The 114509-nt window shown below is 43.9% G+C and overlaps 2 protein-coding genes across 3 annotated transcripts; one reads left to right on the top strand and one right to left on the bottom strand.

Annotated features, from left to right (window-relative positions):
- Nucleotides 1–16293: 16293 nt before the first annotated feature.
- Nucleotides 16294–35273, top strand: lamtor3 (late endosomal/lysosomal adaptor, MAPK and MTOR activator 3). Of its 2 annotated transcripts, none has more exons than XM_060851384.1 (7): nucleotides 16294–16382; nucleotides 23910–23946; nucleotides 24924–24958; nucleotides 27732–27790; nucleotides 29052–29185; nucleotides 31127–31190; nucleotides 34703–35273. In XM_060851384.1, exons 2-7 carry the CDS (start codon nucleotides 23938–23940, stop codon nucleotides 34774–34776), a joined length of 375 nt encoding a protein of 124 aa, XP_060707367.1. In that variant the 5' UTR covers nucleotides 16294–16382; nucleotides 23910–23937; the 3' UTR covers nucleotides 34777–35273. The 2 variants fall into 2 exon arrangements, with proteins under 2 accessions (XP_060707367.1, XP_060707368.1); XM_060851385.1 differs by lacking the exon at nucleotides 16294–16382 and adding an exon at nucleotides 16389–16474.
- Nucleotides 35270–105238, bottom strand: dapp1 (dual adaptor of phosphotyrosine and 3-phosphoinositides). The gene is made up of 9 exons (XM_060851383.1): nucleotides 105051–105238; nucleotides 50951–51073; nucleotides 45630–45763; nucleotides 42113–42243; nucleotides 41979–42026; nucleotides 39397–39459; nucleotides 38037–38122; nucleotides 37449–37536; nucleotides 35270–37080 (listed from the first exon to the last, which is right to left on the bottom strand). The coding sequence occupies exons 1-9, from the start codon at nucleotides 105122–105124 to the stop codon at nucleotides 37051–37053; spliced, it is 777 nt and encodes a 258-aa protein (XP_060707366.1). The 5' UTR covers nucleotides 105125–105238; the 3' UTR covers nucleotides 35270–37050.
- Nucleotides 105239–114509: the final 9271 nt, after the last annotated feature.

Raw genomic sequence — 114509 nt, 5'->3', positions numbered from 1 at the left:
TAGCATATCTGATACCCAATAAATTGGCATTGACATATAAATTTACACCCTGAAACATTCAGACAATACTACCACAGGTACTTGAATTCAGAAGATAAATTCCACTGAAGGGTGGGGTGGTACAACTTCCTAAAAAAATTGTGAACATCTAAAGTCCTCAGAACCATGCTCTGTGTTTCTTCTCTTGCTGTGCTGAAATCAGTTTGTATTGTAAATTTGGAATGCTGATTGTAATATATATATAAATATATTTAACGTATCCTTCTCTCAACCTACATCAAATAAAAGTTATTTTAAGCGTGGATAATTATGAGCCACACTTTTTCTTTTGTTCCAAGCTTGTGACTAGCAGCTTCTTTGTGTACTGACGTTGATAACATTATATTTTGCCTTCCAACACACTACAAAACAAAGCTGCTTTTCTTTTATCTCCCAGAATCCTCGTCTTAGTTTTCCGTTGTAGGTGAAGGCCATTCAGCCTCTTTGAGCCTGCTATTCCATTTATTAATTTGCATCATGCTTGATGTGTATGTTAACTTTCCCACCTTTCGTTTTGTTCAGTAATCCATCAGAAGAAATATATTCAGGTTGAGTTGACCTTTCACCTTCACCTGAAATTTTCTCTATAGATTCTTCCTGAGCTCCTGAGTGTTGTCATGATCTGCACTAGTTTGCTTTTTTGTGAAAATCTATGAATCCTAGTTGATAAATTCTCAATTGAGCCCCAGTTTCAGCAGCATTGTAGAGGGATAGGAAGGAGAAAGAGAGAGAGAGAGAGATTCCCAGATTCCTCTTCCTGCTTTTTTTGTAAAGAAGTATCTCTTGACATTGCCCCAAAGGATTTAGCTCAAACATTAAGGTTACTTCCCCTTCTTTTGGACTCCTTTCACCATCACCTTCCTCCCACCATCACCCAGCAGACAGGATCGAGATAAAGACACCATTTTGTCAATATTCTCATGTGTTATAAACATCAATGGCAACATGTCTTAGAAAGCTCAGCCACACATTTTAGACAAATCCCAAAGTGATCTCCTGGTTTTTTTCCTGAGTGAGCAGCTGTTGTGAGAATGTAAAGGGTGAAATAGAGGAAACACTGGGATTTCTGCACTGCAGATGAGGCAGTCAGGATAGGGGGTATTATCACTGCAATAGTGAGGCCAAGTCCCCAGGCTCATGTTCTGTGGAAATGGGTTCCAGTCCCATCATCATAAAATGATGAAATCTGAAGTCATTAAAAATTTGGAACCAAAAACAAAAGCTAGCATAAATGTACAAAGTTAAAAATCACACAACACCAGGTTACAGTCCAAAAGGTTTATTTTGAAGCACTAGCTTTCGGAGCGCCACTCCTTCATCAGGTGGTTGTTACCCGGTGAAGGAGCGTCGCTCCGAAAGCTAGAGCTTCAAAATAAACCTGTTGGACTATAACCTGGCGCTGTGTGATTTTTAACTTTTTACACCCCAGTCCAACACCGGCATCTCCAAATCACAGCATAATGTAAACTGTTACCTATTGTAAAAAAGAAATCTGGTTCACTGATGTACATTTTGGAAGGTAAAATGCCATCATCTGACTCCAGACCCACAGCAATGGTGTTGAATCTCAACTGCCTTCAGGGCAAGTAGGGATGGGCAATTAATATCAGTTGAGCTAGGAAGAGTAACGTTTTGTGAACTAATTTTAAAAATACTTGCTGCTATTCAGAGGTCCCAAGGATGAACTCTGTACTCACATTGGGAATAACTTGGAACTCCCTGCCTAAGAGGAAACAGAGATGATCAATGATTTCACAAGAAAATTGGATTGGTGCTTGGAAGAAAATAAACTTACAGAATTATGGGGATGCAGCATGAAAATAGGACTGACCGGATTTCTCCATGGAGACTCAATATGGGCTCAGAAGGAACGGCTGATTCAGAGTTTTAACATTTAGGAGAAAGCTGTAACCATAGGTGGATCTGAACCACACCGGCTGGAACTCTGATTTGAGTCCGCAGAGAATAATTCACAGATGATTGTCGAGGAAAGAGATGTAGATGTGAAAGTGAGTTTTGGTGGATACCCTACCGAAAATGAGAGCAAACACTGAGCATTCACAATGTGAAACGGTAATTATTTTCCGTACTTGCCGCAGTTTTTGATTTTTATTTTGAGGCTTTGTTAATTTTACTTCCCCCTCCTGCTTCCCTACTTACAAAGCTTCTCCTTAAACACATCGACACTTCACCTTACCACTCGCTGTGGAAAGACATTTCTCCTCAATTTCTGATGTAATTAATGCAAGATAGTAATAAATTCATCTTTCTTTTGCACTCCTTTACCCCATATTAGCTGATACATGCACTCTGTTTACAGATATGGCCAGAGATTTTACACTGTGAACATAATTCTGGTAAGCTAGAGGAGATACTTGTTAGGAAGGAAGATGTGTTGGGCATTTTGAAAAACTTGAGCATAGACAAGTCCCCCGGGCCTGACGGGATATATCCTAGGATTATGTGGGAAGCAGGAGAGGAAATTGCAGTACCGTTGGCAATGATCTTTTCGTCTTCACTGTCAACAGAGGTGGTACCAGGGGACTGGAGAGTGGCGAATGTTGTGCCCCTGTTCAAAAAAGGGAATAGGGATAACCCCGGGAATTACAGGCCAGTTAGTCTTACTTCTGTGGTAGGCAAAGTAATGGAAAGGGTACTGAGTGATAGGATTTATGAGTATCTGGAAAGTCACTGCTTGATTAGGGACAGCCAACACGGATTTGTGAGGGGTAGGTCTTGCCTTACGAGTCTTATTGAATTCTTTGAGGAGGTGACCAAGCATGTGGATGAGGGTAGAGCAGTGGATGTAGTGTACATGGATTTTAGTAAGGCATTTGATAAGGTTCCCCATGGTAGGCTTATGCGGAAAGTCAGGAGGCATGGGATAGTGGGAAATTTGGCCAGTTGCATAGAGAACTGGCTAACCGGTCGAAGTCAGAGAGTGGTGGTAGATGGTAAATATTCAGCCTGGAGCCCAGTTACAAGTGGAGTTCTGCAGGGATCAGTTCTGGGTCCTCTGCTGTTTGTAATTTTTATTAATGACTTGGAAGAGGGAGTCAAAGGGTGAGTCAGTAAAGTTGCAGACGATACGAAGATTGGTGGAGTTGTGGATAGTGAGGAGGGCTGTTGTCAGCTGCAAAGGGACTTAGATAAGATGCAGAGCTGGGCTGAGGAGTGGCAGATGGAATTAAACCCTGTCAAGTGTGAGGTTGTCCATTTTGGAAGGACAATTAAGAATGCGGAATACAGGGTTAACGGTAGGGTTCTTAGTAAGGTGGAAGAGCAGAGGGATCTTGGGGTCTATGTTCATAGCACTTTGAAAGTTGCCACTCAGGTGGATAGAGCTTGTAAGAAGGCCTATGGTGTATTAGCATTCATTAGCAGAGGGATTGAATTCAAGAGTCGTGAGGTGATGTTGCAGCTGTACAGGACCTTGGTAAGGCCACATTTGGAGTACTGTGTGCAGTTCTGGTCGCCTCACTTTAGGAAAGATATGGAAGCTTTGAGAGGGTGCAGAAGAGATTTACCAGGATGTTGCCTGGAATGGAGAATAGGTTGTACGAGGATAGATTGAGAGAGTTAGGCCTTTTCTCATTGGAAAGTGAAGGAGGAGGGGTGATTTGATAGAGGTTTATAAGATGATATGGGGAACAGAATGTTACAAGGGGACATAAATTTAAGGTGAAGGGTGGAAAGTATAGGGGGGATGTCAGGAGTAGGTTCTTTACCTAGAGAATGGTGGGGGCATGGAATGCGCTGCCTGTGGGAATGGTAGAGTCAGAATCATTGGTGACCTTTAAGCAGAAATTGGATAGGTACATGGATAGGTGCTTAATCTAGGACAAACGTTCGGCACAACATCGTGGGCCGAAGGGCCTGTTCTGTGCTGTATTGTTCTATAGTATATAATTAGTAATATCAATGGAGAGTCAGCACTGAGTGCAATTCCCATCTTTAATACATTAGTTTTATCTGCAACATACAACAGTGATAAAACTAACAGGCGCTGTCTAAATCTTATTCTGTATTAATGTGTTAAGAGCCACAAAGGGGAGCTCTGCTAATGTCTTGTGGTAATATTCGTGTCCTGAAATAAAAATGAATAAGTTTACTTTTGAACTTGCATATTGTCAAGATTTCTGCATTTTGGTCAAAAATTCAAAATTGGTTGTCTGTCACATCATTGGTTCTGGTTGTTGGTCAGAGAAACAAAAAAAGTTTGGGATTTTGTTCTGCAAAATAAAGTTTCAGAGATTCTCACAGCTCACCTGCCTGGATTGCTGCTGAGACCCAGGGCTTTGACCTGGGAATTTCCTTTGTGATAGTCAGGACTTCACTGAACAACAATGGATGGTTACCATGCAAGGTTACCATCTACATTACAAATGAAACACTTGCATTTATATAGTATTCTTCAAAACTTCAGGGTGGGTCTCTTGCTGTTTGTACTGTACATTAATAATTTTGGAAATAAATTTAGGAGATTTCATCAGCAACCTCACAGCAACACTAAAGATGATGTGGCAAATAGCAAAGCCTTAGATTATGGGATGACATAGGCAGGCTGGCCAGACAGGCAGAACAGTGACAAATAGAATTTAATCCAGAGAAGAGTGATCAGCACTAGTGGAGATCATCGCTGGATTGTGATTGGACGTTGGAGGATGGTTTGGTTGTGCTGACCTGCTCTTGGTGGATCTTCATGCTGGCTTCAGCCTAACACCAGTTCAGGGACCAGCCAACCTCAAGAGCTATGGCCTTAACAGCTGCCTGCAGCCCTGGACAGGGGGTACGAAACACAGTCAGGGTGACTGTGAAGAGGGTCGAGGGTCATACACATCCTGTTTATTAAGAAAACGCTGTGGGTTCACTGCAGCAGATGTGTGCTGCCTGCCATGGGTATTGGGGGAAGTCTTGGGAAGAGTGTATCAGCAAAGTGAGGCAGAAACTGGGCAGATGGAGGCTACGGTCGCTCTCCATCACGGGAAAAAACCTGGTCATCAGGTGTGAGGCACTGTCACCATCTTCCAGTTTATATGGAGTTCAAAGATGGACCGGGTCTGAAGGGACTCGCTATACAAAGACCTGGGCAATGGGGGAAAAAATACACTCAATGCCACCCTCACCCTGATGGCCACCTTTGTGTGTGGCTGCATCAAGCTGTGCATGAATCCCCGGTACGCAAACACCAAGTGTCACTACGTACTGAGGTTCTACCTGTTCCTGGTGTTGTGAAGGATGGGCCTGGCCTCGCTGCCGCGGAACGCTCCGAGTAGTTGGACCGTTCCGTATCACCTGTCCTTCGTGGAGAAATTTTTGAAGAAAAATACCTTTGACCACAAGTCCACCAGGAAGTGGTCAGCATGTAGCATCCTTGAGACCCTTCGGGAAAAGGAGAGGGCGGATCCTGTCGAGTGGTTCCCTGAGCAGACTGTCAAAGCAATTTGGCAGAATGCCTCATCGCCAAAACTTTCCAACAAGCACCAAGACATGGCTTGGCTGGTGGTGAGAAGGGCTCTACCTGCGAGATCATTTATGCACGCCCGGACTCTCAGCCGCACCGCACGCTGCCCTCGAAGCGGCTGCGGGGGGGACAAGACTGTCACACACCTCCTGGAATGTGCCTATGCAGAGGAAGTCTGGAGAGGAATGCAGTGGTATTTGTCGAGGTTCGTCCCGAGCAGCGCTGTGACGCGGGACTCCGTGCTCTACAGCCTGTTCCCTGGGACACACACCGAGACGAACATCAACTGCGCCTGAAGGATCATCAACTCGGTGAAGGACGCTCTCTGGGTGGTCCGAAACCTGTTGATCTTCCAGCTGAAGGAGTTGACCCCGACTGAGTGTTGCAGACTGGCACATTCCAAGGTCCAAGACTACGTGTTGAGGGATGCGCTGAAGCTTGGGGCAGCTGCCGCCAAGGCGCGGTGGGGAAAGACCACCGTTTAACATCTGCCTGTCTAAAGAAGAACAGGGGGCCCACGCAGTCATTTGGGCTCCGCTGACACCTCAGCTAAATATATGGGCATATGATAGAGAAATGCACAGACCTGTATGTAATAATGATAATTCTGAGCTGTGTATGTAAATGTTGACATATGTATGGCATTACCTAATGTACAGTGTATCAAATTATTTTATGAATATTTTACGAATAAAGTATATTTTTGAAATTAAAAAAAATGTGTACTGCCTGCCTATGCAGGTTGGAGAACTGTGAAGCCCCTCTTTGAGTCTCCAGCAGACTGGTGGGAAACAGTAAAAGGGAACATCAAGAGGTTCTTCATCTCAAAGGTGTTCAGGAGGCGAGAGAGAGGCAGGGAAAACTGTCCCAGCTCCAGGAAAGTATGCAGAACCTGCTCCTGCTGCAGACGATGGGGGTCGATGTCACGGAGGACCTCAAGGAGGTGAAGGGCCAGCAAGCCTCGCACTTTTCCTCGGAGGTTTCCAAGATAATCTTCCGGTCCAGGGTCCGCTCGGTGGAGCAGGACGAGACGTGCTCACGTTTCTTCTTCCAGAAGGTGCACAAAGAGAACTCTGTGCTCAGCAGCCTGAATGAAGAAGACGGCTCGATAACGTCATCTCAGTCTGACATCATGAGGATCAGTAAATCCTTCTATGCCAGTCTGTATGACGCGAAGCCGACCGACAGCGCGGCCTCCCAGTCGTTCCTGTCGTCTATCACAGAGGTCTTAGACGACAGAACACGCGAGAGGCTGGACCAGCCGCTATCTCTGGACGAGCTGACCAAGGCTCTCGAGTCCTTCGAAAAGAATAAAACTCCCGGAAGCGACGGCTTACCGGTCGAGCTCTATTCCGCTCTGTGGGACTGGATTGGCCAGGACCTGCTGGAGGTGTATGTCAGTATGCTTCAGGCGGGTACCATGAGCGAATCCGTGAGGAAAGGCATCATCACCCTCATCTACAAGCGGAAGGGGGAGAGGGAGGAACTCAAAAATTGGAGACCGATCACATTGTTGAATGCGGATTACAAAATCCTGTCAAAGGTAATCGCCAACTGGGTCAGGTCTGCTCTGGGGTCGGTGATTCACCCTGACCAAACCTGTGCTGTGCCGGGCAGGAAGATCTCTGAGAGTCTCGCACTCCTCAGGGATACGATCGCCTATGTGCAGGACAGAGAGTTGGACACTTGCCTGATCAGGCTGGACCAGGAGAAAGCCTTTGACAGGATATCACACAGGTATATGAGAGATATTCTCTCCAAAATGGGCTTTGGGGGGGGAATCTGCAATTGGATCAGACTGCTCTACACCAACATCGTCAGTGCAGTCTCAATCAATGGGTGGGAGTCAGATAGCTTCCCAGTCAGATCTGGAGTCAGGCAGGGCTGCCTTCTCTCTCCTGCCTTGTTTGTGTGCTGCATAGAGCTATTTGCCGAGTCCATCAGGAAGGATGCGAGCCTGAGAAGGGTGACTATTCCTGGCAGCGGGGGCCTGCAGGTTAAGGCCTCCCTGTACATGGATGATGTTGCCGTTTTCTGCTCGGATCCGCTGTCCGTGCGCAGACTCATGTGCATATGTGACCAGTTCGAACGGGCCTCGGGGGCCAAGGTAAACCGAGGCAAGAGCGAGGCCATGCTCTTCGGGAACTGGGCCGACCAATCCTCGATCCCCTTCACCGTCAAGACCAACCACCTGAAGGTGCTGGGTATTTGGTTTGGGGGGCTGGGGCGTGCGCCAAGTCTTGGGAGGAGCGTATCAGTAAAGTGAGGCAGAAATTGGGCAGATGGAGGCTAGAAGAATCCACACACTAAATAAACAGTTCTTCCTAGCCATATCAGAAATTAAAGACAGTAAGTACCAAAAACTTTCATGTACTTACCCCCACACTCGTGGTTCCTCAACTGTTCCAGCATCTTCCATCGGCCTCTACAATCTGTCGGACGCCATTACATACGTGGCCGCTACAGCGCCCGCGGCACCAACGGCCGACGACGACCGTGACGTCACGTCCGCCCCCACCGACCTCGCAGCCTCCGCGATCGCCGCCCAAACAACCGCCCCGGCGATCGCCGCACAAACAACCGCTTCCACGATCGCCAGGAAGATCGCCGACGGACTCGCGACCCCTGCGGCTACCAGGAATGACAACGGCTCTTTCGTCGCCACAACCACTTCCGCCCCCACTGACATCACTAACCTGCACGACCACAACGCCTCAGGTGTCTCCGCCCCCCCCACGCCAACTTTCGTCACCACACGTAACCCCGCCCTCACGCCTTTTGTCACCACGCGTAACCCCCCTCACGCTGTCTTCCGTCACCACGCGTGACCCCGCCCCCATGCTTAACCCCGCCCCCACACCGAGCTTCGTCACCACATCTAACTCCACCCCTACGTCGATCTCCGTCCCCGCCCCCGCTCCCAGCTCGTCCCACACCAGGTCCTAGCTCCCAGCCTTGCCGGATCTGCACCATCCCTCCAGACCTCCCCCTCTCTGAGGATGAAAGATCAGTCCTCAGCAGGGGCCTCACCTTCATTTCCCCCACGCCCTCGGATCAATGAGTTCAACACGCGGCGAGATATTGAACAATTCTTCCCCTGCCTTCGCCTCCGTGCCTACTTTCACAACCAAGACTCCCGCCCACCCTCTGACGACCCCTTCTCCCGCCTCCAACACACCCCATCCACCTGGACACCCCGTGCTGGCCTCTTACCCGCCCTCGATCTATTTATAGCCAACTGCCGCCGCGACATTAACCGACTCAACCTGTCCACCCCCTCACCCACTCCAACCTCTCACCCTCAGAACGTGCAGCCCTCCACTCCCTCCGCTCCAACCCCAGCCTCACCATCAAACCGGCAGACAAGGGAGGCGCGGTAGTAGTTTGGTGCACCAACCTTTATACCGCTGAGGCCAAACGCCAGCTCGCGGATGCCGCCTCCTATTGCCCCCTTGACCATGACCCCACCTCCCACCACCAATCCATCATCTCCCAGACCATCCATAACCTCATCACCTCAGGGGATCTCCCATCCACCGCCTCCAACCTCACAGTCCCACAACCCCGCACCGCCCGTTTCTACCTCCTGCCTAAAAATCCACAAACCTGCCTGCTCTGGCCGACCCATTGTCTCAGCCTGCTCCTGCCCCACCAAACTCATCTCCGCGTACCTCGACACGGTCCTGTCCCCTTTAGTCCAAGAACTCCCCACCTACGTTCGGGACACCACCCACGCCCTCCACCTCCTCCATGATTTTCGCTTCCCCGGTCCCCAACGCCTTATCTTCACGATGGACATCCAGTCCCTGTACACCTCCATCCCCCATCACGAAGGACTCAAAGCCCTCCGCTTCTTCCTTTCCCGCCGCACCAACCAGTACCCTTCCACTGACACCCTCCTTCGACTGACTGACTGGTCCTCACCCTGAACAACTTCTCTTTCCAATCCTCCCACTTCCTCCAAACTAAAGGAGTTGCCATTGGCACCTGCATGGGCCCCAGCTATGCCTGTCTCTTCGTAGGATATGTGGAACAGTCCATCTTCCGCAACTACACTGGCACCACCCCCCACCTTTTCCTCCGCTACATCGATGACTGTATCGGCGCTGCCTCGTGCTCCCACGAGGAGGTTGAACAGTTCATCAACTTTACTAACACCTTCCATCCCGACCTCAAATTCACCTGGACTGTCTCAGACTCCTCCCTCCCCTTCCTAGACCTTTCCATTTCTATCTCGGGTGACCGAATCAACACAGACATCTACTATAAACCGACAGACTCCCACAGCTACTTGGACTACACCTCCTCCCACCCTGCCCCCTGTAAAAACGCCATCCCATATTCCCAATTCCTTCGTCTCTGCCGCATCTGCTCCCGGGAGGACCAGTTCCAATACCGTACAGCCCAGATGGCCTCCTTCTTCAAGGACCGCAGATTCCCCCCAGATGTGATCGACGATGCCCTCCACTTCATCTCCTCCACTTCCCGCTCCTCCGCCATTGAGCCCCACCCCTCCAACCGCCACCAAGACAGAACCCCATTGGTTCTCACCTACCACCCCACCAACCTCCGTATAAGCGTATCATCCTCCGTCATTTCCACCACCTCCAAACGGACCCCACCACCAGGGATATATTTCCCTCCCCTCCCCTATCAGCATTCCGCAAGGACCACTCCCTTCGTGACTCCCTTGTCAGGTCCGCACCCCCCACCAACCCAACCTCCACTCCCGGCACCTTCCCCTGCAACCGCAGGAAATGCAAAACTTGCGCCCACACCTCCTCCCTCACTTCCCTCCAAGGCCCCAAGGGATCCTTCCATATCCGCCACAAATTCACCTGCACCTCCACACACATCATCTATTGCATCCGCTGCACCCGATGTGGCCTCCTCTATATTGGGGAGACGGGCCGCCTATTTGCGGAACGCTTCAGGGAACACCTCTGGGACGCCCGGACCAACCAACCCAACCACCCCATGGCTGAACACTAACTCTCCCTCCCATTCCACCAAGGACATGCAGGTCCTTGGACTCCTCCATCGCCAGAACATAACAACACGACGGTTGGAGGAAGAGTGCCTCATCTTCCGCCTGGGAACCCTCTTACCACAAGGGATGAACTCAGATTTCTCCAGTTTCCTCATTTCCCCTCCCCCCACCTTGTCTCAGTCGGTTCCCTCGAACTCAGCACCGCCCTCCTAACCTGCAATCTTCTTCCTGACCTCTCCGCCCCCACCCCACTCCGGCCTATCACCCTCACCTTGACCTCCTTCCACCTATCACATCTCCATCGCCCCTCCCCCAAGTCCCTCCTCCCTACCTTTTATCTTAGCCTGCCTGGCACACTCTCCTCATTCCTGATGAAGGGCTCTGGCCCGAAACGTCGAATTTCCTGTTCCTTGGATGCTGCCTAACCTGCTGTGCTTTAACCAGCAACACATTTTCAGCTCTGATCGCCAGCATCTGCAGACCTCACTTTTTCTACTAGATGGAGGCTACGGTCGCTCTCCATCACGGGAAAAAACCTGGTCATCAGGTGTGAGGCACTGTCATTGCTGTTGTACGTGGCACAGGTCTGGCCTATTCCCAGAACCTGCGCCGCTGCAGTCACCCAGGCCATCTTCCAGTTTATATGGAGGTCAAAGATGGACCGGGTCTGAAGGGACTCGCTGTACAAAGATCTGGGCAATGGGGGAAAAAATACACCCAATGCCACCCTCACCCTGATGGCCACCTTTGTGTGTGGCTGCATCAAGCTGTGCGTGGATCCCCGGTACGCAAACACCAAGTGTCACTACGTACTGAGGTTCTACCTGTCCCCAGTGTTGCGAAGGATGGGCCTGGCCTCGCTGCCGCGGAACGCTCCGAGTAGTTGGACCGTTCCGTATCACCTGTCCTTCGTGGTGAAGTTTATGAAGAAAAACACCTTTGACCACAAGTCCATCAGGAAGTGGTCAGCACGTAATGTCCTCGAGACCCTTCGGGAAAAGGAGAGGGCGGATCCTATCGAGCGGTTCCCTGAGCAGACTGTCAAAGCCATTTGCCAGAATGCCTCATCGCCAGAACTGTCAAACAAGCACCATGGCTTGGCTGGTGGTGAGAAGGGCTCTACCTGTGAGATCGTTTATGCACGCCCGGACTCTCAGTCGCACCGCACGCTGCCCTCGAAGCGGCTGCGGGGGGGACGAGACTGTCACACACCTCCATCTGGAATGTGCCTACGCAGAGGAAGTCTGGAGAGGAATGCAGTGGTGTTTGTCGAGGTTCGTCCCGAGCAGCACCGTGCCACGGGACTCCGTGCTCTATGGCCTGTTCCCCAGGACGCACACTGAGACGAACATCAACTGTGCCTGGAGGATCATCAACTCGGTGAAGGACGCTCTCTGGGTGGTCCGAAACCTGTTGATCTTCCAGCTGAAGGAGTTGACCCCGACTGAGTGTTGCAGACTGGCACATTCCAAGGTCCAGGACTACGTGTTGAGGGACGCGCTGAAGCTTGGGGCAGCTGCCGCCAAGGCGCGGTGGGGAAAGATTACTGTTTAACATCTGCCTGCCTAAAGAAGAACAGGGGGCCCATGCAGGCATTTGGGCTCTGCTGACGCCTCAGCTAAATATATGGGCATATGATAGAGAAATGCACAGACCTGTATATAATAATGATAATTCTGAGCTGTGTACGTAAGTGTTGACATATGGATGGCATTACCTAATGTACAGTCCAGCAAATTATTTTATGATTATTTTATGAATAAAGTATATCTTTGAAATAAAAAAAATGTGTACTGCCTGCAGGATTTCCCTGGGGCAGGCTCTTTGATGTGACCTTCAGAAGTGTGAAGCTGTATGAGCAGCTCCTTAAGGTCTTCAAGGAGAAGGAAGGGGAGCCGCTAATCTCCATCTTGTCGGTGATCCCATTGTGTGTTTCCTGCACAGAGGAGTCGGGTTGTTACAATCCATATGTACAACCCCTATGTACCAGTGGCTGACGTCCTGACCTTCCTGGGAGGGTACGTCCAAGTTGAGGGAGAAGTCACCGATGTGATCGACCCCTTTGGGATCTGGACCAGTAAGCGGCAGGTCAGGGTAACTCTGAGGGTTGATGATAATGGGATCGTTCTCTACCCACCCTCAAACCAGAAGACTGGAGGATAGCGAATGTGGTCCCCTTGTTCAAGAAGGGGAGTAGGGATAGCCCGAGTAACTATAGGCCAGTGAGTCTCACTTCTGTTGTGGGCAAAGTCTTAGAGAGAATTGTAAGGGATAGGATTTATGAACATCTGGATAGGAATAATGTGATCAAGCATAGTCAGCATGGTTTTGTGAAGGGCAGGTTGTGCCTCACAAACCTTATTGAGTTCTTTGAGAAGGTGACCAAGGAAGTGGACGAGGGTAAAGCAGTAGATGTGGTGTATATGGATTTTAGCAAGGCATTCGATAAGGTATCCCATGGTAGGCTAATGCAAAAACTACAGAGGTATGGCATTGAGGGTGCATTAGAGGTTTGGATTAGGAATTGGCTGGCTGGAAGGAGACAGAGGGTAGTAGTTGATGGTATAGGTTCATCTTGGAGTGCAGTTACTAGCGGTGTTCCACAAGGATCTGTTTTGGGACCATTGCTGTTTGTCATTTTTATAAATGACCTAGAGGAGGGGCTTGAAAGCTGGGTGAGCAAGTTTGCGGATGACACGAAAGTCGGTGGAGTTGTGGACAGCGAAGAAGGATGTGGCAGATTACAGCGGGATATAGATAAGTTGCAGAGCTGGGCAGAAAGGTAGCAAATGGAGTTCAATGTAGCTAAGTGTGAAGTCATCCACTTTGGTAGGAGTAACAAGAGGATGGATTACTGGGCTAATGGTAGGCTACTTGGTAGTGTGGATGAGCAGAGGGATCTTGGTGTCCATGTACACAGATCTCTGAAAGTTGCCACCCAGGTAAATAGTGCTGTGAAGAAGGCATATGGCGTACTGGGCTTTATTGGTAGAGGAATTGAGTTCCGGAGTCCTGAGGTCATGTTGCAGTTGTATAAGACTCTGGTGCGGCCTCATCTGGAGTATTGTGTGCAGTTTTGGTCGCCATACTATAGGAAGGACGTGGAGGCATTGGAACGGGTGCAGAGGAGGTTTACCAGGATGTTGCCTGGCATGGTAGGAAGATCGTATGAGGAAAGGCTGAGGCACTTCGGGCTGTTCTCATTGGAGAAAAGAAGGTTTAGGGGAGATTTGATAGAGGTGTACAAAATGATTAGGGGTTTAGATAGAGTTGACAGTGAGAACCTTTTTCCACTAATGGAGTCAGCTGTTACTAGGGGACACAGCTTTAAATTAAGGGGGGGGGTTGGTATAGGACAGATGTTAGGGGTAGATTCTTTACTCAGCGGGTTGAGTGTTCACGGAATGCCCTGCCAGTAGTAGTGGTGGACTCTCCCTCTTTATGGTCATTTAAGCGGGCATTGGATAAGCACATGGAGGTTATTGGGCTAGTGTAGGTTAGGTAGGCTTCGGTCGGCGCAACATCGAGGGCTGAAGGGCCTGTACTGCGCTGTATTTTTCTATGTTCTGTGTTCTATGAGCTTCGCAATTGGAGGGAGCAGAGGCGACCTGACATACGCAGGGCAGCCAAAAGTGTGCCAAACCTACGGGAAGGTGGGACATGTGATGGCAGATTGCAAGGTGACCAGCTGCAGGAATTGCAAACAGGAGGGTCACCTGACTAAGGACTGTCATGAAGCAAAGAGCTGCAACCTGTGTGGAGAGGTGGGCCACATGTATAAGACCTGCCCAAGATGGGGGGGCACCTATGCACAGATGGCTGGAGGTGGCAATATGAGCTGTGGATCCCCAAAGACCAGCAAAGTCCACCCAGACAGCAGGGAAACGGAGTCTGGTGGCACCCAGAGAGAAGAACAGGCTGGAGAGGAGGCAGCAGCCAGCGGAGAGACATAGCAACTGATCCTAGCTCTAGCTGGGCAGACGGAAGCAATGGAGGAGGAGGTTATCGAGAAGGCAGAGGAGTGTATGCCGGTTAAAAACAGGAAGAGAAAATCCTGCCAGGCCCCCAAAGCCTCCCAGCAATGGGGGAAAAGACAACTGCACGAGGGAGAGACGGCCAGCGCTTAGATGGGGAAGACGGGCGCAAAGGTCATCACCACCAGAAGAAGAGACAGAGTGCCGTAGATAAAGAGGAGGGTATTTCCTCCCAACCAGGAAACAACGGACTCCCCGAAGTCCACCCTCCACCCAGTGAGAACCAGGGGGTACCCACTGCCCCACAACTACAGGTAACTGGAAGCTGTGATCCTGTGACAGTCCCATTGTCAGACACAGAACTGGACGGTGCGGACCCTTGCCTTGGCTCAATGACACCAGAGCGGGTAAATGACCCCAGTGAGGAGCTGGATTGCTACCTCAGCCCAGCGAAGGTCCAGCAGTTCGAGCTCACCATGGGATGCAGTCAGCTACCCCAGAGACAGGACAGTCAAATTGACAATGGTAACCCCATAAACTGGGAGTTAAAAAAAGGTTCCTTTGCAATCGCATACAAGGCACCCACTCAGTAGGTGGGTTCCGCTGAAGTCACAGCTAAATAATAAGAGACTGGATGGTTAGTAAAGGGAATTATAAACAGGAAAACTGTAAATTCGATTAATTCAACCTGTTCTTTGTAATGTTAAGACATGCAATGTATATATCTATGAACGACATGACAAATTGTACAGGTACCAAAGATTTATTTCTATGAATAAAGTATGTTTTGAAATTTTAAAAAAATCCTGAGAAGAGTGAGGTGATGTATTTTGGGAGGACTAACATAACTAACACATTGAAGAGGAGGGCCTGATGAACTACAGGGGATGATTGGAACTTGAGTGAGCATGTCCTGAGATCCTTAAAGACAATAGGACAGGTAGAAAGGAACACTGGTGAGAACTGTACTCTTGTGTTCAAAACAGAGAGATGGGATCTTTTAAATCCACCTGAGAGGGAAGACAGATTGCATTTAATTTCTGAGGCAAACAACCCACCTCTATACAGGTGCCCCCCCCTTAGCACTAACTATCACAGCACAGCACTCCCTCAGCGCTGACCCTCCGACAGTGCGGCGCTCCCTCAGCGCTGACCCACCCGACAGTGCGGCGCTCCCTCAGCGCTGACCCACCCGACAGTGCGGCGCTCCCTCAGCGCTGACCCTCCGACAGCGCGGCGCTCCCTCAGCGCTGACCCACCCGACAGCGCGGCGCTCCCTCAGCGCTGACCCTCCGACAGCGCGGCGCTCCCTCAGCGCTGACCCTCCGACAGCGCGGCGCTCCCTCAGCGCTGACCCTCCGACAGCGCGGCGCTCCCTCAGCGCTGACCCTCCGACAGCGCGGCGCTCCCTCAGCGCTGACCCTCCGACAGCGCGGCGCTCCCTCAGCGCTGACCCTCCGACAGCGCGGCGCTCCCTCAGCGCTGACCCTCCGACAGCGCGGCGCTCCCTCAGCCCTGACCCTCCGACAGCGCGGCGCTCCCTCAGCGCTGACCCTCCGACAGCGCGGCGCTCCCTCAGCCCTGACCCTCCGACAGCGCGGCGCTCCCTCAGCCCTGACCCTCCGACAGCGCGGCGCTCCCTCAGCGCTGACCCTCCCTATCGGTTCGGAGAGCCTCTGACCTAGTGACACGCCGCCTGTTTGTTGTGATGAAGTAAGCCCCGCCCACCCCGGGGCACTGAGAATCATAACCCCGCCCACCGACATGACGTCATTTTTACCCTTCCCGGATCCGACCTTCCATCACGTGACGGAGTGATCACATGATGATGGATTCGCCCACCTGATATGTTCCCGGTCACATGACATGTCCGGTGGCCTGCGCGAGCGTTGCTGAGCCCCTGCATCCGCCTGAGGTAACCCCCTGCGGGCGATCGGGTGCTGAGGCCTGACTGTGCCGGGCTTCCGCCGCGGAGGGACACTGCTCGGGATCGAATTAAAGTGCGCGGTATGACCGAGCCCGCCGCGAGCGGCTTCCTGCCCTGCCGCCCAGGGGGTTGGGGGAGGGGATTCCTGCCCTGCCCTGCCCTGCCCTGCCGCCCAGGGGGTTGGGGGAGCGGCTTCCTGCCCTGCCGCCCAGGGGGTTGGGGGAGCGGCTTCCTGCCCTGCCGCCCAGGGGGTTGGGGGAGCGGCTTCCTGCCCTGCCGCCCAGGGGGTTGGGGGAGGGGATTCCTGCCCTGCCGCCCAGGGGGTTGGGGGAGGGGATTCCTGCCCTGCCGCCCAGGGGGTTGGGGGAGGGGATTCCTGCCCTGCCGCCCAGGGGGTTGGGGGAGGGGATTCCTGCCCTGCCGCCCAGGGGGTTGGGGGAGGGGATTCGAGCCCTGCCGCCCAGGGGGTTGGGGGAGGGGATTCGAGCCCTGCCGCCCAGGGGGTTGGGGGAGGGGATTCCTGCCCTGCCGCCCAGGGGGTTGGGGGAGGGGATTCCTGCCCTGCCGCCCAGGGGGTTGGGGGAGGGGATTCCTGCCCTGCCGCCCAGGGGGTTGGGGGAGGGGATTCCTGCCCTGCCGCCCAGGGGGTTGGGGGAGGGGATTCCTGCCCTGCCGCCCAGGGGGTTGGGGGAGGGGATTCCTGCCCTGCCGCCCAGGGGGTTGGGGGAGGGGATTCCTGCCCTGCCGCCCAGGGGGTTGGGGGAGGGGATTCCTGCCCTGCCGCCCAGGGGGTTGGGGGAGGGGATTCCTGCCCTGCCGCCCAGGGGGTTGGGGGAGGGGATTCCTGCCCTGCCGCCCAGGGGGTTGGGGGAGGGGATTCCTGCCCTGCCGCCCAGGGGGTTGGGGGAGGGGATTCCTGCCCTGCCGCCCAGGGGGTTGGGGGAGGGGATTCCTGCCCTGCCGCCCAGGGGGTTGGGGGAGGGGATTCCTGCCCTGCCGCCCAGGGGGTTGGGGGAGGGGATTCCTGCCCTGCCGCCCAGGGGGTTGGGGGAGGGGATTCCTGCCCTGCCGCCCAGGGGTTGGGGGAGGGGATTCCTGCCCTGCCGCTCAGGGGTTGGGGGAGGGGATTCCTGCCCTGCCGCCCAGGGGGTTGGGGGAGGGGATTCCTGCCCAGGGGTTGGGGGAGGGGATTCCTGCCCAGGGGTTGGGGGAGGGGATTCCTGCCCTGCTGCCCAGGGGGTTGGGGGAGGGGATTCCTGCCCAGGGGTTGGGGGAGGGGATTCCTGCCCTGCTGCCCAGGGGCTCGGGGATGGGATTCCTGCCCTGCTTTCACTGTGTTTAGTTAATGGTCTATATTCAGCATCCAATGATTTGATGTTTCTCCTAAGCTTCAGCCACCATCACATTCACCATTCAAATCTCTCCATAGGCTCTAAACCCTACCAGATGTCTATTAAATGTTTAATTGTACCAGCCATCTCCACTACCTCTGGCAGCTTGTTTCATATATACTCCACTCTCTATTAAAAGGTTGCCTCTTGGGTTCTTTTTTAAATCTTCTCCCTTTCACCTTAAACCTAGACCTCTAGTTTTGGACTCCCCTATCCTGGGAAAAATAACTTGGCTTGAAGGGGCTTCTTGCCCTGTTTTCCAGGTGCTGGAGGATAAGCTGATCCTGATCCCATGTAAACTGATCTGGCAGCTGACTGGGTGTCATGGTGGGTGTACAGACTGGAGGCCATTCAATCTGCCCACCCCTGCTGGCTGGTCCTCCTCCCCTTTCACACTGCTATCTGAGACTTCCCCTGTTGTCCTCTGACTCTGAAGCTTTTGGCTTCATTTGTTTCCAATGTCACTGAGGGTGTACTGCCATGATAGAAGTTGTATCTTTTGGATGAGCCATATGACCACACATGCACCCAAAGCCTTCTCAGTGAAAAATATTTGACAGAAGAACAGGAGAGTTTTCACCAGTATCCTCCCTATGTTCATCAAATCAGCATTGCTGTATAAGGACTTACTGTAGTCATTGAATTGCTGTTTGTGGGCTTTACCATCCAAAAGTTATCTGCTGTGTTACAATATCTTTATTACGTAGGAAGCAGTTACGATCTGAACAGGAATGCCCTGTTTGAGGATGATGCGGAGTTGCTGGTGCTGGGCTAGGGTGGACAAAGTTAAAAATCTCACAGCACCAGGTTCAACATGTTTATTTGGAGGTACAGGCACACAATCCTTTATCTGAAACCCTCAGGACCAGCTGGCTTTCAGAATTCAAAATTTTTCCAATTTTGGAATAAGTGACAGTTTAATGGTGATAGTTTTTGAGAAAATTTTAAGAACAGCAGACACCTGTGAGTACTTTGGGCCCTGAGACAGAATTGACGCCTGCCAGTGCTGGGTCACGCCTCCTCGTCGGATTTGAGTGATGTGGGTAAAGTGTATGTGGAGTTTGGTTAATTACAGGCCAAACAACCTTGTTAATGGAAATAAAAGGTTCACGATAAAATCTTCTAATTTCGGGACTTCAGATAAAGGATTGTCTACTTGTCCTAGCTTACACAGCGCTGCTCCTTCAGGTAACTGGAGTAGATCGTAATTCAGAATGTATAGCAGAAGATCAGTGTCATGCATGCAACTGATATGATATATTGAATAAAGTAGATTGCTGTTAAGTCTTTCATCTTTTAGAATGGGTTGCAGGTTTTGGTTCATTAATATGTAAATTCCAGAGCTACTTTCAAATTACATTCTCGAGATAACTTACGCTTTTATTTTTAAAATGTGTCATCTCGGCTCAGTGCATTAAAAGTATGAGGTTAGATTCTGTCTGTATCCCTGATTTGGAGATGCTGGTGTTGGACTGGGGTGTACAGAGTTAAAAATCGCACAACACCAGGTTATAGTCCAACAGGTTTATTTGGAAGTACTAGCTTTCGGAATGCTGCTCCTTCATTGGGTGGTTGAAGAGTACTCCACAACCACCTGATGAAGGAGCAGCGCTCCAAAAGCTAGTGTTCCCAAATAAACCTGTTGGACTATAACCCAGTGTTGTGATTTTTAACTATGTCTGTATCCCAATCTTGAGTCAGACTGGTATTCTCAGGCTTTCAAAAGTGAATTGGATAATTGGTGAATAAACGTCTGCTATTGTGGAGAACGGATAGGGGAATTGAATTAGCCAACTGCTTTTGCATGGATGTGGTCAGCCAAATGGTCTTCTGTGCTTTTTGAATCTGACCCTTTGTGATTCTGTCACATATAACTACATTACAATAGCAAGACTTCAAAAGTACTTTACGGGCTGTAAAACCCTGGGAAACATCCTAAAGTCATTAAAGTGCTATGCAATGAATTCTTTTATTTATCAAATCAACTCTTAGCATCCTTTCAAGTAGCATGTTGCATATTCCAACAAATCTCCAAGTGAAATAAAGTCTCCTTTCCCCCTCACCAATGATATTTAAATGTTGCTGATCCACTCAGCAGAGAAAACAGCCATTCTCTGTTTTTCTCCATCTTTATTGTCACATCACCACACTGATGGAGATTCCTCCAATAAAGGAATTAAAAGCAGCTTTCCTGCCAGTCTCCACAGCTTTAGTTTTGGCTTTTAGGTTTTGTCTATTGTGATAAATATTAGTCTTGGACTTTGGCAATTTCAAAGGATACTAAAGATCTAAAATTTGGAAATCAAAGAAAAACGCAGAAGCAGTAATGGACTGCAGAAAGACTGAGAATAATGAGATGAGTAGACAAGTGACAAATGAAATTTAACAAAGGGGAGGGTTACTTTCCATAGAGCATTGGAGGCTGAGGGGTAACTTCATAAAGCTTTATGAAACATTAGGGGCATGGATAAGATGAGTAACCAAGATCTTTTCCTGGGGATGGGGGGAGTCCAAACCATGACTAATTTAGGATAGCTGGTTGATGTGGACAAGTTGGACCAAAGGATCTGTTTCCATGCTGTACAGCTCTATGACTGTACAGTGGCAATATAAAACTAGTACAGTTTCAGCAGCTGAAGGAACAGTGATGCCTTTAAGGGATATGTACATTGAGGGGGAGAACAAATGCATTCAAAGCACATTTCATGTTTGACCATAACAAGTATAGGCAATTGGTATAACACACTAAACATTCAAAAAATCCCGGTCAGACCCCAGTTGCCGTATTATTGTATGCTAAATATTGTACTTTAGTGAGGGTGCAAAGGTTTTGGAGAGGGGATTTATCTGAATGGAGCTGACGATGTCATAGAGTTGTACAGCACAGAAACAGACACCTTTGGTTCAACTCACCTGTACTGACCAGATATCCAACATTATTCTAGTCCCATTTACCAGCATTTGGCCCATATTCCTTGAAACCCTTCCTATTCATGTACCCATCTGGATGCCTTTTAAGTGTTGTAATTGTTTTTGCCTCCACTACCTCCTTTGGCAATTCATTTCATACATGCACCACCTTCGGTGTGAAAAGTGGCACTTTAGGTCTGTTTTAAATCTTTCCCCCCCCCCTCACTTTAAACCTATGCCCTACTCCCTACCCTGGGAAAAATACCTTGGCTATTTACCCTATCTGTGCCCTTGTGATTTTATAAACTTCTAGAAAATTAACCCTCAACCTCCAACGCTCCATGGAAAATAGCTCCAACCTATTCAGCCTCTCCCTGTATCTGAAACCCTCCAACCCCATCAACATTCTTGTAAATCTTTTGTGAACCCTTCCAAGTTCAACAACATTCTTCCTATAGTAGGCACACCAGAATTGAACACAGTATTCCAAAAGTGTTCTAGCCAGTGTCCTATACAGCTGCAACATAGCATCCCAACTCCTATACTCAATGTACTGACCAATAAAGACAAATGTATCAAAAATTGTTTTCACTACCTGTCTACATTGCTCTGCTTTTGTCAATCTTCTTTGTCACTTCTTTTAAAAAAAACTCAATCAAATTGGTAAGACATGATTGCCCCCACACAAGGACATGTTGACTATCCCTAATCAGTCCTTGCCTTTCCAAATACAACATAGCTATCACTGTCATCAGGTTCACTGATCGATAGTTCACTGATGTTTCCTTAGAGTCTTCCTTAACTAATGACGCCACAATAGCCACCCTTCAGTCTTCCAGCATCTCACCTATCGATGATACAGATATCTCGGCAAGAAGCCCAGCCATCACTTCCCTAGCTTCCCACATTGTCCTGGGATATACCTGATCAGGTTCCAGGGATTTATCCACCTTTATGCATTTTAAGACATCCAGCACCACCATAGCTGCAATGTGGTTCTTGGTGTTAAGCATGACAGACTTTCCAGTGGGGTTTCTTCAAGCAGAAAAGGTTAAAGGTTGATTTGGCAGATATTCAGATTCCACTCAAGTCTTGAGCTTGTGAATCTTGACGGGCTGTCCCATTGCCAGTGCAAAGGGAGTGCTGCACTGTCAGAGGTGCACCCTTTGAATGAGACATAAAGTCAAAGTATTGTCTTTGCTCTCAGGTTGGACTATTCTTGAAGAGTAGGAGAATTTAGAGATAAGGTCTAGAGATTTCTGTTCTGATGGAGAAGGAGAAAGAGATTATTTTGCCAAGTGTGTTTGGAATTTAAGAAATCAGTGGCTTTGTAGCATATATTTGTTAAAATGTATGGATAGATTATAAAAGTAGGGAGGTCAAGTTGGAGCTGTGTAGAACTTTTGTTAGGCTGCAACTATAATGCAGTTCTGGTCACCACGTAGGAAGGATGTGATTATATTGGAGGGGGTGCAAATGAGATTCACCAGGATGTTGCCTGGGATGGAGCATTTCAGCTATGAAAAGAGGCTGGATAAACCTGGGATGTTTTCTTTGGAACAGAGAAAGTTGAGGGGAGAGCATGATAGTGGTGTATAAGATTATAAGGGGCGTAGACAGAGTGGATAGAAAGCAGCTGTTCACATTGATTGAGGGGTCAATAAAAGGGGAGCATAATTTTAAAGTGTAAGGCTGAATGTTCAGAGGAGATTTGAGAAAAAACGTTTTCATCCAGTGCACCTGTCTGGAATGCACTCTGGGAGGACAGTTAAAGTGGGAAGCCTCAATCTTTTTAAAAAAAATACTTGGATTAGGTCTTGAAGCATCAAACATTCAAGGCTATGCAGAGGAGGAGAAAGTGAGAACTGCGGATGCTGGAGAGTCAGTGTCAAAAAGTGTGGTGCTGGAAAAGCACAGCAGGTCAGGCAGCATCCAAAGAGCAGGAGTTAACATTTCAGGAATGTGATGAAGGACTTATGCCCGAAACATCAACTCTCTTGCTCCTTGGGTGCTGCCTGACCTGCTGTGCTTTTCCAGCTCCACATCTTTTTATTCAAGGCTATGGACCTTGTACAGGAGCATGTTGGTAGTAGTATATTCCTAGAAGTACAGATATACTTCTAGGTGGGTTGAATGGTTTCTTCTGTACAGTATGATTGGTATTCTAAAATATCCTGGGTTATTGAATGCTCAGCAAATTCTTTAATGCTCTAGAATGTGATGGAGTTGGTCACTTTCAACTAGTTACTCATTATAGGTATTAGAAAACAATCTGGAGTAAAATTTGGGTCTTTTTCAGAAATAGTAATTTTAAGATTCGAAAAAAATTACGTTATTAATAGATGCCTTATATTTTAAATTTGGACAAATACTTGTGTGCATTTTTTAATGCACAAAATTGCATTATTCCAGAAAATTGCATACTTGAAACTATCAGGCTGTATGTTCTGCCATCCGAATAGCTGGAGAGGTGGAAAGTGAATGGAGTGTAAAATGATGTAGTGAAAGCACCCCCCCCCCCCCCCTCGTTGTATGGGTCCTAAATAAAATGTGTTTAGAAAGCTTCAGCCTAGTTAGCAAGTGTGGTTGCAGAGTCTGATATGATCCCTAATTTAGTATGTTTGCCCAGGTGGCTGATAGGAGAAATAGAAAAATGTCATTGATATAACGAGTTGTATTTATAAAGCATCTTTAAAGTATTTAGATGTTTCAAAATGAGAATTTTTGGCATTGAACTCCTTGAGATATTGATTAAAGCAGCAGATATGAAGGGGAAGAAGAGAAAGGTTTAGGGAGGGAATCCTAATATCTGGGTAACTGAAGATACAGCTTCCAAGTAGGTTTAAAATTGGGGATTGGGACCCCAGTCAAGGGATGTGACGGAGTGTTCCTGTGCTGGAAGACTGACAGAAATGGTTGTTTTTGAGGGGTGAGCCCATGGAGGAATTTGAACTGTGAATGTGATGGTGGCTAAAGTATGTGGGAAATTTAGATGCAGCATCAAGCTATTGGATGCAGAACATATCCAACTCCTCAGAACTGACTTGCTGAACACAGTTAAAGGCCACTGAGTTTAAAAACCTTATGTTCCATCACTCTGTTATAGCTCAATTTAATATGAAGGTTAACTATGCTATCCTTTTGTTTACTTTGGTAAGTATCAAAAGATAAAGTCACACATTTAGCGATGGTGCATTATTGTTTTATCTTTCAGAATTGAGTATTAAACATTTCAAAGGAAGATGGCAGATGTAAGTAATATTTTCTTAATTGGTAAGAAGAAATGTGTAATTTGCTTGGCTGCCTATGTTGTAGCAAGTTTGAAGAGCATGTACAACATGTCTTCTACCATTAACTAAGCTGACTAGTGCAATGCATATGATGCTACAGTAAGTCATGCTGCTATTTTTGTAAATTTCAACAAAACCTCATCTAAAAATGTAACAAACAGCCTCTGTAGATCCCACTAGCAAGACATTCCTTTATTTCCGAATAATTCAAAAATTAAAATACGAGGCAGAATGTTCTTCCATTGGTCTATTTCAGCTTAGTTTGAGGGGAGGTTTCTGCATGTACATGAAACAACCAGCGCCTGATAGCAGTGACACGAGGTTGAAATTTAATTACTGCACATTGAAAGTTCAAAGTGGGTGAGCCCTTCCTCTTATCCCCCTCTCAACTCTGAGCCTTTGAAAGGGGAAGATGGTATATTATACCTATAAAGAATCCTGCTGTGGAATACCTCGCATAAAGGTGAGAGTTAAATAATTGTAACTGGTTGAGACTCTGTTGAATTGTCTACGTGGGTTTCCTCCAGGTGCTCTGGTTTCCTCCCACAGTCCAAAGATGTGCAGGTCAGGTGAATTGGCTACACTAAATTGCCCATAGTGTTCGGTGCTTAGTCAGAGGAAAATAGGACTGGGTGAGTTACTCTTCGGAGGGTCGGTGTGGACTTGTAGTGCTAAAGGGCCTGTTTCCACACTGTAGGGAATCTAATCTAAATTGCCCGTAGTGTTCAGGGATGTGTAGGTTAGGGGTAAATGTAGAGTAATGTGGAATGGGTTTGGGTGAGATACTCTTTGGAGTGTGGGGCTTGTGGGGCTGTTTCCATGTTGTAGGGATTCTATGAAATTCTATGAATTTCAGTTCTGAATTCAAGTTGAAAACGTGCAGTATAATTTACATTTTTACTATGTTCTTCTAAATAGATGTCTTTCTTTTTCTACAGGACTTGAAGAGATACCTTTACAAGCAGTTGCCTAGGTAAAATTGTAAAATAATCCTTCCTTCTGTGTTGTGATTTCTGACTTTTCTTTAGATAAGTTTATACTGACTGGTACCTTCAATACATCTGAAATAAGCTGTAACACCTCTGCTATTGCACTTATATATTTCTTAATTGTTGTATTTTCACTTTTCCCTTTATTTTCTAATCTCATCTTTCCTGCAATTCTGTAATAATGTTTCAGATTGACTAACAAATATCTTTGTGATGTTAGTTGTCTCTAAGCATTTGTCTTTTTAGCAGCATTTGGCAACTTCCTCACCGTCCCCCACTTCAACCTGTAATATGCTAGAAATTATGTTTCATCTGCAAGTGCCAACTGGTTACTAATACTGTTGGAATGCCAGCCTAGACATATCTCTAAACCAAAGATAATGATTAAAGTGTAGTGAATGATATTCAGGACAGTGTGTATATTGTTAAACAAAGGCAATGGGGCATTGTGTGGCAGCTGCTGAGTTTGGTCTCAAACGTAGGCCACAATTAGCTTTGTAGCTCTGTCCTATTTTATATATAATAATCTTGCTTTATAAGCTCAGCTAAAAGACTATTCCACCACTACCTTGGTGACCTTAATTCTTGGTTTTACAGCTAGCGTATATCAATTCAGAATCTTAGAGGGTTGGTCTCATAACAGAAGCAGCACTTAGAAATGCAAGCAAGTGAAGATATAGTTGTGAGATAGCTAGATTTTCCTTTAGATTCGAATTAGCCAAGGTTCTTTTGTGTGGCAACAATCAATGCATTAATGAAGATCTGAGCTGATCAGTTAACATTCTACACCTCTTCTTTGGTTCAATAAATTGTTCAAACTTTCTTTCACTTTTTTTGTTGCGTTCCTAAAGGAAGGATGCCTGGGTGATGTTATCCAAAATGTGGTCACCATAAATGGTGATAAGTGCCTCTATATTGTTAGGTCAGTTTGATGAATAAATAACATTGATTAGAGCATGTGGGGCTGTTTAATTTTGTTGGCATAAACAAATAAACATTTGGAAGATATGAAATCAGAAAGGTATTAAAAGTGACACTGCTTTAGTGCAGACAAACTTTGAACAATGTAATCTCATTTAAATGTGGCAACATTGAATTGCTCTGTAGCTATTGCAGTAGGGAGTGTAAGTATCGTTTCCTTACTCGCTGTACTGTTAGTTTTGATTTAACTTGGGATCTCCTGTTGAATATAGTTTTGAGATGATGGCTGTGAATATTTAAACCATTATAAGAAATGGAAATAGATTGCTTGTAATGACATTGACATGAATACTGTAGTTAATTATGCATAGTTGTTTTAGATATAAAATCGTACTTAGTAGATAGGGTGTCAAAATGTTTTATGCACATGCATTGCATGAAAAAGAAAATATGACGTTTTACAAGGGGTGAGTAGCGAAAACATCTGTGCAGTAATTGTGTTTTTCAGAGTCATAAAGTCTTACAGCACAGAAACTAACCCCTTTGATCCAACTCATCCATACTGATCAAGTTTCCCAAACTAAACTGGTCCCATTTGCCCCATATCCCTCATTTTAGTCCAAGACAGCAGTGGAGTAGGACACTTCAGACGGAGCTCATTCGCTCTATCCGTTTTTTTCTTTTTTCTCTTTTTTTTTGTCTCTGTGTTTTTTCCCCTCACTTCTCCTCCCAGCCCACAGACATGGCATGTTGGCCTCAGCATGGACCTTTAGTCTCGAGGTAATTCCTTGAAGTGCAGTCCAATGTGGCTAAGCATATAAAGGGTGTAATGCTTGGACTTTCAGCTTTGTTTCTTTATTTTTTACATAAAGCTGAGGAGGTCTGTATTGTGTAACTTTTAACCTTATTTTGTATGTTTGACACTATATTATGGTTACTGAAATGTTTAACTTTTAACTTTGTTTCTACCTTCTTATTAAGATTCTGTACCGAGGTACTTGTGCCTCAGGTGGTGACTGTGTGTGGCAACATTATACACTTTTCACTGTCCTCATGTACATCTCCAAATATCTTTTAAATGCTGTAACTGCACCTGTACCTACCACTTCCTCTGGCAATTCGTTCCACATACAAACAACCCTCTGTGTGAAAAGGTTTCCCCTTAGGTCCCTTTTTAACTCTTTCTCCCCTCACCTTAAAACTATGCCCTCTAATTTTGGACTCCCACACGCTACAGAAAAAGATCTTTGCTGTTCACCTTATCTGTGCCCCTTGTGATTTTATACACCTCTATAAAGCCTCCACTCAACCTTCTATGGTCCAGGGAAAAGAATCCAAGCCTATCCAACCACCCCTTATAACTCAAACCTTCCATTCCTGGTAACATCCTGTTAAATCACTTCTGAGCCATCTTTAGTTTAATAATATCCTTCCTATAGTGACCAGAACTGTACAGAGTACTCCTAAAGTGGCCTCACCAAAGTCCTGTACAACTGCAAAATGACATCCCAAATCCTATATTCAGTGGTCTGAACAATGAAAGCAAGCATGCCAAACACCACCTTTACCACCCTGTCTACCTTGACACAACTTTCAAAAAACTGTTGGTTTCCAGGATATTGTGGGTGTTGCTGAATTTTCAAACAGCTTCAGGAGTCCAAGGAAATGATAAAATATATAAAATTATTGTTTGTTAATACTCAACATTGTGAAATTGGATTCTCATTACTATGGGCATTTTTATTACAATTTTTCAACAAATGAAGTTTGTGCAGTTAGAATTCCAATACCAGTATAGAGGTCCAACATGAATAATCTTGCATAATTGTGTTGCAGTGTTGAGGGCCTTCATGCCATTGTGGTATCTGACAGAGATGGAGTGCCTGTGATTAAAGGTAAGTTCTAGCAGCTCAGTTAACCTGCTGTTACGGGCGATTATCAGTACTTGCATTATGCTCCTTACCTTTACACTCCTAATTTGGAATGATTCCTCATTTGGAAGAGCCAATACAATTTCCAAGCAAATTTCATAATCTCATTCCATTCACTTTAAAACACACTAGATTTGGGTTTTAACTTTGACATCAAGGACAAAGCTATTGATATAAATGTATTTATATGGTGTCTCTCATTTCCTCAGTGCTAAATAACTACTTTAGAAGTAGTCATTATATGAGAGGTATGTAAGAGTGCACAGCGACGTAACTTGTATTGTTTGAGAGAGACCTGTTGGACAGGAGGCAGAAGAATCATAGAGTAACCTGCACATCTTTGGAGTATGGGAGGAAATTGGAGCATCCGGAAGAAATTTACTTGGACACAGGGAAAATGTGCAATCTTCACACAGTTGCCTGAGGCTGGAATTGAATCTGGATCCTTCATGCTGAGCCAAGTCAACAAAATAGGTGGTAACTATTCGCTGGCTCACTTCTCTCAGCAATACTCTGACCATTCACTGTTTAAACTGGGTAGTTTAAAATCTAAGCAACGTATGGCAGTTAACTGCTAATCAGTAACTGCTGCATTCTCCTTTGCAGTGTCTTTACCAGAGTCCCCTTGCCAAACAGTCACCATTCTGCTCCTTGTACAGTATGTTCTTAGTTTCTCCTTTATTGGAACTCTTGCAAATTGTCCTGAAGAGTTCAAGGCAAAAAGCTTGATGAAATGTTTCTTTTTCACCAGCACAAGTTTTGTGCCACCAAACAGTTATTGATCCTATTTGCTTTGGCGAGTGAAGAAATTATGACCTGGTAGGAGCTAGAATGTTGATGAACTTCTGAGAATGTATTGGAGACAGATTTAATTGAAGCTTCACAAGAGGACCAAATAATTAGCTGAAGGTAGGTTTTGTAGAGCGAGGGAGATCAGGCAGAGGAATGTGACTCGGTGATTTGAGCACAGACACGACAAACCAAATGACTGCTGCTTATGCTGTTACCAATCTGTGATACAGTGAAGTCCTGTTTTTGAAGCTTAGTAATTTGGGTTTCCCCACACGATCAAAATGTCATTGGTACGTGAATAGCAATGAGATTTCCTCACTTTGATGGAATGATTTGTTGATGTATTTTGTTAATTTGTTTTTCTTCAGTTACTTGCTGAATTTGTCTGTACAGCAAGAAATATTCATTGTTCCTGTGGGTTATCTTCCTTCAGTTGCTAATGATAATGCACCCGAGCATGCACTGAGACCGGGATTCCTCTCCACCTTTGCTCTTGCAACAGATCAAGGAAGCAAGCTGGGACTTTCAAAGAATAAGAGCATTATTTGTTATTACAATACTTACCAGGTGATTTTTCTTTGTCAAATCTTCTGTTAATAAATTGATTACTCAAATAGATGGTATGTGCCCCCTCTCTCACTCTACTGTGTATTTTTCTTTGATTGTAAATTCAGTTGACATTTTTTTAGATAATTCCAAAGTTTTATGAATGAATGTATTAATGCATGTTAAGTTTGGGTGCATTTTAAAAAATATGTATGGTTAGAGTTGTTACTGTTCAGAGAAATTTCAATTTATACAGCAGCTTTATGGATTTCTATATCAAAGTTTCGTACAATGCAAATGGATTATAATATGTTTCCATCTTTCTTGCATCATCAAACAGCCCTCCATTTGATAACCTGTGCATTTAAATATGGTTATATGCTTCCTTGTAGCATCAGGAATATGTATTTCCATTTTAAATTTTCATTTATCAGAATTGTACCAATCTTGTATGTGCAGTCAAATGTGCTAATGGCTGCCATCTAGTGGAACAGCACCTGTACAGTGCAATTTTATACTGTGACTTGTGGTGGGATCCACTCTGATTCTGTCCGCAACTCAAATTAAATTGTCAGGTACTTTACCGACAACTAACAGGGAGGCAAATTGTTAACCAAAAGAGGAAGAAAGGTTTTTCACCATTTTGGTTACTACGCCTTGTTTTAATGAGTTTCATGCTTTGCATTAACATTTAGCCATGTCTCAAAAACTAATGGACTGATTTCAACAAAACCTGTTACACAGGTATGGCCCAAAGAGAACTTTTAAAGCAAAAATGCAAATCCAATTCTTGGAAATATTTGAAAGGGATCTATCCATTAATATTGGAAGATGTGACAAATTGACTTCCTTTTTTAGAATATTGCTGATTGTCTCAACTGCTGTGGTAGCAGTTGTCACAGTTGTTAAAATGTGAAAAGAATATTCAGAGCAGGTTATTGGGCGTGGATTGGCTTGGAGCATAGTCAGTGAAATGAAACCACTTAAAGTAAAAGATGATAGAAGATATTTTAAGATAAGCTAGTTAGGGAAAAACCCTCAAGAGCTATCCAATTATTGTAACATTCAGTTCTGCAGCATGTTGAAGATATACACTGTACTGAATACCTTAGTTATTGATCCTGTATACTAAGCTCCAGCTTTTAATTGCAGAAAAAGTAATCAGAATGATTAATTCCTGTGATCTGTTTCTCTGAGCTAGAATTGGGGCCACAATCGTAACATAAGTGATAGGCAGTTTAACACCAAGATGACACCATAAGAGACAGAAGCAGAAACTAGATCATTCAACCCATTGCGTCTGCTCCACCATTCAATCATGGCTGATAATGTGCTCAACTGCATTTTCCTGCTTTCTCCCTGATCCCCTAGAACCTATCTATCTGTGTCTTAAATATACTCAATGCCCTGGCTTCCACAGCTTTCTGTGGCATTGAATTCCATAGATTCCCATCTCTGGCTGAAGAAGTTTTGCCTTATCTCCATTCTAAAAGGTCTTCCCTTTACTCTAAGGCTGTGCACTCAGGTCCCTAGTCTCTCCTACCAATGGAAACACCTTCCCAACTTCTCGGTGTCCAGGCCATTAAGTATTCTGTATGTTTCAATTAGATCCCCCCTCGTCCTCCTAAACTCCATATACATCTAGAGTCCTCAAATGCTCCTGAGGAAAGCTTACTTCATTTAATTCTGTATTTGGCATTCTGTATGCCAGAGAGCTGTGGAAACTCAATCATTGGCCATGTTTACAACAGAAATCAGTATATTTCTGGGGAATAATACAAGTAATATGCAGGTCGTGCAGGAAAGTGGAATTGAGGTAGTGATCAACCATAATCTAATTGAATGGCTAAACAGGCTCAATGAACTGAATAATCTAATCCTGTTCCTAAACTCTTCATTGTCCTGGCCTAAATTTGTGCTTTTGCTGATTTCTTTTTCTTCTTGTCCTTTTTTGTTTTCCAGGTTGTGCAGTTTAATCGGTTGCCCTTAGTTGTTAGCTTCATAGCCAACAGCAATGCTAACACAGGTACTTCATTTTTGTACATTAACCATGTCAAAATAGATACCACTGTGCTAATGCCAAAGCCAGTTACAAAGTATTTTCATTTAAAATTAAGCCATGTCCAGTACAAGTATTGTTTTAGTCCTCCAGACATGGAATGCTACCCTGCACAAGACAGGTTTGTGATCTCACAGGTTGTTGAATTGAATCCAATAGTGGTTGCTTCGGTTGATAAAAGCAATACTTGCTGTGTACACTTTCCTGGTAAAACAACTATTTTAATGGGACTCAACCCCATGACCTTCCGCCTGTACTATGCTACTAACAACCAAAGCAATTTTTTATTTCCCCCTTATCCTCTCTAAGGAGAAATGATCTTGGGATGGTTTTACTGACATCACTGGTAGAATATCTCATTTGGTTGAAGTGATTGAAATTGTTGGAAGCATTGACACTGTTGTAAAAGGAAGACTATTTTGGGGGAGATTATGTTAGCTTAGTGTATGAATGAAATTGTCATCCTGAAATTCTACGTGTGTAGTCTGTCATCTTGTCAATTTAAAGAATATATGAAATTATGCAAATTATAATTTGAGGAAGACCATAATCTGAAAAGAAAACATTACAATTGGCATTCAAACTGGTTATTTTGGACTTCCTCTTCTGTGGCAAGCTTCACGGAAATGTCGTTCATCGTTACGTTCTGTACTAAGTTTGTTAAATTTAAAGATCTGTAAGAGAATCACTGTAGAAAAGTTGTTCAGTAGTTAAAAAATTCGAGGTTGATGGTATGTATGACAATGGGAGGGTTATGTTGGCAGAATGTTTAGAAAAGGAGAAAAAAATGTTCAGACATTGATAGGTGAATAATGTTATGAATGCCTTTATTGCAGATTATATAAATCATTTAATTATTCAACATGTAGAGTTTTAAATTCAGTATAAGGTGGGGGTTAGAGATTGTTAACTTTTGGTTGAGTTATTATGCGTACATGGACTTACCAAAATGCTTGAAGCTTTCGTCCAGGTGAGGGGCTTCTAGAAGCACGAAGGCCCTACGATTACTATGAATATAACTTGCTTAAAGGTGAAACTTTTCTGGACAGCAGCTTGGCCAATTTACCTAACCTGCACATCTTTGGACTGTGGGAGGAAACCAGAGCACCCGGAGGAAACCCACACAGACTCTGGGAGAATATGCAAACTCCACACCGACAGTTGCCCGAGGTGGGAATTGAACCAGGGTCCCTGGCACTGAGAGGCAGCAGTGCTAACCACTGAGGCATAGTGCTGCACCATACAATGTTGTTTGTTTTTGACCTGCAGTACACTTCTGTTTAATGTCCAGGGTTGACCATTTGATTGAACCTTTTTCAAACTTCCTGCTCTACCATTGGAGCTCCTCTTGTGTGATGTCACTGACCTTTGAACTGGAAAACCCATTTCCTTGTAACTACTTTATCTCATTGCCTTAACTTGACGTTTTCCAAGATTTTTTAACATGGCTTGGATTTTGTGCCATTGAGAGTTAAACTCAGCCTTTCGCCATCATTGCTTTTGAAACTCAGTAACTTTACAAGTCCAAGTGTACTTAGGTGAATGTGAAAATCTAGAAGTTATTGTCAGTAATGACCCACTCTTTCACAGTACAGTTTTGAAATTGTGCAAGATGTAAATCTTTCAAATTACTGAACACAGTCCCATGAGGACCACCTCCTTCGCAGCTATTACTAAAAGGTGTAACTACTAGTAATGGTCTAAAAAATATGTATTTTGGATTAAATATTCCATTATGAGGATTTTAATGTATGATTTCGTTTATAATGTGTATATTCCAATCATTTATTTCACTGTAAAATGTCTAAAACGTGAAGGATTATCAATGCATCGGTTTCTGGATGGCATCCTCTTCAGCGAGTTAGTGTGGACCTAATGGGTCGAATGGCCTGCTTCCACATAGGGATTCCATAATGACTGAATCCCTGTGTATTTTTGCACTGTAAATTTATTAAATTTTGCAAGAAAGAGTTTGAATATATTAAGTGAAGAATGCACAGCTGATGATTTTAAAAAAAGTCATGGGTCAGTTTTTAAAAATTAACATTGTGGTAAATGGGAAGAAAATCTATAACAGAAAGTGAGTATTAATCTTTGTGAAGATCTGTAAGAGAATCACTGTAGAAAGGTTGTTCAGTAGTTAAAATGGAGCAGCAACAAAACTCCTGAGGAACACAAAACACAGGCACAAAAATAGGAATGTGAAAATTGTTAAAATGAAGGAACTTCAGGAAGACATGCAGGTTTGTAGCATAGCTACATAGTCACCAGTGAAATTTAAATCAGATAAATGTGAGAAAATTCATTTTCAGAAGAAAATTAGTGCATAAGATTAAACAAACTTTGGAGGCTTCGGTTCAGAGACTTAATTCTTTAAAAGTGAGGGGAGTGGATATGTTAGCTTTTTAGAAAGTAAAGCAGCATACAGACTCTACTTTTTAAGCTGAGACCCAGAATACATAAAACCAACAAACAATGCTACAGTTAGAATAGTGCCCTTACTTTGGGAATAAGTCAAAGTCCAAGAGGATGTGAAGAGATTTATTATTTGATACCAGAGGTGGGAGCCTCTTTTTTTTTAATGAAAAGGCATTTGGGGAAGCTAGGGCAGTTTGAGACCTGAAAGAAACATTCTAAATTAAGATTTACGAGGATGTTGCCTGGTATGGAAGGTGCTAGCTATGAAGAGAGGTTGAGTAGGCTAGGTTTATTTTCACTAGAAAAAAGGAGATTGAGGGAGGACCTGATTGAGGTTTGTGAAATCATGAAAGGTATAGACACGGTGGATAGAGACAAGCTTTTTCCCAGTGTGAATGATTCAGTAACAAGAGGTAATGTTTTCAAGGTGAGAGATGGAAAGTTTAAGGGGGATACATGCAGCAAGTACTTTACATAGAGGCTGTTGGGCCTCTGGAATGCATTGCCAGCAGAGGTGGTAGAGGCAGGCACGGTAGACTCATTTTAAGACGCGTCTGGACAGATGCATGAGTAGGTGGGGAGCAGAGGGATACAGATGCTTAGGAATTGACCGAGAGGTTTAGTCAGTACATTTGGATCAGCTCAGGCTTGGAGGGCCTATGGGCCTGTTCCTGGGCTGTAAATTTTCTTTCTTCTTTGTTCTTTTAAGATCTATTCAAGTAGTTATCAAAAGACAGCCTCTATTGGTTGGTAGCTAGAGTGCATAAAATTGATTAACGAGTAAACAGGAGGGAAGAATGCAAACATGTATTTATTTGTGGAGTGAGAGCATTAAAATGCCCTGTCTGGAACTGGAGCAGTAGTGGAATCTGTAATAGATTTTAAAAGCAACTGAATGAATATCATCTGAACAAAGGTTGTAGGAAAGGGCAAGGTGGCAATAGATGAGTGTATAGCTCTGAGCCTTTGCATTGGTGAGTATGAAGACCAGTTCCTGATGGTTCTTTTGTAATATTTCTGCATTTTACTGGTTTTCTAACTCCTGTTTTCTGTCCTGAAAGGATTGATTGTCAGTTTGGAGAAAGAGCTTGCACCATTGTTTGAAGAGCTGCGTCAGGCTGTGGAAGTTTCATGAAGAGCCAAAGCCGGCAAATAGAACATCTCAAAGATTGTGAACTTATTGGCACAGCGTGCAGTTTTCAGGATTTCAAGTGATGCTCTTAAAGGCACTTCAAGTTTAAAGCATCCTAAAATGCAAATTGGAACATCGATGACTAAGTTTTGATTGACAGTATTTACTGCATTCAGCTGTTGCTGTCCTTGATACCTTCCTGCCACTAATGATATGTGGTGTTTATGAAAAAAAATAGTATCTGTGGTATCCTGAATTCATGGGCTCTAATTGATTTATTTTCAAGGCGGAGGGAAGAGGAAAATACTATAACTGGCTTTAAATTAATTTCTTTGTCTGGTTTTAATGCCCAAGCTGAGCATCTTGTTACGAAAGTGATGCACAGCTGCAAAACCTGTTGGTGTGTCCATTCACTCTTACTTGTAAATGAAAAACCAAGAAGTGATTATCATTCACTGAGCGCAATATGATTTGGAATAAAACATGAGTATTTAAAGCTGTCAATGTCCAACTTTATTTCTTAATAATTTACCACAAAGTACCATACATTTAAAAAAAAGTGTAATGTGTGTGTAAATATTGAGATTTCAAGATGGGAGTGAAGATGGTAAAAGGATATTTTGGGTTCAGACCTTTTTATTCTTTACACCAGTCTAAGAACAATCTCCTCTGCCTTAGCCAGAATAGTGCTAGCTATTGAAATTGCACCAAGGGCAAGTTAAAAATGCAAATCAAAACTTCTGAATCATAAGCCTTACAGTCCCATTGTTGCCTGCAATATTACTTGACCATAGCTAAACGGACTTTGTGAAGATAGGTCACTGAAATATTTGCAACTTCAGAATTATGAATTTAAAACAAAAACTTTCATGGTGAGTACTCTACATTTTGCAATGTAGTTGTAGGTAGCCCTGATTGCAATTTTGGGCTAAAACGGTCAAAAGTTGTTAAGTCCTCACTTATTCCTGAAAGCTTATACTATGTTTTTGACAGGAGTCAATTTTTCAACTGAAATTGGGAGCAGGGAAGGTCTTCAGTAATTCCAGGCAAGAGATATCCCCAAGAGTACCATACATGTACACTGTGTGCATTCCAAAATTAAGATCAGCTTGAGTCGCAAAAAATGCCTTTTTTGATGGAGGCAAGGAACCCTGGCTCTTCCTTTGGATTTACTGCAGGTCATCTTCAGGATGCTGGCTCTGCGTTTAATAGGTTGAAATTGCCTCAAGTGCATTCTCTCATTGCTCTGGTACAAGATGACATCTGTCCCTGTGCTACTCTCTTCTAAGGACATGGACTGCCATGTGCTTAATGAGGATGGCACTGAAGCACAATGCAGATGACTCAATGTTAAAACTACATTCAAGGAAGCAATGTAAAACGGGGACCTACTAGCTATTATTTTACAAATGACTTTTTAGATGCAGCTGGTATTTTTCCATAGGAATCCCTGTCGGAGAAAACAATGTAAATCAGCAAAAAGTTGGAATGAGAGTAAGTATGGCAAAAGAAAATTACTGTTGACATTTAAATGTTTTTTTAAAAAACACCTAATGTCCTTGCTTAGTACTCAAAAATAATTACACACAGAAATATCTTAAAAGTGATAGCAAATATTGGGAAATAGAAAGTGCTGAGAAGCTTAAATAACATCTGGTAGCCAAAGCATTATTTCTAAATTAAGCTGTTCACTTCTGTTGTAAGCGATGGATCACAGATGAAGTTGAACCAGCCAGGGCAGATGTTCCAGGTAGTATTTAAATATGTTACTTCATCCTTTTCATTTTGACTAATGATAACTGTTTCATCCAATTATAGCAGCATAACATTGGGCAGTTCCTTTACCACGTGTATGCCTTTCCCTTAAACGTATCTCTGCTTTGGCAGCACGTTCCACATTCTCACCGATCACTTGAAAGAAGAAACGTCTTCATTGTTTTAAGTGTTTATAACAAAGTTCTCCTGCAGTCTTCTGTTGGAGAGGAAGTCCCAAACTTTAGTCATTTGATATAGAGGAGTCTCTTTAGAATCATTCTTTATCCAGAGAGTGCAACACTGTATAACTCTGGTCATTGAGTTCCATTCCTGGAGAAATGGTCTTGAGTACTTTGCTTTTATGGCTTTGTTAAACTGGTATCAAATCTGTGTGCTATGCTCTGATTTCAGAGGATTAAAGAAGGGAAGCTATAGTGAAATAAATGAACTTCCAAATCTGTCAGTTTGTAGAGATGGCAATTTTTCATCTAAAGCTGGGTCTCTTATGGTGCAGATGACGAATTATGATTTTGCTGCTTTCTTCAGTTGACTCTGAAATCAAAAGGCGAGGAAAGTTAACTAGAGCTTTATAATATAATAAAACAAAACAAAATACTGCAAATGACTGGTCATTGATCCAAAACATCAACTGCACAGATGCTGCTTGACCAACTGTGTCTGGCACTTCATAGATCAGAGTTGAGACTCATTTGCAGCTGCCTCTTTGTTAGCTTTGAGTAGCCAACTTTGTACCTGTTGATAAGACCAAACTTTTCTCTACAGGACATATCAGTAGATAACCTCTAGATTCAATAATACTTGCAGCAGTAGATGCCTTTTCCATGATTTACCCAAGCTCCAATCAATTCTCAAGAAACTGTCATACTCAAAACTGCTTTTCTTGAAAAGTAGGTACCTACCAATTTCCATCGTATCAATTTGATCCATTCATCAGCTTCAACTCCTGTCTTTGTACACATATAATACGTTCTTTCAGGGAATACCAAACTGCAAAGGAAAAGGTGGTTTAGCAACACACATTTGATAAAACTTAAGCAAAGGATTAATAGTTTGTGTAGTGCATTAGGGTAAAGATACAATATTATTGTTCCAAACGCACAATATTCAAGTCAGCAAAGTAGAAGAAACTGGATAAAAGCAAATTACTGCAGATGCTGGAATCCTAAACCAAAAGAAAATGCTGGAAAATCTTAGCAGGTCTGGCAGCATTTGTAGGGAGAGAAAAGAGCTGATGTTTCTAGTCTAACTGACCCTTTGTCAAAACTACATAATTGTAGGGTGGAAGTAGAAGTAAGTGGTTTGCTTTAAACTGATTTTTGACTGTGATGGGGTTTTGCAAGAGCAGAGGGTGTTGATAAGTCTCATTTCTCATCATCAACAGACTTCCACAATGAGGATCCAGTTGCAATGTGTTTCCTGGCTGTTTATGGCAGAGACTCCACTTCATTTCAGGTCAATAAACAGAAAGAATAATTGACGTTCTTTACCAGAAACAATTGATCCTCTCTTGAGAGTAGTCAAATTGAACTCCAGTACATTCTGTTAGATCCAGAGTCTTAATTGGTTCTGTCGACTGCAGAGTAAATGAAACAAATATATTTTATAAAGCAAAGATTTCATAAATTAGTAGATATTGCATCCCTAATTTCGGTTTTACATATCTGTGGTTTAGAGCATCTCTACCAAATCTGTTCCTTTAGGTTGTAACGTTGCAATGTCTTAGAACAGCAATATTCTAAAGTGAAATACAAGATCATAAAACACTTTCTCATTGAACAATTATGTAACCTAGCCCTGACTACAAAAACAAAAGGTGGATTTAAAAAGGAAAATAATTCAACAATCCACGAGGTCCAGCAAACAGCAATATGATAAATCTTTCACTTGTTATATAATCTGATTCTATTAGTTATGACAGTTAAGGGAAAGTAGTTGACCAAGGCATAAAAGGAATTATACCCTCTGCTCTTCAAAATAGTGTCCTGGGATATTTTACCATTAGTTAAGAGGACACAGTGTCTTGCTTTAACGCAGTCAGAAAGGCAGCACCTCTAACAGTGCGATACTCCCCAAGTACATAACAAACATAGAATTATATAGAGTGCACAACACACAGACAGGTGCATGGCTCAACAATTCCAAATCAATGTTTATGCCTCACTCAAATGTCCTCCGTCATCTAATCTGAAAATGCTAGCTGTTGCTAAATTGGTGTCAGATGGTTCCAGGTTCAAATATCACTCCAGCACTCAAGTAGAAATGTCAACGCCTTCACACTATTTGCAAAACAGAGGGAGCACTGCTGTGTTGGAGATGCTGTCTTCCAGGTGAGACATAAAAACCAAGGGCAGTTTGGGTGGATGCAAAAGACCCCACAGCACCATTTTGAAAAACAGCAGGGGAGTTATCGATCAAAAAAAAACTGATTGTTATTCATGTTGTTGTCAGAGTTAGCTGAGCACAAATTGGGTGCTGTTCCCCACGTTACCTGCCTACACAACACTGCCCACACAAAAAGTACCTCAAAGGACAGCTCTGATGGTTGTCAAAAGCACTATACAAAATGTAATCAGAAGTCACAACAGGTTTATCTAAGCTTTTGGACTGCTGTTTCTTCATCACCTGCGCTCTGAAAGCTTGTGATTTCAAATGAACCTGTTGGACTACAACCTGGTATTGTGTGATTTCTGATTTTGTTCACTCCGGTCCAACACCAGCACCTCCACATTGTATATAAAATGTAAGCTTTTTTTCTCATTAGTTTACTTTTCCTTGGTCACGAGTTTAAACTTAACATTTTTTATCTTAAAAAAAGTTAATAAGATGCAATTTCTTTCAATACTTAACCATTTTATCTTTGAAATATTTCAATTCATTTCTATGTAGAATAAACCACCTTGTTTTCCAGCTCTGGAGGAAAAGCAGAAAGGAGGAAAATTAAAGCATTCAAGGTATAACATTGTTCAACCGTCTAGCTCGTAAATTCAGTCTCAGAAAACTTGAGCAGACCTGCTGTTTGGAGAACTTCAGTCAGTCTCTGAGGGGTCGGGTCACACCCGTAAAAACTATTACTTTCTTCTGCCTTATTAGCACTCCACACACAATGTGAGCACAGCCAGGCAAGGTCAGTGTCATAGTGGATATGAAACATTCACTCTGGGTATCCCTCTGCAGATGCTGCCCTGACCTGCTGAGTTTCTATAGCACTTTGTTTTGATGCTGGTCTTTATTGCTTCCCTGTAATCGCCCTTGAGAAGCTGGAGGAGGACTGCCTTCTTAAAGCAGTGCAGTCCATGTATTGACAGTTGCTTAATAGGCATTTTAGAGGGCAGTTAAGAGTCAGTCACATTGATGACAATATTGTAGGTTAGGGGACACATATAGACAAGATCAAGTAAAGATAACAAGTTTCCTTTCCCAAAGGATATCAACGAACCAGTTACATTTTACATGAAGGGCTTTTGCCTGAATCGTCGATTTTCCTGCTCCTCGGTTGCTGCCTGACCTGCTGTGCTTTTCCGGTACCACTCTATACTTTTGCCCACATTTTACAATAACCCACCAGTTTCATTAGTCACTTTTACTGATACCAGCTCCTTATTCCATTATTTTCCATTAATTGAATCCAATTCACTAAATCTTATGGTGGGATTTTAATTCACACCTTCATAATATTAGTATTAATCCTTTGGATTTCTACTCCAGTGTGAGCAGGTTGGATGGGGCTAAATCGTCAATTTCTGTTCTTAAGCTTTGACTAGAAGCTTAACATAACAATTGCCCTGTGTTGTATTTGCACTGACATTTGGCTGGGATTGGAGGGTAAAGAGTCTCTAGCCCTCAATTTAAATAAATAGCAAGACCATATGGATAAGGACTGGGCACTCTATCACACAGTCCTTTAGAACACGCTGCTGGCTCTATGGTTGTGACAGAGGAATCCAGAGAATCCCTCCACTGCTGAAACAGGTCGTTTGGCCCAGTAACCAACTCTCCGAAGAGCATCACACCCAGAAGCTGACTTGAAAAAACGTAATTATTTTTGCATTATTAAACCAGGCTTCTGGTTTGCAATATTTGGCACAATCAACCTGCCTCATTCACCTGTCCTGCTTTCTTCAGCCTTCCCACATTATTTCTAACATAAGGTCTCCAGCCGAAGCTCTGACCAATGGGATTGTAGAATGGTGCAGCCCCACCTATGGCCATTCAGCCCGTCAACTCTCTGCTAACTCATTCAAAGACTGATCCAGTTTCATCCCAATCCTCCACTTGATCCTGCAGTCCCTGTACTCAATGTTCCCTCTAAGCTGTGTGATTGCTGTAAGGCTCTGCACACACCAACTGGCATGCTGCCACCACACTCGGTATTGGAATCACTCTCAGAAGTCACTACCATGCATGGACCTTGGTGGTCTGTGTAGGAAAAGTAAAAAAAAAGGGATTGTCGTCCACATTCCTTTTTCCTTGAGATAGTTAACTAGTTCCCTATTGAAATCACCTATTGAGGCTACATTGATCACTGAGGACAATCCAAAAATCCAGGCATGGGGGAATAAGAGTTCAAATCCCAGAATGGCAGCTGGTGGAACTTACATTCAATTTATCCCATCTGGTATTGAAAACTAGACTCAGTAATAGTGATCATGAAACTATCATCAATTGTTGTAAAAATCCATCTGGTTCATTTAATGCCCTTTAGGGCAGGAAATCAGTATTGCTTACCTGGTCTGGCCTACATGTGACTCCAGACCCCAAGCAACATGGTTAACTCTGAAGTTGCAAAGCCAACCCACTTAGTTCAAGAGCTACAAAATCCCATCTGCATCCCATCACAAAAATGTGAACTAATTCTGTCAGGAAATGTTTCCAATTCCTGAGCAGTCATTGTACAAATTTGGGGCCCTTGTGGTTATCTCTGTCTTCTCAGTATAGATAATTGTCCGCCTCCCCTTGATCATCACCCTTCCCAAGTATGGAATACTACCATTGACTCGTTCTACCACAGTCTTGCTGGCACTCTCAAAGTTCAATTACTTAACCTTTTAAGAATGTGGGAACAATTAACTCCAGTGGAATGAGTAAACTCTGTCAGAATGCTGTCTTTGATCAAAAGGTCTGTGTTCATTGTCAATGCCACTGCTAAATGACACAGCAATGACTCACGCATACCAATGTGATGCAGCTGAATGGAACAGCTGCTGCCTGGCACAAAGATGGCACTGCCCCTATAATCACACCATAGGGCAGAGTCAAACTCCTGAGCATCTAATATCTCCACATCCCCAGCCTCATTCCCTGTATTTTCTTGGTACATGCCCCCAGCCCCCCTCTCCAAAGCCTACAATTGTCTTGAGAATGTGCAGGTACGCATAAAGTTACATCATCCTGGACTGTACTTTTAGAATGTGCAGAATGCAGAATGTTACCTTTACTCTGCCTCCTTGCTTTATAAGGTACCCTTCCTTGGTGCCCAGCTGAAAGACAAAGAGAATTGTTTATTGGGGAGTCCAGTTAGTGTTTCTAAGCCAAATACTGGAGAGAGGCTGAAATAGCAACTTACTGAAGGTGCCTCTGAAACGAGATCACTTTCTGTCCGGCCGGTCTGCATGGCTGTGTGGACCCGCACAGACTCGTATATGGAAGGCTCTTCTACCTTTCGAGGATATGGTTTCTTAAGTATAAGAAGGGTCCCTTTGTTGAACATGGAAAAAGAAAGTTCAACAGTAAGTGAAAGCTACATTCAAACTGCAAATGCTTCTCGGTACCTCTCTATAAGCTGACTCTTTCTAAAGAAAGAAAGCCTTGTATTTACACAACTTTATTCACGGATTAGCTTAGATTTCAAAGCACTTTACAGCCAGCTAAGTATTTTTGATGTGTAATGATAGTTTTACTGCAGGAAATGCAGTGGCCAATTTTGCACAAAGCAAGATCCCACATTCAGCAACAATGACCACACAATCTGTCTTAGTGATGTTCAATGGCGGATAAACTGAGATTGTTCCACAGGGTCTTCAACATGTACCCAATGCAGTTAGCTGTGACCTGAGTTTACGATCATTGAGGTAGGTTAGCTCAGTTGGCTGGATGGCTGGTTTGTGAAGGAAAGGGACACCAACAGTGTGTGTTCAATTCCTACATCAGTTGAGGTTACTGCAAAGGACTCTCCATGTCACCCTCTCCTTTTGCCAGGGTCCTTTTGTGATCCTTTCTTTTATAAGAGAGAGCAGCCCTATGGGCAAGTATGTCACCTTGGAGACTTCACTTTTCCATCCAGATGATGAAGACAGTGCAGCACATCCTCAGTACTGCACTGCAGTGTAAGCCTTGAATTGCTTTTGTGCTTAGGTTTGTGTGTGTGGGATTTGAACCCAGAAACTTGAATAAACATGAGTGCTCCCTTCTGAGTCACAGGCAACACAGACTCTGAAGACTTTGCCTAATTAACTTGGGAGAATTTACTTAATTAATAGAATTATAGGGCATGGAAATAGACCCTTCACTCCAACCCGTCCATGCCTACCAGATATACTAAATTAATCTAGTCCCATTTGCCAGCACTTGGCCCATATCCTTTCTATTCATATACACAACCAGATGCCTTTTAAATATTATAATTGTACCAGCCTCCACCACTTCCTCTGGCAGCTCATTCCACACACACACCACCCTCTGCTGACCCCTTAGGTCCTTTTTAAATCTTTCTCCTCTCATCTTAAACCTATGCCCTCTAGTTCTGGACTCCCCCACCACAGGAAAAAGACTTTGTCTATTCACCCTATCCATGCACCTCTTGATTTTATAAACCTCTACAAGGTCACCCCTCAGCCTCTGAAGCTCCAGGGAAAACTGCCCAGCTTGTTCAACCTCTCCCTGTAGTTCAAACCTTCCAACTCTGGTAAACATCCTTGTAAATCTTTTCTGAACCCTTTCAAGTTTCACAACATCCTTCCTATAGCAGGGAGACCAGAATTGCACACAATATTCCAAAAGCAGCCCAACAAATGTCCTGTACAGTTGCAACATGACCTCCCAACTCCTGTACTCAATACATTGACCAATAAAGGCAAACATACCAAATGCCTTCTTCACTATCCTATCTACCTGCAACTCCACTTTCAGGAATCTACGCAAATCATCAGGAATCTCTCAATCAACAGAAAATTACAACAGGAACACTTATTGGGTTAAGTTTGAGTAAGATTTTCAGCTATTGTTAAAATGATGCTGTGAACTATATTAAAATATAATGGGTTTAAAAGCAGTCACTGAATTTGCATTGAACCATTGCTGTGGTAATGCTATAAAATGTCTCAGGTTTAACTGAATGGGATACAATTGATAGCATAAAATGCAAATTAGAAATAGCATTGATGAGTTGAAAGCCTTTATTGAATTACTTTTCATTCTTCAGTTTACTACAGAGGGGAGTGAAGTTGCAAATGCTTCACTTGAATTTGATGAGCTCTGTGCAGGGGATAAGTGTTCCTGTAAACTGACTCTTTCTTTAGATTTGATTTTAATTGCTCCACCATTAGGTAACAGCTATTCGAAAGGCTGGAATGGAAGGAGTGCTGGGACCTTGGGAGTCACCGGTCATTTCTTTTTTGGAACTCACACACACACACACACACACACTGGGAGTTTAATGTTCACAGCTCATGTGGGGACTTTGAGGCTGTAGAGTTTTATTAAAATTCATTCATGGGATGTGGGGCTGGGCCAGCATTTATTATCTATCCCTAACCACCCTGGAGATCTGGAGGAGATTGCAGAGCGAAAAGCTTGGTGTGGCGGGGGTAGGGGGGGCAATGTTATAATGTCACTGGCATGAAAAAATAAATCTCTTCCCCCTGAATTAAATGAAGGCCCACAAAACATAACTGAAACATTGACAAAAACTGTGAAACTACAACATACATAACAGCAATGAATAAAAGTTAAGTCACATTACAGCAGCGTAGAGATTTTTGAACCAACAAGTTATGCCACATGGCTGAGGTAAGTTAGACCTAAACCCAGGCTTCCTGGTTCAGCGGTAGGGACACTACCACTGTGGCACAAGGCACCTGAATTATTAGTGTACAGTAGATAGTTTGTAGGCAAAAGTGAGGACTGCAGATGCTGGAGATCAGAGTCTAGATTAGAGTGCTGCTGGAAAACCACAGCACGTCAGGCAGCATCCAAGGAGCAGGAAAATCGACAATTTGGTCAAAAGCCCTTCATCAGGAATGATGATCTCCTGTAGATAGTTTGGAGCCAAACGGTTCAGGGATCTTATGAAATTCCTCTGAGGCAGGTGGGGAATGAACCAGCGGAGACAGTGAGGACTACAGATGCTGGAGATCAGAGTTGAGAGTGTGGTGTTGGAAAAACACAGCAGGTCAGGCAGCATCCGAGGAGCAGGAAAACCTTTACCTACTGGCTCTGAGGTAAAGACATTAGCATCGTAACAAAGGAGCTCTAAAAGTACAAAACTAGACATTTTCTAATCTACCTGCTCAGGGATATTGTAATTTATTACATCTGGAGCAGAATCCGTGCCTCCTGATTCAGAGGTATGGACACTGCCACTATGCTACAAAAGCCCTTATTACAACAGTGTAATATAAAAATTTGTTTTTGATTTTTTAACCTATTTTTCTCATGAATCTGTTCAGAGATGTTATTACAAACCTCTAGAGCAGTGGGGACTTAAACCTGGGTCTCTTGGTCTGGGCTAGGGACACTACCACTGTGCCACAAGAACGTTATTACAGCAGTGTGATGTTCCTTGTTCCCCTCCAAGCCACACTTCATCCAGATTTGGGAATATAATCGCTGTTCCTTTAGTGGCACTGATGTCAATCTCCTGGAACTCCCTCCCTGGAGTACATGGACTATAGCAATTCAATGCAGACACTCCGCATTTCTCCCTTTGGATTTAACCTATTTTTCTAATTAACCTGTTCAGAGATGTTATCACACACCTCTGAAACGGGTGGGAACTTGTATCCGGGCCTCTCGGTTCAGAGGTAGGGACATTGCCACTGTGCCCTGTTACATCAGTGTATTGGATTAAATTTCAGTCTGATTACCTGTCTCGCTTCCGATCAGTGGCTGATTAGCAAAATGGTTCACGAAATCCGACAATGAACGAAACTCATTAAACCCGAATTTAATTGAACTTTCGGTCCGTTCAATCTGAAAGTGCTTGACTGAGTCTTTGCCTCTGTAATGGGAAGATTTTCACTGTTAATTATCTTTAATGATTATTACATTGTGATTACTTTATTACATGGTTACCAGCTTTTCAACTTCTCTATGAAACAATCATAGAATCCCTAGAAGGTGGGAGCAGGCCATTCAGCCCATCAAATCCACACTGACCCTCCAAAGAGCATCCCGCTACCCTCTGCTATCCCTGTAACCCTGCATTTCCCATGGCTAACCCACCTAGCCAGCACATCCCTGGAGACTATGGGCAATCCACCTTAACCTGCACATCTTGGATTATGGGAGGAAACTGGAGCATCCGGAGAAAACCCACACAGACACAGGGAGAATGTGCAAACTCCACATAGACAGTCGCCCAAGGCTGGAATTGAACACAAGACCCTAAGCGCTCTGAGACAGCAGTGCTAGATAGGATAGTGAAGAAGGCATTTGGTACACTTTCCTTTATTGGTCAGAGTATTGAGTACAGGAGTTGGGAGGTCATGTTGTGGTTGTACAGGACATTGGTTAGGCCACTGTTAGAATATTGCATGCCATTCTGGTCTCCTTCCTATCGGAAAGATGTTGTGAAACTTGAAAGGGTTCAGAAAAGATTTACAAGGATGTTGCCAGGGTTGGAGGATTTGAGCTACAGGGAAAGGCTGAACAGGCTGAGGCTGTTTTCCCTGGAGTGTCGGAGGCTGAGGGATGACCTTATAGAGGTTTATAAAATCATGAAGGGCATGGATAGGGTAAATAGACAGGGCCTTTTCCCTGGAGTGGGGGAGTCCAGAACTAGAGGACATAGGTTTAGGGTGAGAGGGGAAAAATATAAAAGGAACCTAAGGGGCACCTTTTTCTCACAGATGGTGGTGCGTGTATGGAATGAGCTGCCAGAGGAAGTGGTGGAGGCTGGTACAGTTGGAACATTTTTTTTAGATTAGACTTACAGTGTGGAAACAGGCCCTTCGGCCCAACAAGTCCACACCGACCCGCCGAAGCGCAACCCACCCATACCCCTACATTTACCCCTTACCTAACACTACGGGCAATTTAGCTTGGCCAATTCACCTGACCCGCACATCTTTGGATTGTGGGAGGAAACCGGAGCACCCGGTGGAAACCCACGCAGACACGGGGAGAACGTGCAAACTCCACACAGTCAGTCGCCTGAGTCGGGAAATGAACCCGGGTCTAAAGGCGCTGTGAGGCAGCAGTGCTAACCACTGTGCCACCGTGCCGCCCGAAAAGGCATCTGGATGAGTGTATGAACAGGAAGGGTTTAGAGGGAAATGGGCCAAGTACTGGCAAAGGGACTAGATTAATTTAGGATATCTGGTCGGCATGGACGGATTGGATCGAAGGGTCTGTTTCCGTGCTGTACATCTCTATGTCTCTATGCTAACCACTAATCCACCATGTTGTAGCAATCACTCCTCTGGCCTTAGTCCTCATTAACAGGAGATCTTTCTTGCAGGTTTGTCTGATGGATTTATGACCAGTCTGAATTTGAAGTGAAATTGTGTGTCTAGGGTGAGCTTTCTTGCCTCCATGCATCACAGACTCAGGAAGGCCATTCAATCCTTCAAGCCTGTGCTATCATTCAATGAGATTGTAACTGAGCTGACCTCAACTCCATTTACCCACCTTTCTTAAATAAGATTTTTCGTACTCAGCTGAAAAAGAACACTTTGGAATTTGGTGTGCATTTTATGTCTAACCCTCTCACTCCAATTTGATGACACTGTTACCAAATTCAGTGGTGCTGGTGTCCAAGTTCATCCAATACTCCAAATATAATCCATTCCTAAACAACGCAATGGCTATTAAAAGAGCAATTTAAGAAATCCCTTCCCTGTTGCATCCCAATTTAAAAGCGGAGATTCAGTCACCACAAAAACAGGCCATTCTGCCCACTGCCCCTATGCTGACTCTTTAAATGTGCTTTTCAATTAGTCCCACCACCTCTTCTCTTTCTACATAACCCTGCACTTTTTTATCTCCTTTGGAGTGCTTATCTATTTCCCTTTTGAAAGTTACTCATGAACCTGCTCCTACCCCGCTCTTTTAGGTACTATCTTGCAGCTTATAATAATTTATTACGTACAAATTACTCCCAATTCTGTCCTGGAATTTTATGTTTGTTATCTCGATCTGTGGCCTCTAAGTACTGACCATTAAGACATTTAAAACAATCCTATATTTAGAACTACAACATAAATTACTGGAGGAAATCAGCAATTCTGGCAGCATTTGTAAAAAGAGAAAACTGAGATAACTTTTCAAATCCGTCATGGCTCATTTTTGCCACATTTAGAATCACTTATAATGAACACATCCTTTCTCCTTAGCCTCCCTATGTTGGTTAGCAGCCTCTTCTCCCATCCCAGAGGAAGGAAAAAGCCCCATTAAAACTAACTGTCGGAGAATTGAGGCGAAAGTGAGGACTGCAGATGCTGGAGATTAGAGTCTAGATTAGAGTGGTGCTGGAAAAGCACAGGAGATCAGGCAGCATCCGAGGAGCAGGAAATCGACGTTTCAGGCAAAAACCTTTCAATAAGAATCCTGATGAAGGGCTTTTGCCCGAAATGTCGATTTCCCTGCTGTCGGAGAATTGAGCCCAATGGATCAGAGACCACAAATGAGGATCGTAGTGAAATTGATGAGCGGTTTATTACACAAAGCGATATCACGGAAGAGAAATTAACCAGACTGACACAGAACTGATTTTCTGCACAGATGGCCAAATGCTCTTCCCAAAACCAAAAGTGTTAGCGTATTTTTTAGGGGTACAACACAAAGATGATAATTGTAAATCCGTTACAGTATAACGGTGAAAATTGTAAAGAGATTAAAACGAATAAACAGAATGGAAATTAATCAACAGTCTGGCAGTAGCAATTCATTTATAATTGACACGGGAGATTCCAGCCATCTCCGAGAGTTTGTGAGAAGGTCTTCTGAAGGCTTCTTCACTGGATTTCCCAGCCACACGAAAATGTGTAAATGTCCCTTCTCCTGGCATCCAGGTGTGTCCATTGTGTTCCACCTAAAAGCAAAGGCTTCCGGGGTCTCTCAGGCTGCCCGTCTGTGTGTGTGGTATTGGTTCCAATGGGAAATGAGCCTGCCCTTAGGATGTTGGAACTGCAGTGCTATTCTGGGCTGGGAGCTCACTGTGAAAAGCTATTTTAGGGAGTGTACTCTCTGGTCCAGGAAGGGTCTGGTTTTTATATCAGCCCGTATGGTCAAGACTGAAGCACTCCGGGTACTTTCTGTATTTGTTGGCAGGGATGATTTCTGTGTTTTGCAAGATTAGAGTGGTGCTGGAAAATCACAGCAGGTCAGGTAGCACCCAAGGAGCAGGGAAATTGACGTTTTGGGCAGGAGCCCTTCATCCAGCACCACTCTAATCTAGACTCTGATCTCCAGCATCTGCAGTACCCACTTTCGCCTTCTGTGTTTTTTATGATGCCATGCTGTGGGTGAGCAGGGTGGCAGATCTTTCTCCCACACTAACGGATGGCATATACTGGTCTGATTTGTCTGTCATATGTCTTATATTCTTGTCCTGGACATAGCAGATACAGGGAAGTCGTTTTCCCTGGGTAGGGAGACTCAAACCAAGGGACACGGTTTTGGGATGCAGGGTAGACCATTTCGTACTGAGAGGAGGAAACATTTCTTCACTCAAGGGTAGTGAACTGGTGGGCTTCTCGGCCACAAAAGACTGTGAAGGCCAAGACACTGAACGCATTTAATAAACAAAGGGAAACATTTTTAATCGCATCAAGGAGTATGAGGAGAAAGCAGGAATATGGCAATGAGATACAGAGTCAGCTGTGATCATATAGAGTAGCAAAGACGAGTTGGGTAGACAAATGGCTTCCACTAGCTCCAGAATCCTACTTTATTCTATCCTTAAAAATGAAGGGTACAGACATTTCCAAGGTTTACTGTTTTCTTTGATTTCTGACATTTTTGCCTCTCAAGATCCACACTACGTCCTATCTCCACTGCCCCCCGCCACACAACCTCCCCCTATAATTCACTGGGGCCTCTTAGTTTGGCCCTTGATAGGTATCAGAGTGAGCAGAGTGTTCAGCTCCATTGCTGAAACCCTCCACCTGTTCTACTTGCCGTATCGGCGTTGACCACCACTCCCGCTGGCACTGTCACACAGTATAGAAACAGGCCCTTCGGCCCACCATGTTGGTGAGGGGTTATCAGCCTCCAATTGGTTGGCAGCTCCATGAGCCAGACAGAAGACCCGCCTCCGTTATGGCTGTGGCCCAAAAAAATGGACAAGTTGACTAAATGGAGGCAGAGTTTCCCTGTGACATTTAGGCTGGGGTGTTGAAAGCCCACCCTCAGTGTAAGGTCCTTCTCTACAACCCAACAACTGTAATTTGGAAAAGCAGAGCAGAGCAGGACTTATACACTTAATGGTCAGGTCCTGGGAGTGTTGCTGAACAAAGAGACCTTGGAGTGCAGGTTCATAGCTCCTTGAGAGTGGAGTTGCAGGGTAATGAAGAAGGTGTTTGGTATGTTTTCCTTTATTGGTCAGAGTACTGAGTACAGGAGTTGGGAGGTCATGTTGCAGCTGTACAGGACATTGCTTAGGCCACTTTTGGAATATTGCATGCAATTCTGGTCTCCTTCCTATTGGAAGGATGTCGTGAAACCTGAAAGGGTTCACGAAGGATTTCCAAGGATGTTGCCAGGATTGGAGGATTTGAGCTATAGCAAAAGGCTGAACAAGTTGGGGCTGTTTTCCCTGGAGCATCGGAGGCTGAGGGGTGACCTGAAAGAGGTTTATAAAATCATGAGAGGCCTGGATGGGATAAATGGACAAGGTCATTTCCCTGGGGTCGGGGAGTCCAGAACTAGAGGGCATAGCATTACGGTAATAGCGGAAAGATATAAAACCAACTGAAGGGGCAACTTTTTCACACAGTGGATGGTGCATGTATGGAATGAGCTGCCAGAGGAAGTGGTGGAGGCTGGTACAATTACAGCATTTAAAAAGGCAAGTGGATGCGTATATGAATAAGAAGAGTTTAGAGGGATAGGGGCCAAGTGCTGGCAAATGGGACTAGATTAGGTTAGGATATCTGGTCAGCATGGATGAGTTGGACCAAAGGGTCTGTTTCTGTGCTGTACATCTCTAGGACTCTAACTGCACACCCACAGCAGATACACTTACCTCACTGACAATGCATAGAACGCCTGCCCATCATGACTCTTTCTCAGAAGGTAACTCCCGTCCTTCCCATTGGAAAGGAGAATGGCCTCAGCAGCGTGTCGAGAGAGATCGTAGTGGTACCAACTGGTCAAAGAGAGTGACAGAACATCCTCATTACAGATCAAACAAGTTGGGAACATCAAGTGCACATTTCCCTCACAATCATCAATAAACAAAGTGAACCTCTCCAAAACCCTGGACTGAGTGAACTCACTAACAGAAGAGTAATAGGGACATCACTCATATTTTGCTGTGCAAAGCTTCGACCAACTACATGATGGTCACAGACAAAGTTGGCAGTTCAGTTTACAGCTCCAGAATTTTAGGAAGGTTGTTTTTATTAGGAATGTGAGATGTCCTGGCAAGTCCCAGTATATATATTACCCATCCTTCGTTGGGAAGGTGGTCGCAAGATGTTTTCTTGAATGGCTACATTCCAAGTCTTTATGATGTAAGGACCCACAGTGTAGATGAGGGTAATGCAGGATTGTCACTCAGTGGCAGTGATGGAGCAGTGACAATGTTTCTTAATAGCAAAGCCTATATCCCAGGGAACGAAAAGAAGAAACATATTTTTCGTCCCCCTTACACATTGCTGATCAACTGAAAATGTTTCCACAACCAATTTTATTTACTGCTTAAAAATTTGCCTTAACTTTATCACACTCTTAATATAGGAAAATGTCCCAAAACTTGCTTTATGGAAAGATCATCAGACAAAGAATTAGATCACGTCAAAGAGTAATGTCAGGGAGGGTGGAGGTCAGTGTGGGAAGGGGTAAAAAAAACATCCAAACATCATAGCTATTGCTTTTCCAAATTCCATTAGAGGCCATTATTGGGATAACTTTCCTTTCCACATTGCTGACAATTAATATATTCTTAAAATTCAATGCATTTGTCAATAGATTGTGTTTATTACCTTGTGGTTAGGGTTTACTTTGTGGTTTTAAAGAAACTTACCCTTTCAATGCTGCCTACCTCACCCTCAAAGCTTTGCCAGTAATCACCAAAAATCCTGTGGTTGCTGAGTCCTGGTTTGAGGATCTATTTGGCTATTTCATCATTCACCATCTGGCCAGTTCTGAACTGAGTATAACCTGAGAGTTGGCTAATACAGCAGTCTAAAGTCATCTCATTTATTCCCATCCATTTAACCAATAATCAGCCCAACTTACTGCAGTAAAGGAAAATAAAATTTGTACAGCACCTTTAACAATAGCAAAGCATGAAGATGGTGGTGGATACACAGAGTCAAACCGAAATACATTTGGAAGGCTGGGTTGGAGGGGAGAATGAGGAGAAATACTTATGAATCACTCATTATATCATCTATTGATTATGTATTGAGAGGTTTTCAGTCTAATTGGTCAGTTGCACTTGTACTTTTTTTGTTATTTTTCCTTTTTAATCAAAACAAAAACAAAGTTCTTGTACTATTATCTGGAAATGCTGGCTGCTTTACTTTCAGCTCTGATGGATTATTTCCACAATTCCACTTCTCACCAACTTGTGTTAGTTAGTAAAACAGCTCATGGCACTTTACTGGAGCAACACATGAACAAAGACTGGTGGCATGATGCATGGGCGATATTCACTTGGTCCATTTAAGACAAGATTCTAAAGTGGGTGGGGGCGGGTAGTGGAGAGGTTTCGAAATTGGAGTCACTGGATTCGGATAGGACCAAAGGTGGAGCAGCGGAGTTCAGGGACACATAGATCTTGGAGAGCTGTGGGACTGGAGGGAGAAGGGGTTTGCAAGCAAGAATGTTAAACATGAGGCACTGCAGAAGCTAACACAGTTCAGAGAGCACTCGGGGGTGATGGGTGAAGGGCACTTGATGTTGCTGGATTCCGAACAGCCACAACATTCCAATAATTCAGTCGATACACATGGATCAAACTTTCATTTTGTTCCTTACAGCACCATAGTCTCTAAAGGAGTCTTAGAACAAAAAACATTGAACAAAGAACACTACAGCGCAGAACAGGCCCTTCGGCCCTCGATGTTGCGCCGACCTGTGAACTATTCTCAGCTCGTCCCCTTACACTGTCCCATCATCATCCATGTGCTTATCCAAGGATTGTTTAAATCTCCCTAAAGTGGCTGAGTTGACTACATTAGCAGGTAGGGCATTCCACGCCCTTACCACTCTCTGTGTAAAGAACCTGCCTCTGACATCTGTGTTAAATCTATCACCCCTCAATTTGTAGTTATGCCCCCCCGTACAAGCTGACATCATCGTCCTAGGAAAAAGACTTTCACTGTCTACCCTATCTAATCCTCTGATCATGAATCTTCTCACCCTTCCTGTTCCCACACCATCTTCCTCTGTGCTCAAATTGTGAAATTGCTCCTCAGTTTAATGGGGCTCCCTGTGTGATAGACAGTCACAGATTATTAAGCACATGACAGTAGCTGTTACTGAAAGGAATTAAACACACAACTAACAAAGGCCCTGATAGAATATTTCTAAGTGGTTTCAATGGTCAGATGTCCCCACTTGCTTTGTTTCTGTCAGAGAGTTAATGCGGAGAAAGGGGAAGTTGATTCTAGTTTGAGCAAAAAGACATTTCGGAAACGGAAAGACAAAGATTACTGAAGTTTCAGGATGATGTCAAACAGTTCAGATCAACAGAAAGTTTAGATCGAGATCAGTGATAGTGTCAGAAGGCTCCTCAGTAACTGAGAGTGTTGAGAATCAGTTGCCTCTTAGCATCTCCCTTAACTCCTCCATTGTGGATAAATTCTTAGATTGTGAATCTGACAGACTGTACTGCATTTCTCCAACTAAATAACGAGACAGCTCCAGCTTCTTGTTCCAACCCTGCACTCAAACTCCATTCAGTAGGTACTGATTCCATTCTCCACCTGGACACAGTCTGACATTAAACCAGTATATTCACTGTTTTTTGTCATATGTAACCCCAGGATGAGGTCCAGACCATATATCTATGTCAATGCTCAGATAAACATTTTCACCCTCCATTATATTGACCAACTTTATCTGTGTCTCAATTCATACATTGCTGAAACTCTCATCCATACCTGTGATACCTTTACACGTGAATATCCCAACCTGTCCCTGCTGGTCTCCCACTTTCTGTCCCTCGTAAACTCAGGGTTGTCCAAAACACTACTCCCCATGCCCCATCTCGCATAAAATCCTGTTCAACCAGTGTCCTTCATACAGTGACCTACACTGGGTCAAGGTTAAACAGCGAGGAGAAAGTGAGGACTGCAGATGCTGGAGATCAGAGCTGAAAAATGTGTTGCTGGAAAAGCGCAGCAGGTCAGGCAGCATCCAAGAAGCAGGAGAATCGACGTTTCGGGTGAAGGGCTTATGCCCGAAAACGTCAATTCTCCTGCTCCTTTGATGCTACCTGACCTACTGCGATTTTTCAGCTCAAGGTTAAACAGCAACAATTTTAAAATTCTTACCCTTGTTTTCAAATATCTCTAGTGCCCTATCTCTAATTCCCTCCAGCCTCACCATTTTCTCAGCTCTCTGATCTTCTCCAATGATAGCCTCCTGTACATCCCCAATTCAGCCCTAAACTCCGGAATGCTCTCCCTATTCCTCTCTGCTTCTTTACCCATCTCTCCTCTTTGAAGATGCTCCTCAAATTCTACTTTGTTCACCAAGCCCTCAATCATCATTCCTCCTATCACCTTATGTGATTTGTATCTAACTTTACAATTTAGGGCATTTCATTTTTCAATTGCTCTTTTGGTAGTATGGCATTTGAGTATTGCTGAAAAAAAAAATCACATTTTGTCACGGGTGTTTTTGGTTTTGTACACATCAGTACCATTGTAATGGCATTCTTGTGAATTGTCTTGATGAGTACAAGATAAAAGTCTTTGACAAAATATGCCTTTTCTCAGCAATGCACATTTTATGACATTTCTGGCCCTATTTAAATACAACTTATTGATGAGAAGTAATCAAAACTATGAAGGCTCACACAGCCTACACATATATTAGAATAAACAAACTTTGTGGGGCAGGGTGGCATGACATGGTGTTGCCTTGAGAGATGACTTCATGAGGACATCTCAGCTCAAGGTCTAGCAAAATGATGGGAAATGGTCCTTGCAAATGTTGGAGCTCTCTGGGAAATACAGTCAGAGCCCTTTCATTTTAAGGTTGCAAATTTCATCACCTTGGATTTTACAGAGGAAACTTGTTAAATTAATCACTTCATAGTTTAACTATAAATACACTAACTGATTAAACTACATGTAGATTCACAAGGAAAGGCAGCTGGGCACTTTACAGCCTTCCAAATTCAATACCAAGTTCAACAATTTCAGATCATAACTACTGCCTCCATTTCACCGTGGCCAGGAGCAACCTGTCATGATTCTGTTATTCATCTTACATCTGCTGCTTTCCATCCATCCACAAACCTGCCCAGTCACCACCTCCCATGAGCTACTGTCCTTGTACAACGTCTGTTACATCTGTCATATTTTCCCATTCTAATCAAAGGTGACAGACTTTTAAAAAATCTGTTTTTCTTGCTCTCTCCACAGTTGCTGGCAAATGGGACTAGGTTAATTTAGGATATCTGGTCAGCATGGATGAGTCAGACTTGAAGGGTCTATTTCTGTACTGTACGTCTCTATGACTCTATGCTGCCTGTCCTTCAGTGATTCACCACCCTTTCCTGGTTTAAATATTCTATATTTCCAAAACACAAGGCAAAGTAAGTCAGTAAAGTTACCATTGCCCCAGAGGGCTATAGCGCTGTTCTAGGATTAGAGAGATGACTGGTGGGGGCTTAGCCCTCAGGCAAGGGAGAGGTTGAGGAGGAGAGAACTTCATGGTAACCTCAGCCATCGTGGGGATTGCAACGATGCAATCAATATCACTCTGCAGCACAAACCAGCCGTCCAGCCAATTCATCTACCTGACCCCTACTGTATAGTAGCTGCTTGTTATCTACGGTAATGCTGTTGAACAATTGTACAATCCTGTTGTTAGCTAGCAAGTCTTAAAGTTTGTTAGTTAAAAATCACTCGGTTCCTGAATCAGACAGAGATGATTCTTGGGAATCCACTAACAAGTATTTAGTGCAAAAGCCCACATGCTCATCAGATAATTCACACACCTCAGCTGGATCTAAGACTGATCTGGTCTCACAGAATTTTAAAATGCTTCCCCCTGTTCCCACTCTTTTGTTCCAATTCTTATCCTGGTGCAGTTGTGTTTCATTAGTCTTCATCCTCCTTTCTTCTGAAAGCTACTTCCTAAGCTTTTTTTTAAATTCACCTCATCAGTTAAATCATTATGCTGAAGCCAGCTACAGAAATTCACAAACTGCCATCTCACAAATTGCAGAAGTATTACTTTTCTGTCAGTTTGCATTATCTCTGATTCATAGGAATCTTTTGTAATATATATCAGTCAGGAAAAATCACACTAAACGTTTCAGATGCTGTGTGTGCACTTCCAGTAAAAACTTCAAACTCCTGTGATCTTGTTACAAATTAGTTACAGCACTGTTTAGACCAATGGGATAATCAAATGTTTGTTGGATGGACACCAATGAAGTTACTGGACACTGTTAACATCACAAAATAAGTATAAAGTGAAATCAATAGCATTACTTCTGCTAATAGCTGAGCCAGAGATTCCTCGCTTACAGACCTGTGATTAGATATTTACATTTTTATTCCATATTTATGTTTTCCACACTCTCAGTCTCTGAATGCAGCTAAAGAAGATTACTTCTGTACTGGGTGCAGTTCCCTCTGGTTTGTCAGCTCAGCTAATTCTTCCACCACTCCAACGCAGAACTCAGACATACTACAGAGATTCACCATTTGAGGATTTTTAAAGGATGGATAATTTGGCACAAAACTCTCTTCCCCTTAATTGTCTTTAACCAGCTCAACAAGAATCAACCTCAAGTTTTCACCTGAGGAGCATATTCAGCAGAAAATGTCATGACAAGTACATTTACAATTCAGTTGTGCAAACTAATAAATAATTCAGCATAAAACCACCCTTTGTTTTAAATTCAGGACTTACTACTGAACTCCCTTCGAATTCAATTTTAAAACTGTCTCTACACTAATTTCCACATCTCACAACCACGAACGACAAACGAAAACTAAATGAATACAGGAAAGGGGCCTGGTCTGATCCAGCACCCAGAGGGAAACGCCAGCAAAAAAAATGTCAAAACGTCATCAACAACCCAAAAAATCCACAAGTTTAAAGTAAAAGCACGTGTAAAACAAGAAGAGGAATCTCCGATTGCTAGCTAAACTGATCGATTCAAGGCAAAATCAATTAGATCAATTTTAAAACCCAGGAGTAGAGCAGCCCATTTTTACTGCCACAGATGTTTTGTGAGACTGTGTAACTGATCAGTGGAAACTGCAGTGAACTTTCACTGAGTTTAGAATCTTGGAATAGGATCAAGAAAGTCACCGAACAATGGCAAACCGATCAACCAGAACTGGTTCCTTTTCATTAATTCACAAGATATGGGCATCATTGGAAAAAAGAGAGTTTATCGTCCGTCACCAACCTTGGGAAGGTTTCTGTACATTCTTTTCTAAACTACTGTAGTGCAATTAAATAATCAAACTGGAAATAAATTTGCAATAAACATTTCCCCAGGTTACTCTCGACCATGATTATTTATAGCAAGCGGAGCAGGCGATTGGGGGGGGGGGGGGGGGGGGGGGGGGGGGTGGTGGTGTGTAGTGTTGGGGGAAGCAGGGGGTGGGTGCTCGCTAATTATCACAAACGTCTGTTACCAACCTCAGATCAGAAGACTCCAACAGCTGGATTTGGTCGCACTAACGTCTAACCGTGTCTATTCAGGCAAAACCTCAAGCAGATAAGATATGAAATAGGCAGAACTGGCCCCAAGCTCGTTGACTTGTACAATATGGTAACAGAAAGAGGAAGCTGATTGTCTCATCACGTAGTATTTAAATGATTCAAAGCAGAGAGTAGTGTGTGGGTGTGGGTGTGGGTGTGGGGGTGGGGGTGGGGGAGGGAGGGATGGGGAGCTGGGAATGCTGGCTAGAGGAATGAGGTCTGCCACTTTTGGAGCAAACTGTAAAAAGCTACAGCCTCCCCCCCACCGAGACCCCAACACTCCATTAGACCCAGTGGTTAAGAAGTGACCTGGTAGAACTCACAATTATGAAGAATTGTGATCTAGTAAATGATGATCAGGTTGTTTCCACTTGTCAGTAGTTTCATAACTCATAATGAACTCATAGGGCAAGGATTTTTATATTTGTTCACTCATGGGATGTGGGTCAGGATTTATTGCTCATAATCAAATGCAGTGAGGGATAAGGGGCTTGCTTTCCTGTGACTCCTTGATTAGTACCATATCCACAAGCATCCACTCCCTCAATCAACGCTCTGTAGCAGCACTGTGTACTATCTATAAGATGCACTGCAGAAATGCACCAAAGATCCTCAGACAGCATCTTCCAAACCCACAACCAGGTACATCTTGAAAGATAAAGGCAGCAGATATATGGGAACACCACCCCTTGCAAATTCCGCTCCAAGCCCCTCACCATCCTTACTTGGAAATATATCGTCGTTCCTTCAATGTCACTGAGTCAGAATCCTGGAATTCCCACTCTAAGGGCATTGTGGGTCTACTACAGCACATGGACAGCAGTGGGTCAAGAAGGTAGCTCACTCCCACCTTCTCAAGGGGGAACTAGGGACGGGCAATAAATGCTGGGCCAGTGATGCCCAAATGCCATAAAAAAATAAAAATGCAGCAGCTTTGCTCAGCCATTTCATGGGACATTTCAAGTTGAAGCACATTGTTGGGGGTCTGGAGTCACATGGAGATCAGACCGAGTAAGTATGGCAAAATTCCTTCACTAAAGCAAGATTAATGTCCCAGATGACCTTTCAATGACAATCCAGCAGCTGCACAATGATCATTACCAGTGTAGCTTTTTATTTTCAGATTTTGGTGGGATTCAAAGACTTGTCTCAGACCAAGAGCCACTCCCTAAATTGGAAGCGGGGGCCAGGGATTTTCCCAGTTCTTGTCTAATTGCTGGGGCCAACCTGTTCAATAGTGATCAGGAGCCAACAGGCAGCACTTTGGTGAGTTTGTTTTACTGTAGGCACCCTTGGGGGCGCAAGCGTCCACTGGATCGAGGTTTGCTGTGGAGTGGATCCCACTGTGAGGTGATCAGGTTTTGTCCTTTAGTTCCTCTTCTCCCTATTAGCTAACGATCACATGGGTGGGTGTGTCAGGGTCATACGGGGTAGCAGTGGGTCTGAAAGGCAAGTACAAGGGATTGGCTTTCAGAGACCACCCTGCCCTTGCCTGTCATCCATGGCAACTGTGCCCAGATTGGGGCAATTGGAGACCCCTCTACGCGAACCCAGGAGGCAGGTCACCTTGATTTCTACGTGAAGAAACTAATCATCTTTCTCACCTGCCGGCCAAGCAGGTAATCAGGAAAGTAGCACCTTGAGGCCCTAAAGTGACCACTAATTGTACGGTTCAGGGCCTTAACTGTTCGGTGGGTCAAGCACTTACCTCTGGACCTTCTTGCTCAGCATGTTATACTAAGAGGTGAACAGGTTTATGGGTAGCACAGTGGTTAGCACTGCTGCCTCACAACGCCAGAGACCCGGGTTCATTTCCCACCCCAGGCAACTGTCTGTGTAGAGTTTTGGGTCTGGGTGGGTTGCTACTGATCCCTGTTTTGATTGTCCTCAATGACTGAGCTTCCACATCCCTCTGGGGCAGAGAATTTCTTTCGATTTGGTACTGGGTAATGAACCCGGCCAGGTCTTAGATTTGGAGGTAGGTGATAGTGACCACAATTTGGTTATGTTTACTTGAGTGATTGAAAAGGATAGATATACAGCAAGAGTTATAGCTGGGGGAAAGGCAATTGCAATGCAGTTAGGCAAGATTTAAGATATATAGGAGGGGAAGGAAACTGCAGGGGATGGGCACAATTGAAATGTGGGGTTTGTTCAAGGAACAGCTACTGTGGGTCCTTGAGAAGTATGTACCTGTCAGACAAGGAAGAAGTTGTCGAGTGCGGAAGCCATGGTTCTAAAGAAGTTGAATCTCCTGTCAAGGGGAAGAAGAAGGCTGATGTTAGGATGGGATGTGAAGGCTCAGTTAGGGCGATTGAGAGTTCCACGTTAGCCAGGGAAGAGCTAAGAAGAGCCAGGGGAGGACATGAGAATTCATTGGTGTATAGGATCAAGGAATATCCCAAGGCTTTCTGTAGGTATGTCAGGAATAACAAAATGACTAGAGTAAGGATTACAGCCAATCAAGGATAGTAGTGGGAAGTTATGCATGGAGTCAGAGGAGATAGGGAAGTGCTAAATGAATATTTTTTGTCAGCATTCACACTAGAAAAAGACAATGTTGTTGAGGAGAATACTGAAAAACAGGTTACTAGACTATATGGGATTGACATTCACAAGGAGGAGGTATTAGCAATTCTGGAAAGTGTGAAAATAGATACGTCGCCTGGGCCAGATGGGATTTATCCTAGGATTCTCTGAGAAACCAGGGAGGAGATTGTAGAGTCTTTAGCTTTGATCTTTATGTCATTGTCTACAGGAATAGTGCCAGAAGACTGGAGGATAGCAAATGTTGTTCCTTTGTTCAAGAAGGAGAATAGAGACAACCCAGTGAGCCTTACTCTGATTGTGGGTAAAGTGTTGGAAAAGGTTATAAGAAATAGGATTTATAATCATCTAGAAAGGAATAAGTTGATTAGGGATAGTCAACATGGTTTTGTGAAGGGTAGGTTGTGCCTCACAAACCTTATTGAGTTCTTTGAGAAGGTAATCAAACAGGTGGATGAGGGTAAAGAGGTTGATGTGATGTATATGGATTTCAGTAAGGTGTTTGATAAGGTTCTAGGAGAAAGTGAGGACTGCAGATGCTGGAGATCAGAGCTGAAGATGTGTTGCTAGAAAAGCGCAGCAGGTCAGGCAGCATCCAAGGAGCAGGAGAATCGACGTTTCAGGCATGAGCCTTTCTTCAGGTTCCCCATGGTAGGCTAACGCATAAAATACGGAGGCATGGGATTGAGGGTGATTTAGCAGTTTGGATCAGGAATTGGCTAGCTGAAAGAAGATTGAGGGTGGTGGTTGATGGGAAATGTTCATCCAGGAGTTCAGTTACCAGTGGTGTACCACAAGGATCTGGTTTGGATCCACTGTTGTTTGTAATTTTTATAAATGACCTGGATGAGGGCATAGAAGGATGGGTTAGTAAATTTGTGGATGACACTAAGGTTGGTGGAGTTGTGGATAGTGACAAAGGATATTGTAGGTTACAAAGAGACATAGATAAGCTGCAGAGCTGGGCTGAGAGGTGGCAAATGGAGTTTAATGCGGAAAAGTGTGAGGTAATTCATTTTGGAAGGAGTAACAGGAATGCAGAGTCCTGGGCTAATGCTAAGATTCTTGGTAGTGTAGATGAGCAGAGAGATCTTGGTGTCAATAAACATAGATCCCTGGAATTTGCCTCCCAGGTTGATAGGAGAAAGTTAGGACTGCAGATGGTGGAGATCAGATTCGAGAGTGTGGTACTGGAAAAGCACAGCAGGTCAGGCAGCATCTGAGGAGCAGGAGAATTGACATTTTGGGCATAAGCCCTTCATCAGGATTCTGAAAAGTGCTAATACCTGAAACATTGATTTTTCTGCTTCTGACCTGCAGTACTCTTCCAGGACTACAATAGGGTTGTTAAGAAAACATACAGTGTGTTAGCTTTTATTAGTAGAGAGATTGAGTTTCGGAATCATGAGGTCATGTTGCAGCTGTACAAAACTCTGATGTGGCAGCACCCAGAATATTGTGTACAGTTCTGGTCACCGCATTACTGGAAGGGTGTGGAAACTTTGGAAAGGGTTCAAAGGTGATTTACTAGGATGTTGCCTGATATGGAGGGAAGGTCTTATGAGGGAAGTCTGAGGGACTTGAGGCTGTTTTCATAAGAGAGAGGAAGGTTGAGAGGTGACTTCATTGAGACATACAAGATAACCAAGGGTTAGGTAGGGTGGACAGGGAGAGCCTTTTCCCTCGGATGGCAATGGCTAACACATAGCTCTAAATTGAGGCTTGATAGATATAGGACAGATATCAGAGATCGTTTCTTTACTCAGAATAGTAGGGGCATGGAATACCCTGCCTGCAACAGTAGTGGACTCGCCAACTTTAAGGATATTTAAATGGTCATTGGGTAGGCAGATGGACGAGAATGGAATAGTGTAGGTTAGATGAGCTTCAGATTGGTTCCACAGTTGGGCGCAACATCGAGGGCCAAAGGGTCTGTAATGTACTGCAATGTTCTGCGTTCTATGTTCTATGTCACTCTCAGTCAAGTACAAGAGCAATCAGTGATTATAACTTGAAACAAGAAGAAATTAGATCTATCCTTGGAAAGAAGAATTGTTAAAAGATATGGGAAATCACGAGAGAGGAGCTGGACCAGGCGACTCAGACAAAAATAAATACTGCCACAGGCTTGAAGGTTCATGCTTCCACATTCCACAATTCCATGGTTTTTCCCTCCAAGACCCAGATTTAAATCCTTCTTTGGTAAATCTGATGATAATTCCTTCTCTCTCTACTGCTCTACCCCTCTCTCACTGACCATTAGGGTCCATTAATGTTGGGCAATTCTCTAATTGCCCAGAGTTTGGCAAACATCATAGAGTCTTTAGAATTGCCAACTCTCTCCACAACTGCTCTGGAGACACCAAGAATTAAATTCTGCCGGACACTGAATTCTCAGGAAGGTCAATGAGGCGAGAGACCAGTTGGTGAAACCTCCAGGAAGGCATCCTTCCACGGTTGGTAAGGCTAAGAGCATGCCACACAGCTGCAGGAAAAAGTAAAGCTGCAGTTGGTCTCTGCGAGAAGAGAAGTAACGTTGACGCAACATGGAGCTGAACCAACCCTGACTGGAAGAGCACTCTCCACACCCGAACTGGTAACATATACCTCAAAGGCTTGACACTCCAACCCTTAAAAAGCACAAGAATTACTTGGAAGGTAGTTCCAAAAGAAGTGGATAATAAGAATAGGACCAGATTAAATTGATATTTTAATTTGCATTATAAACTTTATACCAGTGTTAGAAGAAGAACTTAATAGTTATTTTTTCACTCAAACTAGCTCAGTCAATTGCAACAAAACGATTTCCTTCCTGCCACTCATTTAATCTTTTCAAAGCATTTCAAGTCTGAAAGCACTTGCCTCATGACCTGCCCTCATATTTCCTGACAGCAGTAACTATGCCCCAATCTGAACTTGCTCTTTTGCAGTGCAGACAACTCGATATCTCCTCAATGCGAGACAGGAAATGTGTGCCATGGACCTGGAACAAGTTGCATTAAGACACGACTGACCCTGGATGGAAAGGCTCCAAGCTATTTCACTCTGACTCCCCGACACTGTGCCCAAGAAAGAAGTTAAAAATCACACCACACCAGGTTATAGTCCAACAGGTTTAATTGGAAGCATACTAGCTTTCGGAGCGACGCTCCTTCATCAGGTGGTTGTGCGATTTTTAACTTTGCACGCCCCAGTCCAACACCAGCATCTCCAAACTCAAGAAAGAAGACAGCTAAGTTCCGCTTAGCAACAGACAGACTTTCCCTCAGTTTACACACTTTTGGAATATAGGTGTCAAAGATTTAAGTCAAGGAAAACAAAAAACAATGGATAAAAATTAAGGCACAAATCAGCTATATGCCCTCAGAATTATCTAAAGCGCTTCACAGCTCATGAAGTGCTTTTGAAATGTAAATCACATTTGAAATGTAGAAAACACAGGTAAATGTGCAGAGCAAGCTTCCACAAGCAGCAATGCAGTAATGACCAGATTACTTGCTCTTACTGATATTGGCTGGAGGATAAATATCCATTCGGTCACCACAAAGAACTCATTTTCACCCACCCTGCCCTCCCATTCAATCATAGCACCATGAGATCTTCCAGATCCATCCAAGACTAGATGAGGCATCAGTTAAAAATCTCACTGAAAAGTAGCACCTCTGACAATGTGGCACTCCCTCAGCTTAGATTGTGCGCTCAGGTCTCCAAACCAGAGCTTGAATCTACAACTGACTGATTCTCATTGAGCACTGCCCTCGAAGCGGCTGCGGGGGGGATGAGACTGTCACACACCTCCTTCTGGAATGTGCCTATGCAGAGGAAGTCTGGAGAGGAATGCAGTGGTATTTGTCGAGGTTCGTCCCGAGCAGCGCCGTGACGCGGGACTCCGTGCTCTACGGCCTGTTCCCCGGGACGCACACCGAGACGAACATCAACTGCGCCTGGAGGATCATCAACTCGGTGAAGGACGCTCTCTGGGCGGTCCGAAACCTGTTGATCTTCCAGCTGAAGGAGTTGACCCCGACTGAGTGTTGCAGACTGGCACATTCCAAGGTCCAGGACTACGTGTTGAGGGACGCGCTGAAGCTTGGGGCAGCTGCCGCCAAGGCGCGGTGGGGAAAGACCACCGTTTAACATCTGCCTGTCTAAAGAAAAGCAGGGGGCCCATGCAGTCATTTGGGCTCTGCTGACACCTCAGCTCAATATATGAGTGAGAAATGCACTGATCTGTATGTAATAATGATAATTCGGAGCTGTGTATGTAAATGTGGAAATATGAATGGCATTACCTAATGTACAGTGTATCAAATTATTCTATGCATATTTTATGAATAAAGTATATTTTTGAAATAAAAAAAAATTGAGCACTCCCCACTGCACCAAAAGAATAACAAATGCTTCAGCAAAATTTTAATCAGTTATTGTGCATCATGTCGTGGAGATAGTTTGCCAGTATACCTTTCCCATCATTCTGATATCATCACTCTACTATAGAAAGACCTCATACCCCACCCTACCTCAGATCATTTGAAGCATGACATTTTACTGCAAGCATGCTCCTCTGTAGTAATTCAATAGTTCCACAAAAATGTGCAAAGGGGACAAGCTGAAAAGCAGATTCCATTACATTCAGTGAATAATGGTACAATTTTAAAAATCTTCATTTATGCGATCGCGTGCATCACTGGCTAGCCCAGCAGTTATTGTCCATCCCTAATTGCCCAGAGGGCAGTTAAGAATCAATCACATTCTGGAGTCACACATAGGCCAGACCAGGTAATGACAGCAATTTCCTTCCCCAAAGGACATTAGGGATCTGGATGTAAGTTTACTCACTGAGCTTGAAGGTTTGTTTTCAGACATTTCATCACCAGACTAGGTAACATCATCAGTGAGCCTCTAGTGAAGCACTGGTGGTATGGCCCACTTTTTATTTGCATGTTTAGGTTTCCTTGGGTTGGTGACATCATTTCCTGTGGTCATGTCATTTCCTGTTCTTTTTCTCAGGGGGTGGTAAATGGGATCCAAGTCAATGTGTTTGTTGATAGAGTTCCCGATGGAATGCCATGCTTCTAGGAATTTTCGTGCATGTCTCTGTTTGGCTTGTCCTAGGATGGATGTGTTGTCCCAGTCAAAATAGTGTCCTTCCTCATCTGTATGTAAAGATACTAGTGAGAGGGGGTCATGTCTTTTTGTGGCTAGTTGATGTTCATGTATCCTGGTGGCTAGTTTCCTGCCTGTTTGTCCAATGTAGTGTCTGTTACAGTCCTTGCAAGGTAAATGACATTAATTTTGCTTGTTGTCATCTCAAAACATGCGGGAATCAGATGGGTTTTTTTCTCTGACAATGATCAACGGATTCATGATCATCTTTAGGTTCTTCATTCCAGATTTTTTATTGAATACAAATTCCACCTTCAGCCAGGGATTTAAACCCAGAACGTTATCCCCTATCTCTGGATTAATACACTAGACCATTGTGTCCCCAACTGACTTGCATACTGAGCATCAGATCATTAAATATAACTCCAAACTTTGATACCTCCTCTGCCTTCATCTATGTTGGGTTTCAAGGTAGTAATATTGTCCCATTTACAAACATAGGAGTTAGGAGATATAGGCCACTCAGTCCCGCACATTTGTTCTGCTATTCAATAAGATCATGACTGATCTGATGTGGCCTCAAATCCGCATTTCCATCTAACTCCGACTCTCACATTAGTCAAAAAACAATTTGGAGGAGAGTGAGGACTGCAGATGCTGAAGATCAGAGTCGAGAGTGTGATGCTGGAAAAGAACAGCAGGTCAGGCAGCATCCAAAGAGCAGGAGAATCAACATTTCAGGCATAAGCCCTTCATCAGGAATGAGGCATGTGGCCCAAGGGGGCTGAGAGATAAATTGGGGAGGGGTGGGTTTTGGGGGGGAGGTAGCTGAAAGTGCGATAGGGAGATGAAGGTGGGGGTGAAAGTGATAGGTCAGAGATGAGGGTGGAGCAGGTAGGAGAGAAGGAAGATGGACAGGTAGGACAGGTCAAGAGAGTGGTGCTGAGTTGGAAGGTTGGCCCTGGCATAAGTTGGGGGGAGGAGGAATGAGGAAGCTGGAGAAATCATGGACTTGACAAGGCAATCGTAGAGAGAATGGTCTCTCCAAAATGCTGATAGGGGTGGGAAGGGAAATATATCCCTGGTGGATGGATCTGTTTGTGTGTGGCGGAAATGGCAGAGGTTGATGCTATGTACCTGGAGGTTGGTGGGTGGCAAGTGAGGACCAGGGAGGTTCCGTCCTTGTTTTGTTGGAAGGGGTGGGGTTCAAGGATGGAAGTGCAGGAAGTGGAGGAGATGCACTGGAGGGCATCATTGACCAAGTGTGGGAGGGGAAATTGCAATCTTTGAATCAATTTAGCACAACTTTAAAAAAATTCAATGATCCTATTGGAGGCAAAATATCACAAGAATGGCAAGAAGCAGTCAAATGTGTCATCTTGATTAGAGACAAAAAAAAACAGTAGATGCTGGAATAATCTAGCATGAGCCCTGAAGGGGGGTTTCAAAAAAATAGATATGAGCATCAAAAAGCATTTATTAATTAGTTTTCTTAACAAGAGACAAACAATCAAGTTTGCATGGGCAGATTCTCCCGAAATATATTAATGAAAACTCTACACTCATCAGGTTCAAGTTTGGCTATGTTTAAATTCCAAAGCATTTGTGGTAATCTCACTGGAATAGTAATCTAGTTGGTCCAGGCTAATGCCCAAATAACACAGTTTCAAATCCCACCACGGGAGCTGGCAGAATTTAAATTCAATGAATACAGCCCCTGTTGTTTGCCATTTATATAAGATTAGATTCCCTACAGTGTGGAAACAGGCCCTTCGGCCCAACCAGTCCACACTGACCCTCAGAAGAGTAACCCACCCAGACCCGTCTCCCTCTGACTAATGCACCTAACACTATGGGCAATTTACCATGGCCAATTCACCCAATTTAGATAAGAATTTAGGAAGCATGGTTAGAAAGGGCGGCACGGTGGCATAGTGGTTAGCACTGCTGCCTCACAGCGCCAGGGACCTGGGTTCAATTCCCGACTCAGGCGACTGACTGTGTGGAGTTTGCACGTTCTCCCCGTGTCTGCGTGGGTTTCCTCCGGGTGCTCCGGTTTCCTCCCACAGTCCAAAGATGTGCGGGTCAGGTGAATTGGCCATGCTAAATTGCCCATAGTGTTAGGTAAGGGGTATATGTAGGGGTATGGGTGGGTTGCGCTTCGGTGGGTCGGTGTGGACTTGTTGGGCCGAAGGGCCTGTTTCCACACTGTAAGTAATCTAATCTAAAGTTTGCAGATGACACCAAAATTCGTGGAATAGTGGACTGTGAAGGAGGTTTCTAAGACTACAAAGAGATGATGATCAATTGGGCCAATTGGCTGAGGAGTAGCAGATGGATTTTGTTTGGATAAATGCTAGGTATTACATTTTTGTAAAACAAATAAGGGCAGGACTTATACAGGTAATGGTAGGGCCCTGGGTAGTGTTGTCAAACAGCGAGACCGAGCGGTTCAGGTACATAATTCTTTGAAATTTGCATCACAGGTAGACAGGGTGGTTAAGGCACACTTGCCTTCATTGTTTAGACCATTGAGTGGAGGAGTTGGGACATCATGTTGTGGTTATACAGGACATTGGTGGAGCCTCTTCTGGAGAGCTGTGAGCAGTCCTGGTTACCTGCTAGGTAAAAACAAGGACTGCAGATGCTGGAAACCCAATTCTAGTTTAGACTGGTGCTGGAAAAGCACAGCAGGTCAAGCAGCATCCGAGGAGCAGGAACACCGACATTTCGGCCAAAAGCCCTTCCTCAGGAATAGAGGCAGGGTGCCTGCAGGGTGGAGAGTTACCCTGCTGCAAGAAGGATATTATTAAATTGGAGAGGGTTCAGAAAAGATTTACCAGGATATCGCCAGGAATGGGGAGGGTTTGAGTTATAAGGAAAGATTGGATAGACTGTGACCTTTTTCACAAGTGTAAGAGGTTGAGGAGTGATCTTACAGTGGTTTATAAAATTGTGAGGGGCATACATAAGGTGAATAGCAAAGGTCTTTTCCCTGGATTGGGCAAGTTCAAAACTAGAGGGCATATTTTAAAGGCAAGAGGAGAAAGATTTAAAAGGGACCTGAGAGGCAACTTTTTCACACAGAAGTTGGCACGTATGTGGGACGAACTGCCAGAGGAAGTGATAGATGCAGGTAAAGTTACAACACTTAGAAGACATTTGGACAAGTACATGAATTGGAAACATTTAAAGGGATATTCACCAAAAACAGGCAAATGGGGCTTGTTTAGTTTGGGAAGCTTGGTCGGCACAGACAAGTTGGGCTGAAAGGCCTGTTTCCATGCTGTGTGATTCTATGACTCTATCTGAAGTATAAAGTTAGTTAGTGAGTTATGGAAAGGTTTGTAGCTCAGGGTGAGGTTCTGATTGTAGGCTTGCTCGCTGAGCTGGGAGGTTCGTTTTCAGACGTTTTGTCACCATACTAGGTAACATCATCAGTGAGCCTCTGGTGAAGCACTGATGTTAGTGACCCACTTTGCATTTATGTATTTAGGTTTCCTAAACCCTACATCTAAATGCTTAAATAGAAAGAGGGTCACTAGCACCAGTGCTTCACCCGAGGCTCACTGACGATGTTATCTAGTATGGTGATGAAACGTCTGAAAATGAGCCTTCCAGCTCAGCTAGCAAACCTACACCTAGAATAAAGTTAGTCTCAGTAAGATGACCATGCCAAATATTGTCAATTATCATGAAAGCCCTGTATGGTTCATTAATGTCCTTTAGAAAAGTAAATGTGTCATTTTTACCCAATTTGGTGACACCAGACCTACAGCAATATGGTTGACTCTTAACCCAGCAACAATGAAGGAATGTTGATACATTTCCAAGTCAGGATAGTGAATGGCTTGGAGGGGATCTTACAGATGGTGATGTTCCCATGTCTCTGCTGCCCTTGCCCTTCAGTTGTTATGGGTTTGGAAGATGCTGCTGGTGATTTTCTGCAGTGCATGTTGTAGATAGTACACACAGCTGTGACCGAGTGTCGGTGGAGGGAGTGAATGCTTGTGGATGTGGTGCCAGTCAAGCAGAGGCTGCTTTGTCCTCTTGATGTGAAAACATTAAAATCATAAAACTGAGGCAATGACCTAACCTTTTCATGAAATTGCTTTCAAATGGTGTTGTTAATAAAAGCAGCGATGTGAATACAAAGAACAGGGGTTCCTTGTGCAGGCGCTGTTTTCATTTGAGGTTGAAGCCTGAAATTTGTATTTAGAATACTTACTTAAGTGACAATTCTTACTTACATTTGAGGACAGCAAATTTGTTTTCTTTTACGCAAACAGAATATTAATAGCTACCAGACTGGAAACCATTCTGGAAGTTAAGGATGCTAAAAGAGTGAAGTCTAAAAGTAAGAAAGTCTTACCACAATTATACAGAGTCTCAGTGAGACCAGGTCGTGGGTACTGCCGATTATTTGGAAATCCTCGTCTACAGGAAAATATACCTGACCTAGGCAGAATGCATTGATGGGAGGGTATTTCCTCCCAACCAGGAAACAACGGAACCCCCGAAGTCCACCCTCCACCCAGTGAGAACCAGGGGGTACCCACTGCCCCACAACTACAGGTAACTGAAAGCTGTGATCCTCTGACAGTCCCACTGTCAAACACAGAACTGGACGGTGCGGACCCTTGCCTTGGCTCAATGTCACCAGAGCGGGTAAATGACCCCAGTGAGGAGCTGGGTAGCTACCTCAGCCCAGCGAAGGTCCAGCAGTTCGAGCTCACCATGGGGATGCAGACAGCTACCCCAGAGACAGGACAGTCAAATGGACAATGGTAACCCCATAAACTGGGGGTTAAAGAAGGTTCCTTTGCAAAAATTTAACAGGGCACCCACTCACTAGGTGGGTTCTGCTGAAGCCACAGCTAAATAATAAGAGACTGGATGGTGAATAAAGGGACTGTAAATATGATAACTGTAAATACAATTAATTCAATCTGTGTTTTTTTTGTGTTTTTTGTAAGGTTAAGATTTGCAATGTGTATATCTGTGAACAATATGACAGGTATCAAAGATTTATTGCAATGTATATGTCTATGAACGACATGACAAATTGTACAGGTACCAAAGATTTATTTTATGAATAAAGTATATTTTAAAATAAAAAAAATGCATTGATGGTTCACTAGATTGATTCACACAGTAAGAGAATTGTCTTATGAGCAGAGATTGAATAAACTGGGGTTATTGGAGAAGTAATTACAGGGACCAATGGATGATTGAATTCAAGGGAAGACTGGGACCACAGTGAACAAGACAAGGAAACTGCAAACCCTTTAACCATGCAGATGAACTACTGAGTCAGAGATTTTACAGCATGGCCTACTGTGGCAGCATTATTCATCAAACCTCCATCTATTCTAATCCCAGCCTGTAACCTCCTCCTATGCTACGGAATTTCAAGTGTTCATCTAAATAGTTCATGGTGTCTGGAGTGTTCCTGCCTCTACCACACTTTTAAATAAGTTCCAGAGACCCACCATCCTCTGGATGAAAAAAAATCCTCAAATTTCTTCCAAACCTACTTATTTTAAAACTGTGCCCTCTGGTTATGGACCTCTCTAAGGGGTAAAAAAAAACCTCCCCCCATCCACCCTGTCCATGCTCCTCAGAACTTTGTCCACCTCAGTCAGGTTCCCCCCACCACTGCCTTCTCTGCCCTAAAGAAAACAACCCCAGTCTATCCAGCCTCTATTCACTGCTGAATCACTCCAACCCAGGAAACATCCTGGTGAATCTCCTCAGTACTGTCTCTTGAGAAATTAATGGCGTGAGACTGTGAATCAAATTTACATTTCCTTCAATGTCAAATGATGTATTGAAAGAGAAGGAAATATAGATTTGGATTGTGTGTGTGAGTGTGTGAGTGTGAGTGTGAGTGAGTGTGTGAGTGTGAGTGAGTGAGTGAGTGAGAGAGAGGAGTAGATTATCAAGTCTGATCCTCCATTTAATCATGTTTGATATATTTCTCAACCGGAGTTGGGAGGTCATGTTGCGGCTGTACAGGACATTGGTTAGGCCATTATTGGAATATTGCATGCAATTCCGGTCTCCTTCCTATCGGAAAGATGTTGTGAAACTTGAAAGGGTTCAGAAAAGATTCACAAGGATGTTGCCAGGGTTGCAGGATTTGAGCTACAGGGAGAGGCTGAACATGTTGGGGCTGTTTTCCCTGGAGCATCGGAGGCCGAGGGGTGACCTTATAGAAGTTTACAAAATTATGAGGGGCGTGGATAGGATAAATAGACAAAGTCTTTTCCTAAGATTGAGGATGGGAAAAATTTCTGGCTGTGTCAGCTGCTCCTTTATTGAGGTATTTTAGGTGCTGGAGGTGATTTCCTCGAATTCCAGGAGCAGCAATTACTGTTTTATATGCTGTTGCATTGTTTTGGATGTTTGGGGAAAAAAAGTCAAAACGACAGCAGCTTTAAAAGGGAGAAGAGCAGACAAAGGAAGCACATGGTGAGATCTGTGCAAGAGAGAGAGAAATAAACTGACACAGCAGTGAACCTGCACAGTTACTGCCTTTGCTGTTTAAATTCATGTATCGCTGGACATCGCAGTGCATCTGGGGAAATTACCAAACAGTGAAATTCACCACTGATATTGGAGGAACTGTTTGGGTGAAGTTCACAGCACAGAAGCAGATAAGTGGGACCTACAGAAAGTCTGCAGTAGTGAGTAGAGTGGGTTCTTTCTTGATTATATGCTTGTAGAGCTATGCCTCTTGATTAAACTTAAAACATAAGACATAACTATTCATTTAACCTGGGACAGTGTTTTGTAGAGGAATAAGACGGTGTTATTTTCTGGGTCTGTAGATTGTGAAGGAGCAAACATGGCCTTTAGTACAGTAATATGTACTTCTTATCAGATATGGGAGTTTAAAGAGAGTTTAAGGGTTACTGCGGATTATATCGGCGATATATGCTGTTGGTTGCGAATTTTATCAGATCAAATGGATTGGTTGGAGAGACAGTTAGAAGCAATGAGGAATTTGCAACAGCAACAGGATGTGATGGATGGAAGTTATATGAAGGGGGGAAAGTCTCAGATACAGTCACATAGATGGGTTAACTCCAGAAAAGGTAAGAGAGTTAGGCAGCTAGTGCAGGAGCCTTCTGTGACTATACCCATTTCAAACCCATTGCAAAACGTAGGGGGTGATGGATTCTCAGGGGAACGTAGCACAAACAGCCAAGTTTCTGGTAATGAGACTGGCTCTAATGCAACGAGAAGTACATCATGTTCCAAGAGATCAATTGTAGTCTGTAGTCAGAGGTACAGACAGATGTTTCTGTGGCCAGAGAAAAAGCAGAATGGCGCGTTACTTCCCTGGTGTCAGGATCAAGGATGTCTCAGAGAGGGTGCCGAATGTTCTCACAGGGAACAGGGGCCAGCAAGAGGTCATTGTCCACATCGGAACCAACGATATAGGAAGGGAAAAGATTGAGAGTCTGAAGGGAAATTACAGAAAGTTAGGCAGGAATTTAAAAAGGAGGTCCTCAAGGGTAGTAATATCTGGATTACTCACAGTGCTACAAGCTAGTGAGGACAGGAATAGGAGGATAGAGCAGATGAATGCATGGCTGAGGAGCTAGTGTATGGGAGAAGGATTCACATTTTTGGACCATTGGAATCTCTTTTGGGGTAGAAACGACCTATACAAGAAGGACGGATTGCACCTAAATTGGAAGGGGACGAATATACCGGCAGGGAAATTTGCCAGGGCTGCTTGGGAGGATTTAAACTAGTAAGGGGGGGGGGTGGGGGGGTGGGGTGGGACCCATGGAGATAGTGAGGAAAGAGAGCGATCTGAGACGGGTACAACTGGGAACAGAAGTGAGTCAAACAGTCAGGGCAGGCAGGGACAAGGTAGGACTAATAAATTAAACTGCATTTATTTCAATGCAAGGGGCCTAACAGGGAAAGCAGATGAACTCAGGGTATGGTTAGGAACATGAGACTGGGATATCATAGCAATTACAGAAACATGGCTCAGGGATGGGCAGGACTGACAGCTTAATGTTCCAGGATACAAATGCTACAGGAAGGATAGAAAGGGAGGAGAGAGAGGAGGGGGAGTGACATTTTTGATAAGGGATAGCATTACAGCTGTGCTGAGGGAGGATATTTCTGGAAATATATCCAGGGAGGTTATTTGGGTGGAACTGAGAAATAAGAAAGGGATGATCACCTTATTGGAGATCTCAGTTATCTGTTAGAATAATAGGGTGGTTATGGTCGGGGATTTTAACTTTCCGAACATAGACTGGGACTGCCATAGTGTTAAGGGTTTAGATAGAGAGGAATTTGTTAAGTGTGTACAAGACAATTTTCTGATTCAGTATGTGGATGTACCTACGAGAGAAGGTGTAAAATTTGACCTACTCTTGGGAAATAAGGCAGGGCAGGTGACTGAGGTGTCAGTGGGGGAGCACTTTGGGGCCAGCGACCATAATTCTATTAGATTTAAAATAGTGATGGAAAAGGATAGACCAGATCTAAAAGTTGAAGTTCTAAATGGGAGAAAGGCCAATTTTGACGGTATTAGGCAGGAACTTTCGAAAGCTAATTGGAGGCAAATGTTCACAGGTAAACAGATAGCTGGAAAATGGGAAGCCTTCAGAAATGAGATAACAAGAATCCAGAGAAAGTATATTCCTGTGAAAGGAAAGGCTGGTAGGCGTAGGGAATGCTGGATGACGAAAGAAGTTGAGGATATGGTTAAGAAAAAGAAGGAAGCATATGTAAGGTATAGACAGGATATATCGAGTGAATCCTTAGAAGAGTATACAGGCAGTAGGAGCATACTTAAGAGGGAAATCAGGAGGGCAAAAAGGGGACATGATATAGCGTTAGCAAATAGAGTTAAGGAGAATCCAAAGTGTTTTTACAAATACATTAAGGATAAAAGGTTAACTAGGGAGAGGATAGGGCCCCTCAAAGATCAGCAAGGCGGTTTTTGTGTGGAGCCACAGGAAGTGGGAGAGACACTAAACGAGTATTTTGCATCAGTATTTATTGTGGAAAAGGATATGAAAGATATAGAATGTGGGGAAATAGATGGTGACACCTTGCAAATTGTCCAGATTACAGAGGAGGAAGTGCTGGATGTCTTGAAATGCATAAAGGTGGATAAATCCCCAGGACCTGATCAAGTGTACCCTCGAACTCTGTGGGAAATAGGGAAGTGATTGCTGGGCCTCTTACTGAAATACTTTTATCATCAATAGTCACAGGTGAGGTGCCGGACGACTGGAGGTTGGCAAACGTGGTGCCACTGTTTAAGAAGGGTGGTAAGGACAGGCCAGGGAACTATAGACAAGTGAGCCTGACGTCGGTGGTGGGCAAGTTGTTGGAGAGAATCCTGAGGGACAGAATGTATAAGTATTTGGATTCAGGATAGTCAACTTGACTTTGTGCGTGGGAAATCATGTCTCACAAACTTGATTGAGTTTTTTGAAGAAGTAACAAAGAAGATTGATGACGGCAGAGCAGTAGATGTGATCTATATGGACTTCAGTAAGGCGTTTGACAAGGTTCCCCATGGGAGACTGGTTAGCAAGGTTAGGTCTCATGGAATATAGGGAGAACTAGCCATTTGGACACACAACTGGCTCAAAGATAGAAGACAGAGGGTGGTGGTGGAGGGTTGTTTTTCAGACTGGAGACTTGTGACCAATGGAGTACCACAAGGATCGTTGCTGGGACCTCTATTTTTGTGTCATTTATATAAATGATTTGGATGCGAGCATAAGAGGTACAGTTAGTAAGTTTGCAGATGACACCAATATTGGAGGTGTAGTGGACAGCGAGGAAGGTTACCTCAGATTACAAAGGGATCTTCATCAGATGGGCCAATGGTCCGAGAAGTGGCAGATGGAGTTTAATTCAGATAAATGCGAGGTGCTGTATTTTTGGAAACCAAATCTTAGCAGGATTTATACACTTAATGGTAAGGTCCTAGGGAGTGCTACTGAACAAAGAGACCTTGGAGTGCAGGTTCATATCTCCTTGAAAGTGGAGTTGCAGGTAGATAGGATAGTGAAGAAGGCATTTGGTATGCTTTCTTTTATTGGTCATAGTATTGAGTACAGGAGTTGGGATGTCATGTTGCGACATTGGTTAGGCCACAGTTGGAATATTGCATGCAATTCTGGTCTCCTTCCTATTGGAAAGATGTTGTGAAACTTGAAAGGGTTCAGAAAAGACTTACAAGGATGTTGCCAGGGTTGGAGGATTTGAGCTATAGGGAGAAGCTGAACAGCCTGGGGCTGTTTTCCCTGGAGCATCGGAGGCTGAGGGGTGACCTTATAGAGGTGTACAAAATTATGAGGGGTATGGATAGGGTAAATAGACAAAGTCTTTTCCCTGGGGCAGGGAGTCCTAAACTAGAGGACATAGGTTTAGGGTGAGAGGGGAAAGACATAAAAGAGACCTAAGATGCCACTTTTTCCACATAGAGGGTGGTGTGTGTATGGAATGGGCTGCCAGAGGAAGTGGTGGAGGCTGGTACAATTGCAACATTTAAGCGGCATTTGGATGGGTATATGAATAGGAAGGGTTTGGATGAATATGGGCCGGGTGCTGGCAGGTGGGACTAGATTGGGTTGGGATATCTGGTTGGCATGGACAGGTTGGACCATCCATGGGTCTGTTTCTATGCTGTACATCTTTGTGACTCTATAACCCCGTAAGCATTGCTCCCCTAACTAATCCAGAATCTATGAATCTCTGTGTTAAATACACCCAATACACTTCTGCAGATCCACTGCTGAAGAAATTCCTCCTCATCTCAGTTCTAATCAAGGTTGAACATCCTGGAATGAGTTTAGTTTGTATTTACTGCATTAATATTGGGTTTCTGTAAGGGTTCAGGTATTTCTCATGAAGCTGGCTGATTGATGTGACGAGTACACCATACCACTTCCACCCCATCCACATGGATAATGGGACTTTACTGAACAAGTCCATGCCATGTTCTAAACAAGGTAACAACTAGAAAATTAAAGTAGGTTTGGCCTTTTGCAAATATCCTTCCAAAACATTTGCAAGATTGACTGATAGTCAGCAAAACCATTTGACCTTAGCATTTGATTAAAACAGTAAGAGTCGCATTTGCAGCTTTGCATAAAAAGGGGAAGTTGAAAAGAGGTTGCTTGGAAGAGGGTGGAAATGAGCTTTCATCTTGCCTTGAGCATGATCATTGAGAAATGTAGTTTTCAGAACAAGGACACTCTGTAAAACCCAGCACAGCCTCAAAGAGTGACATTCACACCCCACTCTACCCTGCCGCCACCACTCTCAGACCCTGCACCTGGAAAAGCAGCTTGCAACCCTCAATGCTCATTATCTGTTTGAATCTGCCTTTCGAAACTAGAAATGAAGAAATGTACAAAAGGAGAAGAGGTTCTCTTTTTGAAAAAATACAGACAACAGTGGCTGAACAATCTTTGTTTTTGTCACCTTTTATTGAAGAATTAACATGTTAAATTTATCTCCATTTTATGCCACAAGTATTTAACAATCGTGACAATTTACTGACTAAGTACTGAATACAGAGTTAAAAATATAAACATATTGAATAATAGAATGGATCCAGAATCAGGCTATTTCAGTGTTTCAGGGATCACAGTTAAGAGACTAAACAGCCACTTCCCCTGATTATTTTTAGCAGAGTTGGAGATGATGCTGAACTACTCATTCAGTAATTTTCCTGCTGTTGTAACAAATTGATTAATAAGACTATGGGATGCTGGAGCAGACATAGGAGCCTAACCAGTGACACCCTCATCCCATGAGTGAAGTTTTAAAAAAAGGCCATTCAGCCCTACTAGTCTGCTCCTCTATTCAATGAGATGATGACTGATTTGATAATCCAAGCCTCTCCATAACCCTCGATTCCTTGACTGATTAAAAATCTCTCTATCTCAGCCTTGAATATACTGAATGTCTCAGCCCTGACAGCCCTCTGAGGTGAAGAATTCCACAGATTCACTCCCCTCTGAGAGAAGAAATTCTTCCTTATCTCTGACTTAAATGGGTGACCCCTTAATCTAAGATTATACCCTCTGGTCCTAGACTCTTTCACAAGGGGAAACAGCTGTTCCCCTTGTCCCCCAAGAATCTTGTATGTTTCAAGGTCATCTTGCATTCCTCTAAAACTCAATGAATACAGGCCAATCTATTCAACAATTTCTCATAAGACAGTCCTTGGGATCAGCCTAATATGGAAATGCATACTACATTTGGGGCGGCACGGTAGCACAGTGGTTAGCACTGCTGCCTCACAGCGCCAGAGACCTGGGTTCAATTCCCGACTCAGGCAACTGACTGTGTGGAGTTTGCACATTCTCCCCGTGTCTGCGTGGGTTTTCTCCGGGTGCTCCGGTTTCCTCCCACAGTCCAAAGATGTGCAGGTCAGGTGAATTGGCCATGCTAAATTGTCCGTAGTGTTAGGTAATAGGGGTATGGGTGGGTTGCGCTTCGGCGGGTCGGTGTGGACTTGTTGGGCCGAAGGGCCTGTTTCCACACTGTAAGTAATCTAAAAAAAAATCTTTCACAGATTTAGGAAACTATTGTGGTGGTCAAGGAGTTAATTATTTTTACAACACTTACCCAGGTCAGCTTGAAAGTCCTAATGAACAAAGAATGATTCATTCACTCTAGTGATCTGTTTCCACTAATAACGCACCAGCAATCAGAACATACTCTTGCCATAGAAAGCAATCTTCTCAACATGGCTCAATGTTTTTACACAGGCTGGGTGCAGCATGTTGGGGATATCTTGGTGCAAGTTTCTTACAGGTCTTTAGAATCAACCCGTTCAGAGACAATATGACACATCTCTGGAGCAGCTGGAACATGAACACATGCCTCCTGGCTCAGAGGTATGGATACTGCTTAAATCTAGCCTTCTTTATGCACAGCCAATCACACAGAGATCAACCATTAATGAACCTGGGAAGTTATTGGACATGGTAAATGTGATAACCACCACACTGCAGAAAGGCAAGGCTGGAGACTGTCTATGCTGCAATAATGTGTATTTATAAACTACCTTTAACTGAGCCAAACATCACAAAGTATTTCACAACAGTATTATCAAATATTTTGTTGGATATCAAACCACATCAGATACTAGGGCAAGCAAACAAGACATTTTGCAAGGAGGCAGATTTGAAGGACCATCTTAATGAGGAGTGGGGGAGACAGCGTGTGAGGGAGACAGCAAATGTTGGGGGAGAGAGGGAGGGTGTATGTGGTGACAGAGAGAGAGAGTGTGTATCAGGAAACAGAGGGAAAATGTTGGGGAGAAACAGAAAGATAGAGAGAGTGTAATCAGGTCAGCTCTGATCTCATTGGAGAGTGGAGCAGGTTCAAGGGATGAAGTGACGAACTCCTGCTCCTAATTTACATGGATGGATGCGAGTGTTGGACAGGTTTAGTAAGGGGGCTTCAGAGCTTATAGCCCATGCAGCTAAAGACACAGCCATCAATGCAAGAGTTTTGGGACAAGTTGTATACCTCATGAGTATTTCAACTTGTCCTGCAATTATCAATCAAATCCTACTGTTTCAACACCATGTTCCAACTTTCAACCTTGAGACCACACCTCAAGGGCCATGAAACCCAGGTAGACAGGAAGTACAGGTCAGGTTTCTGCACTTAACAGGAATGACTACTTATGGTAAATAAACAGAATCGAATTCTAGGGCAACTCCTGTATTTGCAAAATCGTTTTCTGCAATTTTAGTTACCAGCGATTTACCATGGCCCAACCACATTATAGGGAATGTTTCAGAACCAGGGACTGCGGCGGCCAGGAAGGTACGTTTCCCATTGAAATGAATGGGTTCGTTCCTGGTTTCAGTGGTAGTTTTAGGAACATATCCCCAGTGGGTACAGGGGGACTACTGTACAGATAAACAATTAAAGGAGCATTGATATATAACATGCCTGTGATTGGTGCTGGCACACTGATCACACTGATCCAATTTTCCCGCTGAATATCGCTGTACTAGTTAACCCTCTAACCCCCCCTTATAAACAGCCCCTACACAGACAAACAGGCAGGGAGGAAAACACGAGTGTTCCGGGCAGAGGGAAAGATTGGGAAGGCTGTTCAATGTTCCCTGTTTAGAGGATTCACTGAGATGTTCCTTTTTGACTTGTTAGGATGTGCTGCTCCTTGATTCCCCTTCTATAGATACAGCCACTTGCTTGTAGAAGGCACAGGATGGCTGGTCCACACTTTATAAAATCACTGGCTTATGGGTCAGGAGCCTTAGCTTACAACAATAACTGAGGAAAAAGTAAACTGCGTTTCTTCAGCTTTAAAGGTGCTTATTTTACTCCACAGAAAAAGAGACAATCCCTGGACCTGCAGAAATCTGATTGTTTCTGCCTATCTTATTCACACCCACAAGCAGTGCAGCTAATCATATTGCTGTCAGCAGGGAGAAGGCTTTTTTCATTGATAACTGGTCACTAGGCTACAGACCAATCAGCTACTTATTATTGGCTGAAACTTTGTTTATGTACTACCCGCTCAAGTCCAGCTCCTTCGTACTGACCTCTCTTCATTGCTGGAATGAGAGCTATCTGAACAATACTGACATGGAGAGTCAGGTTACAGGCAGTCCCCTGGTTGCAAACAGGTTCCATTCTGGAGTCCGTTTACAAGTCAATTTATACAAGTCAGAAACCAATGCAAGAAAATATAAAGGAGCCATTTGTAAGTACAGGAGATGTTTATACATTTACCCCTGTCTGGAATCGCATTTGTGAGAACAAGTGTTTGTAAGTTTATAAACTGGGAACCGCCTGAACTTACTTCCTGGGAAGTGCAGTGATCCTTCAAAGGACTTTCAAAGTATCCTTTTCACATTTTAGCCCAGGATCAAAAACACAGAAAAATAAAAAGATACCAAGACATTGTCTTTATATTAAGCTGCTCGGATTTCTCCCCATCCAATCCCCCATAACACCATCAGGTGGGTGGGTGGAGCTTAATGTAGTCTTCAAGGTTTGTGCGAAGATTTGTAGCTCGGGTGCTCGTTGTTGTGGTTCTGTTCGCCGAGCTGGAAGTTCTTGTTGCAAACGTTTCGTCCCCTGGCTAGGCGACATCATCAGTGCTCTGGAGCCTCCTGCGAAGCACTTCTTTGATGTTTCTTCCGGTATTTATAGTGGTCTGTCCTTGCCGCTTCCGGGTGTCAGTTTCAGCTGTCCGCTGTAGTGGTTGGTATATTGGGTCCAGGTCGATGTGTTTGTTGATGGAGTTTGTGGATGAATGCCATGCCTCTAGGAATTCCCTGGCTGTTCTCTGTCTGGCTTGCCCTATGATAGTAGTGTTTTCCCAGTCGAATTCATGTTGCTTGTTGTCTGCGTGTGTGGCTACTAGGGATAGCTGGTCAACTCACTAGAACAAAGGACCTGATACCCAACATGAGCAAAACTAATGTAGTTTACAAAATACCATGCAAGGACTGCACAAACCACTATATAGGACAAACAGGAAGACAGCTAACAATCCGCATACATGAACATCAACTAGCCACGAAACGACACGACCAGCTATCCCTAGTAGCCACACACGCAGACAACAAGCAACATGAATTCGACTGGGAAAACACTACTATCATAGGGCAAGCCAGACAGAGAACAGCCAGGGAATTCCTAGAGGCATGGCATTCATCCACAAACTCCATCAACAAACACACCGACCTGGACCCAATATACCAGCTGAAACTGACACCCGGAAGCGGCAAGGACAGACCACTATAAATACCGGAAGAAACATCAAAGAAGCGCCTCACAGGAGGCTCCAGAGCACTGATGATGTCGCCTAGCCAGGGGACGAAACGTTTGCAACAAGAACTTCCAGCTCGGCGAACAGAACCACAACTTAATGTAGTCTCTAAAACTGACCCTTTCCAGAGGCAGCCCCACACGCAGCAGGATCATGCTATGGGTGACAGGTTGCTACATTTATCTCCGTGACAGCAGAAAAATTAAAGAAATTCAGTGTTCAATAATTCCAAAGTTGTGATAAAATGTCATTTGGAATTAGAAGGAATTAGAATTTGAATTTGATTTTACATCTTTACTGTTTCCATTCCTCATCCTTGATCCTGACAGGGTTATATTGAACTTCTCAGAAACAGATTTTGAATAAGAAAGAGACACACAACAGTGTCTGACTCTTGAAAATATTCCAGCTGTCCTCGCAAGTTCAAAAATTATTTCAGAATCAAAATGAGGAAGCAAACTCTACGAAGAAAAACTTACAGTTCAACGCTCTTTCTTAACGCTCGGACACACCTGGACCCAACGTAATGTCGTCATGGACACTTCCTTTAAGATACAACACACAGCATTGAATCCTCTTGAACTGACTGTGCAGTCAGATCACCAACTCAGAATCTGCCATCTTCTCAGGGGTTACGATCAACCAGAAACTCAACTGAACTAGCCATATCAATGAGTGGCTGCAAGAGCAGGTCAGAGCCTAGGAATACTGTGGCAAGTAACTCATCTCCTGACTCCCAAAACCTGTCCACCATCTACAAGTCACAAGTCAGAAGTGTGATGTAATACTCCCCACTTGGTCTAGATGAGTACAGCTCCAACAACACTCAAGAAGCTTGACACCATCCAGGACAAAGCAGCCTGCTTGATCAGCACCACATCAATAAGCATCCACTCCCCCCTCCACCGACACTCAGTAGCAGCAGTGTGTACCAGCTACAAGATGAACTGCGAAATTTGCCAAAGATCTTTAGACAACACCTTCCACTCCCATGACCACTTCCATTTAGAAGGACAAGGGCAGCCGATACATGGGAACAACGTGAACTACAAAGTCCCCTCCAAGCCATCCTGATTTGGAAATATCACCATTTCTTCAATGTATCTGGGTCAAAATCCTGGGGAATTCCCTCCCTAAGGGCATTGTGGGTCTACCTACAGCACATGGACTGCAGCGGTTCAAGAAGGCAGCTCACCCCCACCTTCTCAAGGGGCAATTAGGGACAGGCAATAAATGTTGGCCCAGCCAGTGACACTCACGTCCTACATAAATAAATAAAACCTTAGGTATGTATCTGGGCAATATGTTAAGGAACTAGCTGGGGCAGAATCCATTTTAGATCCAGTAATATGCAATGAGAACCCATCTAAATAATAATTTTGCTAACAAAGAATCTTTAGGAATAGTGACCATAGTGTGATTGTTTGAAAAATTTGTAATTGAATCAGATGTTTGGGTTTTGAATTTCAACAAAAGTAATAATGAAAGAAAGAGAAGGAAGGTGGATGGGATGGATCAGAAACATATATTAAAAGGTTTGATGGTGGGCAATGGTTAGTATTTGAAGAATTAATGTTTGGTTTTCAAATGCAAACAATTCTTTAAAGCAAACACCCAGCAGGAAACGTGAAAAAGCCAAAATAATAAAATAGTTTAAAGATACTATTACATCCAATAAAAAGGTTTATAAAGCTGTTCTGAGGATTGGAAGAATTTTAAAGTTTGGCAATGAAGGACCAAGAAGTTAATGACGAAAGGGAGGAGAAAATAGGAGTTTTTTTTTGAAGAAGTAACAAAGAGGTTTGACGAGGACAGAATGGTGGACAAGATCGATATGGACTTCAGTAAGGCGCTCGACAAGGTTCTCCATGGAAGACTGGTTAGCAAAATTAGATTTCATGAAATACAGGGAGAACTAGCCATTTGGATACAGAACTAGCTTGAAGGTAGAACACAGAGGTGGAGGGTGCTTCTTAGATTGGAGGCCAGTGACCAGTGGAGTGCCACAAGGATCGGTGCTGAGTCCACTACTTTTCATTTTTTAGATAAATGATTTGGATGTGAACTTAAGAGGCATAGTTGGTAAGTTTGCAGATGACACCAATATTGGAGGTGCAGTGGACAGTGAAGAAGGTAACCTCAGATTACAATGGGATCTTGATCAGATGGGCCAATGGGCTGAGGAGTGGCAGATGGAGCTTAATTTAGATAAATGTGAGGTGCTGCATTTTGGGAAAGCAAATCTTAGCAGGACTTATACACTTAATGGTAACATCCTAGGGAGTGTTGCTGAACAAAGATCTTGGAGTGCAGGTTCATAGCTCCTTGAAAGTGGAGTTGCAGGTAGATAGGATAGTGAAGAAGGCATTTGGTATGCTTTCCTTGATTGTTCAGCGTATTGCAATACAGGAGTTGGGAGGTCATGTTGCGGCTGTTACAGGACATTGGTTAGGCCACTGTTGGAATATTGTGTGCAATTCTGGTCTCCTACCTATTGGAAAGATGTTGTGAAACGTGAATGAGTTCAGAATAGATTTACAAGGATGTTGCCAGGGTTGGAGGATTTGAGCTATAGGAAGAGGCTGAACAGGCTGGGGCAGTTTTCCCTGGAGCGTCGGAGGCTAAGGGGTGACCTTATAGAGGCTTATAAAATTATGAGGGTTGTGGATATGATAAATAGACAAAGTCTTTTCCCTGGGTTGGAGGGGTGGGGGGTGTGTGTTTGGGGAGTCCAGAACTAGAGGGCATAGGTTTAGGGTGAGAGGGGAAAGGTATAAAAAAGACACCAAAGGGACAACTTTTTCAGAGGGTGGTACGTGTGTGGAATGAGCTGCCAGAGGAAGTGGTGGAGGCTGGTACAATTGCAACATTTAAGAGGCATCTGGATGGGTATATGAATAGGAAGGGTTTGGAGGGATATGGGCCGGTGCTGGCAGGTGGGACTAGATTAGGTTGGGATATCTGGTCGGCATGGAGGGTTGGACCGAAGGGTCTGTTTCCATGCTGTATATCTCCATGACTCTACGACTCTGTGACTCTTGCAAGCAACATAAAAATAGATTGTAAAGGTTTGTGGAACTATATAGAAAGGAAGGGATTTGCAAAGACAAATGCAGTTCCATTATAGGTGAGGAGACAAGAGTTTATAACTGGAAAAGGAGAAATGGTAGAAGAGCTAAATAGGACCGTCTACACAGAAAAAGATTCAAGATGTCTCCCTGAAATAACTAAGGTCCAAAGGTCTTCTGAGAGTGTGGAACTGAAAGAAACTAATATAATTGAAATACTAGTATTGGAGAAATTAATGGAACTAAAAATTGACAAACTCTGGGAATTGGATGATCTTCACTTGGGACTGCTGGAAGAGATAGTGACGGGGTAGTGGATGTATTGGAGATCAACTTTCAAAACTCTATTAATTCTGCAGTGGTGTGTATAATTTGGAAGCTTGCAACTGTAAGACCACTGGTGAAGAAATAAGCAAGATTCAAGATCAGAATGCACAGCACACAATCAAGAAAACTAACGGAATACAATTCTCTATCATGGAGGAGTTAAACATGAAAGTAAGGATTTTAAGCATCAATTATTCAGGGCATTGGTGAGACCACAATTTAAATCTTGTGTGCAGTTTTGTTCTGCTTATTTAAGGAAGTTTCTAAAACGTATTGGAGATGGTTCAGAGGTTTACCCAATTCACACCTGGATTGAGTATGCTCTTACAGGGAGATATATTGGACAGTTTGGACTTGAACAGTCTTGATGAAGTGGATGTTGTTACAACCCACTTGGAAAACTGCATTAATTGTCAGGCCCCACTACTCCTGAGGTCACCAGAAAGGTTAGTTGTTTCATCAAATGATGTAAAGTCCTCAGTTTCTGTCTGATAGAGTCCGGTTAACAGAAGAAACTGACCAGGTTTCCATATTCAAGAAAATCCCATGTTTAATCCAACTAAATAGTTATTGACATGTGGCTTATACATATGACTTATCAACATATAATCTTACCAGCTGAAACAGTAATCTCTTTTAAACCTCTACATACACACACACACACACACACACACACATGCACACACACAATGACAATCAAAAATGCTGGATTATTTGTGGAGGTAAATATCTAAGAAACATAATTCAATAGTTCCAGTCAGAATTTGATGAGATGTTCCTTTAGCTTCCCAAATCCTTCTTTTATTTGATTCCTTTGTCCAGATTCTTTCTTATCTTTGCAGGAGACACAGGACAATTGGTACAATGATTCCAAAGTCTCTTAGTTACTGGTTAAAAGCAACAGCTTACAGAAACTTGTGGGAGAAAATCATTGGTTGTCTTCAAGAATCTCTATTGCAGAGAGATGGAGGTAGAATTTGCAATTCCAGCTGTCCGGAGATTTCTCTCCCACCCATTACAAGACCCAAGCTGTTCACCTGACCAGGGGCCTGAAAGCTGTCATTAAACTGATGACCTTTTGGCATCCCCAACTGGTCACAAATTACACAAACCAATCAGCTATCTGTTGCCAGTTGAATTTCACTCTGCACATCTACCTCAACAGAGAAAGTGAGGACTGCAGATGCTGGAAATCAGAGTCGAGTGGTGCTGGAAAAGCACAGCAGGTCAGGCGGCATCCAAGGAGCAGGGGAATCAGCATTTTGGGCATAAGCCCTTCATCAGGAATGTTTTCATTGAAGTTCTTTGATGAAGGGCTTATGCTCAAATTGTCGATTTTCCGGTTTCTTGGATGCTGCCTGACCTGCTGTGCTTTTCACGTCACCGTTTTTGACGACATCTACCCCAATGCCATGCCATCTTATCTCATTTCCCCTGCTGCTTGCAACAGTGTAAACACAACTCACAATGAATTCCAGTCACCTGTTTTTCAAAGTGCATCAATTCCTTCCACAGTCCATGTTTTTGTAAAATGGTCTTTTTTCCATTTCAGCCCACAATCAAAAATAAAGAAAAAGATAAAAGGGTGTGGTCTTTCCAACATGGAAGGGACCTCTCCTCGTGTGGGTCAGACCAGAACTAAGGGGGACTGCTTTAAAATTAGAGGTCACTCCTTTAGGGCATTTTCTCTCAATGACTTTGGGACTGTGTGCAGCCTCACTGCTATCCACATTATATTCCATCGGTCATAATCAGACCCAAACACTCAGTCTGTCTAAATCCCCTTGAAGCCCCTTTGCATTTTCCTCCAAACTCCCCATTCCCACCAAGTGTTGAATCATCTACATTATTGGGAAATATTGCAATTGGCTCTCAGAACCAAATCACTGCCATAGATTGTGAAAAGCTGAGGCCTAGACACTGATCGTTCTGGTACCTCACTGTTCATAGCCTGAGACCGGCCCAGTTATTCCTACTCTCCACTTCCTGCCTGTTAACCAATCCTCCGTCCATGCCAGGAGATTAAGCCAAGCTTTAATTTATCATTGTATGTTAGAAACTGCCCTGTAATTTTTTATTAAAAGGCTCAAAGCAACCAGTATGCACAACTGACCCAAGAATCCTTTTACCAACTATTAATAACACCCAGCGCCAAACATTTCAACTTGTCCCCTGATCGCCATTTCTCTCTTCCTGCCCAGCCATTTCCCCACTCTATCACTTGCCATCCATGACCCACTCCATTTCACTCACCAACACCTCTCTCCCTGTGAGAAGGAGCTGAGTGGAGAGAAGGGACGAGTGAGGGAGAGGGAGGAGTGGGAGAATCAGGGAGGAGTGATGATTACAGAAGTTAATGACTGGGAGAGTTAGGAAACAAGGCAGTGAGTTGGGAGGGAGGCAGCTGGGTTGCTTTTTGGGAAATGAGTCAGTATGTTCAGTAACCGTGCTAAAATGTAAAAGGCAGCTCTGCTAGTGGAAGAAAAGTCCGATTATACCAACCACATTAAAACAAAAACACATTATTAGAATGAGCTTTAAATGAAGACACTTGTATTCAGAGATACACCTTCTTCCACAGTGAAAGAGAGGAGCTAAGAATGGTGCAGGAGACAGAGACATATAGATAGGTACAAAGACAGGAGGCAGATATCACACGGGCTTGGAGGGAGATTCACCAGGAAACAGACAGAGGGGGATACCTAAGAAGCTTCACACCTCTCCAGCTCTATCCAGTCCCTGAGACATTGGGGTGGAGTGAAGTTAAAGAGACAGGTGGAGCAGGAATGGGAATGTGGATATAACACAGTCAGGTTGGGAAATATTTCACAATCGCCAGAGGCAACCAGCTGTGGCTCCTTTCCCCAGCCCCAGCATCAGAAAGAAGTGAAGGGAAAAAGACAGAGACAGAGCAATAAGAAGAGAAAAGAGGGGAGAAGAGAGAAAATAAAAAAAGAGTGAGACTCCTCCAGAAATCCCATAATATCAGCACATTGTCTCAAAACTACCCCGTGTGTAAGGAGCAATGTGCTTGTGTTTGAGAGAGTCCAGAGGAATTTTACAAGAATGATCCCGGGGTGAAGGGCTTGTCTATAAGGAGCGGTTGAGGTCCTTATAAGGTCTGTACTTAATGGAGTTTAGAAGGATCGGGAGGAATCTGACTGGAATTGATAGAATACTGAGAGGCCCAGATAGAGTGAACATGGGGAACGATGTTTCCACCAGTAGGAAAGACCGGGACCAGAGGGCACAGCCTCAGAGTGAAGGGATGACTCTTTAAAACTGAGATGAGGAGGAATTTCTTCAGCCAGAGGGTGGTGAATCTGTGGGACTCATTGCCACAGAAGGCTGTGGAGGCCAAGTGATTGAGTGTCTTTAAGACAGAGACAGACAGGTTCTTGATTAGTAACAAGGTCAAGGCAACAGAATGGGGCTAAGAAATATATCAGCCATGATCAGATGGTGGAGCAAACTCGCTGGGTCAAATGGCCAAATTCTGCTCTGATATCTCATGGTCTTAAGACTGTGGTCTTCAGAAAAAGAGTGAGAGAGAGAGGGAGAGAAAAAGAATAAGATAGAGAGGGAGAGAAAAAGAGTGAGAGAGGGAAGGGGAGAGGAAGTGTGAAAGTGTATGCGTTGGAAGCATGGGGGGGTGAGACATCAAGAAAACATCCGGCCTCCATTATAAATGCACACATTCTTTTAAAATAGGAATGTTTTTGAAATTACACAAGCTGTAGTTGAATTATATAGCACCGCCTGGTCCAACTATCCCTGAATTGCATTTATATATCACCCTTAAGTAGTAAACTATCCCAAGGTGCTTTGCAGGAGTGTTGTTGAACAGAAGTTGACATCAAGTTTACCATTAATCTTCCCTCACCCGAAGGCAGCAAGCTTAATTTGGTGGATTTAAATAAGGCTGTTATCCCAAGAATAAATCCTAGCTCATTAGATTCGAACTGTATTGTTTGGAAAGGACTCAGCAACAGTTGGCAGTACAATAAGCTCAAAGAACAAATTCAAATAAATACTGATATGTGTACCACATTATGGACAACCCATATTTCCAATTTTTCTGTTTGATTCAACACACTTCAAACTCCATTACACTGAAATATACTAAACACTGGCAGAGTGCAGAAGTCTCATTGTGATTTGTACTTTTGACCTGAAAATTTCAGCCTAAAACCTCCTGCTACACTACAGAAGGAGCTTGAAGATAATCCTCTAACAAGCTCAAGATGTTAGCAGCAACATTTGGTTTTGCAAGGGCAGTATTTCTGTTTGTCACCAGTTTCCCCCGTGACTTAATTGATCCCACAACTGACTTTCACACATGGTTTAACACAAAAGTAGAAAGAATTAGGAGGAATGCTTTTTAAGTTACTGTTCTGTGTTTGTGATCATGGAGTTTGTGGAGAAGAGCAAATCAACTGCTACTTTATTGCAACTTCTGTAATAGCAGAACTTTCAAGTACAAACCGCAAAAGGGGAAGGATATCTCCGTAATAATGATCTCATTTTCATTCACCGTGTTTGCAGCTCCATGGAGATAAAATCAGAATTCAGGTTAAAGTGCACAATGAAGAGGAAAAGCCTTTCTCATGACAGCACTGGAACCAACTTCAGGCTGTCTGTTTGAACAAATTCTTCCAGGATTGAAATATGTTGCTAAATGAAAAGATATGAGATACAGTTCAGCCTTGCCTCAGTCAGCTCTCTCACCTCAGTGTCAAAAGTTGGGGAGCCCAAATCCCAGTTGAGACTTGGAACTATCTGTTAGGCAGGGGGAATGCTGTACAGTTATACTATCCATCAATTTAACAATCACACAACACCAGGGTTATAGTCCAACAGGTTTATTTGGAAGCACTAGCTTTCGGAGCGCTGCTCCTTCATCAGGTGGTTTATCACAACCACCATGTACGACTTTGAGTGGGAAGGTGTATTGGTCTTCCAGGTTTGTTCACAGCAGCTACACTGGAGATCAACTGCCCACTCCCAAAGATTCCAGGGTAAGCCTACAGGGTCATGAATAACACTATTAAGGACAAACTATCGCTGGTTGAAGAGGAAATCAACACAATAGAGATATGGAATCTGTAGGGGCAGAGCCTAGAAACATCAAGGGGTAAAAAAAAAGCATCAGCGGGGGGTTGATTATAGATCTCCAAACTTCAGGTGTGATGTTGGTAATGGCATTAACCTGGAAATGAGAGACAAATGTAATAAAGGAATTTAATTATGAGGAAATTTAATCCACATATCCACTGGGCAACTCAAATTAGTAAGAATACCATCGAGGTGGAACTCTTGGGAGTGTATATGGAATGGTTTTCTAGACCAATACATCTGAGGAAGCACTGAGAGGACATGTCACCCTCGGCTGGGTATTATATAAAGAGAGAGGAATAATTACCCATCTAGTTGTGCAAGACCCCTTGGGGATGAGTAACATGATAGCATCCTTATCACGATGGAGTGTGACATAGTTAATTCTGAGACTAGGGTCCTGAGTCTAAATAAAGGAAATTACAATGGGACGAGGAGCAAGTTGGCTACGATGGATCTCCAGAATCTGCAGTCCTCACTTTCTTCTAGTTGATTATAACCTTACTGCAAAGCCTCTTCCAAGGGTGTCTCCCTCTACAAGGACACACTCTTCAATTATGATGGATTGGGGAACAATTCTTAAAGGTATGATGCTGGAAAGGCAATAGCAAACAATTACAAAGTCTACAGGTGATCTGCAACAATTGTTCATTCCTATCTGGCATGGGAAAGGTGGCAAATTATGACTAACAAATGAAGTTAGAGATAGTGTTAGATCCAATGGAGAAGCATACAATTTGGCCAGAAAAAAACCCAACAGACCTGAGGAGTGGCAGTAGTTTAGAATTCAGCAAAGAAGGACAAAGAGTTTGATTAAGAAAGGGAAAATACAGAATGAGTAAGATTATGGGGAAAATAAAGACTGATGTAAGAGTTTATCTATGTTTGTAAAGAGAAGATTGGTCAAGACGAATGTCAGTCCTTTTCAGTCAGAAACAGGGAATTTCCCTGTTTATTGAGTAATAATTAAATGACTAACTGAGTACATATTTTGATTCTGTGTTCATAAAGGAAGACACAATAACACAAGAAATATTGGGGAACACAGGATTTAATGAGAGGGAGGAACTGGTGCTGGGAAAATTGATGGGATTGAAGATAGATAACTCCCCCAGCCCTGATAATCCACATCCCAGAGTATTTCAGGAAGTGACCCTAGAAATAGTGGATGCAATTGTTGGTTCTATAGACTCTGGAGCAGTTCGCACAGATTGGAGGGGATCTTTAAAAGGGAGACAGAGAGAAGTACAGGCTAGTTCAGCTTGACGTCGGTGGTGGGGAAAATACTAAAGTCTATGGTAAAAGATTTAATAACAGAGCATTTGGAAAACAGTGATAGGAGCGAACAGAGTCAGCGTGGTTTATGAAAGGGAATTCACACTTGACAGATCTACTGGAATCCTTCAAGGATATATCTCAAAGTTGATAAGGGAAGCCAGTAAATTTTCAGAGGCTTTTGACTAAGTCCCACACAAGAGATTAGCATGTAAAATTAAAGCACATGGAATTTGGTGAGTGTATTGAAATGGATATAAAACAGGTTGGCAGACAGGACAGAGAGAGTAGGGGTGAGCCTGTCTTTTCTGAATGGCAGGCGGTGACTAGTTGAGTACTACAGGCTTCTGTGCTTGGACCCCAGCTATTCACAATATTTATTAATGATTTGGATGGGAGAACTAAATGTAATATTTCCAACACAACACAAAGCTAGGTATGAGGGTGAGCTGTGAGGATACAGAGATGCTTCAGTGTGACTGGGACAAGCTGATGACCAAGAAACTGTTATCGATTGTTATAAAACATATCAGGTTCACTAATGATCCTTAGGGAAGGAAATCTGCCATCCTTACCCAGTCTGGCCTACATATGACATCAGAGCTACAGCAATGAGATTCGGTTCTTAACTACCCTTACAAACAGAATAGCATCAAGCAGAATATTCAAGTCTATTCCAGGATGTGCCTCAATACCATCTACAGGAGGGAAACTAGGAGGGGTAATAATTATTGGTCTTATCAACAGTGCCCTCAGCCACAGACATAATAAAAATATATTAATATAAAAATGTATAAAAATATAAAACCCATTATTAAGATGGTTATAGCAATGATAATTGTTTAAAAAAATGTGATTGGGCAGAGTCAACATGGCTTTAGGAAGGAAATATAATGTTTAACAAAATTATGTGTGTTTTTTTGAGGAAGTAACATGAATAAATGGTAAAATCGACAGATATAATGTACTTTGATTTTCAAAAGTAATTTGATAAATGTGTTGTTCAAAGATTGCTCTGTAGGATAAGAGCACACAGAGTAGGGAGCAACGCATTAGTATGTAAAAGGATTGGCTAACAACAACAGGAAATAGAGAGTAGGGTAATTTTTGAATTGGCAAGCTGTAAATAGTGGATTGTCTCAAGGATCAAAACTGGGGCATCAACTATTTAAAATTCATTATCAATGACTTGTATGTGCAGGGGTTGAATGTGTGCTCAATGACGTCGATTTTCCTGCTCCCTGAATGCTGCCTGGTCTGCTATGCTTTTCCAGCACCACTCTAATCTAGACCAATGACACCAAGATTGAGTCGGATATTATTTAAAGGGAGAGAGATTGCAGAATAGAACGTGAGCATCCAGATATGTAAATCACAAAATGTTAGCATTCAGGTACAGCAAATAATTAGTAAAGCACATGGAAAGCTGGTGTTGACTGCAGGAGGGATAGAAGTTAAAAGGAGGGAGGTTTTACAGCCTCCGTAGGGCTGAGTGAGAGTACCATATACAGTTTTGGATGGCTGATTTGAGAAAGGATATAATGGAGTTAAGATAAATCAGAGAAGGCTTACATGCTTATTCCTGTGGTGAGGCATTTATTTTATAAGGAAAGATTGGACAGGCTTGGTCCTTTTCTGATTAAGGGCTTATGCCTGAAACATCGACCCTCCTGCTCCTTGGGTGCTGCCTGACCTGCTGAGCTTTTCCAGCACTAAACTCTCGACTCTGATCTCCAACACCTGCAGTGCTCACTTTCTCCAGGCTTAGCTTGTAGCCAGTGGAGTTCAGCAGAGTAAGAGGTGTTATTGTAGAGGTGTTATAGTAGAACACTACTATTATAGCGCAAGCCAAACAAACATTACTATTATAGCGCAAGCCAAACAGAGAACAGCCAGGGAATTCCTAGAGGCATGGCACTCATCCACTGATTCTATCAACAAACACATCGCAATGGACCCAATATACCGACCACTGCAGCGGACAGCAACTGACAACCGAAAGCGGCAGAGACAAGCCACTATAAATGCCTGAGGAAACATCACAGACGTGCTTCACAGGAGGCTCCCAAGCACTGAGGATGTCACTTAGAAAGGGGACAAAACGTTTGCAACAAAAACTCCCAGCTCAGCGAATAGAATCACAACAACGAGCAGCCGAGCTACAAATCTTCTCCCAAACTAAGAGGTGTTATGGCCAGACCCCCTCAAAACCTTTCAAGAATGTAGGCCAGATCCTAACTTTGCTAGCAGTTTTAAGCAGGTGTACAGTGGATATTCCAGGTGGGATGCCATTGGGCAAATTTCTTATTTTAAAAGAAAACAGAATTTAATTACAAGGTTACCAAACGGAACACAAACATCAGAAAACAGAATACCGAATAACTTAACCTCTCCGAAAACCCAATAGATCATCCCAATTTAGTGATGCTGTTCCAAGTACGTGAACAATCCCCATAAACACTCCTTAGCACAAAAGGTAAAATCAAACACAGATTCTTACAGCATAGAGGTTAGAGAGAGAGAACCAGCCTGGATCTGCTTCTTTGAGTCCAGCAGCTTTCTCCACACTACTGCTGGAACCCAAACCAAACCAAACCAGAGAAGAGCCAAGCTGTGAGATACACCACTCACCTTTCATTGTACAAGTGTTCTATTTTTACTTGAAAGCCTTCTGCCTGAGGCAGTATCTATTATCTATAAACAACTTGGCTCTAAAACCCTTCAACCTCAGACTTTTCGGAGTATGTGTCAATTATGACTTCTCTGACAAAAAGCCAAGGACAGCTTAACCTTGTTAAAGGAGCAGATTCATCACAAAGGGGATCTTAGAATCAGAGTTGCACAGCACAGAAAGAGGGTCTTCAGCATGCTAAACATCAACACTCATCTACTCTCGTCCCATTTTCTAACATGTGGCTGTAGCCATGTATGCAATGGCTATTCAAATGCTCATCTAAATAATTATTAAGTGTTTGAGGGTTCCCACCTTCACCACCACTACATGCAAAGTTTCAGACACCCACCATCATATGGACAAATAAATGTTTTAACAAATACCCTCTAAATTCCTGTCCCTTACTTCAAATCTATGCCCCTATAATTGAGCCCTCTGCTAAGGGGGAAAGTTTGTTCCTATCTACCCTGTCTGTGCCACTCATAACTATGCACGCCTTAATCAGACTCTTCCCCCACCCCCTCAGCCTTCTCTGCTCTAAGAAAAACAGAAAACAGAAAACTTGTCCAGTCTCACTTCATCGCTGAATCACTCCATCCCAGACAACATCCTGGTGAATCTCCTCTGCACACCCTCCAGTGCAACCACATCCTTCCTGTAGTGTGGTAACCAGAACTACAATGCGCCTGCAGTGGCCTCACTAACATTATATACAGTGCCATCATAACCTCCCTGTTCTTGTATTCAATGCCTTGACTAAAAGTAAGAATCCCACATGTCACCTTGACCATCTTATCAACCATCTTGTCTTCTTCAAGGATCTATGGACATGCTCACCAAGGGCCCTCTCATCCTCTGTCCTTCTAAGGGTTTGACCATTCACTGTGTACTCCCTTGCCTTGTTAATCCTCTCAAAATGCATCAGCTCACATTTTTTAGGATTAAATTTCATTTGCCACTGTCCTGTCAATTTGACCAGCCCATCTAGATCATCCTGTAGTTTAAAGCTTTCCTCCTAGTTATTCACTAATAGACATGTCCTCTGCAAACTTACTGATCATCTCTTCTATGTTTAAATCTAGATCACTAATGTACGCAACAAACAGCATGGGACATAGTACTGAACCCTGTGATACACTAGACATGGGGTTCCAAGGCATAAGACCTTTAAGTTCATAAGACCACAAGATCACAAGCTTCATGCCGCCAAGTCAATTTTGGATCCAATTTGCCAAATTGCCCTCTATCCCATGTGATCTTACATTCTTGATCAGTCTCCTGTATGAGACTTGTCAAAAGCCTCAATGAAATGCATTTAGTTGGTATCAACTGCACAACTCTTCTCCACGCAACTTGCAAAATTTTCAATCAAGTTTGTTGCCTGTGATCTCCCCGTGACAAAGCCATGCTGATTATTCTCGATTAATCCTTTCTTCTCCACCTGGTGATTAATTCCATCCCACAGAATGTTTTCTGAATGTGTTTCCCTACCACTGATGTTAGACACACTGGCCACATATTGAAACACACACGGTCCCGTGGGGACTGGATAGGGTACGTACTGAGAGGATATTTCCACCTGGGGAGGGGATCAGAAGAAGGAACACAAAGGACCCAATAGCCAGCACGAGCCAAACTAACGTAGTCTACAAAATACCATGCAAGGACTGCACAAAACACTATATAGGACAAACAGGAAGACAGCTAACGATCCGCATCCATGAACATCAGCTAGCCACAAAACGACACAACCAGCTATCCCTAGTAGCCATACACTCAGACAACCAGGAACATGAATTTGACTGGGAAAACACTACCATCATAGGACAAGCCAGACAGAGAACAGCCAGGGAATTCCTAGAGGCATGGCATTCATCCACAAACTCCATTAACAGACACATAGACCTGGACCCCATATACAAACCACTACAGCTGAAACTGACACCCGGAAACGGCAAGAACATCCATCAACAGACACATCGACCTGGACCCCACATACAAACTACTACAGCTGAAACTGACACCCGGAAGCGGCAAGAACAAACTACTATAAATACCAGAAGAAACATCAAAGCAGCGCTTCACAGGAGGCTCCAATAGCACTGATGATGTTCCCTAGCCAGGGAACGAAACGTTTGCAGCAAAAACTTCCAGCTCGGCGAACAGAACCACAACACATTGAAAATTTAGAAATTCTCTGGTTTTCCCCTTCCCTCAACCAATCTTTCCATGAATTCTTCAGATTGAACACCAATTCATGTGCCTTTAAAAATACAGGTGATCAAACCTGGCTGAATCCAGGATATATTACACAATGACAATCGGATTTACAACAACAAATTACCTTGCACCTACAACATTAGAAACACATCCAAATGTACTTCACAGATGTGATGAGGAGAGTAGGACAGGGATACGACTACAGGCATGGGTCAATGAGGAAAGCAATAAATGCCAGGGTTTGGGGGCCGAGGTGATGGGGCTACCAGTATCGAGAAAGGATTGAAACTAGGGATGAATTTGCTGGGTGATGGAAGCTGGAGGTTACAGGAATAGGGAAGGGCAAGATTTAAGCTCTGAAGCACACAATGAGTAAAATGAATAGCTTATGGATTAATTAGTAAATAACTGTAACTTGCTTTTATGACTGGAAAATTTTGGAATTGGATTGAGACGGTGAGTAGTGGTACTTTCACTGCGCTAGTAATCCAGGGCCACATTTTTCGACTCTGACTGTCCAGTGTCTGCAGTCCTCATTTTCACTTAGTAATCCAGGGACCCAGGTAAAGCTCTGGAGACACGGGGTCAAACCCCTCCCCCAGAGAGACAGGTGGAATTTAAATTCAGTGAACAAATAAATTCAGTGAACAAATCCAGAATTAGTAGCTAGTTTCAATGATAGTGACCATGAAACTATCAATTGTTGTAAAACCCAGCTGGCATACTGGATGTCTGCAGTCCTTGTTTTTACCTAGTCTTTCATGGAAAGCAGTCTGCCATTCTTTTCCGTGCGGGCCTTCATGACCCATTGCAATAGGCTTGACTCTCAGCTGCCCTTTGAAATGGGTGAGCTTTGCTGGTGACATCCGTGTCTCACGAAACACAAAATGAATATTTTCACATTTAATTGGCACAAATGCAGTTGTTGCATAAGTGATACAAAGCCAGAGCCTCAAGTAGGAAGTGTGGGGAACAGCCCCCAACTATAGAAGGTAAAGGTAGGATTGATACAGCACCTTTCACAGAGACCTCATCTCTCACCTGAACCTTAATCCGGAGGAGAAAGTGAGGCCTGCAGATGCTGGAGATCAGATTTGAGAGTGTGGTGCTGGAAAAGCACAGTAGGTCAGGCAGCATCTGAGGAACAGAAGAGACGACTTTTCGGGCAGAAGCCCTTCCTCAGGAATTCTGATGAAGGGCTTATGCCTGAAACATCAATGCTCTTGCTCCTTGGATGCTGCCTGACCGGCTGTGTTTTTCCATAAACCACACTCCAGCCACTATTTCCAAAAGTAGCGTGGAGCTCTCAGTAGTTCATGGGTCTAATACACAGTCCCTTAATTCAGCATCGGTACAGACGATCTGGTCATTGTCATAGTGCTGTTGTGGGATCTTACTGTGCGGTCATTGGCTGTCACATCTCTCCACAATCACACCTGTGACAATACATCAATACAGTTCCACTGGATGTAAAGGCCTTCAGATGCTACATAAATGCAGTATTCAAACTGGAAACCATCAGTTATTCCCCTTCACACCTGCTTGTGACAGCAACTTCCATCACCATACAAACTCTCAGAGTTGCTCAAACTATAATGGTTCCGCTTTATTACGATCCTGGTTACAAAGATGATGAAGGGTAATTTTTTAAAAATTTGGTTTGAGCAGAAATAATTTGCATCTGTACTCAGTATAAAAAAATTAGAGTTTTGAAATTTAAGAAAAAGCACCTTCTAGTAAGCACCTGTGATTGAATTCTTGTTTGTTGGCACGGTTTCGGAGTGAATCAGTCCAGCTGTTGGGCCTGTCACAGAGAGGATTGCTGACGCATTGATTTGCAATATCCACCTACATCCATTCACATGCCATTTAGCTGTCACTCAGCTTCAGGGAATTTTATAGTTGAGCCACAGCACGATAGCATGTCTAGTCAGATCTTCCTGGTTACTACTGAGTTAAATAAAGTCAATGCAAAGATTAAGACAATTATACTAACATTAAAAGCTGATTTTGTTTTTGTTGATCTTAGTGGATTGTTGAAACAGGTTTGCAAGAATGATACTAAAATAAACAGGAACAACGCTCAGTAAAAACCAAACAATTTGGGCTTCTGCTCTCTAATAAGATGCTTCTGAAGAAAACTATTGTAAGTAATTAAAAATGAGAAGGGATCTGATTTGTTCAATGGACATGGGCATCTCTAGTTGGGCCAACAGTCATTGACCATCCCTAACTGCCCTGGAGACAGTGGTGGGTAAGCCTCCTTCCCAAATGGCTGCAGTTCTTGGAATTTAATTTCACTCCCAGGGAGTCCCACGAATTTGACTGATGGACCGACCAAAACCAGGAGCCGTAAATATGTGATAGTCACTAATAAATACAATAAGGAGTTTGGGAGATAGCTGGAGAGTGGTGAGAGTTTGAAATTGTTACTGCAGCATTATTGAGGGGAATTGTATGGATAAATCCAATGGAGAAGCTGAATAAACACATCGAAGAGAAAGAAACAGATGGATATGCTGAAAGGGAGAGATGAAGTAGGATAGGAGGCGGCTTGATAATTTGGCTGAATGGCTGTTGCCCTGCTATAAATCCTCAGTTATTTTATGTGCTAACTGAATAGTCAGCTCATCCACATTGTTCAATGTCACTTATAACTCCAAATCCTGTCTGTTGCAGGAACTTGTGAATTTCCTTTTTAAATCTCCCCCCTCACCACTTAAATCCTGTTCAAACGTTGAGACTGTCCAACATCAGTCACCTTTCTGTTCAAAGATATCATTTAAATGGCCCATATAGGAAAAGGGCAGAGAGTGTGGCATCAACTGGAAAGGTGTTTTCGATATGATGGGCTGCAGGACTCCGTACGGGAGGAGGCTGCTGATTCCAGATTCTATCTGAATTGCCAGCTCGGTTTCCTTCATTACAGCATGTGCCCTCTGGCTATCCAATTCTGTGTGAGTCCTCTCTCGAGCGTACTCTAATCAGACTTGTGTTCCTTTAACATTCAATACCTCAAAGCAAATAATGTTTCCCAGCATCAAAGGATGCAATCAAACAGTGGCTCTGTAAATGTTGTGCAATCTATTGCAGAGAAAAGGTTTTTCTGCCCAACTGGTCTGTGCTGGCCTTTATGCTCCACATAATTCCTGCTTTATCCCAGCTCATCTCACTCTGTCAATGTAACCTTCTATTCCTTCCTTCCTTGTGTTCATCTAGGTTTGGCTCAAGAGTAATTATACTTCTAACAGTTGGGGAAATCAAAGTTATGGGGAAAGGGCAGGGAAGTGAACATAAGGAATTTCGGCTAGGCAAGAGGACTGCAGATGCTGGAAACCAGAGTCTAGATTAGAGTGGTGCTGGAAAAACACAGCAGGTCAGGCAGCATCCGAGGAGCAGGTAAATCGATGTTTTGGGCAAAAGCCCTTCCTGACAAAGGGTTTTTGCCCGAAACGTCGATTTTCCTTATTTAACATTCAAGTGCTAGTGAATTCCATTTTTTTGTGTAAAGTCATATCTCCTGCTGTTCCCATTTGATTTATTAGTCTCTATCTTATTTTGACGACCCTTAACTTTGATCTACCCATCAAGTGAAAATACCTTCTCTATATCTAGCCTAACGTCCCTTTTCAGAATCATAAAGATCTCAATCAGATCACTTCTCATAATTTTTCTGTTTAAATTAACGCTAATTATTAATTTTCTGAGCTTCCTGGTCCAGGCCCAAGTAAGGGGAGCACTGCTTTTACTATGAACATGGAAAAGAAAGCAAAGCAATTGATTTTTTATTTACCCCTTTGAGTCCTTGTCAATGTTTATTGTGTGTAAACAGGTTGCTGAGTTTAGCAGGGAGACTAGACTGCCTCAGGCAGTTTGGGGATTTTTCTGAAGTTGTGAAAGGAGTCACGTAAGAGCAAGACCTTTCTTTCAGATATTTCCCAATTTCCACTTCTTATAAAAGCCTTTTATTATCCACCATGCACAGATATTTATACAAAAGCCAAAATTAAAAGCTATAATTAAAGCAAAATACTCCAGATACTGGAAATTGGAAAAAAACACAATGCTGGAGAAACTCAGCAGCTCTGACAACATCTGTGGACAGAGAAACAGAGTTAATGTTTTGAATCCAGTGACCCTTCTTCAAAACTGGACTCAGAACATTCACTCTGTTTCTCTTTCCACAGTTGCTGCCAGACCTGCTGAGTTTCTCCAGCATTCTGTGGTTTTTTTCCAATTTCCCATATCTGGAGTATTTTACTTTAATTATAGATATTTCGTAATTTCCCTTTCTTTCTTAAGTCTTCGTGAAATTCTTTCGGTTTTTCTGTTTAAAGATTGGTGGATAAATGTAAGTTGTTCTAACTGTGAATGTCACAATCAGATTTACTCATCCCAAATGTTAAGTAACTTAGATTTTGGATTTACGCCACACAGAGGGCTATAGGACTGTTTTCAAGTCAAACAAACTCAAATTTCTGGAGAAATTCAGCAGGTCTGGCATCAGGGAGAAGGGAGAAACAGACTTATACGGCTCAAAAGGTAGTGAAGGAGGGTCACACCAGACTCGAAACGTTAACTCTATTTCTGATGCTGCCAGACCTGCTGAGCTTCTCCAGCACTCTGTGTTTGCCAGTATCTGCAGTAATTAGCCTTTACTTGCAGGAATATTCAGTTCCTTCCTGGATACTTTCAGGATGTGAGACACTGTTTTCTGCTTTTAGAAATGACCAACAGTTATTTAAGCTCAAATATTCAAAAGCACTTCAGAAGGAATTTGTGTACCTTTGAACTTGTCATTGTTATAATGCAGGCAACACGGCAAATAAATTGCACGGAGCAGGTTCCCGGACACAACAACATAATAGCAACCAAGATAATGACGTTTCTTTAGTTGTCTGTTTAAGGGTAAAAATTGGACAGGTTACCAGGGGAATTTCTCTGTTCTTCTTAAATCTTCTGTGCCCATTGTATGGGGCAAACACAGATCATGGTTCATCATTTCATCTGCAAGATGGCACTGTTGACACTGAACACTGCAGTGGGCGTATCAGCATTAGTACAGTGCTCAGAGTTTTTGGAGTGGGACTTGAAACCTCCATCTGATTCAGATGGGAGAGTGTGACCTATTGAGACATGTCAGCTTTCCCAAGGCTGTGCCCATGCTCCCAGCCTTAGCATTGATCCAGCTTCACACCAACTCCATTACAAACCAGGAGTTCATCTGATCTGTGTAACAGAATGAGAACTTGCCTCACTACACCACAGGTTCAAGTTGTACCTATATTGGAAACATTGGATCAAACCAATCCAAGAGGGATGCAAGACTTCCCAGCACATGTGGGCATTGGAGATGTTTGGTGACCACATTTCCATCCTAAATCTTGAACTTCAAAAGGCTACAGATGCTGGAAATCCACACCTTGAAATATTAATTGTTTCCTTCCCCACAAATGATGACGGACCTGCTGAGTGTTTCCATTAATTTCTGTTTATTAACATGTTTAATTTCATGTCCTGACACGTGAGATTGGCTTTAATGAATATGTACGTTATCCTCGGAGATATCCTGTGATATGGCTGTGACCTGTGATTTGAAAGACACTCTACTAGAAGGTTGGAATAAGAGCAATTCTGGGCAGAAATGTCCACTGCTAGATCATCAGATTGTTAATAAATGTCATTTAAAGAAACACTTTGAGGTTAGATCCAAGCAAGTCCAAAGTGCACTGTAAGATCATAAGGAACAGGAGTGGGAAATATGCTGCAACATTCAGTAGGATCATGGCTGATCTGAAATTCCTCATGTCTGGATTAGAGTGCTGCTGGAAAAGCACAGCAGGTCAGGCAGCATCAGAGGAGCAGGAAAATCAGCGTTTCGGGAAAAAACCCTTTGTCAGGAAGGGCTTTTGCCCAAAACATCGATTTACCTGCTCCTCTGATGCTGCCTGACCTGCTGTGTTTTTCCAGCACCACTCTAATCTAGACTCTGGTTTCCAGCATCTGCAGTCCTCTTGCCTAGCCGAAATTCCTTATGTTCACTTCCCTGCCCTTTCCCCATAACTTTGATTCCCCAACTGACCAAGAATCTATCTATCTATCTCAGTCTTATAAGGACTCTGCACTCCCCGATCCCATTCGCCTCTTCCCCACCTCCAGCTCTCTATGACAAGGAGTTCCAAAGACTCACAACTCTCAGAGGAAATCCCTCCTCGTCTCCGTCTGAAATTGGTGCCCCTTTATTCTGAGACTGTGCCCCCTAGCCCTCGACTCTCCCACGAGGGGAAACATCATTTCAGCATTGATCCTGTCAAGCTCCTTAAGAATCCGATATACAGGTATTACTAACACGCTAATTGGTAATATTAATGTCATTTTCCCTTTGGTGTGTCAGTCAGTAACTATGCAGAAAATCTTTGTTGATGAATGCTGCTTTCCAATTATCATTCCACTGATTCCTCCTTTGTTATTTTTGTTAAGCATCTTGCTTCCATGCTCTCCTTTCTTTACAATTCCAGTCAAAAAACTGTTGTTCACCTCTCCTTTTCCATTCTGAGAAAGGGCCCAACCTACATTCTTGCTCCATGTGTTCTCTCCACAGACTCTGACGAACTGGCTGAATGTTTCTAGTAGTTCCTGTTTTCAGTTTCAAACAACTGGAGGGCTGTAACTAGTCTTTGTCATCACACAACAAACAGGAGGTAGAAACAGTGGAGAAGGCAAAGAAAGTTTGACTAGAATGATAGCAGAACTTTCATGGGGAGTAAACAGGGTTGGGTGCCTTTCCCATGAAGTGGGAGGGCTGAGGTGTTTCTGACTGAGATTATGGAAGGGTTTGATAGGGTAATGTTGGAGACCAGGTGTCTTGTGGGTGACACAATAACAAGGGGATTTTGATGAAAGATTGGATTTATTAGTGACAGTCAGGAACTCAGGCGAAAAGTCTTTGGCCCAGATGCTGGGAAAAATGTGGAACTGGATACCACATGTGGTAGTTGAGGTGAACAGTGCAGATATATTTAAGAGGAAGCTGGATAAACACATAAGTATAGGCCACTTTTGAAATAGTGTGTGCAATTCTGGTCTCCCTCCAGTTGGAAGGGTTCAGAAAAGATTTACAAGGATATTGCCACGGATGAAGGATTTGAGCTATAGGGAGAGGCAGAATACTCTGGGGCTGTTTTTCCTGGAGCGTCAGAGGCTGAGGGGTGACCTTATTGAGGTTTATAAAGTCATGAGGGGCATGGATAGGGTAACTAGACAAGGTCTTTTCTCTGGGGTGGGGGAGTCCAGAACTAAAGGGCATAGGTTTAAGGTGAGAGGGGAAAAATTTAAAAGGAAACTAAGGGGCAACTTTTTCACACAGAGGGTGGTGTGTGTATGGAATGAGCTGCCAGAGGATGTGGTGGAGGCTGGTACAATTACAATATTTAAAAGACATCTGGGTGGGTATATGAGTAGGAAGGGTTTTGAGGGATATGGGTCAAGCGCTGGCAAATGGGACTAGACTGGGTTAGAATATCTGGTCGGCATGGATGAGTTGGAGTGAAGTGCTGTGTATTTTTATGACCATGACTCTATGAGGGAGAAAGGTACAGAAGAAGAATATGCTGATTAAGTGAAACAAAAAAGTTTGGGAGAAGACTCGTCTCAAGCATAAACACCAATACATTGGACTGAGTGGCCTGCTACCCTGCTATACATTCCACACAATAACTTGGAATCACCCTGACACTTTACACATAAGTACAGTTCTCACCAACATTAGCTCAAAACAAGTCAGTTTGGGACTGCATTTGTGTTCACTCAATAGGTGACACATCACATTGTGAATGAGCATATTTTTCCAGTTAAAGGGAAGCAGAGTGGGTCCAGATTTCAGCAGTTTTGTGTCCCTCTGTGTTCAACAGGAATAAAATGAATAGTTTGGAGCCAATTATCTGGACAGAATTGGAATCCATCATCAAAACTTTACAGGATACTTTTGGTGGAGTGATAGTGTCCCTACCTCTGAGCCAGGAGACTCAGCTTCAAGTCCCACCTATTCCAGAGGTGTGCTATAGTATCTCTGAACAGGTTTACTTGAAAATAAAACACAGGGTCCCTGCAATAATAGATTTTTGGCACCTATTACTGAGGTCTGGGAGAATGTGAGGACTGCAGATGCTGGAGATCACTGTCAAAAAGTGTGGCGCTGGAAAAGCACAGCAGGTCAGGCAGCATCCGAGGAGCAGGAGAGTCAATGTTTTGAGCATAAGCTCTCCTATCACTGGAGGTATTGCTGTTGCCAAGAAGGGAGCAATGAATTCACCCCAAAACAGAGAATTTCACTGAAGACGTCCGGACTTGAAACATTAATTCTGTTTCTCTCTCCACACATGCTGTTAGACCTGCTGAGTTTCTCCAACATTCTGTGTCCTCCTTTCAGATTTCCAGCTACTGCCACAATAGCAGTTTATGTCCAATCCCCAGAGTTTTATGTTCTCCTCAATGAAATGGGCAAACCATTGGCAATTTGAATTCGCCAATGATTGGGACAGACTGATTCAGGAAAGAGAGAGAGAGGGTGTCACATATTTCCTTTTGGAAATGATGAGAGATCTTGCACTTTTAAAAGACTGGACCACAGGCCTGATGGTGACACGTTGATAGATTGAGAGAAATGATAGAAGGTTTGCGAATTCTAACCGGTGGGGAGTCCACTGTACAGAGCACAATGCTCCCTGGGTGCTGTCAGAAAGGTTAATGTAGGAGACAGCAGACTGACCAGGAATGCTGATTACATCTGTCTATTAGAGATGAATTCGTCCTTACTTCACAGAGAAAAATAAACTTTCCCGATTTCTCAATAAGAAACAATTGACCAGAACATCCTGAAACTGACACGGCAGCAGAAAAAGGCACTTTATATAAACTGTCACTTTTCAAGGAGAAAATTGCACTTAATTACAACATAGAATGTATCCTCCACCCCTAACAAAGACACAGCAGAGTTTGTATTTGTAATACTGTATAAGAAAACACAGATTTGTAAAGCAGAAGGGAGCTCTCGACTCACTCGAGTTCAGATAGTTCATCCTCCCGGTCGTCGGCTCGGCCCCTGGAAAGCTGCACATTCACTGAGCTGTCCATCTCCCTCGGGGAGAGCTCGGTCCCATCAGTCAGCTCCCTCTCCTCTCTCTCTCTCTCTCTCTGACCGAGCCTTTCACAGCCAGCGCTAGGCTCCTCACACAAACCCTCCTCTCTCCAAGCAGGGCAAGTTACAGGAACTTACAAGCGGCTCCTCCCACCCACCTCCACTGACTGGGTTCAGCTGCACCCTGGGACCTGTAGTAAGGAATGTAACTGATGAGGAAGTGGTGCAGAGGGGAAAGGAAGATCCTCCTTCTCCGTCTTTATTAACAAGCTGGTCTCCCAGACAGGGTAAAACACATGGAGAGTTCATCAGGAGATATTCATTCCACCAGACTGTCCCTTTACCCACTCCTTTTCTGTCAAACCCTTTGTTCCCCATCCCCCCTCTGTCTGGGCTCCTTCATCCACCCCACCTTCTGCATGTACACCCAACCTATTCCGGGCTACAGTCAGTTCTGAGGAAGGGTCTCTGGACCCGAAACGTGTTGCAAAACGTCCAGATTACAGAGGAGGAAGTGCTGGATGGTTAAAGGTGGATAAATCCACAGGACCTGAACAGGTGTACCCGAGAAGTGATTGCTGGGCCTCTTGCTGAGATATTTGTATCATCGATAGTCACAGGTGAGGTGCCGGAAGACTGGAGGTTGGTAAATGTGGTGCCACTGTTTAAGAAGGGTGGTAAAGACAAGCCAGGGAACTACAGACCAGTGAGCCTGACCTTGGTGGTGGGCAAGTTGTTCGAGGGAACCCTGAGGGACAGGATGTACATGTATTTGGAAAGGCGAGGACTGATTTGGGATAGTCAACATGGCTTTGTGCGTGGGAAATCATGTCTCACAAACTTGATTGAGTTTTTTTGAAGAAGTAACAAAGAAGATTAATGAGAGCAGAGCAGTAGATGTGATCTATATGGACTTCAGTAAGGTGTTCGACAAGGTTCCCCATGGGAGACTGATTAGCAAGGTTAGATCTCATGGAATACAGGGAGAACCAGCCATTTGGATACAGAACTGGCTCAAAGGTTGAAAAGAGGGTGGTGATGGAGGGTGTTTTTCAGACTGGAGGCCTGTGACCAGTGGAGTGCCACAAGGATCGGTGCTGGGTCCTCTACTTTTTGTCATTTACATAAATGATTTGGATGTGAGCAAAAGAGGTACAGTTAGTAAGTTTGCAGATGACACCAAAATTGGAGGTGTAGTGGACAGTGAAGATGGTTACCTCAGATTACAACAGGATCTGGACCAGATGAGACAATGGACTGAGAAGTGGCAGATGGAATTTAATTCTGACAAATGCGAGGTGCTGCATTTTGGGAAAGCAAATCTTAGCAGGACTTATACACTTAATGGTAAGGTCCTAGGGAGTGTTGCTGAACAAAGAGATCTTGGAGTGCAGGTTCATAGCTCCTTAAAAGAGGAGTCGCAGGTAGATAGGATAGTGAAGAATCATCCACTCGACAATTCTGGTTGAAGATTGTTGCGAATGCTTCAGCCTTACCTTTTGCACTGATGTGCCGGGCTGTTCCATCGTTGAGAATGGAGATATTTATGGAGTCTCCTCCAGTGAGTTGTTTAACTGTCTGCCATCATTCGTGACAGATTTGGAGGTGCCGGTGTTGGACATCATTCATGACTGGATGTGGCAGGACTGTGGAGTTCAGATTTGATCGTTGGTTGTGGGATCGCTTGGTGCGGTCTGTCCACCAGTTGCTGAAGTAGGATTCGAACCCATGTCTACAGTGCATTACCACGGTCTCTGGTTTACAAAATGACCCCATCGTCAACTTCCCCTTGTTTCAGTATTCTAGTATGGACTTGTCCACAATAAAGTACTTTCTCCTGGTGCAATTATTATGGAATAGTAAATATTTTCAATAGAAGGAAGTTGAGGAGGAAGTTTTTAATAACAGATTGTACAGCATATCCTGTACAACTAATGTTGTCAATCCTGGTTTGGCATAGTCTTGGAGGTTATAATTTTTTTTTCCATGGTATATGAGTGGTGCAGGCAAAAGGCCAGCACATGTTGTCCATCCCTAATTTCCCTCAGGGAGATAGTGATGAGCCTTTTGAGCCGTTGCGATCCACTTGGGGCAGGTACGTCCACATTACTGATTACACAGGTCCTTAATAACCTCCCACTTCCCAGAAAGCTACACCCCTTCATTGGGTTCTGATATTCCATTGTTGCAGTGGCCCAAAGTCAGGGAGCATGGGATAGAGAGAAATTTGGCCAATTGGATAGAAAACGGGCTAACCGGTCGAAGTCAGAGAGTGGTGGTAGATGGTAAATATTCAGCCTGGAGCCCAGATACAAGTGGAGTTCCGCAGGGATCAGTTCTGGGTCCTCTGCTGTTTGTAATTTTTATTAATGACTTGGAAGAGGGAGTCGAACGTTGGGTCAGTAAATTTGCAGATGATACGAAGATTGGTGGAGTTGTGGACAGTGAGGAGGGCTGTTGTCGGCTGCAAAGGGACTTAAATATGATGCAGAGCTGGGCTGAGGAGTGGCAGATGGAGTTCAACCCTGCCAAGTGTGAGGTTGTCCATTTTGGAAGAACAAATAAGAATGCGGAATACAGGGTCAACGGTAGGGTTCTTAGTCAGGTGGAGGAACAGAGGGATCTTGGGGTCTATGTACATAGATCTTTGAAAGTTGCCACTCAGGTGGATAGAGCCTGTGAGAAGGCCTATGGTGTATTAGCGTTCATTAGCAGAGGGATTGAATTCAAGAGTAGTGAAGTGATGTTGCAGCTGTACAGGACTTTGGTTAGGCCACATTTGGAGTACTGTGTGCAGTTCTGGTCGCCTCACTTTAGGAAAGATGTGGAAGCTTTGGAGAGGGTGCAGAGAAGATTTACCAGGATGTTGCCTGGAATGGAGAATAGGTCGTACGAGGATAGGTTGAGAGTTCTTGGCCTTTTCTCATTGGAACGGTGAAGGATGAGAGGTGACTTGATAGAGGTTTATAAGATGATCAGAGGAATAGATAGAGTAGACAGTCAGAAACTTTTTCCCCGGGTACAACAGAGTGTTACAAGGGGACATAAATTTAAGGTGAAGGGTGGAAGGTATAGGGGAGATGTCAGTGGTGGGTTCTTTACCTAGAGAGTGGTGGGGGCATGGAATGCGCTGCCCGTGGGAGTGGTAGAGTCAGAATCATTGGTGACCTTTAAGCGGCAATTGGATAGGTACATGGATGGGTACTTAATCTAGGATAGATGTTCGGCACAACATCGTGGGCCGAAGGGCCTGTTCTGTGCTGTATTGTTCTATCTTCTATGTTCTATGGCCCCTCTTTCCTTCCCTGTTCAGAAAATGAATGTGCTCTTCATTCATTTTCCAACTGAATAATCCCAATTATGATGCAATCAGCTTTTTTCCCCACATTCCAAATATTGCTATGATTAATAACCAAATAGGCATACTTGAAAAATTGTTGAAGCACTGTTTCTTATTGAGCTTGTTTTTATTCAGCTAGGTTCTGCAGACAGCCATGTCCTGGAGGTTAGTCTTTGATCATCAGACAATCCAAGTCAATCCTGGCAGAACACTGTAAATGCTGGAGAACTGAACCAACAGAAAGTGCTGGAAAAACTTGGCAGATCTCGCAACATCCCGGGACTGAGGAATAGAGTTAACATTTTGAGTCCAATATGATTCTTCATCAGAAAATCTAGGTTCTGGATAATCCAAGATGGCGGATGAGAAATATTTCTGGCTGTAAGAGCTGCTCCTATTTTGAGGTATTTTAGGTGTTGGAGGTGATTTCCTCAAATTCCAGGAGCAGCAATGACTGTTTTATATGCTGTTGCCTTGTTTTGGAACGTTGGAGAAAAGAAAAGTCAAAACAACAGATTTAAAAGAGAGAAGAACAGACAAAAGAAACACATGGTGAGGTCAGTGCAGGAGAGAGAGAGAGAGGGAGAGAGAGAAAGAACCCACACTGCTAACTGACAGAGTTAGCAATTACTGCCTTTGCTGTTGAATTCGTGTATTGCTGGACACCAGAGTGTGCCTGGGAAAATTTAAAAACAATGAAATTCACAACTGATCTTGGAGGAACCTGTTTGGGAAAGGTCACAGCACAGAAGCAGGAAAGTGGATTTCAAGCGTGGCCTTAAAATAAGTCTGTACTAGTGAGTAGAGTGGGTTCTTTCTTGATTATAGGTTTTATTGAGCTATGTCTCTTGATTAAACTTAAAATATAAGACATACACATTAATTTAATCTGGAGCAGTGTTTTGTAGAGGAATGATGAGGGCAGAACGGTAGATATGATCTGTATGGACTTCAGTAAGGTGTTCGACAAGGTTCCCCATGGGAGACTGATTAGCAAGGTTAGATCTCGTGGAATACAGGGAGAACTAGCCATTTGGATCCACAACTGCTTCAAAGGTAGAATGCAGAGGGTGGTGGTGGAGGGTAGTTTTTGAGACTGGAGACCTGTGACCAGTGGAATGCCACAAGGATCATTGCTGGGTCCATGACTTTTCATCATTTATATAAATGATTTGGATGGGGGCATAAGAGGTACAGTTAATAAGTATGCTGATGACACCAAAATTGGAGGTGTAGTGGACAGTAAAGAAGGTTACATCAGATTACAACAGGAATCTTGATCAGATGGGCCAATGGGCTGAGAAGTGGCAGATGGAGTTTAATTTAGATAAATGTGAGGTGCTGCATTTTGGGAAAACAAATCTTAGCAGGACTTATACACTTGATGGTAAGGTCCTATGGAGTGTTGCTGAACAAAGAGACCTTGGAGTGCAGGTTCATAGCTCCTTGAAAGTGGAGTCGCAGGTACATAGGATAGTGAAGAAGGCGTTTGGTATGCTTTCCTTGATTGGTCAGAGTATTGAGTACAGGAGTTGGGAGGTCATGTTGCGGCTGTACAAGACATTGGATAGGCCACTGTTGGAAGATTTACAAGGATGTTGCCAGGGTTGGAAGGTTTGAGCTATAGGGTAGGGCAGTTTTCACGGGAGTGTCAGAGGCTGAAGGATGATCTTATAGAAGCTTATAAAATCATGACGGGCATGGATAGGATAATTAGACAAAGTCTTTTCCCTGGAGTGGAGGAGTCAAAACTAGAGGGCATAGGTTTGGGGTGAGAGGGAAAAGACATAAAAGAGCCCTAAGAGGCAACTTTTTTCACTCAGACGGTAGTATGTATATGAAATGAGCTGCCAGAGGAAATGGTGGAGGCTGGTACAATTGAAACATTTAAAAGACATCTGGATGGGTATATGGATAAAAAGGTTTGGAGGGATATGGGCCGGGTGCTGGCAGGTGGGACTAGATTGGGTTGGGGTATCTGGTCGGCATGGACGGGTTAGACTGAAGGATCTGTTTCCATGATGTACATCTCTATGACTCTATAAATGGTGCAGGTCAATCCTGAATATTTGATAACTCCTAAAGCAGACTAAGTGAATATAGAATCATTATCTGCAGAAATGAAAGGTTCAGTGGGCATTTAAGAAACGCTGCAAGACTGAAGAAAACACGTAATAATCTGGCAACATTCTCTCCTATGAGGAATGTTGGAACAGTAACTAAGGTTTAATAAGTAAATGGTAGGCATTGATTTCTGAAACCTTACCCAGTTTTCCATCAGTACCTACCATTACTTATTAAACAGTTGGAAGGATAAGTTCGTCCTCGGTAACTTCCTGAACTTCTTTATCTCCACCAGTGCATGGAAGCAAAACTAAAATTGTTGTAAATCCAAGAAGCAGAGATTCTGTGTAAGTGTAGTGCCAGAGTGGAAGCATCCTGGGGTACAAGACTTACATTAACTTAGTTCAAATTAATGATCCTGGATATATTTTAATTGATTAAAATCATTTGATGTTAAGTGCATTCCTATGTTGTGTAACTTATAATTTGTTTTTTTTATTTCAATCAATAATTAACGTTTTCTAATTAACTGCCTCTGTGAGGACAGCGGAGAAACGCATTCCTAGCATTACCCTCTAGGAAGGGCACTGCCTGTCACTGGCTACACGGGGAGTTTCTTTTCTTCCTGGTGGTGGGATATAAATAAAGATTTACATACTTTTTTTTTACTGTGTCCGACACCTGCACACAAACAACATGGGTGCTGGGGAATAAAAAATAAGAACATAAGAACAAAGAAAATAATTCCTGAGGAGTTTCTGTTTAACAAGGCTGCAAGGGCCTGAAGATCAGTATGTCACCTCAAGCTCCACTTGGTGGATGCTTGTAGGCACAACATGAAGCCCCTAAACATTGACCCATACCTCTGGGAGACTAGGCAGAGGGAAAGGCGGATATCTCCTCCAAGCTGGTCTGGGACACCATGACAAGCTATAGCTGTAGCAGCTTAAACACAGGCCTCACCATCAGAATCAAGAGCCCACACAATACCCAAGACCATCTCAAACCCAGCATTTTGCGCACTTCCTACTTCAAATGGATCAGTCTCTCCAGCAGCAAACTGCACCAAATGAAGCTGCTGCAACACCCCTGCAGGTTTACTGTGGGTCTGTCCTCTCAGGCAGATGGAAAGATGTCAACAATTAATGGGGAGGAAGTTATGTTATTTGAACAAGTAGAAATTTAGCAAATGCATGGCAGCCACTTTATAGAATGATTTTCCACAATCCACATTGTATTCACATTGATGAGATGGAAAAATGCAATTGACTTGGCATTTGCTTTCAGTCACACAGAAACAATGCTCACTCTTCGCTTCCAGCGAGTGGACCAACTCGGCACATCGTTAAAGATATGGACAGATCATCCAATCTGATAAAAATGGAAAGAACTGCAGATGCTGTCAATCGGAAACAAAAATTGAAATTGCTGGAAAATCTCAGGTCTGGCAGCATCTGTGGAGAGAGATCTGAGCTAACGTTTCAGGTCAAGCAACTTTTCCTCAGAACTCCAACACGACACCACCGCTAAACACATCTTCCTTTCCCTCCCCCTATCTGCATTCCGCAGAGATCATTCCCTCCAGGACAACCTAGTCCACTTCTCTATCACACCTAACACCTGTCCCATCACACACGGCACCTTCCCATCACACCTAACACCTCTCCCATCACACACGGCACCTTCCCATCACACCTAACACCTCTCCCATCACACATGGCACCTTCCCATCACACCTAACACCTGTCCCATCACACACGGCACCTTCCCATCACACCTAACACCTCTCCCATCACACACGGCACCTTCCCATCACACCTAACACCTCTCCCATCACACATGGCACCTTCCCATCACACCTAACACCTCTCCCATCACACATGGCACCTTCCCATCACACCTAACACCTCTCCCATCACACATGGCACCTTCCCATCACACCTAACACCTCTCCCATCACACATGGCACCTTCCCATCACATCTAGCACCTCTCCGATCACACACGGCACCTTCCCATCACACCTAACACTTCCCCCATCACACACGACACCTTCCCATCACACCTAACACCTCTCCCATCACACACGACACCTTCCCATCACACCTAACACCTCTCCCATCACACATGGCACCTTCCCATCACACCTAACACCTCTCCCATCACACATGGCACCTTCCCATCACATCTAGCACCTCTCCGATCACACACGGCACCTTCCCATCACACCTAACACTTCCCCCATCACACACGGCACCTTCCCATCACACCTAACACCTCTCCCATCACACACGGTACCTTCCCATCACACCGAACACCTCTCCCATCACACACGGCACCTTCCCATCACACCTAACACCTCTCCCATCACACACGGTACCTTCCCATCACACCTAACACCTCTCCCATCACACAAGGCACCTTCCCATCACACCTAACACCTCTCCCATCACACCTAACACCTCTCCCATCACACACGGTACCTTCCCATCACACCTAACACCTCTCCCATCACACACGGCACCTTCCCATCACACCTAACACCCCTCCCATCACACACGGCACCTTCCCATCACACCTAACATCTCTCCCATCACACACGACACCTTCCCATCACACCTAACACCTCTCCCATCACACACGACACCTTCCCATCACACCTAACACCTCTCCCATCACACACGGCACCTTCTCATCACACCTAACACCTCTCCCATCACACACGGCACCTTCCCATCACACCTAACACCTCTCCCATCACACACGGCACCTTCCCATCACACCTAACACCTCTCCCATCACACACGGCACCTTCCCATCACACCTAACACCTCTCCCATCACACACGGCACCTTCCCATCACACCTAACACCTCTCCCATCACACACGGTACCTTCCCATCACACCTAACACCTCTCCCATCACACACGGCACCTTCGCATCACACCTAACACCTCTCCCATCACACACGGCACCTTTGCATCACACCTAACACCTCTCCCATCACACACGGCACCTTCCCATCACACCTAACACCTCTCCCATCACACACGGCACCTTCCCATCACACCTAACACCTCTCCCATCACACACGGCACCTTCCCATCACACCTAACACCTCTCCCATCACACACGGCACCTTCCCATCACACCTAACACCTCTCCCATCACACACGGCACCTTCCCATCACACCTAACACCTCTCCCATCACACACGGCACCTTCCCATCACACCTAACACCTCTCCCATCACACACGGCACCTTCCCATCACACCTAACACCTCTCCCATCACACACGGCACCTTCCCATCACACCTAACACCCCTCCCATCACACACGGCACCTTCCCATCACACCTAACACCTCTCCCATCACACACGACACCTTCCCATCACACCGAACACCTCTCCCATCACACACGGCACCTTCCCATCACACCTAACACCTCTCCCATCACACACGACACCTTCCCATCACACCTAACACCTCTCCCATCACACACGGCACCTTCCCATCACACCTAACACCTCTCCCATCACACACGACACCTTCCCATCACACCTAACACCTCTCCCATCACACACGGCACCTCTCCCATCACACCTAACACCTCTCCCATCACACACGGCACCTTTGCATCACACCTAACACTTCTCCCATCACACACGGCACCTTCCCATCACACCTAACACCTCTCCCATCACACACGGCACCTTCCCATCACACCTAACACTTCTCCCATCACACACGGCACCTTCCCATCACACCGAACACCTCTCCCATCACACACGGCACCTTCCCATCACACCTAACACCTCTCCCATCACACACGACACCTTCCCATCACACCTAACACCTCTCCCATCACACACGGCACCTTCCCATCACACCTAACACCTCTCCCATCACACACGACACCTTCCCATCACACCTAACACCTCTCCCATCACACACGGCACCTTCCCATCACACCTAAC

Source organism: Hemiscyllium ocellatum, chromosome 36 (assembly GCF_020745735.1).
Source record: "Hemiscyllium ocellatum isolate sHemOce1 chromosome 36, sHemOce1.pat.X.cur, whole genome shotgun sequence".
NCBI lineage: Eukaryota > Metazoa > Chordata > Chondrichthyes > Orectolobiformes > Hemiscylliidae > Hemiscyllium > Hemiscyllium ocellatum.
This window is presented reverse-complemented; position numbering and strand designations above follow the sequence as displayed.

What these genes read in the sequence shown, in the direction of transcription:
- lamtor3 (XM_060851384.1), top strand. An exon ending in TGGAGTGCCTGTGATTAAAG is followed by an intron (nt 27,791 to 29,051) that starts GTAAGTTCTAGC and finishes ATCTTCCTTCAG; the next exon opens with TTGCTAATGATAATGCACCC. An exon ending in CAACAGCAATGCTAACACAG is followed by an intron (nt 31,191 to 34,702) that starts GTACTTCATTTT and finishes CTGTCCTGAAAG; the next exon opens with GATTGATTGTCAGTTTGGAG.
- dapp1 (XM_060851383.1), bottom strand. Translation starts at nt 105,124, where the DNA reads ATGGACAGCTCAGTGAATGTGCAGCTTTCCAGGGGCCGAGCCGACGAC. An exon ending in ACTGATCGGAAGCGAGACAG is followed by an intron (nt 42,244 to 45,629) that starts GTAATCAGACTG and finishes TGTTCAACAAAG; the next exon opens with GGACCCTTCTTATACTTAAG. An exon ending in GAGAGGATCAATTGTTTCTG is followed by an intron (nt 37,537 to 38,036) that starts GTAAAGAACGTC and finishes TTTCCTTTGCAG; the next exon opens with TTTGGTATTCCCTGAAAGAA.